A 107,274-nucleotide genomic window follows, 5' to 3' on the forward strand; every position below is an offset into this window, starting at 1 on the left:
AATCTACAGATTGCAGTCATCCAGTATTTTGGCTAAAGTTGAAATAAACTGCCCCCAAAACTGTATTTATGTATTTATTTATTTTTGAGTGGGGATGAAAGTGATGTCATAGTGATGCAGTTATATTTCCTATTCTAATGCTGTTGTGAGCAAGAGTTCATGACAATCTCTTCCTGCAGTGCAGAGGGCTGCCTGTGTTATATACATACAGGGTTGTAAATCTATATCAGTCAATCAGAGATCAGTCTACCTGGTTACTGTATTAACACATTTTAGTCTTTGCCTTCCTGAATAAGCTTGATGGTGACCATTCTAAATATTAACTGTAACTGACACTACCTCAGCCTAGGACAAATTATTCTAGTAGACATTGAATGTAACAAATTATATTTTTACCTCATTTCCTCAAACCTGCAATAAAATATTTTTATTACAAACATGTCTTGTCTTAAGATCTTATTGCATACAGAAACTATAACAATGTTATGTAGAGTGGTGTAGAGACTTCCTAGTGAGTCAATGTCATGGGTAAGACCAATGGTTGAAAAGCGATTGAATACCCTACTAAACTTGAGGGCGGGCATTAGACGGGAATATGCTCTGAATTCACCTGTTGAGAAATCTTAGGAAGAAGGCATCATGGATTTGTAAGATGTTAAAATCTGAAAATGGATATCTCAGACTGACACTGTAACTACGAAATACTTGAATGTCGACCGTTGAATATATTGTAATGCTGATTTGTTAATAAAAAACTTTTTCTGTTAAAAAAAGACCAATGGTTGAGAGTCCAAATATTTTTATTCCATCATAACATCTCCTATGAAAACCGGTCAATACGTTTTGGAGATACTCTTCCCAAAAAAACTCTTGTCTCATAGCAATCTTCTTCTTGTGTGTGTGCCGCCTATGGCGCATGTGCAGTGAAGTGTACACTCCTGGCTTATTCCCGTCATAGGTCAGAGGCCAAGAATGGGGCCGTATGCCAGGACAATGTAAATCTAGCACTCATGTGCAAAAGTTACATCATCAGTGGCCACCCAATGGCTGCACACAGAAGATGCCAGACCCTGAAGAAGCTAAATCCACAGTGATGGCAAACCTTGGCACCTCAGATGTTTTGGAACTACATTTCCCATGATGCTCAACGACACTGCAGAGTGCATGAGCATCATAGGAAATGTAGTTCCAAAACAACTGGGGTGCCAAGGTTCGCCATCACTGAGCTAGGAGAAGATAGGAATGGTGGGGGGCAGAGTAACAACAAGGATCATGGAGCTTTCCTCAATGGTGGAGGACAAACGCAGAGGAAATTCTGCTGCATTCCCTTGACCATGCTACAATTCAGCTTTTAGCCCCGGTTCAGGTATTGCATTCCTGTGCAATTCACATGCGATTCAGTGTGGTGAGATTTAAGCTCATTCATTTTTGGTGACTCAAATTGCACTGAATCCGCATAAAAAAAGGGCCAAGATACATCCCAGGGAATTACAGACCAGTTAGCCTAACATCAATAGTATGCAAGCTCTTGGAGGGGATGATAAGGGACTATATACAAGATTTTAGTAATGAGAACGATATTATTAGCAATAATCAGCATGGATTCATGAGGAATCGTTCTTGCCAAACCAATCTACTAACCTTCTATGAGGAGGTGAGTTGCCATCTAGATAAAGGAAGGCCCGTAGACGTGGTGTATCTGGATTTTGCAAAAGCATTTGACACAGTTCCCCATAAACGTTTACTGTACAAAATAAGGTCCATTGGCATGGACCATAGGGTGAGTACATGGATTGAAAACTGGCTACAAGGGCGAGTTCAGAGGGTGGTGATAAATGGGGAGTACTCAGAATGGTCAGGGGTGGGTAGTGGGGTTCCCCAGGGTTCTGTGCTGGGACCAATCCTATTTAATTTGTTCATAAACGACCTGGAGGATGGGATAAACAGTTCAATCTCTGTATTTGCAGACGATACTAAGCTAAGCAGGGCAATAACTTCTCCGGATGTGGAAACTTTGCAAGAAGATCTGAACAAATTAAAGTGATTGTAAACCTTCGTTTTTTTTTTTGTTTTGTTTTTTAAATAAAAAAACATATCCTACTTACCTCCACTGTGCAGTTCGTTTTGCACAGAGTGGCCCCCGAACTTCGTCTTCTGGAGTCCCCCAGCGGCGCTCGCAGCTCCTCCTCGCATCGGTAAACCCCCTGGGAGAAGTGCTCTGCCTGGGGGTTACCTTGCGGGCGCACTCCCACGTCCAGCATTTGCGTGCATTAACACAGAATGCCGGACTCGGCCCGCATCATTGGATTTGATTGACAACAGCGGGAGCCAATGGCTGTGCTGCTATCAATCTATCCAATCAAGAGCCGAGAACCCTGGGCAGAGAAGGTGAGCACGTCTCCGCCGAGGGAATGAACGGGCTCAGGTGAGTAAAATGGGGGGGGGGGGCAGTCAGTGTCAGAAGTTTTTTCACCAGTGGCAGGCCCGTGCATTGTGAACGCACGGGCTCCGCCCGCCCCCCCCCCCCCGCCCCGAAACCTCCGCCTTCCTATTCATGTGGCTGGCCCCTTTTAGGACACATGAAATACTATGGCAGGGATAGGCGGGGGGGGTGTATTTTGAAGCACGTGATTAGAGCCAGGGGCTCTAATTGGTTTCAAAATAGGGTGGGCTTGGGGCGCAGAGCACTGCGTCCCGATCCCACCCTGTTGTGTGGCATAGCGAATTAATTTTCGCTGTTTTTCACACTAACGTTCCTCCCTGCCAATCAGCAGGCAGGTCAGTGAGAACTGTCTCCCGATTGGCCAAAGGATTAGTCATCCAATCGGATCGCCTAACGCTTTGGCAGAAGAGGAGACACGGTGGAGGAAGCCTGAGGAGCGGAGCGGACACAGGAGCCGCAGCCGCCGCTTCCCGCCACTACAGAGGAGGAGGAGGAGGAGAGCCCCGTCACTCCACTCCAAACAGCACTGACAGTCCCGCCCCGGCTTGCCTTGCTTCCGGTCCCGCAGACCCGCACACAAGACTCCAGCCACTCTGCTCGGCTCCCTTGCACCATGAAATCACATGGCACATGCGCAGGCACCACCTCTGCCAGACCCGCCCCCCCCACCGACCCCTCCCAAACACATCGTAGCAGGTACTCGGATGGTCTTGGGCAACTTCATTGTGTGGTTCCGATCAGAGCGTCACAGCCATATTTTTACTGGTAACCTTTTCCTATCACTGACATTTACTGGCAGGAGAAAAGTGTCCGTTTTTTTACCGGCTGCCAATAAAAATACTGATGGTTGGCAACACTGCAAGGGAGTGATTCTGTCACTGACGGTGTGACACCAGCAGCAGAACTGCCTGTCTGATATGGCCCTAAGGCTCTGTTCACATACTCTATATTGCCAAAAGTATTGGGACGCCTGCCTTTACACGCACATGAACTTTAATGGAGTCCCAGTCTTAGTCCGTTGGGTTCAATATTGAGTTGGTCCACCCTTTGCAGCTATAACAGCTTCAGCTCTTCTGGGAAGGCTGTCCACAAGGTTTAGGAGTGTGTCTATGGGAATGTTTGATCATTCTTCCAGAAGTGCATTTGTGAGGTCAGGCACTGATGTTGGACGAGAAGGCCTGGCTCACAGTCTGTGTTCTAATTCATCCCAAAGGTGTTCTATCGGGTAGAGGTCAGGACTCTGTGCAGGCCAGCCAAGTTCCTCTGCCCCAAACTCACTCATCCATGTCTTTATGGACCTTGCTTTGTGCACTGGTCCAAATCATTTGGTGGAGGGGGGATTATGGTGTGGGGGTTGTTTTTCAGGGGTTGGGCTTGGCCCCTTAGTTCCAGTGAAGGGAACTCTTACGGTGTCAGCATAGCAAGACATTTTGGACAATTTCATGCTCCCAACTTTGTGGGAACAGTTTGGGGATGGCCCCTTCCTGTTCCAACATGACTGCGCACCAGTGCACAAAGCAAGGTCCATAAAGACATGGATGAGCTAGTTTGGGGTGGAGGAACTTGACTGTCCTGCACAGAGTCCTGACCTCAAACCCATAGAACACCTTTGGGATGAATTAGAGCGGAGACTGCAAGCCAGGCCTTCTCATCCAACATCAGTGCCTGACCTCACATATGCGCTTCTGGAAGAATGGTCAAACATTCCCATAGACACACTCCTAAACCTTGTGGACGGCCTTCCCAGAAGAGTTGAAGCTGTTATAGCTGCAAAGGGTCGGCCAACTCAATATTGAACCCTACGGACTAAGACTGGGATGCCATTAAAGTTCATGTGCGTGTAAAGGCAGGTGTCCCAATACTTTTGACAATATAGTGTACATGCAAAATTGGTTGCGTTTTGAACCGCATCCAATTCGCACAACATTTGAACCGGCTGCCTTCTCTATGGTTCCAGTTCATATATCTACGGGCCAACCACGGTGTATTTTTAAAAAGAGCCCTGTTTGTTTTTTAGTCCCGTTCAGGTGCGATTTCAAGTAAAAATTTGCACCTGAACCGGTGAACAAAACCTCACCTGACTCCTTTGAAAAAAACACAGGGAAACCGGCCCTGCACAGACAATATGTGAACCGTCCCTTACTGAAGGTCACTGAAAATATTTACTCAATAGATACAGTCAATCCCTGAAATCTTCCCAAAAACAAGCACCTTAAGGAGCAGGCATAGGAAGGAAAAAAGGACGGATAAAGCAAGAAATGACAGTGTGATTTTGTTTGCAATAGGTTTTTATTCAAAAGTTCAACAAAATACAGAAGTACAATCACTATTTGAACATACATGGATGTACCTAGGGTTGTCACCTGTCCGGGATTCACCTGGACAGTCCAGGTTTTGAATCATGTGTCCGGGTTTCAGTCCACCTGAAACCCTGACACGTTATTAAAGAGGAGGTCCGGCTGTTTTTTTTTTTTTTTTTTTTTTAAAGTCAGGAGCTACAAACATTGTAGCTGCTGACTTTTATTAAGGACACTTACCTGTCCTGGGTGCCCGCGATTTTGCCCCCCCACCCCGAGGCCGATCCGTCCATCGGATCAGCTGCCGGCGCCGCCATCCTAACTAAGGGAAACAGGCAGTGTAGCCTTACAGGTTCACTGCCAGTTCCCTATTGCGCACGCGCGAGCGGTGCGGCGCTCTCTGAATGGCCCCGAGGTTTTCTGGGAACACACACAGTTCCCAGAAGGCAACGGGGGCCGCTCACCGAGGAGCAAGACACGCCGCGGAATAGGAAGAATTCAAATATTCGCTATTGTAACACTGATCCTCCTCCCGGCCAATCAGGAAGTGGGTTTTGAGACCCATCACCCGATTGGCTGAAAGGACAGGCAACCCTATTGGAATTTTACTATGGCAGAATGGCACGGCTGGGCGAAACAACGTTACCTTGCGTCACTTCACCCTGTGGCCACTAGGGGCGCCCACTGCTCGCCCCAGGAGTCGATGCGAGTGTCTGGCGGTCGAGATGACCGCCGGGCTCCTGCAAACGCTCGTGACACAGCGAGAACCGGGATCTGTGTGTGTAAACACACAGATCCCAGTTCTCTGAGGGGAAAAGAGACTGATCGTATGCTCATACAAAGTATGAACACTGATCTATCTCTTCCCCTAGCAAGTCCCATCCCCCCCTTCAGTTAGAACACACACTAGGGAACACAGTTAACCCCTTGATCGCCCCCTAGTGTTAACCCCTTCCCTGCCAATGACATTTTTACAATAATCAGTGCATTTTTATAGCACTGATCGCTGTATTAATGCCAATGGTCCCAAAAATTTGTCAAAAGTGTCCGATGTGTCCGCCATAATGTCGCAGTCACAAAAAAAAATCGCAGATCACCGCCATTACTAGTAAAAATAATAATAATAAAAATGCAATAAATCTATCCCCTATTTTATAGACGCTATAACTTTTGCACAAACCAATCAATATACGCTTATTGCGATTTTTATTTCCAAAAATTTGTAGAAGAATACATATCGGCCTAAACTGAGAAAAAATGAGCTTTAAAAAAAAAAAAAAAATCAGGATATTTATTATAGCAAAAAGTACAAAATATTGTGCTTTTTTCAAAATTGTCGCTTTTTTTGTTCATAGCGCAAAAAATAAAAACCGCAGAGGTGATCAAATACCACCAAAAGAAAGCTCTATTTGTGGGAAAAAAAGAACATCAATTTTGTTTGGGTGCAGCGCCGCACGACCGCGCACTTGTCAGTTAAAACGACGCAGTGCCGAATCGCAAAAAATGGCCCGGTCATTCAGCAGCCAAATCTTCCAGGGCTGAAGTGATTAATCCATGGGGATTAATGAGACGGTTTCATGGTTATGCTATCTCAGTTTCCCTCTCTCTCTCCATGCTACATTTATAAGACCCCTTTCATATTGAGGCGGTTTTCAGGCGTTTTAGCGCTAGAAATAGCACCTGAAAAGCGCTTCCCATTCATTTCAGTGTGACTTTTCACACTGGGGCTTGCGGGACGTTAGGAAAAGTCCTGCAAGCAGCATCTTTTGGGTTTGAATGAATGAAATGAATGGCCAGCGCTTCCAAAACACCTGAAAAGTGATTTGGAAGTGCCTTTAACTGGCTCTTTTAACCCCTTCTTCGGCCGCTAGCGGGGGTTAAAAGAGCCCCGCTAGCCGCCGAAAAGCGACTCTGAAACGAGCGGCGCTTAACCGCTAACGCACAGGTGGTTCCAGTGTGAAAGGGCTCTAAGAGTAACAGGGAAAATGGGTAAAGACATACTATTTTTTTTTCTCTTTGTCTCTTTAGGTTGCTTATCTTTTAACTTTTAAAACCTCTTGAACTTCACTGTACCTTTATACTAAGGTTGCACCGATATTAGTATCGGTATCGATACCGAGTATTTGCACAAGTATCGGTACTCGTGCAAATGCACCAATACCTGAAACCGATACTTTCAGGCTCGGCTCTTTAAGCTGTCAGTGGGTCTCCTCTGTTGACAGCTGAAGTTTTAAAGAAGTCTGGTAATTGGAGCTGTCAAAAAAAAAAAAAAAAAAAAGCAGTCAATGTTTATTAACAACATTGCTCAGCCCCTAACACTAAAATAAAAAGAAACTTTGTTTCTTTTTGTATATTTCTGTTTCTTCATCTGCAGATCAAAGGGATGAACAAATGTTCCTCTGTTTAACCCCTTAATAACCCTTAATTTACTCTAATCATTCTTAATTAACTCCCTATTCTCCTCCATTTAATTATTATTTTCCTGCTTTTTTTTTTTTGTTCACGTCTATTTTATAAACGATAAACAATTAAAACTTTTTTTTTTGTTTGCTTTGTTAGTTAACATATATTTACACATTTCACATTTAAAAAGCGCTAAATTTAAGTTTTTTTTATTTTTTTTTTTTTATTTTTTTTTTTTTTTATGTAAGCTTGTATAATGTATTTGTAAATTAACTGATGGTATGATTATGCCATTAATATATGCATATTTGTCTATTTGTAAAATAATTTTCCAATAAAATTAAGATTGATAATACAAAGGCAAAAAAAAAAAAAAAAAAAAGAAAAAGCGCTAAATTAAAAAAAAAACTATTTATTTCATTTGTAAATAACTTTTCAATGATTTTGTACCATTGCCAAGAGCTGAAGTTAAACAGTTGCGGTAATCGGTATCGGCGAGTACTAAAAAAAAAAAAAAAAAAAAAAGTATCGGTACTCGTACTCATTGTAAAAAAAAAATGGTATCGGTGCATCCCTACTTTATACCACACTGGCATATTCCCCTTTCTGTTTTCCTATGCTTGTATAATGGAAACTTGTACTCCTACTTTTGGGAATCTCAGGAAAAACTATTGTAAAAGAAAAAAAGGAATTCTACAGCTACAGCTTTCTACAGCTCTCCGTACTGGCGTTTTTATATAACGTCTGGTGAGTCCTAGAAGAGCTGCTTAGCGCTGCAGTTACAATGTCGTTATGCAATTCCTGGCTGGGCTCAGCCTTCTGTGTGCTTTCCTCCACCTCCAGCAGTAAATGAGTTAGAGGGAGTTCCTGGCTGCTTGTTCCTGTGTTTGCATTGTGTAAGGAAGGAGCTGTGCAGTCGGCCTTCACACCGCTCAGAAGCCATGATATCTCATTTCTTCAGACCCTGGCTGCTGGTATTGAGCCAGTCCAGGGGCCAGGCCTGCAGGGTAGAGTGGATACAGCACAGGCCAGTGAGCGGGGTAGGGGGTATACAGCACAGGCCAGTGAGCGGGGTAGGGGGGATACAGCACAGGCCAGTGACCGGGGTAGGGGGGATACAGCACAGGCCAGTGACTGGGGTAGGGGGGATACAGCACAGGCCAGTGACCGGGGAAGGGGGGATACGGTGCAGAGTATGGGGGGTGCAGCAGCACAGAGCGGTGAGCGGAGCAGCAGCAGCTGGAATAACAGAAGGGAACAAAAAGGTAAAGACGTTCGATGACTTACCTGGCCCGTCCCTGCTCACCAACATCTACTGGCTCTTCCCCCGGGGGTACATTCTGTATTCACACGAGCTACAGGTAAGTCCAAAAACTGATCTCCAAATATATGGTGCGTCTTCTTACCATTTGAATATCTTGAAGCACTTTGTTCCTTGATCTCATTGCTCCTGGTTCAGACCCCAGGAGGGAGGACGATCTCCGACGTGTTTGCACACTCCACGTGCTGAGCCCGCCAGGAAGTCGGCACGGCGCTGTGCTAATCACAGGCAGTGAGACATTGTCCTGATGTGCGGCTGCAGAGATCGGGAAAATGTCTCACTGCCTGTGATCAGCGCAGAGCAGTGCCGACTTCCTGGCGGTCTCGGCACGTGGGGTGTGCGAACACGCCGGAGCTCGTCCTTACCCAGGAGCAATGTCAAATCGCCCGGCTATTGCCGGAAACGGCACTGTCCAAACCGGTGCGAAGCCGACTTTGCGGCGCCGCACCGATTCCCAAAAGTAGTTTCTGTACTACTTTTGGCGACTTCGGGGGCGATTTGAATAGACATCTGCATTAAGGATGAGCTCCGGCATGTTCGCACACTCCACACGCAGAGCCGGCCAGGAAGTCGGCGCAGTGCTGCGCTAATCACAGGCAGTGAGACATTTTCCCGATCTCTGCAGCCGCACATCGGGACAATGTGTGAAGTGTGCGAACATGCACGAGTTCATCCTTACTGTGCATGAACCCGCACAGATGTCTGTCAAATCGCTTCCGAAGTTGGACTGCATTGCCGGTTTGAGTTCAGCTGAGCTCGCACGATTCCGAACCCGCCCTCAATGTGAACGTGAGCTTAGTGTTTTTTTTAACTGCTTATGGTTGACCTAGTTGGGCCAGGTCGTTTTATGCGTAGCACCACTGCGTTACTTTAACCACTTCAGCCCCGGAAGTTTTGGCTGCTCAATGACCAGGCCATTTTTTGTGATACGGCACTGCGTCCATTTAACTGACAATTGCGCGGTCGTGCGACGTTGTACCTAAAGCAGACGTCCTTTTTTTCCCCACAGATAGAGCTTTCTTTTGGTGGTATTTGATCATCTCTGCGGTTTTTGTTTATTGCGCTATAAACAAAAAAAGAGTGACAATTTTGAAAAAAACTCAATATTTTGTACTTTTTGCTGTAATAAATATTCCCAATTTTTTTTTTAAAAAAAAAGCTAATTTTTTTGTCAGTTTAGGCTGATATGTATTCTTCTACATATTTTTGGTATAAAAATCGCAATAAGCGTATATTGATTGGTTTGCGCAAAAGTTATAGCGTTTACAAAATAGGGGATAGATTTATGGCATTTTTATTTTTTATTTTTTTTACTAGTAATGGCGGCGATCTGCGATTTTTTTTTTTTTTTTTTTATCGTGACTGTGACATTATGGCAGACACATCCGACACTTTTGACACATTTTTGGAACGATTGACAATTATACAGCGATCGCTGCTATAAAAATGCGTGGATTACTGTATAAATGTCACTGGCAGGGAAGGGGTTAACACTAGGGGGCGATCAAGGGGTTAACTGTGTTCCCTGACTATGTGTTCTAACTGTGGGGGGAGGGGACTGACTATAGGAGATGACAGATTGTGGTTCCTAGTTACCGTATATACTGGAGTATAAGTCGAATTTTTCAGCACATTTTTTTGTGCTGAAAGTGCCCCCCTCGACTTATACTCGAGTCAAGCACTTTTCTGCAGCAAAAAATTTCATTTTCCGAACCGATTTTGGGGCCCCGTATCTCAGGGCCACTTGGTACTAGGAACCCCAAATTTGGTGTGCAAATCTAGTGGAACTTGTACCACAACATATGCAAAGCTGAAGTTCCTAGCACTAAGTGGCCCCCGAGATACGGGGCCCCAAATTCGGTTCGGAAAATGTCATTCTCTGCTGCAGAAAAGTGCTTGACATTTTCTGAACCGATTTTGGGACCCCATATCTCAGGGCCACTTAGTGCTAGGAACCGCAAATTTATTGTGCAAACCCAGTGGAACTGGTACCATAACATATCCAAAGCTGGGGTTCCTAGCACCAAGTGGCCCTGAGATACGGGGCCCCAAAATCGGTTCGGAAAATGTCATTCTCTGCTGCAGAAAAGTGCTTGACATTGTCTGAACTAATTTTTGGGGCCCTGTATCTCGGGGCTACTTGGAGATAGAAACGCCCGCTTTGGATATATTATGGTGCTAGTTCCACTGGGTTTGCACACCAAATTCTGGGTTCTTAGCACTAAGTGGCCCCGAGATACGGGGCCCCAAATTCAGTCAACTGTGTCCATCTGCAGCAATGTCATTTCGGGACCCTTTGGGTTCAGAGACCTCAAATTTTGGCTGCAGCTAGGGGGCATCTAGGAACCCTTAACTACCGGGGACCTATTGCTGCAAATGGGCACAGTGAGGCTGCAAATGGGCATTATTGACCCTCTTTTCCACTTACAGTAGCTGCGCATTTCTCACCCTCGTCTTATACTCGGGTCAATAAGTTTTTCCCATTTTTTTGTGATAAATTAGGGCCTTGACTTATACTCGGAACGACTTATACTTGAGTATATACGGTATTAGGAACTCACGATCTGTCTCTCCTCACAGAACAGAACAGGGATTTGTGCATTTACACTCACACACGTCCCTGTTCTGCCCCCTCGCAGTGCAGCGGGTGCGCGCCCGCTATCCCCCTTAAAGGCGCCGACGTACAGGTACGACGGCTCGCGGGAACGTGCAGACCTGCTGCAGTATAATGACAGCGGCTGGTCGGCAGGTGGTTAACTGACAATTGTGCGGTCGTGTGACGCTGTACATAAAAAAAAAAAAAAAAGAATTGCCGTCCTTTTTTCCACACAAATAGAGCTTTCTTTTGGTTGTATTTGATCACCTCCTGTGGTTTTTATTTTTTGCGCTATAAACAAAAAAAAAAACAATTTTGAAAAAAAAAAACATTTTTTTACTTTCTGCTATAAAATATATCCAATAAAAAAAATGGAAAGAAATCGAATGTCTTCATCAGTTTAGGCCAATATGTATTCTGCTACCAATTTTTGGTAAAAAAAAAAAAAAAAATCCCAATAAGCGTATATTAATTGGTTTGAGCAAAAGTTATAGTGTCTACAAACGATGGAATAAATTTTTTTTTTTTACTAGTAATAGCGGTGATCAGCAACTTATAGCGGGACTGCGACAAATAAAAAATAATAGGTGATCAAATCCCATCAATAAAAAAAGCTCTATTTGTGGGAAAAAATGATATAAATTCATTTAAATACAGCGTTGCATGACCGTACAATTGTCAGTTAGAGTAACGCAGTGCCGTATAGCAAAAAAATGGCCTGGTCATGAAATGGGTAAATCTTCCCAGGAGGGCAAGCGGTTAATGTGTACTGTTTTCATATTTTTTTTTGTATGAGAAAAATGAGATATGAAAGGCTGCGCATAATCAGAAACAATAAAGCTGCATTCACACATGATCACAGGTGGAATTGCCGTGATTCCGCCTCGTGATTTCAAATGGCTGCATGTGCGATGCCATTACTTCTAATGGCACTCCAATCACGCCGTGAGGTAAATCGCAACGCGCAAAGCTGTCGCCTAAAAAAAAAAACAAAACACGTGTGTTCCTTTTTGAGCGGCCAGCGTCGCGAATTGCAATTGCAGAGCGATTGGGGTGCCATTAGAAGTAATGACATCTTAAACTCGTCCTGCAGCCATTTGAAATCGCAGGGCTGAATCACCGACCGGGGCCTCTGTTGTATGAGAATTTTTGTACATTATTCCCATTCCCGGTTTCGACTTGCTGTGAAACATCGTGGAAAACCAGATGATCGGCCAATTTTCTTAGTGTGTACCCACCTTTAGTTGGGTTATTTAGATTACTTATGTTAAGCCGGCCAAAGAAGGATCGAAATTTGGCAGGTTGAGCAGGAACTTGCCAAATTTCGATCCATCCTTGGGCTGGCTGGTTGTACTAAAGTCGATCTATTGACTAACTTTAGTACAACCAGCCTGTCTGTCTGTCTGTCTTTTTTTTTTTTTTCATTCGATCACCAACAGCTAAAGCTACCAGCCAGTAATCAATATATTCTGACGATGAGGAAACCTCCCGCTGTCAGAGCACAATAGTTCCATGGGAGGGATTCTCTCATCAACACTGTGTTGATGGGGGAATCAAGTGATTTTCTTTTTCTTTAACCCATGGTTGAAGGAAAGAAAATTGCACAATCTTTGGCCAGTCCTACATCTGAGCTCCAATGCTTGGGCACTAACTTGGTGACGTCACATATGCTGTATATTCATATACACTAAATTACCAAAAGTGTTGGGACGCCTGCCTTTACACACACATGAACTTTAATGGCATTCCAGTCTTAGTCCGTAGGGTTCAATATTGAGTTGGCTCACCCTTTGCAAGTTCCCTTTTTGGATAGGGACCTAGGATCCTTATAGTGTAGCAAAAATATGACAGTCCTTGGTGCTAGTTGTCTTACACGTGGCTACTTCTCCCATCGCCACCTCTTCAGGCCCTGCCAGCCCTCCTAGTTGCAGCTGCCTCTCTCTCTCCTGCCCATACTTCCACAGTCACTCTTCTGGTTCTGCACTTATCCCAGACCGCTCCCCCCAGTCCTCTCAGGCGTGCCTCCCCAGTCCTCCTGATTGTGCATCACTCAACTTGTTGTTCCTCCCTGGAGACTTGTCTGGCAGTGTTCTTTCCTGCTGTCCTCTCCTTGCTCTCGTGCCTCCAGTCCAGGACACCTCCACATATTCTCAGAGGGTCCTGTCTGCACCTGAGCCCAGGCCCAAGGTCACCCCCTCAGACTGGGGAGCTCCCTCCAAGGCCACCGACAGCCTAACACTCCAACTGTAGCTTCCTTACAAACAACTCCTCCCCAGCTGGGCTGACCCTAGGTATTTAAGGAGGCCTGCCCCCTGCCATTCCAAGGTGGAGATTGACCAAGGCTCCTCAGAACACCCCAAACAGCTTCTCCTCCCCTCTCCACCTCTCTTTCCAGAAAGTACCAGAACATTCTGGATAGAAGTGGGAGGTCCTAAGGATGCTGCTTGTGAGTCACCAGCTCTACACTAGGCCACTCCCAACCCAGATCAAAACAAACAGGCCTAGCTACCAGCTAGGCCTGCCTAAATTGTCCTACTCTGCCAAAAACCCTATTGACGTCTATTTAGCAACCTAGAGGGTGCTACACAAGGAAGACAGTTACAAGCATGTCTCCCAAAGGCGGAGGCATGATGGGATTTGTTCCGCAACAGCTGGAGGGCCACAGGTTGAGCACCCATGTGCTAAAAGAAGGAGAGAGCAGAGTGACAGAGAAATTAGCGAATTGCTGTGCTTCAATCACAGGTTGGGGGCAGGTCAATGCCTGGATGAACTCCGATGAATTGGGAAAAAGGAGCAGTGGTGCCACTTGGGTTGGTGTCATCTGGTGGGGTAAAGCATGCTTTGTGTTTTGGGAACTCCTTCAAGAATAAAGCCTGCAAACAGCAGCTGAACACTTCATTCATTTTATTATTTTAACAGCTCTGACCTGCCCTGTGATTCCTGTGTTGCAGGACATATTCAAGAAAAAATATGGGCCCATATGGAAATCCAGTATTGGAATGTATAATACAGTCTGCATAACAGATGTGGATCTCCTGGAGACGTTGCTGAGACAGGAGGGAAAATATCCAATGAGGGTAGACATGGCCCTCTGGAAAATTCACCGGGACTCTAGGAACCTGGCCTACGGTCCTTTTACTGAGTGAGTTCATTGCCACTAAGCTATAAATGGTTATGCTGGCTCTTTGCTATCTGTAGGGGTCTAATCATAACTACATTGTTGAAAATAGCACATTATTTATGGAGCTAAATAGATGAAGCTCACACATTGGAATGAGTTACAGGAGTGGCTTTTCCCTTGGTCTTTCAAGTACCTACAGCTTTGCGTGGTATTTCAATTAGAGAAAGGCAGTCTAAAAGGGTACAGCTACTACAGACTCTTATATCAGGGCTTTACACTCTATTGTTTTATTTTGTAAAGTGCTGCACAAATCATGCTGCTATATATAAATCCTGTATTATACACTATATTGTCAAAGGTTTTGGGACACCTGCCTTTACATGCAAATGAACTGCAATGGCATCCCAGTCTTAGTCCGTAGGGTTCAATATTGAGTTGGCCCGCCCTTGGCAGCTATAACAGCTTCAACTCTTCTGGGAAGGCCGTCCACAAGGTTTAGGAGTGTGTCTATGGGAATGTTTGACCATTCTTCCAGAAGCACATTTGTGAGGTCAGGCACTGAAGTTGGACAAGAAGGCCTGGCTCACTTTCTAACTAATTCATCCCAAAGGTGTTCTATCGGGTTGAGGTCAGGACTCTGTGCAGGTCAGTCAAGTTCCTCCACCCCAAACTCGCTCATCCGTGTCTTTATGGACCTTGCTTTGTGCACTGGTTCGCAGTCATGTTGGAACAGTTAGGGGCCATCCCCAAACTATTCCCACAAAGTTGGGAGCATGAAATTGTCCAAAATGTCTTGGTATGCTGACGCCTTAAGAGTTCCCTTCACTGGAACTAAGGGGCCAAGCCCAACCCCTGAAAAACAACCCCACACCATAATCCCCCCTCCACCAAACTTTACACTTGGTACAATGCAGTCAGGCAAGAACTGTTCTCCTGGCGACCATCAAACCCAGACACGTCCATCAGATTTAAAAAACAAAGAGAGAGGCGCCTCCATGTTTAGGATTTAAGAACAATTTATTAACACATAAAAGTGGCAACTCACATGTGTGAAGTAGAATGTAGACATTATAGAAATATGGTCCCAAAAGAGGGTCATCAGCAGACTGTCAGCTCCTGTGTTCCATCGCTGTAGCGCTATTGCTCACTGCTCGTCTGCCGTACCACACGCAGCGCGCATGCTCAGGAAATGCGTCGCATCCCAGGGATGTAATCCTTCCACACCATTTCTCCATCTGTGCCTCAAGCCCTGTTTTCACCGCACGACCGGCTTTCCACACTACGGTTGTTAGGATTACTCTTCTCTTGTGATCAGTCGAACTCCAGATGTATTGAAAAGCAGACAATTTATTTCAGATGTGTCACACAAATGGATGATGCTTACAAGCCAAAAGATGCAGTAAGAATCACACAAATAGATGTACATCCCCCCTCCTAATACCTACAATAATATAGCTATAACACTTCTATTGGCTGAGGAAACGCAGATAGCGTGCCTTGTACAAAATGGTACTTTATTTCGCTAATTAGTGTTTCCTGTACAGTCTTGTTCTACCATATATGGTTCAGCCTAATCATCCTACAACTTACTATGGAGTTAGTTAAAGCAAACGATATAGCAAGTTAATACAACAATGTGCTCAGAAAAATCAGTCTCAGGGTTATTGTTTTTCTAATAGTTTTTCTAATAGTCACACAATAAACATTTAAAACTTTTCTAACATTCCCTCCTCTTGTGTGACTATTTTATCTTAAACACATTTCGATGATAGTCCCAGTGTCAGGGGCGTTGCTAGGGGGTGGCTTTTGGGGCTATAGCCCCGAATCTGAGGCCAATAGCCCCGAGTCTCTGCAGGGGTCCCCAAGGGGAGGGGAGGCTCTCTGGGGACCCTTATGTAAGTGGGGGGCTCTCTGGGGACCCTGATGTAAGGGAGAGGCTCTCTGGGGACCCTGATTTAAAGACCTAGGCTTTCTAGGGACCCAGATTTAAGGGGGAGGCTCTCCGGGGACCCTAATGTAAGGGGGCCTCTCTGGGAACCCTGATGTAAGTGGGGGAGCCCTCTGGGTACCCTGATGGAAGGGGGAGGCTCTCTGAGGACTTTGATGTAAGGAGGAGGCTCTCTGGGGACCCTGATGTAAGGTGATGGAAGGGAGGGCTCTCTGGGGACCCTGATGTAAGCGGGGGGCTCTCTGGGAATATATATATACCCACACGTATATTACTGTATATACATGTGTATGCCCGCCCAAGCGTATGACTTTCTTTACTACGCTGCTATGGGCTCTAGCCCCAGTTCTTTTGTAGACCTAGCAACGCCCCTGCCCAGTGTTATACACTTTCGGTCTGTATGTCATTAAGTTGAGCTTCAATGTCCACATCGTTCTTGAGACTGCGGTTTCAATCAGTTTTTGTGAAAGTCCTCGAATACAGGGAATGCAGCAGCATCCGCAAGTGACCAAAACAGCCAAAGCCACAGCAATTGAGATCAAACATGATGTGATAAGTCCAGTCCACTTACCGAACCATCCTTCAAGCCAGTTTGTAAATGGACCATTAATACCTGAGTTTTCCGCTAATTCATTCGATAGAGCAGTCGGTCCTTCCAAGGCTCTGGTCGTGGTCCCTCCAGGAGCTGTATTGTTAGAGATAAAGGTGCAACACATGCTACCAAACCTTTTGCATACCCCTCCTCTTTCAACTAGGACCATATCTAAGGCCATTCGGTCCTGCCATGCCATTAGAGATGTGGTGGCCAACTGTCCTGCTAGACCCTTCACAGCATCTCTAGTATAGTTTACAAATTGTTGTTGGTTATAGTGTGTGTGTGTGTGTGTGTGTGTGTATATATATATATATATATATATATATATATATATATATATATATATATTATATATAGTTAATCCTGTCAACGTTTTTATCTATAGTCACCCACCAGAGAAGAGACTCAAACCCAGCTGTCACCTAATTCCTGGCCCTAAACTCATCCAGCACCCTGCGCTCATCTATGTAGATCCGAGAGTCAAATGACCCTATGGGAGAGGTGTCCCTCCGATACTGTTGGTGACTCTTAGTCCATGGGTGTTCTGACAGGATCCTTGGGCATAAGCAGCTGGACCATAGCGCAATTCTCTCGGGCATTGGCTGGTATCCTAGCTCACAGTTTCTTATCCCCACACATCCACCAGACATCAGTTCTCTGAATGTCATGTTCAACCCAGTCACCATTGCCCATGTTAATCCTCTCCACACAGTAGTCATCGAGTAGTGACTCGAGATCCACCCCGCTACGATTCCCTGGGAGTGCAAAACAAGTAAAGTTGCCCGGATAAGCAGTAACCGCTGGAGGTATCTGAGGTCTCTGTACTAGAGGAAACAACAAACTCAACGTGTGACAGGTAGAATTTGTTTCAGGTTTATAGCTCTTATTATACAATCGCAACATACATTTTAAACCTTCTGGATCTGTACAGGGGGTCCCCTAGTTACAAACATCCGACTTACAAACGACTCCTACTTACAAATGGAGGGAGACAACAGGAAGTGAGAGGAAATCTACCCCTAGGAAGGATAATTCACTCCTGTAAGAGCTATTATGGGGAAAAGGTACCTCCACTGATGCTTTATCACCAGGGCTTGTTTCCACAACAACCCAAAATTTTCAAAATCCAATTGTCATTGGGACAGAAAGTGAGGTGAAATTTTCTGAACAGGGGCACACACAGCAAAACAAATGTTACAAGGGTGTTAACCCTTCCCTATGCTATCCAAAAAGCTTAAAAATAGTTTTTTTGGCTGGAGCTACACTTAAAAAATGTACCTGTTCCGACTTACAAACAGATTCAACTTAAGAACAAACCTACAGTCCCTAACTTGTTTGTAACCCGGGGACCCCCTGTATTGTGATCTAGAGGAAAAGGAATAGTTGCTAAATGTAGTCTGGCTCTGGCACAAACTAAACAGTTTTCCTTTTTTTTATAAAGTTTTAACCGTGTACCTCAACCATTCTAACCACTCATTTCTTTCTATCCTGTCTCCAAAGCTATGGCATCTTCTACTGTTAGGTTAGTAAATCTTATAGTTTTACTCAGAACTTCTATTTTAGTATGGCGTCACTTTATTTATTGTATGGACTTATCTACTAATGATTTAGTGTTTGCAATAATTTCATCATTTGTTTTGGTTTTGAATGTGGTCTTATGCCCCGTACACACGGTCGGATTTTCCGACGGAAAATGTGTGATAGGACCTTGTTGTCGGAAATGCCGACCGTGTGTGATCTCCATTACATATTTTCGATCGGAATTTCCGACACACAAAGTTTGAGAGCTTGCTATAAAATTTTCCGACAACAAAATCTGTTGTCGGAAATTCCGATCGTGTGTACACAAATCCGACGGACAAAGTGCCACGCATGCTCCGAATACATTAAGAGACGAAAGCTATTGGCTACTGCCCCGTTTATAGTCCCGACATACATTTTTACGTCACCGCGTTCAGAACGATCGGATTTTTCCGACAACTTTGTGTGACCGTGTGTATGCAAGACAAGTTTGAGCCAACATCCATCGGAAAAAATCCATGGGTTTTGTTGTCGGAATGTCCGATCAATGTCCGACCGTGTGTACAGGGCATTACTGTGGTGTAACACAGAGACGTATATTGAATTGTGCATTCACATTTTTGTTGTTTATTTATTTATTTTTTTTACTTCTGCTTTAAATTTATCTATTGGCATAATTGGATTTTTATTCACATACCAGATTTTTGATACAGCAGACATCCATATTTATCACTTTGCCAACTAGGGATTAGATCACTGCATTTCTACAGTTCCAGATATTGTAGATCATAGATTTTAGTTTGCGGACTCCAGAGGGTGTAGCACACCAGTTGGACACCCTCTCTGAAGTTCAGTACCTTCAACACACACACTCTGATATTCATCGACAGAGGGTGTAACACTATCACTTGTATAGGTTATTTTTAATTCTTGCATACCTCCCCTAATATTTTACATATATATTTATTTAATTTGAAGGGAAATAGCGCCACGTCTACACTCCCATAATCTACCTTTTCCCATTGTCTGGTTTTATTAGGTGGTAATACCTTGAGGAAAAATTTGCCTGAGGGGTCAGTTCCTGACACCCATACTCCCATAGAGTACAACCGCTGATCTTCCTCCCTCGACTCCTTTTAATGTTATCAGTAATTATTTACAGTTCTTAATATGTGTGCAGGGGGGAGTTGGCCACTTCTGTAATTATGAGTCTTTCCTTTATTCCACTCTTTTTAGGCCCTGGTAGATTATACCCCCAATCTTAATACACTGGTCCACAGGGCCTGATTCCATGCTTGACATCCTGCCGTATTCCAGAGCCAGCAAATGTATTTATCTGCCCATAGAAGTCCTCTAGCCCCAGTTATATCCCCACAATCTGCAATCTGACAGAAGTCTACCAGTATAGTGCTAGTTATTCCCTCTATAAAGGTTAGATTCAATGCTTTTCCTGTTCTTTCCCAACCCAAAGGTTCCTCTGCTCTTCCATAACGTATACCCCCTCTTATGGATGCCTCTCCTAGAATCACCAGTAACCCAAGGATAATTACTGTCCCTTTTATCCAAACCAGCTACAGAGTTCCAGCAGATAGGGTAGGGGAGTTGGAAGGGGAGGGAGACTTCACGGGTTTGAGACAAGTCCCACCTTGTGTGAGACCTCCCTTTGTAGCTGGACTTTCTGAACCTCTTGTAGCCAACTGGCCCTACTCTACCTGTAAAACCTTTTTGCAATGGGACTGGTGAATCCAGGTAGACCTCTCTGCAATCCTTATCGCAGTAGGGGTAGTTAGGAGGACTTTGAAAGGACCATCCCACCTTGGGGAGTACCACTGCTTTTTCTTATTACTTTTTGTTAAGACCCAATCTCCCACGTGCACCTTTTCATCTTCTTGAATTGGACCTTCTAGGACAGAACAAAAATCGTTAGTACGTCTTTGTCTTAACAGCCTAGACATGTATTCTGCTAGTGTGTGCTCAGACTCCTCAGTAGGTGTTTCATTTGGTTGTGAGGGTATCTTATATGGCCTTCCATGTATCATTTCAAATGGGCTTAAACCTTCTTTTGTGGGTGTGATATGCATACTGGTCACAGCTACTAGTAGGCAATACATCCAATTTTTACCTGTTTCTTCCATAGCTTTCCTCAGTTTGCTTTTTAGAATACCATTGTGTCTTTCCACCAATCCAGCTGATTGGGAATGATAGGCACAATGGTATTTCACTTGAATTCCCATCACTTCTGTCAAATGTTGTATAGTTTTATTTACAAAATGGGGTCCATTATCACTGTCTGTGCATCTGCACTTCCTGTCGGGAATTCTCCACCCATTTAGTTAGGGTGTCTATGATTAGCAAACAATATTTCTTCCTTTCACATTTGTCCAATTGAATAAAATCCATGCAAATGTGTTGGAATGGATATTGCGGTGTGGGGAACTTACCTTTCTGTGGTCTTATGCCTCCCTGAGCACTATATCTTGCACATATAATCCATTGAGAGGAAAAAGTTTTTTAGTAGTTAGTGAAGCCATAGGCTGTACACACCTTATTTAACATCTCAGTCATCCCCCTGTTTGACACATGAGTTACTCCATGTGTCAATACTCAGTGGCGGCTGGTGAAGTTTTAGGATGGGGGGGCGCCAGACCCCGCCCTTCCTTTTTGACCCCTCCCACTTGGTGAAAATGGGCGTGGTTTCAGTGAAATAGTGGGCGTGGCTCTAAGGTGGTGTGGTTAGTGTCTGAGATGAACGAGGGATGGAGGGAGAGGGAGAGAGGGACAGCAGGCCCAGATCCTACACAACAATAGAAATGTGTATTCTACAAAGTTTAACAATCAGCAGATAAAGATACTCCAAACACCTGGTGTTAGCGCTTCAATCATCATGGTTGTTATGGTGTCGGGATGATTGAAGCGCATTATTACTATTATTACATTGTAATATAAAATGAAATCATTCAACTCACCATAATGCAGAATCAGTGGGAGCCCTGAGTGTGTCACTAGCCACGTCGCCTACAACCAGATGCCATCAGGTGTCCCCAGCAGTCCGTCCTTACATGCAGCCTGTGTAACATCAAATGCAGCCTCTGTCACATAAAATGCAGCCTCTGTCCCCCCAAATGCAGCCTCTGTCCCCCCCCAAATGCAGCCTCTGCCCCCCCCCCCCAAATGCAGCCTCTGTCCCCCCCCCCCCCAAATGCAGCATGCCTGTGTCCCATTACATGCAGCATGCCTGTGTCCCATTAAATGCAGCCTCTGTTCCCATTAAATGCAGCCTCTGTCCCCCCCCCAAATGCAGCATGCCTGTGTCCCATTAAATGCAGCCTCTGTTCCCCCAAATGCAGCCTCTGTCCCCCCCAAATACAGCCTCTGTCCCCTTACATCAGAGTTGCCATCAGTGAGTCCCCCCCACAGCATGTGTCCCCTTTAGAGCCCCCCACAGCAGGTGTCCCCTTTAGAGCCCCCCACAGCAGGTGTCCCCATCAGAGTCCCCCCACAGCAGGTGTCCCCATCAGAGTCCCCCCACAGCAGGTGTCCCCCATCAGAGTCCCCCATCAGAGCCCCCCACCAGAGCCCCCCACAGCAGGTGTCCCCTATCAAAGTCCCCCCACAGCAGGTGTCCCCCATCAGAGCCCCCTACAGCAGGTGTTCCCCACAGCAGGGTGTCCCCATCAGAGTCCCCCCACAGCAGGTGTCCCCATCAGAGTCCCCCCACAGCAGGTGTCCCCCATCAGAGCCCCCCACCAGAGCCCCCCACAGCAGGTGTCCCCCATCAGAGCCCCCTACAGCAGGTGTTCCCCATCAAAGCCCCCCACAGCAGGTGTCTCAATCAGAGTCCCCCCACAGCGGGGGCGTGGTCTGGAACTGCATGGAATAGGACGTGCAGTGTGAGAGCTCCGCTCGAGGCCTATCCTTATATCAAATCCTGGGCTATATTCATCGCAAAACAACACCCCACGGCATCTGATTGTCGTCCAGATTTTGGGTAGACATGTCGCCTCCTAAAAGATCCGGCGCCATAGCCAAACTGGACAAATACCGCCACGAGGAGAGAGACCCGGTAGAGGAAGATGGCGCCGAGGCCCCCCCTGACAAGGAAGATCAGTCATCCAGGGACACGGCTAAAGTTCTCGAGGCCATCGCCCTATGTCAATCCACCCTCACCTCCAGGATTGAGGAGGTGACGGTAGACATCTCCCTAATCCGACAAGACATCCACAAATTACGGGATTGGGTGTCTGAGACAGAGCGTCGCATCGGCCAAGCGGAGGATGACATACATCCTCTTCAGATCACTACCGAACAACATCAGTTGAACGCTGTCCTCTCCAAGCAAGACGACATGGAGAACCGTCTCCGCAGGTGCAACCTCCGTTTTGTAGGATTGCCCGAGAGATCCGAGGGCGCAGACCCCCCTACGTACCTGGAAAACCTGCTGATTAAAACCTTTGGCAGAGATGCCTTCTCCTCCACGTTTGTGGTGGAGCGCGCCCACCGCCTTGCAGCAAAGCCCCCACCTGCTGGAGCTCCTCCACGGACATTTATTGCCAAGTTCCTGAACTACCGCAATCGAGATACTATCCTGCGCCTCACCAGAGAAAGGGGTAACATCCCAGTCGGGAACGTGACGGTGGCGGTGTTCCCGGACTTTTCGGCAGAAGTGCAGAAAAAGAGAGCAAGGTTTACGGAGGCGAAGCGGTTACTTCGAGTGCATCACTTACCGTATGCCATGCTTTTTTCCCACCCGCCTCCGTGTGGTGAGTGAAGGTAAGGCGCACTTCTTCGAGGATCCTCAGGCCGCGCTATCATGGCTGGAACAGATCGACGGGGACGGTCCGGCTCATCATTAGCCCTCACATCCCATGTGCGGACCCCGCACTCCCTTGTGACCGAACCTGGCAGCCTATCATCACCACACGGATTGCGCCTTCTCCACCGACATCGGAACTGTGAGTCAATCACCCGCTATGTTTATTACCCTGTTTGCCCCCCTTCACCAGTTCCGTCTACACTTGCTGAGCCCTCATTTGGTCATCGCCATGTCTACACCTCAGCCGTGCGGCACGTGTTCTCTCCCCCCTCATTGCTAAACTGTCCTTAGACGCCTCGGGCGGACCACCTGTAACTACAGAGTCCCCCCACAGCAGGTGTTCCCCATCAAAGCCCCCCACAGCAGGTGTCTCAATCAGAGTCCCCCCACAGCAGGTGTCTCAATCAGAGTCCCCCCACAGCAGGTGTCCCCATCAGAGTCCCCCCACAGCAGGTGTCCCCATCAGAGTCCCCCCCACAGCAGGTGTCCCCATCAGAGTCCCCCCCCACAGCAGGTGTCCCCATCAGAGTCCCCCCACAGCAGGTGTCCCCATCAGAGTCCCCCCACAGCAGGTGTCCCCATCAGAGTCCCCCCACAGCAGGTGTCCCCCGTCAGAGTCCCCCCACAGCAGGTGTCCCCCGTCAGAGCCCCCCCACAGCAGGTGTCCCCCGTCAGAGCCCCCCCACAGCAGGTGTCCCCCGTCAGAGCCCCCCCACAGCAGGTGTCCCCCGTCAGAGCCCCCCCACAGCAGGTGTCCCCCGTCAGAGCCCCCCACAGCAGGTGTCCCCCGTCAGAGCCCCCCCACAGCAGGTGTCCCCCATCAGAGCCCCCCCACAGCAGGTGTCCCCCATCAGAGCCCCCCCACAGCAGGTGTCCCCCATCAGAGCCCCCCCACAGCAGGTGTCCCCCATCAGAGTCCCACAAAAATTTGTCATACCCAGGAAGGACATCATTTGTTTCTTTGTCTCTAAGGACTGTGTAGCCTACATTATTTCACACCTTTAATTTAATGTTCTAAACTCTAAAATACCTCCTAAAGGTTCAATTTTGTACCCATTCATGTAATCACTAGACACCCACCCCATAAAAAGGAACTCGCCTCATTCTTCAGTTGTGTAGAAGGCGGAGGGGGGGGGGGGTCATATCTGCACTTGAATTGGGGCTGGGGAAAATGGATACTCTTTATCTAACATGAATGAGCGCAGGATCACAGATCAAACTACCAAAGAAAGCCTTCCTTACTTTGGAGTAGTTAAAAACAATATTCTTTCATTTATTCAGATATAAGTCCACCAAGTATGCAGACATAAAATGTTTCCTAGCGACATTTACATTATTTGACATATATATTGAATACATATATAAATATTTTTCTCAGACCCCGATATTTTAGCAGAATTAGATAAAACATAAATCCACTTTTGTATTGTTCCCCTTATTCTCTGGTCCCAAGTGAAATCCACAGGGTCCCAAAACATTTTTTTTTTTTTATTTAACCCAAACACATATTCTGATCCAGAACTTAGCCTTTTAACTTTATAAATGTTCCCAAATATAAACAGCATTGCATCATTAACACTTTACCGTTGAAAATCTGGGGGTTCTAAAAGTAACATATCCAAGAAATATTTACTTTAAGACTATTATTCGGACTTTCTTTCCCACCGAAAATCCTAATATTTTCACAGATGCACAAATTAACCAAAGGGTTAATGCTGCCCTACTAGTCATCCACCATCATCTCCCTCTCTCTTCTGCTATGTCTGTTAGGCAATCTGCATTTTTTTTTTTGTTATTGAGAAACAGCTTCTTGACCATCATTTTTGGGCTATAAAAGCATCAAGTCTGTTGTATTCCCTTCTCTCCTCTCCCTGGGCTTCAAAACTACGGCACGCTTCTCTTAGCAAAGCCCATTCAAAAATTAGCACCCAGTCACATACTGTCTCTGGACTGGACACATTTAAAGTAATCAAAACATTCTCAGCCTTTTCTTTTTTTCACATTCATCAATCCACTTGATAATAATTCTAGAACATTCTGTTCACTTTCATGTTTGCTATCTACTTCTTTAAAACCATTCAACAATTTCTGCCATGTGCTTTCTTTAACACCATGGCATGCTAAAATAATAAAGCCCCCTGGTGTTATCAGTGTACCTTTTTCTTTTTTTTTATGCTCAGTTTCAATATTTACAATATAACCCTTCTGTATTGTCCTAGCTGGTCAAGAGTTAATTTTTTTTACAGACGCAATCTCTCACACAGGAATTTGAAACGGAGGAGCAATTCACTCCCTCCTGTAATACAGGAGATTCACACAAGGGGAGAGGGCGAGGGAAAAAAAAAATGCAGGCTTTAACCACTTGAGCCCCGGACCATTATGCTGCCTAAGGACCAGAGGTCTTTTTCCAATTTGGCACTGCGTCGCTTTAACTGCTAATTGCGCGGTCATGCAATGCTGTACCCAAACGAAATTTGCGTCCTTTTCTTCCCACAAATAGAGCTTTCTTTTGATGGTATTTGATCACCTCTGCAGTTTTTATTTTTTGCGCTATAAACGGAAAAAGACCGAAAATTTTGAAAAAAAATGATATTTTCTACTTTTTGTTATAAAAAAAATCCAATAAACTCAATTTTAGTCATACATTTAGGCCAAAATGTATTCGGCCACATGTCTTTGGTAAAAAAAATGTCAATAAGCGTATATTTATTGGTTTGCGCAAAAGTTATAGCGTCTACAAACTAGGGTACATTTTCTGGAATTTACACAGCTTTTAGTTTATGACTGCCTATGTCATTTCTTGAGGTGCTAAAATGGCAGGGCAGTACAAAACCCCCCCCAAATGACCCCATTTTGGAAAGTAGACACCCCAAGGAAATTGCTGATAGGCATGTTGAACCCATTGAATATTTATTTTCTTTGTCCCAAGTGATTGAATAATGACAAAAAAAAAAAAAAATATTTACAAAAAGTTGTCACTAAATGATATATTGCTCACACAGGCCATGGGCCTATGTGGAATTGCACCCCAAAATATATTCAGCTACTTCTCCTGAGTACGGGGATACCACATGTGTGGGACTTTTTGGGAGCCTAGCCGCGTATGGGACCCCGAAAACCAATCACCGCCTTCAGGATTTCTAAGGGTGTAACTTTTTGATTTCACTCTTCACTGCCTATCACAGTTTCGGAGGCCATGGAATGCCCAGGTGGCACAACCCCCCCCCCCAAATGACCCCATTTTGGAAAGTAGACACCCCAAGCTATTTGCTGAGAGGCATATTGAGTCCATGGAATATTTTATATTTTGACACAAGTTGCGGGAAAGTGACACTTTTTTTTTTTTTTTTTTTTTTTTTTTGCACAAAGTTGTCACTAAATGATATATTGCTCACACAGGCCATGGGCATATGTGGAATTGCACCCCAAAATACATTTAGCTGCTTCTCCTGAGTATAGGGATACCACATGTGTGGGACTTTTTGGGAGCCTAGCCGCGTACGGGGCCCCGAAAACCAATCACCGCCTTCAGCGTTTTTAAGGGCGTGAATTTTTGATTTTACTCTTCACTGCCTAACACCGTTTCGGAGGCCATGGAATGCCCAGGTGGCACAAAACCCCCCCAAATGACCCCATTTTGGAAAGTAGACACCCCAAGCTATTTGCTGAGAGGCATGGTGAGTATTTTGCAGCTCTCATTTGTTTTTGAAAATGAAGAAAGACAAGAAAAAACTTTTTTTTTTTTTTTTCTTTTTTCAAATTTCAAAACTTTGTGACAAAAAGTGAGGTCTGCAAAATACTCACTATACCTCTCAGCAAATAGCTTGGGGTGTCTACTTTCCAAAATGGGGTCATTTGGGGGGGTTTTGTGCCACCTGGGCATTCCATGGCCTCCGAAACTGTGATAGGCAGTGAAGAGTGAAATCAAAAATTCACGCCCTTAGAAAGCCTGAAGGCGGTGCTTGGTTTTCGGGGTCCCGTACACGGCTAGGCTCCCAAAAAGTCTCACACATGTGGTATCCCCGTACTCAGGAGAAGCAGCAGAATGTATTTTGGGGTGTAATTTCACATATTCCCATGGCATGTTTGAGCAATATATCATTTAGTGACAACTTTGTGCAAAAAAAAAAAAAAAAAAAAAAAAATTTGTCTCTTTCCCGCAACTTGTGTCGCAATATAAAATATTCCATGGACTCGACATGCCTCTCAGCAAATAGCTTGGGGTGTCTACTTTCCAAAATGGGGTCATTTGGGGGGGTTTTGAACTGTCCTGGCATTTTATGCACAACATTTAGAAGCTTATGTCACACATCACCCACTCTTCTAACCACTTGAAGACAAAGCCCTTTCTGACACTTATTTTTTACATGAAAAAGTTTTTTTTTTTTGCAAGAAAATTACTTTGAACCCCCAAACATTATATATTTTTTTAAAGCAAATGCCCTACAGATTAAAATGGTGGGTGTTTCATTTTTTTTTTTCACACAGTATTTGCGCAGCGATTTTTCAAACGCATTTTTTGGGGAAAAAACACACTTTTTTAAATTTTAATGCACTAAAACACACTATATTGCCCAAATGTTTGATGAAATAAAAAAGATGATCTTAGACCGAGTACATGGATACCAAACATGACATGCTTTACAATTGCGCACAAACGTGCAGTGGCAACAAAATAAATACATTTTTAAAAGCCTTTAAAAGCCTTTACAGGTTACCACTTTAGATTTGCAGAGGAGGTCTACTGCTAAAATTACTGCCCTCGATCTGACCTTCGCGGCGATACCTCACATGCATGGTGCAATTGCTGTTTACGTTTGACGACAGACCGCCGCTTGCGTTCGCCTTAGCGCAAGAGCAGGGGGCGACAGGGGTGCTTTTTTTTTTTTTTTTTTTTTTTTTTTTCTTTATTATTTTTTTGCTTTTTTATCTTATTTTTAAACTGTTCCTTTCATTTTTTTTTTTTTTAAATCATTTTTATTGTTATCTCGGGGAATGTAAATATCCCCTATGATAGCAATAGGTAGTGACAGGTACTCTTTTTTGAAAAAATTGGGGTCTATTAGACCCTAGATCTCTCCTCTGCCTTCAAAGCATCTGACCACACCAAGATCGGTGTGATAAAATGCTTCCCCAATTTCCCAATGGCGCTATTTACATCCGGCGAAATCTAAGTCATAAAATGCTCGTAGCTTCCGGTTTCTTAGGCCATAGAGATGTTTGGAGCCACTCTTGTCTCTGATCAGCTCTATGGTCAGCTGGCTGAATCACCGGCTGCATTCTCAGGTTCCCTGTTGAGACAGGAGAGCCAGAGAAAAACACGGAAGACGGTGGGGGGGGGGGGGGGGGGGCATTCCCTCCCACGGCTTGTAAAGGCAGTCTAGAGGCTAATTAGCCGCTAGGATTGCTTTTACATGAAAGCCGACCGCTGGCTGAAAAGAATGATACCAAGATGATACCTAAACCTGCAGGCATCATTCTGGTATAACCACTCAAAGTTGTGAATGGCGTACCTGAAGACAAAAAAATGGTTAACAATAAAGCACAGTAAACAGTAAAGTATAAATAATTACATACCTGAAAAACAAACATGATAAAACATAATAACAATAACAATAACAATAAAACACTGCAGAATAGAATACAGTAAAAAAAGAGCAGAACAATAGAGAGAGAGAATAGAGAGAGAGAACAATAAAACGACAACTATTTTTTTTTATTTTATATATATATATATTTTTTTTTTTACACTTTTTTTGTAACTAACTTTTATAACGGTAACCGGTTCCAGGTTCGGGTCTCTCAAAATGCGATGGCATCTTGGGAGACCCTGTGAAAGTGTGCCTAGTCTGTGCAATGCTGTACCCTACGCTAATACTCAACTAGTGTATGGTAGCGTTCAAAACATTCACCAATGCAAAGACCAGGATTGTCAGGACAGGAGGGACAATAATAGCGGGTGTCACGCCTATATCCGCGTTTGCTGCAGACACAACATCTTTTTTGGGGGGGTTCGTTGGGTAGGGGTACTCGGGAGCACATAAAAATGCCTCTCATGCAGCCGACTGCATTTGGTTGGGGATGTGAATGGGGGAAGTACGGGTGCTGCAGAAGCGGTGGGTTCCCAATTAGGATTGGCGAATGCAGCAGGAAGGGCACTATGGGCACGACGGGCCTGTGTTTGTCTTCTTGGTGGCAGCGGGACACTACTTGTGCTTGCCACCTCACCAGCTTGAACTGCACTTATGGGACTCGCCACGTCACCAAGTGTTACTGCAGCGCTGGTTTGACTACGACCGGGGTATACTAGGCCGCTGGTGCTTGCCAGTTCAATAAAAAGCTTCCAAAAAAACTGTTAGCGATCGCAGGGATCAGGTCTGACTCTGCGAACGCTGCAGTTATGCGTTTAGTGTTTTGTAAGTGTCAGTGATCGATCGATACTGCACTTGGGTGGGCTGGACTGGGCCGGGCGGAGGGGCAAAACGCAGGTGCTAGCAGGTATCTGGGCTGATCCCGCTAACACTGCGTTTTTGGGAACCCTAAACTGCTGGGGACGCTAGTATAGATCTGATCGGATCAGATATTGATCCGATCAGATACTATACCACTAAAGGAGGCGTATGCTGCGTGCGTGGGTGTTAGTGGTACTGGCGCTAACCTGACGCTGCCTGGGGCCGGTGCTTGCTAGTTCACCAAAATGCTACCAAAAAAACTGTTAGCGATCGCAGGGATCAGGCCTGACTCTGCGAACGCTGCAGTTATGCGTTTAGTGTTTTGTAAGTGACAGTGATCGATCGATACTGCACTTGGGTGGGCTGGGCGGAGGGGCAAAACGCAGGTGCTATCAGGTATCTGGGCTGATCCCGCTAACACTGTGTTTTTGGGAACCCTAAACTGCTGGGGACGCCAGTATAGATCTGATCGGATCAGATATTGATCCGATCAGATACTATACCACTAAGGGAGGCGCATGCTGCGTGCGTGGGTGTTAGCGGTACTGGCGCTAATCTGACGCTGCCTGGGGCGACGCATATCACCGCCGGGCGATCAGGGGGCTAAACCTTTATTCGGTAATAAACGGCGGGTGCCCTGACACTATAAAAAATAAATGAACTAACCTGCGTCACCCGTAACGGTTATACGGTGATCAGTGGTGAAAGGGTTAACTAGGGGGCAATCAAGGGGTTAAAACATTTATTAGATAGTATATGGGGGTCCCTGTCACTATAAAACGCTGACGGCGAACCTAAATATTTACCTCACTAACTAGCGTCACCAGTGACACTAATACAGCGATCAGAAAAATGATCGCTTAGCGACACTGGCGATGGGGGGTGATCAAGGGGTTAAAACTTTATTAGGGGGGTTAGGGGGGTATCCTAGACCTAAAGGGGGGTAATACTCACTGTCCCAACACTGTAACTGTCACAAACTGACACTATGCAGTAATCAGAAAAAAAAAAAAAAAAACCTGCTGGTGTCAGTTTGTGACGGGGGGGGGGGGGTGATTGGGGGGGGATCGGGGGGCGATCGGGGGGGGGATCGGGGTGTTTTGTATGCCTGGCATGTTCTACTGTGTGTGTGTGTTGTGCACTCACATACCTGTCTTCTCCCCTCGGCGCTGGAACGGAAACTACCGAGCCGAGGGGAGATGACATCATTTCCTTTGCTGCTGTTTAGCATACAGCAGCAAAGGAGTGTTCCCATTGGCCGGCGGCGATCGCGAGGGGGGGGCCACGAACGGATGGCCTCCCCCTCATCTCGGATCGCCGGGGAACAGAACGGGACCGCTTCGGGCACCGGGGGGGGGTCCGATCGGACCCCCCACCCGCGAGAGGCAAATCACGTACATGTACGTGATTTTGCCTGCCCGTGCCGCCTTGCCGACGTAAATCGGCGTTAGGCGGTCCTTAAGTGGTTAATCTCCCTGTGATGATTTCTCGCACTTATTTTTTTTTTTTTTCCCACTCAGCCATACTTTTTTCTGCTTCTCAAATATTTGTTAAACATTTAGATCACACTTGCGTCTGGTCTAATTATTTTGTTAGACCCATCAGTGATATGGCTATTGGATCACCTTTACCTGAAGTTGCAGCTCCAACTGTTTTGGTTCCTATGAGTCCGACCGAGGGTTGTCCCCGAGCAGGCGTCCCAGATGCAACACAGTCTCCCAGACAATGTTGTCCAGTGGTACCTGGGATGGTGCAGTAATCCAAGACGCCGGCTCCGGTCCAATCCCCATGGGCCCTATTGTGCAATGTCACCTGGTATTTTACATATTTATCTGCTTAATACATCGGCTAGCAAGGTGTTGGCTGCCTTACAGAGTGAAGCCATAAGACAATTCAAGTATCTCTTTAACCACTTCAGCCCCGGAAGGATTTACCCCCTTCCTGACCAGAGCACTTTTTACAATTCGGCACTGCGTCGCTTTAACTGCTAATTGCGCGGTCATGCAATGCTGTACCCAAACGAAATTTGCATCCTTTTCTTCCCACAAATAGAGCTTTCTTTTGATGGTATTTGATCACCTCTGCCGTTTTTATTTTTTGCGCTATAAACGGAAAAAGACTGAAAATTTTGAAAAAAAATGATATTTTCTACTTTTTGTTATAAAAAAAATCCCATAAACTAAATTTTAGTCATACATTTAGGCCAAAATGTATTCGGCCACATGTCTTTGGTAAAAAAAATGTCAATAAGCGTATATTTATTGGTTTGCGCAAAAGTTATAGCGTCTACAAACTAGGGTACATTTTCTGGAATTTACACAGCTTTTAGTTTATGACTGCCTATGTCATTTCTTGAGGTGCTAAAATGGCAGGGCAGTACAAACCCCCCCCAAATGACCCCATTTTGGAAAGTAGACACCCCAAGGAAATTGCTGAGAGGCATGTTGAGCCCATTGAATATTTTTTTTTTTTGTCCCAAGTGATTGAATAATGACAAAAAAAAAAAAAAAAAATTTACAAAAAGTTGTCACTAAATGATATATTGCTCACACAGGCCATGGGCATATGTGGAATTGCACCCCAAAATACATTCAGCTGCTTCTCCTGAGTACGGGGATACCACATGTGTGGCACTTTTTGGGAGCCTAGCCGCGTACGGGGCCCCGAAAACCAATCACCGCCTTCAGGATTTCTAAGGGCATACATTTTTGATTTCACTCCTCACTGCCTATCACAGTTTTGAAGGCCATAAAATGCCAAGATGGCACAAACCCCCCCCCCAAATGACCCCATTTTGGAAAGTAGACACCCCAAGCTATTTGCTGAGAGGCATGGTGAGTATTTTGCAGCTCTCATTTGTTTTTGAAAATGAAGAAAGCCCAGAAAAAAAATTTTTTTTTTTTTCTTTTTTCAATTTTCAAAACTTTGTGACAAAAAGTGAGGTCTGCAAAATACTCACTATACCTCTCAGCAAATAGCTTGGGGTGTCTACTTTCCAAAATTGGGTCATTTGGGGGGGTTTTGTGCCACCTGGGCATTCCATGGCCTCCGAAACTGTGATAGGCAGTGAAGAGTGAAATCAAAAATTTACGGCCTTAGAAAGCCTGAAGGCGGTGCTTGGTTTTCGGGGTCCCGTGCGCGGCTAGGCTCCCAAAAAGGCCCACACATGTGGTATCCCCGTACTCAGGAGAAGCAACAGAATGTATTTTGGGGTGTAATTTCACATATTCCCATGGCATGTTTGAGCAATATAACATTTAGTGACAACTTTGTGCAAAAAAAAAAAAAAAAAAATTGTCTCTTTCCCGCAACTTGTGTCACAATATAAAATATTCCATGAACTCGACATGACTCTCAGCAAATAGCTTGGGGTGTCTACTTTCCAAAATTGGGTCATTTGGGGGGGTTTGAACTGTCCTGGCATTTTATGCACAACATTTAGAAGCTTATGTCACACATTACCCACTCTTCTAACCACTTGAAGACAAAGCCCTTTCTGACACTTTTTGATTACATGAAAAAATTATTTTTTTTTGCAAGAAAATTACTTTGAACCCCCAAACATTATATATTATTTTAAAGCAAATGCCCTACAGATTAAAATGGTGGGTGTTTCATTTTTTTTTTCACACAGTAATTGCGCAGCAATTTTTCAAACGCATTTTTTGTGGAAAAAACACACTTTTTTAAATTTTAATGCACTAAAACACACTATATTGCCCAAATATTTGATGAAATAAAAAAGATGATCTTAGGCCGAGTACATGGATACCAAACATGACATGCTTTAAAATTGCGCACAAACGTGCAGTGGCAACAAAATTAATACATTTTTAAAAGCCTTTAAAAGCCTTTACAGGTTACCACTTTAGATTTACAGAGGAGGTCTACTGCTAAAATTACTGCCCTCGATCTGACCTTCGCGGTGATACCTCACATGCATGGTGCAATTGCTGTTTACATTTGATGCCAGACCGACGCTTGCGTTCGCCTTAGCGCGTGAGCAGGGGGGACAGGGGTGCTTTTTTTTTTTTTTTTTTTCTTTATTATTTTTTTGCTTTTTTATCTTATTTTTAAACTTTTCCTTTTCATTTTTTTTTTAAATCATTTTTATTGTTATCTCAGGGAATGTAAATATCCCCTATAATAGCAATAGGTAGTGACAGGTACTCTTTTTTGAAAAAATTGGGGTCTATTAGACCCTAGATCTCTCCTCTGCCCTCAAAGCATCTGACCATACCAAGATCGGTGTGATAAAATGCTTCCCCAATTTCCCAATGGCGCTGTTTACATCCGGCGAAATCTAAGTCATAAAATGCTCGTAGCTTCCGGTTTCTTAGGCCATAGAGATGTTTGGAGCCACTCTGGTCTCTGATCAGCTCTATGGTCAGCTGGCTGAATCACCGGCTGCATTCTCAGGTTCCCTGTTGAGACAGGAGAGCCAGAGAAAAACACGGAAGACGGTGGGGGGGGGGGCATTCCCTCCCACTGCTTGTAAAAGCAGTCTAGAGGCTAAATAGCCGCTAGGATTGCTTTTACATGAAAGCCGACCGCTGGCTAAAAAGAATGATACCAAGATGATACCTAAACCTGCAGGCATCATTCTGGTATAACCACTCAAAGTCGTGAATGGCGTACCTGAAGACAAAAAAATGGTTAACAATAAAGCACAGTAAACGGTAAAGTATAAAAAATTGCATACCTGAAAAGCAAACATGATAAAACATAATAACAATAAAACATTGCAGAATATAATACAGTAAAAAAGAGCAGAACAATAGAGAGAGAATAGAGAGAGAGAGAACAATGAAACGACAACTATTTTTTAAAATTTTTGTTTGTGTTTTTTTTTTTTTTTACACTTTTTTTTGTAACTAACTTTTATAACTGTAACCGGTTCCAGGTTCGGGTCTCTCAAAATGCGATGGCATCTTGGGAGACCCTGTGAAAGTGTGTCTAGTCTGTGGAATGCTGTACCCTACGCTAATACTCAACTAGTGAATGGTAGCGTTCAAAACATTCACCAATGCAAAGACCAGGATTATCAGGACAGGAGGGACAATAATAGCGGGTGTCACGTCTATATCCGCGCTTGCTGCAGACACAACATCTTTTTTGGGGGGGTTCGTTGGGTAGGGGTACTCGGGAGGACATATAAATGCCTCTCATGCAGCCGACTGCATTTGGTTGGGGATGTGAATGGGGGAAGTACGGGCGCTGCAGAAGCGGTGGGTTCCCAATTAGGATTGGCGAATGCAGCAGGAAGGGCATTATGGGCACGACAGGCCTATGTTTGTCTTTTTGCAGCGGGACACTACTTGTGCTTGCCACCTCACCAGCTTGAACTGCACTTATGGGACTCGCCACGTCACCAAGTGTTACTGCAGTGATGGTTTGACTACGACCGGGGTGTACTAGGCCGCTGGTGCTTGCCAGTTCACCAAAACGCTACAAAAAAAAAAGTGACAGTGATCGATCGATACTGCACTTGGGTGGGCCGGGCTGGGCCGGGCGGAGGGGCAAAACGCAGGTGCTAGCAGGTATCTGGGCTGATCCCGCTAACACTGCGTTTTTGGGAACCCTAAACTGCTGGGGACGCTAGTATAGATCTGATCAGATATTGATCCGATCAGATACTATACCACTAAGGGAGGCGTATGCTGCGTGCGTGGGTGTTAGCGGTACTGGCGCTAATCTGACGCTGCCTGGGGCTGGTGCTTGCCAGTTCACCAAAATGCTACCAAGAAAACTGTTAGCGATCGCAGGGATCAGGCCTGACTCTGCGAACGCTGCAGTTATGCGTTTAGTGTTTTGTAAGTGACAGTGATCTATCGATACTGCACTTGGGTGGGCTGGGCTGGGCCGGGCGGAGGGGCAAAACGCAGGTGCTAGCAGGTATCTGTACTGATCCCGCTAACACTGCGTTTTTGGGAACCCTAAACTGCTGGGGACGCTAGTATAGATCTGATTGTATCAGATATTGATGCGTTCAGATACTATACCACTAAGGGAGGTGTACGGTGCGTGTACGGTGCGTGCGTGGGTGTTCGCGGTACTGGCGCTAATCTGACGCTGCCTGGGGCGACGCATATCACCGCCGGGCGATCAGGGGGCTAAACCTTTATTCGGTAATAAATGGCGGGTGCCCTGACACTATAAAAAATAAACGAACTAACCAGCGTCACCCGTAACAGTTATACAGTGATCAGTGGTGAAAGGGTTAACTAGGGGGCAATCAAGGGGTTAAAACATTTATTAGATAGTATATGGGGGTCCCTGTCGCTATAAAACGCTGACAGCGAACCTAAATATTTACGTTCCTAACTAGCGTCACCAGTGACACTAATACAGCGATCAGAAAAATGATCGCTTCGCGACACTGGCGACAGGGGGTGATCAAGGGGTTAAAACTTTATTAGGGGGGGTTAGGGGGGTACCCTAGACCTACAGGGGGCTAACACTCACTGTCCTACCACAGTAACTGTCACAAACTGACACTATGCAGTAATCAGGAAAAAAAAAAAACCTGCTTGGTGTCAGTTTGTGACTGGGGGGGTGATTGGGGGGGATCGGGGGGGGGGATCGGGGGTGTTTAGTGTGCCTGGCATGTTCTACTGTGTTGTGAGTGTTGGTGCACTTACATGTCGTCTCTCCTCGGCGCTGGAACGGAAACTGCCCAGAGATGACATCACATCCTCTGCCTCTGTGTACTATACAGAGGCAGGGGATGTTTCTCATTGGCTGGTAACGATCGTGAGGGGGGGGCCATGATCGGATGGTCTCCCCCTCGTCTCTCATCGCTCCCAACCAAATGCTGACCGCCGATGGCACCGGGGGGGGGGTCCGATCGGACCCCCCGCCCGCGGGAAGGCAATCACGTACCAGGTACGTGATTTTGCCTGCCCGTGCCGCTCTGCTCACGTATATAGACGTGAGGCGGTCGGCAAGTGGTTAACCTTTTCTAATGTTTCCTGCTTCTCTGCCAGCTCCCAATCTGTCACTGATAGGCAAGCAGGCTACAACACGAGTTTTACAGGCACACAGAACATGAGATGTGAAGAAAGATTTTTGCTGGCTATTTAAACTCCTATTATCCACCCATACCTTTTTTGATCTTTGGGTTTTAACAATTTAAGTTTATCCACCAAATCCTGACACTTTTACGGTTAGTTTACTATTGAATCCAAACTTCCTTATGAAGCCCTGTGTCCCTAAAGAGGAGTTCCAGTCTCCCACTTTGCACATTAGGAACACATAAGCAGGCACAAAACATTCTTTTACAGAGACTATTCCCCATTGTCAGCACCAGACGGGTCTCTCATTTACCTATAAAACACTGGTATAGTGACCATCGGCCCACGGTAACATAGGATTACAAGAAGAGTAAAAATATCATCACTCCCCACACTATAGGGAGAATCAAAAAATAATGAACTTGTCTCTGCAGTACTGTTGTTTTTCAATAAGGTTACAGCATCAACAGAAAGGTTAAAGTGAGAAAGGAGAAACTAAACACACAGAAGAAATTTAGCCTTGCGATCTTTCTAGACCACTTAACTAAACAACGCTTAAATCGTCGGGCAATCCACCTCCAACGACGTCAGGCATTCACCCTCTGATGTTCGGTATACCTCAAATCTTCTTTTTTTTATCTGTCCTAGACAGCGGGTAACGCAATTTTTTTACCTTAGACAACGTCCCCAAGTGACTCTGTCTTCGCGCACTGGATTATCAAGATATTATACGATCAATCCCAGTGTTAGCAATTACAACACATTAAACCAGAATCAAACGGAAAGATGAAAAGACTCTTAGAGAGAATTAAGAATAATTTAAATTATCTTACCTCTCAAACACCAGGAGGACTGGATCACGAAGTTCGAAACCAGACAGTGGATCTGGGTCTCAGGCCCCCGCCCCTATTTCACCACTAACGTTGAGTGGGGGGACTTTTTAATTCTCAGTGAGCTTTGAAGTCCAATACTCGCCGAAGTTTTTGTCCGGACCATCTGACCCGAAATGCACTTGTCGGTTCCGGCTCTAGAAGGACCAAAAATGTTAGGATTACTCTTCTCTTGTGATCAGTTGAACTCCAGATGTATTGAAAAGCAGACAATTTATTTCAGATGTGTCACACAAATGGATAATGCTTACAAGCCAAAAGATGCAGTAAGAATCACACAAAGAGATGTACATCCCCCCTCCTAATACCTACAATAATATAGCTATAATGCTTCTATTGGCTGAGGAAACGCAGATAGCGTGCCTGGTACAAAATGGTACTTTATTTCGCTAATTAGTGTTTCCTGTACCGTCTTGTTCTACCATATATGGTTAAGCCTAATCATCCTACAACTTAGTATGGAGTTAGTTAAAGCAAACGATATAGCAAGTTAATACAATGATGTGCTCAGAAAAATCCATCTCAGGGTTATTGTTTTTCTAATAGTTTTTCTAATAGTCACACAATAAACATTTAAAACTTTTCTAACAACGGTGACAAGCAGTGAGCAATAGCTCTACAGCGATGGAACACAGGAGCTGACAGTCTGCCAATGAACCTCTTTTGGGTCCATATTTTTATAATGTGTCTACATTCTACTTCACACGTGTGAGTTGCCACTTTTATGTGTTAAAAAATTGTTCTTAAATCCTATGCCTAGAGGTGCCTCTTTTTTTGTTTTTTCAGCCTTGCAGGAACTTCTGTTCTCATATGGTGGCTGCCCTTAGTGTTTGGACTTCTCTACCCCTACTAGTATATAGACTTTTATGGACTTTATGATACACTTGTGGGGAAAAAGAAATATTTCTAGTGTTTGCACCTTTTCCCATTTTTTTTTGTCCATCATATTGCCAGACAGATGCGTGATTTGTCACTCCCTGAGAACACGTCTCCACTGCTCTAGAGTCCAAAGGCGTGCTTTACACCACTGCATCCGACGCTTTGCATTGAACTTGGTGATGTAAGGCTTGGATGCAGCTACTCGGCCATGGAAACCCATTTCATGAAGCTCTCTATGCACTGTTGTTGTGCTAATCTGAAGGCCACACGAAGTTTGGAGGTCTGTAGCTATTGACTCTGCAGACAGTTGGCAACCTCTGCGTACTGTGCGCTTCAGCATGCGCTGACCCCGCTCAGTTGCTGTTGGTTCCACTTTTGTTTTAATACCACTAACCATTGACCATGGAATACTTAATAGCATGGAAATTTAATGGATGGACTTATGCACAGGTGGCAACGCCACGCGTTACTGGGCTTGAAGCTCCTGAAAGTGACCCATTCTTAGGCCCCTTTCACACTGAGGCAGCGTCGGCGGTAAAACGCTTTACCGTCAGTATTCGGCCGCTAGCGGGGCGGTTTTACCCCCCGCTAGCGGCCGAGAAAGGGTATTTCCGCGGTGTCCCATAGATTGCAATGGGCAGGAGCGGTGGAGGAGCGGTATACACACCGCTACTTTACCGCTCCAAAGATGCTGCTAGCAGGACTTTTTTTCCCGTCCTGCCAGTGCACTGCTCCAATGTGAAAGCCCTCGGGGCTTCCACATTGGAGCCAAAGCAGTGACACTTTTAGGTCAGTTTGCAAGCGCTATTTTTAGTGTAATAGCGCCTGCAAACCGCCCCATTGTGAAAGGGGCCTTAAGCAGGCCATACACGGTCGAATTTCGAACAAATTTTCTTTTCAAAATCAGAAAGTTCTTTTTTTTGTGATCCGATGGCGCCACCATTGATTTTCGAAATTCGGCCGACCAAGCCTTCAATTTCACCGCATGTTGCTACAGAAAATCATTTTTTTGGCCGGGAATCTTCTTTTCTCTCCAAAAATTTTCTTTTCTTATTACATTTCTCGCTCGATTCTCCCATCATTGATTAGAAAATCGTTCGTTTTTCTAAAAATTTCCAACATGTACGATTTCTCAAATTTGATTGCCGCACGAAAATCGGCCGTTGTTGCAGCACACTAATGGTGCGAAATTCATACGAAAATTCTTTCATACGATTTTCAAAAGAAAATTCTTAGGAAATTCGAACCGTGTATGACCGGCATTACACAAAGTTTGTAAAGCAGTCTGCATGCCTAGGTGTTTGATTTTACACACCTGTGGCCATAGAGGTGATTTGAACACCCGAATCCAATGATTCAGGTGGGTGTCCTAATACATTTGGCAATATAGTGTATTAACCACTTCCCGCCAGGGCTATACCCGAAAGACGGCTACAGCGCGAGCCTTAATTGCTGGGAGGGCGTATATAGACATCCTCCCATGCGCGCGCTGCCTGCGTGCCCCCTCCGATCCCGGCCCCTTACCACGTGATCAGCTGTCAGCCAATGACAGCTGATCACATGATGTAAACAGAAGCTCGGCAACCTGCTTTTTTTAATGCTCGCGTTGACATCGGGAGTTAAAAAAAAAAAACAATCACCGGCTTTTGTCAAAGGGACATCGGTCCCGACTAGTGAGTGCCACCTATCAGTGCCCACCAGTGCCGCCTCATCAGTGCCACCTATCAGAGCCCACCAGTGCCGCCTCATCTGCCCACCAGTGCCCATCAGTGCAACGGCAACCTTATCAGTGTAGCCTATTAGTGCAGCTTAATCAGCGCACATCAATGAAGGAGAAAAATGTACCTGTTTGCTAAATTATATAACAAACTATAAAACTGTTTTATTTATTTATTTTAATTTGATCTGTATTTTTTTTTTAGCAAAAAATAAAAAAAAACAGCTGTGATTAAATACCACCAAAAGAAAGCTCTATTTGTGGGGAAATAAATGATGAACATTTCATTTGGGTACAGTGTTGTATGACTGCGTAATTGGCATTCAAGTGCCGCGTACACACGATCGGACTTTCCAACAACAAAACCGTGGAATTTTGTTCGAAGGGTGTTGGCTCCAACTTGTCTTGCCTACACACGGCCACACAAATGGTGGCCAACAATTATGAACGTAGTGACGTACAAGACGTGCGTGAAATATCCATCACGAACGCTAGTTTTACAAGACCGAGCGCTTCCGGCTCGTCCTTGATTCCGAGCATGTGTGTACTTCGGACTTTTGCCCGACAGACTTGTGTACACACGATCGGAAAGTCCGACAACACACATTTGTTGGTGGAAAATTTGAGAACATGCTAGCCAACATTTGTTGGCGGAAAGTCCGACAAAAATTGTTCGATGGAGCGCACACACGGTCGGACTTTCCACCAACAGCCTGACTTCCAACATTTCCTGTCGGAAAATCCGATCGTGCGTACGGGGCTAGAGAGTGACAGCGCTGAAAATTGGCCTGAGCAGGAAGGGGGTTTAAATGGCCAGTAAGCAAGTGGTTAATAATAGTTGTTAAATTGTGATATTATTAAAAATTAGAAAAATTATATTTAAATTGCACTAATAGACTGGGCAAATACTTCTATGCTGTATCCGTCTCCGTAGGGAAGGCCACCACTGGCACACGCTGCGCACTGTGCTCAATAAGAGAATGCTGAAGCCTGCCGAGGCCGTTCTATACACCGGGGCCATCAACGAGGTGGTGACCGACCTCCTAAAATCACTGAATGACATGAGAAAAGAGACGCCCTCTGGAGTTATGGTGAACGACATCGCCAACGTCTTGTACCGATTCGCATTTGAAGGTGAGGCAGCCCTCGGTAAAATTAAGGGATCACGCCGATGACCACACAAAAAGTAAGGGAAAGTCCTCCCCCAGCAGAGACATATACAGTGGGGGGAAAAAAAATATTTGATCTCCTGCAGATTTTGTAAGTTTGCCCACACACAAATAAATGAAGGCTCTATAATTTTTATCATAGGTGTATTTTAAATGATAGAGACAGAATATCAACCAAAAATTCTGAAAAAACACACGATACAAATGTTATAAATGGAGTTGCAGTTCAGTGAGTAAAATAAATATTTGATCCCCAAGCAAAACATGACTTAGTACTTGGTGGAGAAACCCTTGTTGGCAAGCACAGAGGTCAGACGTTTCTTGTAGTTGGTGACCAGGTTTGCACACATCTCAGGAGGGAATTTGGTCCACTCTCTACAGATCTTCTCCAAATCCATAAAGCGGAACTTCAGTCATTTTTTTTCATCTTTCCATCTATTAAATTCTCTGCCCTTGTTGTTTAACTTTGGATTTCCTATTTGGAAAAAAGCCTAGGCATATGACATCATGCACAGTTCTCTCTCTCACTCTTGTAAGAGTTTGCTAGGACGGGAGGGGGGATGAGTCATATTAGGGCCAATGAGAGCTGCAGAGCTGGAGGTGTGCTTCTGTGTGTCTGTGTAAATCCAGAAAGTGAACAGGCAGCCGCTTCAGCTGCCCACATTTAAAATGGTTGCAGCCAGACTCAGTTGAGGGAGATTTCTGCAGCATATTTGGCAAGTACAGAATCAAAGTTTATATAACATTTAATGCAAAGTGGTTGGAGGGAAGTTTCAGAATGGCAAAGATATGTTTATTACAAATGATGTGAGCAGACTGCAGTTCCTCTTTAAGGTTTCTTGGCTGTCCCTTGGCAACTCAAAGTTTCAGCTCCCTCCATACATTTTCTATAGGATTAAGGTCTGGAGACTGACTAGGCCACTCCATGACCTTAATGTGCTTCTTTTTGAGCCACTCCTTTGTTGCCTTGGTGGTATGTTTTGGGTCATTGTCATGCTGGAAGACCCATCCACAACTCATCTTTGGTGTTCTGGCTGAGGGAAGAAGGTTCTTATCTAAAATTTTACAATACCTGGCCCCGTCCATTGGCCCCTCAATGTTGCAAAGTCAGTCTGTACCTTTAACAGAGAAACAGCCCCAAAGCATAATGTTTCCACCTCCGTGCTTGACTGTAGGGATGGTGTTCTTAGGGTCATAGTCAGCATTTTTCTTCATCCAAACACGGCGATTCCCCCTCTCAAGAAGGCACATGTACATTCATGCCAATGAACATCTAAATGATTCAGAGGATTGGGAGAAAGTGCTGTGGTCAGATGAGACCAAAACTGACCTCTTTGGCATTATCTCAACTCTCTGTGTTTTGAAGGAAGAAAAATGGCGACTTTGACCCTAAGAACACCATCCCTACAGTCAAGCACTGAGGTGGAAACATTATTCTTTGGGGAGGCCAACTTTGCCGCATTGGGGGGCCAATGGACAAGGCCATGTATTGTAAAATCTTGGATGAGAACCTTCTTCCCTCAGCTAGAACACTGAAGATGAGTTGTGGATGGGTCTTCCAACATGACAATGACCCAAAACATAAGGCAACAAAGGCGTGGCTCAAGAAGAAGCACATTAGGGTCATGGAGTGGCCTAGTCAGTCTCCAGACCTTAATCCTATAGAAAATTTATGGAGGGAGCTGAAACTTCCAGTTGCCAAGCGACAGCCAAGAAACCTTAAGGATTTAGAGAGGATCTGTAAAGAAGAGTGGACCAAAATCCCTCCTGAGATGTGTGCAAACCTGGTCACCGACTACAAGAAATCTCTTACCTCTGTGCTTGCCAACAAGGGTTTCTCCCCTAAAGTATGAAGTCATGTTTTGGTCGGGGACCAAATACTTATTTTACTCACTGAACTGCAACCTAATTTATAACATTTGTATCGTGTTTTTTCTGGATTTTTGGTTGATATTCTGCCTCTATCATTTAAAATACACCTATGATAAAAATTATAGACCCTCCATTTCAAGTGGGAAAACTTACAAATTCGTCAGGGGATCAAATGATACTTTTTCCCCACTGTACATCATTAAAAACTCAACAGAGGTTGCAACTCTCCTCTACACTTCCTAGAGCAAACTTTGTGGTTATTTCATAACTTCTTTAGGACCTTCGGCTGTCTCACTCCTCTCCAATGAAGTACTCATTTCTATAGACTTAAATATGTTTTCATTTCCAGTCCTTCGTAAGCCTGCTAGAGATTTACAGTGGTTGTAAACCCTCACTTCTCTCCAGTGAAGTGACTGGCTTCAGGTGATGCACAGCGATGATACAAATCCTCCTACATAAGTTGTACCTGTCTGTCTGCGGTCTTCTCTTCTCTACATCCCTTCAAAGTCCAGAATTTATAAAGCTTGTCTTAGATTTCAGAAAAAAAGGGGGCGGAGCGCTGAAGTTATTCTGCCTAGCTCAGTGACAAAAGCTCTGAGAGCTGATTGGAGGAAATGGACATCCCCCCTTCACACAGGAAGAGAGCTGTGGCTGTCAATCACAGACTGTGTGTTGGAGCTCCCTCCCCTGTCATCTTTTTTTTTTCTCTTGGTTTTAGGAAAACTTGTCAGAAGAGATTCATACTGATAGCAGAGGAACGAGGCAGCACACCGAAATTACACTTAGTGCTTTGGATAGAGACAAGTACACACTATAAAGGGATATGCTTTGTTCATATTCCATGTCTGAGGTTTACAACTACTTTAAAACACATGCAGTAAAGGAAAAGAGTTGTGATGGAGTGACTTTCTGTAGTCATACTTGGGGCCTGGTCATCTTATGGGCCTTGTGGCATTGTTAAACTTTGCACCTCCTCTAGTTTAGCCTCATAACAGGCCCCCAACATGTCTGCCCTCATGCTGCATAAAGCAATCCTGTATTTAAATCTGTATATATCTCTCTCTTCTGCTTTTCTTCCAGGGATTTCGTACATCTTATTTGAGACCCGTATTGGCTGTCTGGAGAAGAAAATCCCCCCGGAGTCTCAAAAATTTATTGACTCCATTGGAGCCATGTTGAAATATTCAGTATATGTGGGCATTCTTCCAGCCTGGACCAAAAATGTACTACCCTATCACAAACTCTACCTAGAGAACTGGGACAACATTTTTAATTTTGGTGAGTAGTTTAAGACTGGAAAAAAAAAGTTGATCTGTGCAGGGACCCAATCAGAAAGCAACATTCATTTGTCTGTTGTACCAGCTCGCTGCCAAGTACCATGTGACTGCCGTGACCAATCACAGCAGGTCACATGACAATAAAATACAACTTCAAAAAACCCGCCATGACTCTTACTAAATACCTTGGATTGTCTGCTTTCCAAAAAAAAAGTGTAATTCGGGGGATATCTGTACTGTCCTGAAATTTTAGGGCCTCAAGAAATGAGATAGCCCGCCAGTACATCAGGATTGATCGATTTTCAGATATATACCATGGATTGTGAACACTATACCTTTCACACAGACTAAATAATATACACTGATTTGGGTTATTTTCACCAAAGAAATGTAGCAGAATACATTTTGGGCTAAATTTATGAAGAACAATTATTTGCAAAATTTTATAACCGAAATGAAGAAAAACTAATTTAATTTTTTTTTTTTTTCGTTTATTTAGCAAAAAATAAAAAACCCAGTGGTGATTAAAGCGGAGTTCCACTCAAAAATGGAACTTCCGCTTATCCGTCTTCTCACCCCTGCAGTGCCAAATTTGGCACCTTTCAGGGGGGAGGAGGGGGAGGGGGGAACAGGTACCTGTTTTTTGACAGGTCCCCTTCTCCACTTCCGGGCAGTGTTTCCAACCGCCCGTAGATTTCCGGGCAGCCCGTAAATTTAGACCCTTTTTCGGGATGTCCGTTACAGGCACCGGTGCCCGTAAAAAAGATGGCTGTGAGCCAACCACGCAACTGAGCATGCGCCGTTCCGAAGCCAGCCGGGCGGCGCATGTAATTGCGCCCCCCGACTCCATTTTTGAAGAGATCGAGACGAGAGACCACAGCGGCCGGCGACTCGTCTGTCCTGTCCTGCAGATAGTGCACTCGTCATAGGCGGAGGAGGAGGAGGAGAGTGAAACTGAGCCTGAGCCTGCAGCTAGGTAGACCTCTTTTAGGTTTGTTTATTTATTAGAGCAGTACCATGTGCAGTAAGTGTAACCCATAGCATACCACACTAACCCTACTCTAGTTATGTAAAATCTGATTGGGTGCTATGGATTATTGCAGTTTGCACATCTTCTTTGCTCTTTGCATTATCCTGAATAAGTCTGTTGTAGCAGCTGCAGAACTCATACTTCCAGTTTTTCTATAATTCAGCAGGCTAATTACGACATCCATTTGCATCCACTTAATTTATGATTACAGGCAGGCTACCTCAAAGGAATGCCACTATATACTTTTCTAGTGCTAGGCGCAACTATTTTTCCCTTTTCTGTGACAGTGCCTGTCACCTTGAATTTATTCTTCTCCTCAGTCTTCACGAGGGAATCGGGGGGCTTCAGTAACCAAAACTGCAGTGTTTATCCTCATGACACATCACAGGAAGCACCTCCATGGTTAACAGAGGACAAAATTAAGACTTGGGAAACTTAACATTAATAAATTACCGGGACCAGATGGCTTGCACCCGAGGGTACTTGGGGAACTCAGTCAAGTAATTGCCAGACTGTTGTTCCTAATTTTTACTGACAGTCTACTGACTGGAATGGTATCAGATGATTGGAGAAAAGCCAATGTAGCACCAATATTTAAAAAGGGCCCAAAATACATCTCTGGGAATTACAGACCAGTTAGCTTAACATCAATAGTATGCAAACTCTTGGAGGGGATGATAAGGGACTATATACAAGATTTTAGTAATGAGAACGGTATCATTAGCAGTAATCAGCATGGATTCATGAAGAATCATTCTTGCCAAACCAATCTATTACCCTTCTATGAGGAGGTGAGTTGCCATCTAGATAAAGGAAGGCCCGTAGACGTGGTGTATCTGGATTTTGCAAAAGCATTTGACACAGTTCCCCATAAACGTTTACTGTACAAAATAAGGTGCGTTGGCATGGACCATAGGGTGAGTACATGGATTGAAAACTGGCTACAAGGGCGAGTTCAGAGGGTGATGATAAATTTGGAGTACTCGGAATGGTCAGGGGTGGGTAGTGGGGTCCCCCAGGGTTCTGTCCTGGGACTAATCCTATTAAATTTGTTCATAAACGACCCAGAGGATGGGATAAACAGTTCAATCTCTGTATTTGCAGACGATACTTAGCTAAGCAGGGCAATAACTTCTCAGCAGGATGTGGAAACCTTGCAAAAAGACCTGAACAAATTAATGGGGTGGGCAACTACATGGCAAATGAGGTTCAATGTAGAAAAATGTAAAATAATGCATTTGGGTGGCAAAAATATTAATGCAATCTATACACTGGGGGGAGAACCTCTGGAGGAATCTAGGATGGAAAAGGACCTGGGGGTCCTAGTAGATGATAGGCTCAGCAATGGCATGCAATGCCAAGCTGCTGCTAACAAAGCAAATAGAATATTGGGATGCATTAAAAAGGGGATTAATTCCAGAGATAAAACGATAATTCTCCCGCTCTACAAGACTCTGGTCCGGCCACACCTGGAGTATGCTGTCCAGTTCTGGGCACCAGTCCTCAGGAGGGATGTACTGGAAATGGAGCGAGAAGAAGGGCAACAAAGCTAATAAAGGGTCTGGAGGATATTAGTTATGAGGAAAGGTTGCGAGCACTGAACTTATTCTCTCTGGAGAAGAGACGCTTGAGAGGGGATATGATTTCTATATACAAATACCGTACTGGTGACCCCACAATAGGGATGAAACTTTTTCTCAGAAGGGAGTTTAACAAGACTCGTGGCCACTCATTAAAATTAGAAGAAAAGAGGTTTAACCTTAAACTACGTAGAGGGTTCTTTATTGTAAGAGCGGTATAGATGTGGAATTCCCTTCCACAGGCGGTGGTCTCAGCGGGGAGCATCGATGGTTTCAAGAAACTATTAGATAATCACCTGAATGACCACAACATACAGGGATATACAATGTAATACTGACATATAATCACACACATAGGTTGGATTTGATGGACTTGTGTCTTTTTTCAACCTTGTCTACTATGTAACTATGTAACCTTTTAGCAATGAGATAGAATAGAGGAAGCTATATAAAAAAAACTTTGTCCTAAGTAAAGAAAGCTCAAGGTTCAGATGACATGCCATATTGTTTTTATTTTCACCTTCTGCTTCAAAGATCAATATCATAAAACATTAACATTTTATTTATTCTATTATTAATCAAATAAACAGTTCTGCCACTGATAAAAGTATTCTATTTCTATCCCATTGTTTGGGCTGTTATCTATTTGTTTGTATGGTGCTGTAACAAGAAGATCCCTGGTGAAAAGGCTGGGTTATAGTATCCTGACCTTCATGTAAATTGAGAAATAGGTTTTCTGACTTTTGTTTAACTTAAACACGTTGCTAATAGCACTAGTTATATGTTTGTAGTTTAAATCTTGATATTTGCACTGTTTAGCACAAAAAACAGTCATTTTAGGTCCTTTTTTTGCAGTGCCAGTAAAGAATGTGGATCCTCCAGTAAATTTTATGTTTTTTTGCTAGTAAAAAAATTGGTGGTGTTTGTAAATTTTGGAGTTCTGCCAGTAAATTTCACTTTGGGGGGGGGGAGGGGGTTGGCAACACTGTCTAAGAGACGGCGCCGCAGCCCAGTCTCTCCGAAGTTCGGCCCCCTCCTCCTTCCCCGGCCGCCGGACCAATTAGAAAGCGCAGCACGCTCTGCGCATGCGCAGTAGGGAACCGGCTGTGAAGCCGAAAGGCTTCACTGGTGGGTTCCCTTACCAGGAATGGCGACGGCTGCACCCGACAGCCGATCTGAAGATCGGCTGGGGTGCCGACATCGCGGTCTCCCTGGACAAGTAAGTGTCCATATATTAAGACAGCAGCTGCAGTATTTGTAGCTGCTGAATTAAAATTTTTCGTGGGGGGGGGGGGGACCTCCTCTCTAAATACCGCCAAAATAAAGCTCTATTTGTGTGAACAAAATGATAAAAATTTCATATGGGTACAGTGTAGCATGACCGCGCAATTGTCATTCAAAGTTTGACAGCGCTGAAAGCTGAAAATTGTCCTGGGCAGGAAGGGGGTGAAAGTGCCCGGGATTGAAGGGGTTAAAATTATTTTGTGACACATACTTTTTTTTCTATTAAAGGATAAGTTAACCCCGTCACTAAAATCTCATTTAAACGTAACCACTTAAGGACCATAAGGATTTACCCCCTTAATGACCAGGCCATTTTTTTTGATACGACACTGCGTGGTCGTGCGACGCTGTACCCAAATAAGATTGATGTCCCGCAAATAGAGCTTTCTTTTGGTGGTATTTGATCACCTCTGTGGTTTTTATTTTTTTGCGCTTTACCACTAGCCGACCAGCGCACAACAATGTACGTCGGCACAATGGCACGGCTGGGCAAATGGGCGAACAGGTACGTCCCCTTTAAATCGCGGCATTGTGAGCGCACGCGCGCCGCGCACCCCGTGACCATGCCCGCGGGTCCCGTGGACTCGATGTCCACTGGGGGCCCACGATCGTGTCACGGAGAGGAAGAACAGGGAGATGCCTTTGTAAACAAGGCATTTCCCCGTTCTGCCTCGTGACATGACAGAGATCACTGCTCCCTGTCATCGGGAACAGTGATCGCTGTCATGTCAGTGGAAGCCCATCCCCCCCATGAACTTTCCCTTTTAACCACTTCAGCTCTGGAAGGTTTACCCCCCCTCATGACCAGGCCCTTTTTTGTGATACGGCACTGCGTTATTTTAACTGACAATTGCACGGTCGTGTGACGCTGTACCCAAATACATTTTCTGTCCTTTTTTCCCACAAATAAAGCTTTGTTTTGGTGGCATTTGATCACCTAATTTTTTTTGCACTATAAACAAAAAAAAGACCGACTATTTAAAAAAAAAAAAAAAAAACAATATTTTTTACTTTCTGCTATAAAACATATCCAATAAAAAAAAAAATCTAATTTCATCTTCAATTTAGGCCAATATGTATTCTGCTACATATTTATGGTAGAAAAAAATCCCAATAAGCGTTTATTGATTGGTTTGCGTAAAAGTTATAGCGTCTACAAACTAGGGAATAGATTTATGGAATTTATTTTATTTTTTTTATTTTTACTAGTAATGGTGATGATCAGCGACTACTAGCGGAACTGCAACATTGCGGCTTTTTGGGATCAGTGACACTACAGTGATCTGTGCTAAAAATATGCACTGTCACTGTACTAATGACACTGGCAAGGTTAACATCAGGGGCGATCAAAAGGTTAAATGTGTGCCTAGGGAGTGCTTTCTAACTGTGGGGGGGGGGGGGGGGTGCTTGTACTATGGGAAGGCAGAGATCTGTGTTCCTGCTTTGTAAGAACACAGGATCACAACCTTCTCTTCTCACAGAATGTTGATCTGCCTTGTTTACATGGGCAGACCGCCGTTCTGCCTGTGTCCTGAAAGACCAGCGGATCCCAACGGGCATCGCACCCACCAGACCCGCTGATTGGCGGGTCACCGGTGGCGCGCATGCACGCTCCAGACGTGCAGGATCACGTACAGGTGCATGATCCTGCCCAGGGGAGCCGCCTATATATTTACAGTATAGCAAACGGTTAAAGGTGGCAACACGTGTGTCAATATGATCTTACAACCGATCATTCAATGTGACTAACATGACGAAATTAAATGAAAATCGCACACCAAAGATCCTTCATTTGATCTGTTTGGTGAGCTCTCAAATTACTTATGCAGCGTACACACAGTCAGACTTTTCGACTGGACTTGTCTGACGGATGCCGACGGACCAAATCCGGCGGGCAATCCGATCGTGTGTGGGCTTCACTGGATCTTCAGCGGACTTTTCCAGCCACAAATCTGACGGACTTTAGATTTGGAACATGCTTCAAATCCTTACGTCATAACTCCGCCGGACCCAGAAATCCGCTCGTCTGTATGCTAATCCGACGGACAAAAACCGACGCTAGGGCAGCTATTGGCTACTGGCTATCAACTTCCTTATTTTAGTCCGGTGTACGTCATCACGAAAGAATCCGTCGGACTTTGGTGTGATCGTGTGTAGGCAAGTCCGTTCGTTAAAAAGTCCGTCTGAAGTCCATCGAAAGTCCGCTGGAAAGTCTGTCGGACCAGTCCGGTCGAAAAGTCCGACCGTGTGTACGCGGCCTTAGACTTTACCAAGTTGAACAGCTGTGGCGGAATTTAGCGGATCACTTCTTGTCAATTGAGCAAATATTTGCGCGTTTTGGGGAGAACGCCTTGTAAGTCAGATCGATTGCTTGATTGTATTGTTCCAGAGATTTCAACCTAATTAATTAATAATATAAAATGGTTCCAAATGAATAATGACTACTGCAGTAGGGAACAGACACACAAAAAAAAAAAAAAATACACTCAGCATCCTTCCAATTGAAGTTTTTTACACACATGCTTATTTAGGTATCGCATTAATATTACTATTTTTTTTTTTCTGGTAATAAGGGGCGTAACATAGGCAGGCTAAATTCTAATCAGGACTCGAAAGAATGCAAACATGTAATCAAAACATTATTAGGGCTGTGTGCAATACAAAGGCAAAACATATGAAATAGAATACAGTTATTTATAGAATGTACAATTTCTTTTAGGGTATATAGTCAATTGTTCACATTTTTCAACTGCTAGATCCTTTTTTTTTATCAATACGTAGCGATGTAGTTGCGATGTAGTTGCCACTAGTAACAAACAATCCACCAATTCGCCCCGCTGCCAGACTTCATACATTACTTCCAGAGACAATGAACAGTCTTTTGCTGGTTTTGTCTTTGTTGTTTTATTGGGGGGTACAACTTGGATAGGGAATAGGGATATGGGATGCCCATAGAACATATAATTGCCATCATATTCTAAAGTTCAAGCAAAATTGCACATAGTTAGAGCCAGAAGATTAGATGTGCATTTAAACTAAGTATGAATCTCCTCCTGCATCTCCATGCAGACTGTTGCTCCTTCTCTGCACAACTCCTGCAGACTATTCCTTCTAAGAATTCCCCATCCATCACCGTGTGAAAGATGAAGACATCACTTTTGACCGTGTAAAAGTGATGGTCGTAGAACTCTTTCTCCTCCTGCCCAAACTTGTTTCCTCCTGCACAAACTTGTAGTTACTGAATTAAAGTCACGTCACATCTTCTTCTTTTAAATAATAAGGACTCACTCTGAAAAAGCCCCTAATAAGGCACTGGTTGCTCGCTGCTACTAGGCCTGAGGCTTTCAGTACCTCTCCTTGGAGGCGTATTAGTTTAAAAGCATATCTTTTGATGGTGGACTACTGTTCCCAGCCAGCCCATATGGGGGTGCCCTCCTGCTGCTGCCTAGCATTCCATTCCTCACTTCACACAGCCGACAACTCCCCCCAGTGGCATATCGCCTCAGCTTATATAGGAGGCCCGCCCCCTACCAATACCAATTGGGGATTGGTTGGGGCTCCCACATGAGCTGCCTGCCATTAAAGTTCTAAGCCCAGCCCCTCTTCCAGAATCTTCTCTATGGAAGCTGGGGAGGCGCCCCAGAACTGGAGCACAGGTGATCACACCCACTGCTACTCTGACCACTCCCAGCCCCCAGATCAAAACAGACAGGCCTAGCTTGCAGCATAGGCCTGCCTAAATTTGCCTGTGCTGACAAACCTAGTAAAATAACCTTACTAGCACCTACCTATCGGTAGAGGGTGCTACAAATATTTCCAGTCAATTGCAAGATTTAGAACAATACCAGAACAAGTTTTCCATTTTTGTTCCTTCGACAACAGTTGATCAAATGATTGACTTCTGTCAAGCAGGGCTGTCCACACATTGATCACAATTTGGACAGTCCTGGCTACACCGAGTGATTTTCAGTGTATAGCCAGCTTAAAGGAGTTGTAAAGTCTCCGGGTTTTTCACCCTAAAGCCCCCCTTTTTCTTACCTGAACACAGGTAGGAGAACGGGCAAAGCAGCTCCAGAAACTGTCTTGGGTCATCATTGAAAAGATTGATAGCAGCGGGAGCCATTGGCTCCCGCTGCTGTCAATCAAATCCAGGGAGCCAGGGGCGGGGCCGAGTCCTGCTGTCTGTGTCAACGGGAGAGCTCCCGCATGAGTACCCCCATGGAAAGCGGCTCTCCGTGGGGGCACTCGATGAAGAGGAGGAGCCTGGAGCGCCGCGGGGGGACCCCAGAAGAGGGGGATAGGGGCTGCTCTGTGCAAAACCATTACACAGATCAGATAAGTATGACATGTTTGTTATTTTTTTTTTTTTTTAAATGAACCTTTTCAATCACTTTAACTCTTCTCTCTCGTTTCTTATCTTTCGTTTCTTATCTCTCTCTTGTTTCTTATCTCTCTTTTTTCTTATCTCTTTGGTTTCTTACCTCTCTCGTTTTTTTCTCTCTCTCCTTTCTTCTCTCTCCCCACTTCTAACTCTCCCCTCTCTTTGTCCATACTTTCTCTCCCTTTTTGCTCAGATTGTGCAGAGCTGGCCTTTACATGAATGAGGAAAGCAGAACATTGCACATAATCTGATGATCTTTTGAATAAATCCATAGGAACAAAGATGATCGAGCAGAAGATGGAGAAGATACAAGCTCGCTTGGACCGTGGGGAGGAGGTGCAGGGGGAGTATCTAACCTATCTGCTGTCCAGTGGAAAACTGACCAATAAGGAGGTGAACGGCAGTGTGTCAGAGCTGCTATTGGCTGGAGTGGACACGGTATTTGCATCCTATAATGTTCTATGATATTCCAAAAATGTTAGTGTCATAGAGTTGCATGGCAGTGTTAATTTCGTCTACAAAAATATTTATTATAAGTTTCGTCAGCTGCATGTTTTCAGTAACGAAATCTAAACAAGAATACAATTCGAATTAAGTCAACTGGTGAAAACTATGACGAAAATAAATTCCAATTTTCGGCAACAAACAAAAATGTAAGGGAGGGATGTTTACCCACCTGAACTTCGGCTTTCCTCAGAGCTCCACCTGTTTGTTAAAGCCCCAGCCCCCTGACTCTATCTGCAAGCTGTATTGGCTGAGAGACGCAGGCTCCCATCAATCCTTTCTCTTTCCTATGCAGTTCCACACATTACACTCATTCACGCTATCTCTTTGGCGCCCTCTGTTGGCCTCTTCTAAATCGGCAACACAATTCCATCCCCAGCCTATAATAATAGCACATTAAAGTTTAAACATGTATTGCACTCTTGCACTACCACATAAGGATAAGCAGGGAGCAACTGCTAAGTACTAAGCTGCTGAAAAAAAAAAATAAGAAAAAGGCTATTCCTTTTTTTTTTGTTTTACTTAATATTTTTTTTATTTTACATAATATTTAATGTTGGTAATATATTCAGGTAATATGTGCAGAGATTTTAGTCGACTAAAATATGACTAAAACTAAAACAATTCAGATGACTAAAATACGATTAAAACTAAAATGGCATTTTAGTCAAAAGACTATGACTAAAACTTAATCAAAAATTTGATGTCAAAATGAACACTGTTGCATGGTGGTTGTGCTTTACTGGTCTTGTCTGCGTATAAATGCAAACCTTTTATTCTACTCAGATAATACAGTCTCCGAGAAGTTTATCCTGTAATCTTAGAAGTTGTTGAGTATGATCAATTTGACATGCAGACAGTCCCTACTCCCTAGAGGGAAAAATTCTAAATCTATGTGCATTGAATTTTGTCATGAATCCACAAATCCGTAAAAAAATTACAGCAAGGGATCAGAGCATGTACTAACCAAAATACACTACAGTTTCCATGTTCACAAAGCCTTAAGTGACAGGAATGGTGATGAGGAATCCTTAGACTCCATCTCTTTCCCTCATATCTCCTTTAAGAATAAAAAATTGCAGCTGATCAGTCAGTTTAATTATCAGAAGAAAGGTGCCCATGTGTGGGCAACTCACCACCCATGAGCATTGAAAACAGTCCCCGGAGTTCAGCTCAGATAGTGTACCAGTCAAAAAAGGGATATACCCTGGATTGCAGATTGGTGTGGGTGGTGTCTACCTTGTCATAACATGAAATCTAACAGGCTGAATTCCTGCAGGGAAGTAAGGAATCTTAAGGATCTAATCAGTGCCAGGGTTTGTTAGGCCTTATAGCATTTATGCAGCCCCGAAGGAAGGTGGTCTCAGATGAAGTAAGCAAAATGTTGGTATTTGAGATCATTGAGGAATTGCACAGTGAGTGGTCAAGCCTCATAATGTTGTTTGCAAGCCCAATGAAACCTTGCATTTCTGCAATTATTTTTGGAAACCTAATGAAATTTCAAAGTTGGACACCGATCCCATGCCCCAAGTGGATGAGCTCACCGAAAGACTAGACTCAGCCCACTACATCACCACTCTGGACCTCACAAAAGGATACTGGCAAATATACCTAACCAAGGCCACCAGGGAGAACATGGCATTCTCCAATCCAGATGCACACTTTCAATATTGAAGAATATGAAGAAGGATTTTTGGCCTTCAGACAGCTCCAGCCACATTCCAAAAGGCAAAGGATAAGTTATTAGACCTTTATTTGAGATATGCCCCTGTTTACTTAGAAGACATTGTCATATTTAGAGTGGATTGGGAGTCTCACCTGCAAAAGTTCAGGTGGTATTGGACTACCTGAAGAAAGCAGGGTTCACTGTAAACCCCAAGAAATCTGCTGTAGGAATGGAGGAACCAAAGCACCTTGTGTCAGTTGTGGGAAGGTCAACAAAATAGAGGCTTTTCAATCCTGAACAGGGATATGCATCCCTAGTTATCATTGGGTGCGATCACTGATTTCCACCAACTTTTGGTGGCACTTTTGACTGTCCTGACTAAAGGCTGGAAATCAATCATAGTAGAATGAAACCCAGAGGCTGAGAGGGCTTTCATGGAGCTCAAGCCTGTACTGTGTCAACATCTGGCACTAGTAGCTTGTAATTTTAATTGGGTGCCTTTGGCTAGTTAGTGAGATTAAAGGACCAGGGAAACTTTGGTACAATTTTTTTAAGATATACACCCATCCCTTGGGGAGTACAGGCCATCTGGTCCAATACTTGCCTTTTTCCTCCTTCCAGCCATCTTCACTAAGCATCCCTGTCTGGAACAGCACAGTCTTTCCTCCAAAACTGTCAGGTCCTCTTCATCCTGCACATGTATGCCACAGAGCAATGCAGCTCTTCCCATGGAAATGATTTGGGCCATGGCATGCACACGCAGGATGAAGAGGACCCAGCGGGAAGGCTGTGAAGCTCTCAGAAGAAGCAGGGATGAAAGTAATGATTGTACCAGGTGGGCTGCACTTTTGAGGGTGGAGCTATGCCTTAAAGGCCAATTTGAACCAAAGGTACAGTTTTAATTAAATTGCATTTTATAGTTGCTTCACACGTGGCTCAGGAATGTAGTTTGACCACCATTGCACGTAACAGAAAAAAAAATACTTCCTGTCTACATTCACTTGCTTCAGCTTTGACTGCACATCATTGTCCTACACTGGCCTCCTGATAGTGACAATGGTGGACCATGTCTGCAAATGTGCATTGGCATGGCTGCTTGTAGTCTCCACAATGGTCAACAACACATCAGCAGAATTGAGAGACAGTTGTCCGCTCATAACAGGATATGCCTGAACATGATTGTAAACCTAATATATTTTTTTTAAATAACAAACATGTTAGAGGTACCCAAGTATAACTTCCAGAGCCACTCTAAGCTGAGACAAAGATCTCCCTGCAGTTGCAGTGAAGGGAGATGGATTCTATGCACCATTCAGGGGTGCAGGAGCATTAACAGAGAAAGGAAGGAACACCACTCACCGACCCAATGCATGTGGCCCACCTTGGTGGCCAATCCAAGGCAAAAAGAGGCCAGAAAATTCTGATATCACAAAAACACAAAAATATCTAAAGTCAGATCATGAAGAAGGGACAGTGTCAAGATGGAAAGCACCCGGGAAGACAGAATAAATCAGGCAACTCAAGCAGATTTAAGCATTCCATCTTGAGGACATCCTCCATGTCTGTGAATGCTCTGAAACGGGTAAGCTTCTCTGACACTGAAGGTGAATCTACTGCTGTTTCCCTCTGCACCTCGACATCTAGTCTTAAGGAGACAAAAAGTAAACTTAAAGATACTATCTCAGAGAACAGTGACTCCCCAAGAACAAAGGACAGCACAGACGCTTGTCAAAATAAAAAGGATAGGAAAGAAATCTCCCAAATCCAACCTCATTTACCAATAATATTGTCTTTAATTTCTCGGACCACGTTTTATCTTCCGAGGAAAAAAATAGATCTTTCCTAAGGACTTAGTTTTGCACCTTCACAAAATTTTGATTTATTTTCCACTGGATGTAAATAATTTTGCAAATATCACTTAAACGTTTTTTAGATACAGAATGTTTGAAAGACCTTTCACAAGCAGTTGATTGCACTCAAACGGACCTTGATTTTCAAGACTTTTGTCTTATACATGACATGAGCTCTCTGGATATTGAGATTTCCTTGACCTTTTTCTTCTCCCTATCTGCTGTTCTACATGATGTCCCTGTTGAGGACAACCGAGTTGTTTTATACAGTATATATTTTTTTATTATTATTACTTATTTTATTTATTTAAATATATATATATATATATACACACACACTTTATTTTTTTTACATACAGTATATCTCCATACATAAAAAAAACACCTTTCACATCACATTTTTTCCCTTTTCACATTTATTTTTATTGCTTATTTGTTTCACTTTCTTCACCTCCATTTTTTTTTTTTTTTTACCACATGATCTTTTTCCATAATCCAGTGTGTTTTCTTCTCTCTTTTCTCCCCTTCCACATCACTTTTTCACAGTTTTCATCAATATACTTTACACACACCTGCACTGATTTCATTCATGGCCATTGATGCCCATATAAACCTATGCCTGGCTCTGTTTTCCCAACCTCTGTGATTAATCCCCGATGTGCGGGGTGAAACAAGACGGAGGGAATGGCTGGAGCAGCACTGGCTGAGGCCACGTTTATCCACATATTCATGCACTGGGTCGGTGAGTGGTGTTCCTTCCTCTCCCTGTTAACAAACATGTTATATTTACCTGCTCTGTGCAATCGTTTTGCACAGAGCAGCCCCGATCCTCTTCTTCTGGGGTCCCCTGCTGGCACTCCTGACTCCTCTTTTCGATGTGCCTATGTGCATCTATGGACACAGACGGTGCGGCTCAGCCCCCCCACACTCCACCTTATTACAGGATTTGATTGACAGCGGCATGATCCAATGGCCTGTGAGGGGGAAGGGAGCAGACCAGGCACAGCGCTGGATCAAGATCAGGCTCAGGTAAGTATAAGGAGGTAAAAAAAAAAAAAAAAAACTTCTACCTTGACAACCACTTTAATGCCAGGATCATTGGGTTTTATTTTATTAAAAGTTACTGGTTTTAAAGATTTAAAACAACTTTTGGAATTACATCAACATATTAAAGCATAAATGAGATTGTAGTAATTTTGTTTAAATCTACTACATACTACATGTTGTTATATACTGGAATGTGTTGATTACATTTTCAGTCTGTTCTGTGGTAGACCAGTTCTATGGCTTTGTGACCTGTTACGCAATCACCGCTTGACATGGTAGATTGGTCAGTGAACTTTGGTTGTCCTCACTGTGTAATATTACTATCTTTGTCTTTTGTCTTACTACATGTTGTTATATACTGGAATATGTTGATTACACTTCCAGTCTGTTCTGTGGTAGACCAGTTACATAGTTATATAGTCAGTCAGGTTGAAAAAAGACACAAGTCCATCCAGTTCAACCATAAAAAAAAATAGATAAATAAAATTAAAAAGTATCGTACAATCCAATATACCCACATCTATACCCACAGTTGACCCAGAGGACAGCAAAAAACCCCAGCAGAGCATGATCCAATTTTTGCTCCAGCAGGGGAAAAAATTCCTTCCTGATCCCCCAAGAGGCAATCGGGTTTTCCCTGGATCAACTTTACCTATAAATGTCAGTACCCAGTTATATTCTGTACATTTAGGAAAGTAAATGTACTGAGCTGGCCAGAACCACCTCTGGAGGGAGTCTATTCCACATTTTCACAGCTCTTACTGTGAAGAAACATTTCCGTATTTGGAGATGAAATCTCTTTTCCTCTAGACAGAAAGAGTGCCCCCTTGTCCTCTGTGTTGACCGTAAAGAGAATAACTCAACACCAAGTTCATTATATGGACCCCTTATATATTTATACATGTTGATCATATCCCCCCTTATTCTCCTCTTCTCAAGAAAGAATAAATTCAGTTCCTCTAATCTTTCCTCATAGCTGAGCTCCTCCATGCCTCTTATCAGTTTGGTTGCCCTTCTCTGCACTTTCTCCAGTTCCCCGATATCCTTTTTGACAACTGGTGCCCAAAACTGAATTGCATATTCCAGATGAGGTCTTACTAATGATTTGAACAGGGGGGCAAAATGATATCTCCCTCTCTGGAGTCCATACCTCTCCTAATACAAGAAAGGACTGTGCTTGCTTTGGAAACCGCAGCTTGGCATTGCTTGCTATTATTGAGCTTATGATCTACCAAAACCCCCAGATCCTTCTCCACTATGGATTCCCCCAGTTGTACTCCCCCTAGTATGTATGATGCATATTCTTAGCCCCCAAGTGCATAACTTTACATTTCTCAACATTAAACCTCATCTGCCACATAGTCGCCCAATTAGACAGAGCATTGAGGTCGGCTTGTAAATTGCAGACATCCTGTAAGGACGTTATTCCACTGCATAGCTTGGTGTCATCTGTAAAGACAGAAATGTTACTTTTGATAGGGAAATCCCAGAACTTCGGGGTTTCCAATAACATTTTGACTTGCTGAACCACATTCAAAAAGATGTATTTAATATACAAGCCCATAGTTTTAGCTATAGGCAGGGAGAACAATACAGTAAGTACATGGTGACATTCAATATGATTGTTCTGACTGAAGCTGGGACCTAACTAGCTTTTATACTCTATACATAGCTGTGGGCTACCTTGTAAGTCTCTTTGAAGTCTTGATTAACTTGTTGGTTATTTACATTGTTAAACAGATGGTCAATTACATAGTTACATAGCTACACAGCTAGTAAGGTTGAACAAAAACACCAGTCTATCCAGTATATCTGGTTAATCAGAATACATGGTTCTGGCTACTCATAACTAAATGTTTTATAAATAAATAGCTATTCCATTTACCCTATCAATCCCATCTCTTGGTCAAATTAAAAATTGACCACATAACTAACAAAACATAACATAACAGCACTATAACAAACAATTCATACACTGGTCGTGGACAGTTGGGTTCTTGACTATTCAGTGTAGAGATTCTTTTGGTGACAGTTAAAGCTGTATGGGGCCTAACTAGATATGAATATTACAGGCAATGATATTGGGAAAATGGGACAAACTACGTCTCATAACACATGCACAACCTAAAGAACGGCAGATAAAATTACAATTCCTCTAAATTGCTTCTAAATTCCAACATCTCCCTCCAACTGCCTAATCTTAGTTTAAATCTTTATTATTCTAGTTCATATTTCTCCTTATTTATGTACCCAATTTACTTCTGCAGAAAAATCTCATTTTTGCTTTTGTCAAGGCTAAACAAAAATAAAAATACAAAAATGTCTATCCAGTATATCTGGTTAATCAGAATACGTGGTTTTGGCTACTCATAACTAAATGTTTGATAAATAAATAGCTATTCCATTTACCCTATCACTTTTTATCCCAGACCCAATATCATTTATAAAGGTATTAAAAAGTAAGGGTCCCAGCAATGAACCTTGGGGTACACCCCCGATAACCTTAGACCATTCAAAGTAAGAATCATTAATCATTACTCTCTGAATTCTGTCTTTTAGCCAGTTTTCTATCCATTTACAAACTGATCTTTCCAAGCTTGTAGACTTTACCTTACACATGAGCCGTGTGTGGGGAACTGTATCGAACGCTTTTGCAAAATCCAAGTATACCACGTCCACAGCCACCCCTCTGTCCAAGGTTTTCCTTACCTCTTCATAAAACGAAATAAGGTTTGTCTGACAAGGTTTGTCTGTCTTTCATGAATCCATGCTGTCCGTTGCTTAAAATGTTTTTTTCAAGCAAGAACTCATCTATGTGGTCTTTTATTAAACACTCCGGTATCTTCCTGACTATAGAAGATAAACTAACAGGTCTATAGTTACTTGGTAAAGACTTTGATCCCTTTTTAAATATAGGCACCACGTTCGCCCTGCGCCAATCCAGTTGTACCATTCCAGTCATTAATGGGTCCCTAAAAATTAGATACAATGGCTTTGAAATTACAGAGCTCGATTCTTTTAGGATCCGTGGGTGGATGCCATCAGGTCCAGGTGCTTTATTCACCTTTATTCTGTATAAATATTTCTAGACCATATCACTTTTGAGCCATTGTGGATCATTCGGGGCTGTCAATACCACCCGCATTATGGACATGAGCTCCCCCATGCTCTTTTGTATACACAGAGCTCAAGAAAGTATCTAATAAATTAGCCTTCTCTTTGTCCCCAGTCACCCACTCTAGATTATTTTGTAAAGGGCCTACATGCTCAGACCTGACCTTTTTACTATTAATATATTTGAAGAATTTTTGGGGATTTTTCCTACTATCTTTTGCAATCTGTCGTTCGTTTTGAATTTTTGCATCCTTGATTTCCTTTTTACATGTTCTGTTAAATCCTTTGTAACATTTAAACGACACTAGTGTTCCTTCATTTTTATAATTTTTAAAAGCTCTTTTCTTATTGTTTATAGCTTTTTTAACTTTGACTGTGAGCCACATAGGTTTTATTTTTAGCCTTTTAAACTTAATGCCCATGGGAATATACTTTGCAGGTCCCAAACAGTCTTTTTGAAGAATTCCCATTTCTGTTCTGTTTCTATTGATGCCAATATTCCCTCCCAGTCTAAATCCTGGAGAGCAGCCCTCATCCTTGGAAAATTTGCTCTCTTGAAGTTAAGTGTTTTTATCTTTCCCGTATGTATTTCTTGTTTACAGCTAACATCAAATGAAATCATGTTATGATCACTGCTACCCAGGTGTTCCTTTTATCTGAACATTAGTAATAAGCTCTGCATGGTTTGAGATTACCAGGTCCAACAGAGCTTCATTCCTAGTTGGGGGCCTCAATAAACTGGACCATAAAATTGTCCTGTAATAGGTTTATAAATGTTTGCCCTTTGGCTTGCATCCGAGGGTACTTAGGGAACTCAGTCAAGTGATTGCCAGACCGTTGTTCCTAATTTTTACAGATAGTCTACTGACTGGAATGGTACCAGCTGATTGGAGAAAAGCCAATGTAGCACCTATATTTAAAAAGGGCCCAAAATACATCCCTGGGAATTACAGACCAGTTAGCCTAACATCGATAGTATGTAAACTCTTGGAGGGGATGATAAGGGACTATATACAGGATTTTAGTAATACGAACGATATCATTAGCAGTAATCAGCATGGATTCATGAAGAATCGTTCTTGCCAAACCAATCTATTAACCTTCTATGAGGAGGTGAGTTGCCATCTAGATAAAGGAAGGCCTGTAGACGTGGTGTATCTGGATTTTGCAAAAGCATTTGACACAGTTCCCCATAAACGTTTACTGTACAAAATAAGGTCCATTGGCATGGACCATAGGGTGAGTACATGGATTGAAAAATGGCTACAAGGGCGAGTTCAGAGGGTGGTGATAAATGGGGAGTACTCAGAATGGTCAGGGGTGGGTAGTGGGGTTCCCCAAGGTTCTGTGCTGGGACCAATCCTATTTAATTTGTTCATAAACGATCTGGAGGATGGGATAAACAGTTCAATCTCTGTATTTGCAGACGATACTAAGCTAAGCAGGGCAATAACTTCTCCGCAGGACGTGGAAACCTTGCAAAAAGACCTGAACAAATTAATGGGGTGGGCGACTACATGGCAAATGAGGTTCAATGTAGAAAAATGTAAAATAATGCATTTGGGTGGCAAAAATATGAATGCAATCTATACACTGGGGGGAGAACCTCTGGGGGAATCTAGGATGGAAAAGGACCTGGGGGTCCTAGTAGATGATAGGCTCAGCAATGGCAGGCAATGCCAAGCTGCTGCTAACAAAGCAAACAGAATATTGGCATTAAAAAGGGGGATCAACTCCAGAGATGAAACGATAATTCTCCCGCTCTACAAGACTCTGGTCCGGCCGCACCTAGAGTATGCAGTCCAGTTCTGGGCACCAGTCCTCAGGAAGGATGTACTGGAAATGGAGCGAGTACAAAGAAGGGCAACAAAGCTAATAAAGGGTCTGGAGGATCTTAGTTATGAGGAAAGGCTGCGAGCACTGAACTTATTCTCTCTGGAGAAGAGACGCTTGAGAGGGGATATGATTTCAATTTACAAATACCGGACTGGTGACCCCACAATAGGGATAAAACTTTTTCGCAGAAGAGAGTTTACCAAGACTCGTGGCCACTCATTAAAATTAGAAGAAAAGAGGTTTAACCTTAAACTACGTAGAGGGTTCTTTACTGTAAGAGCGGCAAGGATGTGGAATTCCCTTCCACAGGCGGTGGTCTCAGCGGGGAGCATTGATAGCTTCAAGAAACTATTAGATAAGCACCTGAATGACCACAACATACAGGGATATACAATGTAATACTGACACATAATCACACACATAGGTTGGACTTGATGGACTTGTCTTTTTTCAACCTCACCTACTATGTAACTATGTAACTATGTAACTGTGCCAGCAGTGCCATTACTCCAGTCAATTTCTGGGTAGTTAAAATCCCCTATTATTATCACCGTCCCACCCCTTGCAGCCCTTTCCATCTGTGCAAGGAGCTGAGTCTCCACCTCCTCGTTAACATTGGATGGTCTATAACAAATTCCAATGATTAACTTTGAACTACGCACATCTACATGCAGTTCCACCCATAATGCTTCAGACTCGTCAACCAGGTCCTCTTTCACACTTGCTTTGAGATCACTTCTCACATAGAGACAGACCCCGCCACCTTTCCTTTTTAACCCTGTCTCTCCGAAAGAGTGCATAGCCAGGAATATTAATAGCCCAGTCATGTGAGGATCGAATAGTCCAGTCATGTGAGGATCGAATAGCCCAGTCATGTGAGGATTCACAGTTCTATGGCTTTGTGACCTGTTACGCAATCACCGCCTGACATGGCAGATTGGTCAGGGAACTTTGGTTGTCCTCGCTGTGTAATATCATTATATTTTGTCTTTTATGCCCTCAGACATCCAACACCCTCTCCTGGGCACTGTACCACCTCGCCAGGGACCCAGAGATCCAGGAATCCCTTTATCAGGAGGTGAACGATAACGTCCCAGACGATGGTATACCCACCGCTGAGGATATCGCCAAGATGCCGTTGCTGAAATCTGTGATTAAAGAAACACTCAGGTACTTTTCATCCATATCTATTCCCTATTTGTTCTGGTCTCAGTCCAAAAACCAACCTTTAATTTATGGGTAGAGTGTACCTGGCTGGTTTGATACATCTCTCAGGTGTTTCCACCAGTGAGGCAGTCCCAGTTTGCCACCATTGCCTCCATCTGTGTGTAGAGGAGGAGTGAAGACTGTATGATGGTGGGGGTGCAATAGGTGTAAAATAGGAGTGCTGGGGGTATCATGGTATGGAGTATGGGCAGCAGTGGTGACCCGCTCATTAGGGGAGCGGCCCCCTAATCCATGCGCCCGGCCCCTAATCTCCATGCAGGGGGCCGGACGCATTGGATTTCAATTTTTTTTTTTTTTTTGAAGCACATGATTAGAGCCGGAGGTTCTAGTTGGCTTCAAAATGGGGGGGCTTGGGGTACACCCACTTGTGTGACATTAGCGAATTAATATTCGCTAATGTCTTCGTGCTTCTCCTCCCAGCCAATCAGGAAACGGGTCCTGAGACCGGCCGGGAGGAGAAGCAATGGCCCCGACTCATCTCTTCCCTTCGCAACCTCCTCCCTGCACCTCCTGCACCTCCCAACATAAGGTAAGGCTATGGATCGCCGCCTTCTCGATCGCTCGATCGAGTGCCGGAGGGGGGGGTTAGTGCAAACGAGCGCCGGGGGGGGTTGTGTGAGGGGGGCCGTACCCCCCCCAAATTTCGAGGACCAGCTGCCACTGATGGGCAGGGGAGAAGTGCAGAGGTTACGTCGGTAGGAAAAATGTGTAAGGAGCGGGGTGTCAGATAAGACAGTGGGCAGTGAACAGGGTGTCACTGTCAGAAGGGGGGCAAAGATGGATGTCTATGTGTTGAGAAGGGGTATTTGTGTCCGTAGGAGTGGGGAGCGTGAGGTGGCTGGGGGGGGGGGGTATCTAGTAACATGAGCTTGCCTAAACAGAGATGTCCATTAGCATAAGGCAGCTAAGGGGTGACTGCCAACGCGAATGATTAACCCCTTAGGTTCCACAGTGAGTATAACCAGCATGCTTTACTGCATACACAACCTGATTTTACTGTTGTGTGTTACACTTTATGCCTGGTACCCGTGGTTGAAGGAAACAAAATTGTATAATGTATGGCGTGCCTTAGGCATTATCCTCAATGGGAAGGTGAAAGTGTTCTGTGAAAACTAAACTCTAACTTGGCTTTTATATTATTATGAAAAAGAATTTGGCAAAAGAGTCTTATGATCGGATTTTCCGTCGGAAAAAACTTGGATGGTTTTTCCAACGGAATTCCGCTTAACCTTGGCTTGCATACACACGGTCACACAAAAGTTCACTGAACTTTCGAACGCCAAGACCGCGGTGACGTACAACACTACGACGAGCCGAGAAAATTAAGTTCAATGCTTCAGAGCTTCAGAATTGTTTCCGAGCAGATGTTGGAATTTTGCGCGTCGGAATTGTTACAGACAATCGGAATTTCCAATCGGAACTTGCACAATGCGTCCGACTTCAATGAACGGGGATTTGACTTTGATTCCAGACAATACCAGGCACTATCTGGTATGAATCTTTAGGGGGAACTCCACGCAAAATATAAAAAAAAAAAACGGCATGGGTTCCCCCTCCAAGAGCATACCAGGCCCTTCGATCTGGTATGGATTTTAAGGGGAATCCCCACGCTGAAAAAACTGCGTGGGGGTTCCCCCCAAAATCCATACCAGACCATTATGCAAGCAGACAGATGGCAGGTCAGGGAAGGGGGTGGGGACAAGCAAGTGCCCCCCCCGATTCGTACCAGGCCGCATGCTCTCATCATGGGGGGGTGGGTGCTTTGGGGCAGAGGGGCACCATGTTAATGAGGACAAGGGCCTCTTCCCCACAACCCTGGCTGTTGGTTGTCGGGGGCTGCGGGTGGGGAGCTTATCGGAATCTGGAAGACCCCTTTAACAAGGGGCCCCCAGATCCTGGCCCCCGACCCTATGTGAATGGGTATCGGGTACATTGTACCCCTACCCATTCACCTAAAGAAAAAAAAGTGTCAAAAATAAAACACAGTACACAGGTTTTTAAAGTAATTTATTCAGCTCCAGCGTCACTTCCGATCTCTTCTCCCCTCTCTGTGTCTTCTCTGCTGATGTCTTCTAGCCCTCTCCGGTTCTTCTCCCTCTGTCCACTGTCTTCTGCCTCTGCCGGGTTTTCTCCGCTGTCTTCTCGCTCTTTTCCGCTGTCTTCTGTTGTTGACACAACGCTCTCTCCCGCTCTAATGCTGGGTGCGCCGTGTGCCACTACTTATATATTGGCATGGGGCTGGGTCACCGTGTTCTATCAGAATACTGCTACCCATCAGATTGTGCAATGGAAGTGACGTTCTGACCAAAATAACTTGCTGTGCATGTGCGATGCATTACACACACTTTATCATCTGATGGGCAGCGATATTCTGATCGAAGACCCATGCGGACATCTTGCTACACCCTGCTACGTCTTGAATTTCAGAGTAATTTTAGCAATAAAGTGAGCGGATATAAGTAAATATAGTATATTGATATATAGTTACATACTAGGCGAGGTTGAAAAAAGACACATGTCCATCAAGTCCAACCTATGTGTGATTATGTGTCAGTATTACATTGTATATCCCTGTATGTTGCGTTTATTTAGGTGCTTATCTAATAGTTTCTTGAAACTATCGATGCTCCCCGCTGAGACCACCGCCTGTGGAAGGGAATTCCACATCCTTGCCGCTCTTACAGTAAAGAACCCTCTACGTAATTTAAGTTTAAACCTCTTTTCTTCTAATTTTAATGAGTGGCCACGAGTCTTGTTAAACTCTCTTTTGCGAAAAAGTTTTATTTCTATTGTGGGGTCACCAGTACGGTATTTGTATATTGAAATCATATCCCCTCTCAAGCGTCTCTTCTCCAGAGAGGAGAATAAGTTCAGTGCTCGCAACCCTTCCTCATAACTAAGATCCTCCAGACCCTTTATTAGCTTTGTTGTCCTTCTTTGTACTCGCTCCATTTCCAGTACATCCCTCCTGAGGACTGGTGCCCAGAACTGGACAGCATACTCCAGGTGCGGCCGGACCAGAGTCTTGTAGAGCGGGAGAATTATCGTTTTATCTCTGGAGTTGATCCCCTTTTTAATGCCAATATTCTGTTTGCTTTGTTAGCAGCAGCTTGGCATTGCATGTCATTGCTGAGCCTATCATCTACTAGGACCCCCAGGTCCTTTTCCATCCTAGATTCCCCCAGAGGTTCTCCCCCCAGTGTATAGATTGCATTCATATTTTTGCCACCCAAATGCATTATTTTACATTTTTCTACATTGAACCTCATTTGCCATGTAGTTGCCCACCCCATTAATTTGTTCAGATCTTCTTGCAAAGTTTCCACATCCTGCGGAGAAGTTATTGCCCTGCTTAGCTTAGTATCGTCTGCAAATACAGAGATTGAACTGTTTATCCCATCCTCCAGGTCGTTTATGAACAAATTAAATAGGATTGGTCCCAGGACAGAACCCTGGGGAACCCCACTACCCACCCCTGACCATTCTGAGTACTCCCCATTTATCACCACCCTCTGAACTCTCCCTTGTAGCCAGTTTTCAATCCATGTACTCACCCTATGGTCCATGTCAACGGACCTTATTTTGTACAGTAAACGTTTATGGGGAACTGTGTCAAATGCTTTTGCAAAATCCAGATACACCACGTCTACGGGCCTTCCTTTATCTAGATGGCAACTCACCTCCTCATAGAAGGTTAGTAGATTGGTTTGGCAAAAACGATTCTTCATGAATCCATGCTGATTACTGCATATCTATGATGGTGTTTTGATGTTACATTTTAAAAGCGTAAAGGTTTAGCACTGAGCAGTGTGGGGTGTACCAACATGGCCTCCGCCACCTTCCTACTGCTGGCGTCCAGCTTCTGTAACATCAAAACAGCATCACAGATGTCAACATACTATATTTATCTATTTACGCTCACTTTTTTGCTAAAATTACTCTGACATTCAAGACGTAGCTGGATGTAGAAAGATGTCCGCATGGGTCTTCTATCAGAATACCACTACCCATCAGATCATGAAGTGTTTGGAACGCATCGCACCATGAAACGCTTAGCGCATGCGCAGTAAGTATTTTTGGGTCAGAACGTCACTTCCGTTACACAATCTGATGGGTAGCAGTAATCTGATAGAACACCCATAATAAAGAACAATCTTTCAGAAGAGAAAATGGCGTAAAAAACATTTGTTTTTGCCCAGTTTGCGAAGCGTAAATGTACATACAGATTTGCTGTATAAGATGGTTATGCACTTTTTTTTTTTATTACTTAAATAAATAGACCATTATGTGTTTCAGGGGTGCAAATTGCTTTCTTTAGGAGTAAAAACAATCATTATCACCCCTTTCACACCGAGGGCGTTTTGCAGGCGCTATAGCGTTAAAAATCCGCCCTTAAACAGCTGCAGCATTGTCTCCAGTGTGAAAACCCGAGGGCTTTCACACCGGAGCGCTGCGCTGGCAGGACATCAGGAAAAGTCCTGCCAGCAGCTTCTTTGGAGCGGTGAAGGAGCGGTGTGTTTACCGCTCCTCCACCACTGCTCCCCATTGAATTTAATGGGGCAGCGCTGGGATACCGCCGGCAAAACGCCGCTATTGCGGCGCATTGCGGGCGGTTCTAACCCTTTCTTGGCCGCTATCGGGGGGGTAAAAGCGCCCCGCTAGCGGCCGAAATGCTCCGCTAATCCGACGGTAAAACGCCGCTAAAAATAGCGGCGTTTTACCGCCGACGCTATGGGCGGCTTGGTGTGAAAGGGCTCTAAATGCACATATCCTTCCCACATCTAATTACAGATAGTCTTGCACCTGATCATTACTCATGAAATTACATTTACCATAGACCGGGGGCAAGCATGTTCAATATATGGCAAGGGGGAAATGGGTTATTCAGGCAGATGCATATTATGTTCACTAAATTTCCCTTCTCCGTCTTTTCTTCAGGCTGTACCCAGTCGTACCCACTAATTCCAGAATGACTGTTGACAAGGACATAACCCTCGGGGGCTACTGGTTTCCCAAAGATGTAAGTGGATTGTGGATGAGTGAAGCAGCCCATAGATACTAGACAGGCAGGCACAATCTGATCACCATCTGGGCAGAGCATCCCCCAAGTGCTCCAAAAAACAGGAAAAGTCAGTGCCATCTTAAGAGCATTATAGGCCCCCGGGCAATACAGTGCACTGGGGGCCCTGTCCACACAATCACGCACGATTGCGCAAAGTTTGCACATTTTCTCTTTCTCCTCTGCAGCCTTTTTCCTCTTCTGTGCTCCACTCAAAACATTACCTTTCATTTCTGCTCTAAAGGTTATTTTCACCAACACGTAATAAAGTTTCTTTTTCCTCATCTTTCTTACACTTCCTCAAACTAGTGGCGATTCTAAGATTGATATTTAAGGGGGACACATAAGATATTACAGTCAAAATTGGGGGGGGGGGGCCTGGGCATCAATAACTTTCACCATCATACAACTAAAAAAAACTAAATAAATATATATAAATGTACACACTCACACTCTGGTGCTGCTGGTGCTGCTTGGTGGGTATTGATGCTGGCGTGGGTACTGCTGGTGCCGGTGGGTAATAATGCTGGTGTGTGTACTGCTGCCTGGCTCCTCTGAGATGCAGAAGTGTGACAGGAAGATGCAGCATGCGGCTGCAGTAGAGAGCAGAGCCGATGCTTCCTGTATCTGTCACAGGCGGAGTGCATTTCATATCACCGGAACTGCACAGAAAGCATCGGCTCCGTTCTTTACAGTGACAACTGACTCACACTGCACACTGCCCGTCGCTGACTGATATTGGGACTGATCGCGGGGCACTCTGTCTCTGTGAGGGAGCCGCACAGCACTGGCACAATGCGGCAGCGAACTTTGTCACATGTGAATGATGCTTGGCTGGGGTCGCTGGGCAGGTGGGGCCCCCCAGGCAAGTGGGGCCCCCGGGCAACTGCCCAGGGTGCCCATGCGAAAAGACGGCCCTGGGAAAAGTTACCATCCTAGCAGTTTAAAGGTAAACTATAAGGGGCGGTTCACACTGGGAACCGCAAAGGAACGCACTGTGTGCATTCCTGTGTGATTGAAGTGCAGTTCTGTGTGGTGCCCATTTATCCTATCCTCTGGTATCACACCTGAGGTCTCACACTAGCGCCTCTGGACCAAAAGCAGCCGAAAGTAAAAAATTCCCTTGCAGCCAATATCAGTTTTATAATCTGAGTTTGAAACCACTCAGGTTCCCTGTGATTGGTGGACTGGCCACGATCCATAGATTTAACCTTCCCTAACTGTATGCTCCATGCTGGGAAAAACGTTAATCTACTCCCCCTTTTGACAGCTAGCAAGACTATGGGGGTTATTTACTAAAGGCAAATCCACTTTGCACTACGAGTGCACTTGGAGGTGCAGTCACTGTTGATCTGAGGTGGACATGCAAGGAAAATAAAAAAACAGCATTTTAGCTCGCATAGGATTGGATAATAAAATCCGCAGAGCTTCCCCTCATTTCAGATCTTCCCCTTTCAAATCTACTTTGCACTACAAGTGCCTTTCAGTGCACTTGTAGTGCAAAGTGGATCTGCCTTTAGTAAATAACCCCCTATATATGGTTACTAGCTGTTAGACCCGGTCACTGACAGATCCCACCCTCACTAATGGTCAGCTATGACAAAGCGATCATATACAAGTTGGAGGCTTAAAGGAAAAGTAGGGCCAAAGCTTTTTTTGGCCCAACCTCTCCTGGGGATCACAGCAGTGAACTTCGTTCTGCACTCCTGTGATCCGTATTTAGCCATCAGGGAGCCAAACTCCGCTGTCGGCAGACGTCACTCAGCCAGTGGCGGACGCTCATTAGGGGCGCAGGGGGCGTCGCCCCTAGGGTTGCCACCTCATCCCTTTAAACCTGAACACATATTAATTACACAGGTTCTGAGGCTAATTTTATGCAGATAAGATACTAAGAGAGTTTAATTACCACCATAATCAGCCACAGAACCCCTATGTAATTAATATGTGTTCGGAGGTGGTAACCCTAGTCGCCCATACCCCCCCCCCCCCCCCAATCCACTGAGCACTGGAGGGGCAGAGCCGTGACTGACAGTTACCAACTTTCTGCTCACTGAAGACCGAGAACCAAATGATCAGTGGCATTTGATCGCTCTGTTTTAAAGTGGTTGTAAAGGCACAAGGTTTTTTTCTTTAGCTTTATGCATGAAGGTAAACAAAAAAACAAAACCTTCTGTGTGCAGCAACCGATGGCTCCCCCTTCTGTCAATCACAGCCAGAGAGCCAATCAGGAGATGGAGGGGAAGGGGCCAAGCCACGGCTCTGTGTGTGAATGGACACACAGAGCTGTGGCTCGGGAGCACACCTGCTTGGGTGCCCTCCACAGCAAGCTGCTTCCTGTCAGGGCACCCGGCAGGAGGAAGGGGCCACGAGCACCGGCGTGGGACCCGAGAAGAGGAGGATCCAGGCTGCTCTGTGCAAGACCATTGCATAGAGCAGGTAAGTATGACAAGTTTGTTATTTTAGGAAAGAAAACCCAAAGCTTTAGTATTACTTTAAGTGTAGAGGTGGCGGGGGACGGGTGCAGCATTGGATCCATGCTGCATTCACCTAGGTGAGTATGATTGTTTTTTTTTGTTTTTTAATCCCCAACTTATTTTTTAATTTAAAAATAAAAAAAGCCTGCAGATTCTACTGTAGCCTGAAGATGGCAGTGTGCATTGGTTTCGTACTGTAACTGTTAGATACAGTTAGTGTTAAAAAAAAAAATATTACTAAAAAATTTGAAACAAGTGGTGTACTAGGTCACATGACAAAAGCTGAGATATTTGCCCCACTGTTCTCTGTTATCACCCCTGCATTGCTCTGCAGAGGGTCCAAGTTGGCCAAAGAATGATCCTATACTATTTATGAAGCAATCTGCAGAACAATGTTCTCTTACAGACCTGTAATCTGCCCAAAACTGGTGATGAGGTTTTTCTTTTCTTTTCTCGCAGACGCTGTTTGCGTTAAATCACTACCAGATCTCTCGAGATGAGAACAACTTTCCAGATGCTAACAAATTCCTCCCAAAGCGCTGGCTGCGGGATAACAAGGTGAAGAATAACCCCTTCAGCTACATCCCATTTGGATACGGAGTCCGAGCTTGTGTTGGTCGCAGGATTGCGGAGCTGGAAATGCATCTCGCCTTATCACGGGTAAAATTCTCTCCAATGAGTATTTCAAAAGAGCAGAGACAGACAGGCGGAGCAGAGACTGACAGGCGGAGCAGAGACCTCCAGCAGTGCAGAGCGTTTCATTAGAGGAATGTTAGAGGGTGGAGGAGAGTTCTCCAACAGTGAAAAATATTTAAGAAGAGGAGAGACAGAGCGAGGAGCAAAGTCCTCCAACAATGCATACTATTTCAGGAGAGGAGAGTTAAGATACAGGAACATGTAAATTCTTTAGCAGTGCCAAGTATTTCCAGAAAGGAGAGTTGGATAGAAGGAGCAGAAGTCGTCCAGCAGTGCAGAGTATTTCAGGAGAGGAGAGTTAGACCCCTTTCACACTGGGCACATTATTCCTCCCACTGACACCAATGATGGGGCACTATTCCTCCCACTGACACCAATGATGGGGCACTATTCCCCCCACTGACACCAATGATGAGGCACCATTCCCTCCACTGACACCAATGATGGGGCACTATTCCTCCCACTGACACCAATAATGGGGCACTATTCCTCCCACTGACACCAATGATGGGGCATTATTCCTCTCACTGACACCAATGATGGGGCATTATTCCTCCCACTGACACCAATGATGGGGCACTATTCCCCCCACTGACACCAATGATGAGGCACTATTCCTCCCACTGACACCAATGATGGGGCATTATTCCTCTCACTGACACCAATGATGGGGCATTATTCCTCCCACTGACACCAATGATGGGGCACTATTCCCCCCACTGACACCAATGATGAGGCACTATTCCCCCCACTGACACCAATGATGAGGCACTATTCCTCCCACTGACACCAATGATGGGGCACTATTCCTCCCACTGACACCAATGATGGGGCACTATTCCTCCCACTGACACCAATAATGGGGCACTATTCCTCCCACTGACACCAATGATGGGGCATTATTCCTCTCACTGACACCAATGATGGGGAATTATTCCTCCCACTGACACCAATGATGGGGAATTATTCCTCCCACTGACATAAAATGATGGGGCATTATTCCTCTCACTGACACCAATGATGGGGCATTGTTCCTCCCACTGACACCAATGATGGGGCATTATTCCTCCCACTGACACCAATGATGGGGCATTATTCCTCCCACTGACACCAATGATGGGGCATTATTCCTCCCACTGACACCAAGAATGGGGCAATTCTTACCATTGATGGGGGCACTCTTCCTCCCACTGATACCAATGAAAGGCTCTATTCCTTGATTGATGACTAATATCGATATAAATAATGGGACACTATTTCTTACCACGATATCAACAATGGGGCAATACCCCCCTTCCCAAAAAAAATAATACCAATGATGGGGCATTTTCTACTCCCGCTGGCAACAGTCCGGCCCCCTTGAAGTCTGAAGGACCGTGAACTGGCCCTTTGTTTAGAAAGTTTGGAGACCCCCTGATTTAGAGGAAGGAGCAGGGTCCTCCAGCAGTGCATACTATGGCAGGATAGGAGAGTTCCTTGGAGGAAGGAGCAGGGTCCATCTGCAGCACACAGAAGCAATGCAAGGCACACGGTGCAGGAAGATTCTCTCACCTTTGAATGAGGTGGAATGAATGAAAGACTGTAACATACATTTGTTTCCTCCTTTGTTTCATAGATCATTAAGAAGTATGAGATCAGACCTGACCCCAAAGGTGTAGAGGTTTCTGCTATGGCCAGGATTGTCCTGACCCCGAACCGCCCGATTAACCTCCAGTTCCTGAACAGAGCTTCCTCCAAGTCAACCTGAACGTCCAATCACAGAGGTGTGTCTAGCTAACTGTCTTCATTTCGGGAAAGTAGCGACACTTGGTCCAGCAACTGGCATCATGCTTCATATCTGAAGATGAAGGTACCAGAATCCTAGAATGAAGGCTGCGAACCTCCAACTGAAAACATGATTATTTTTGTAACTACATTTAGAATTGCTCATACACTACTGAGGCAGCGACTCTTTACTTTTTAATCTAAGATCCTTTAAAATGGGCTTCTAGTATATCTTAAAACTACTTGTGATCCTGCCATGTATTTACATGGGGGAGAGGGGTCTCCCAGTCTGTGACCCAGAACTGAAGTTATAGCTTCCCTTTGCGGGGCCACCTGCTGGTGAGAATGAGAATTACAGCACAGACAAAAATTCAAAATTTTACCAGCTGGGGTCAAAACCTCTCTAATCCCCATTTTTTTTTTAAAAAAAAGCAATGGTTCTAATGATAAAGAATACTAATGTATTTCTTAGAAAATGTATAAGCGATGCTCAGACTATGTATATATTCATCCAAATATATATTTTAAAGTTCTGTTCCTACCTGCCTAAAGCTGTGTAGCCAGACAGTGCCTGGGCTTCCAAGCCCTATAGCAGTGGTATGGTCTGCTATAGCTCTAGATACACACCGAACTACATATAAAATATCATCATACATGTCTGCCTGGAGGTGGCTACGTCTGATAGATCTGTTATAGCACCAAGAAGAATGTAACAATTAATATTTCCTTGATTAATGGAAACACTATTCATGTCCAATGGAATCTCAACACACTTTAACGGATCAAAAAATGCACTTGACCTTAATGCACTGCCAGGCATACACCTGCATTGCATTACAATGAAAAAAAAATAAGGGGGTTGTGTATTTTTTGATGTGTGGACTTGTGTTGAAGGCCCACAAGGAATGGTTGTGGTATATGCGAAAAAGAAAAGCACCCTTGCCTGTTCAAAGTGATAGGGGTTGATTTACTAAAGGCAAATAGACTGTGCACTTTGCAAAGGGCAGTTGCTCCAGAGCTTAGTAAATGAGGTAAGGCTTCACTTTGCAAAGAATATCCAATCACGTGCAAGGAAAATAAAAAAAAATATGAATTTTTGCTTGCACATGATTGGATGATGGAAGTCAGCAGAGTGTTCATTTATTAAGCTCTGGAGCAACTGCTCTTACAGAGTGCACAGTCTAATTGCCTTTAGTAAATGAACCCCCATAGTGTCAGCTTGTTGCATTTATGGCAGGATCAACAAGTTTTTGCACTTATTGATCAGATATAACAAAATGCTTCTGATAGCATATAGAACAGGCCAAAATGGGAACAAATGAGAGAAGCTCATTGTTGGGGTTCACATACCCTTTAAAGTGGAGTTCCACCCAAAAAAAAAAACTACATGAAAAATCCTAAAAAAAAAAAAAAAAATACAAAAAAAATTTGGATTTTTTTTATTTTTTTTTTACTCACCTCTAAATGCCTGTTGCTAGGGGGTCCCTCGTAGTCTGCCTCTTTCAGTGCCTGGTGACATCACTTCCGTCTTGGCACAGGAAGGGCTCAGCTCTGCTCCCTCACTCCTGTCAATCATCTGGGACCCATTACAGGTCCCAGGTGACTGAGCGGCCAATGACGGCGCTCGGCGGCGCTCGGCGCCGCTCGTGCATGCGCAGTGGGTGCCAGGCTGTGAAGCCACAGCCCGGCGCCCACAGTTGCAATGCCGGCGCCGCCGAACGGAGGGGGAGACAAGCGGGACTTCTATCCCCCGCATCGCTGGACCCAGGGACAGGTAAGTGTCCAATTAAAAGTCAGCAGCTGCAGTATTTGTAGCTGCTGACTTTTATTTATTTATTTATTTTTTTAGTGGCCCTCCTCTTTTAAGTTTGTTTCCCTGCAGCTGGTGAAACATTTTATAGCTAAGTGTTGAATACAGAATGCACTGCAGTTACAATCTATGCGTAGGTAAGCGTAAATGGCTTTATTCAATAAAACAGTGCAAAGTGATCGGTGCAAATGACATTTCCACAAGCCACCAATCAAGATTCAATGTTTACTAGTCTAATGAGAATTCTGATTGGCTGCTTTGAGCCATGGCATTCCACATTGTTTATTTTAATAAAGCTGAAAGAGTTCATAATTAAAGTGCTTTACATTATTCTGTTTTACAACTGTTTTACCAAATAATTATTTTACATAAGATGCACTTTGTAGAGAGGTAGCATGTTAAAGCTGAACTCGCAGAAATGCTCAATAGCCACATAGGAAATAAATTCACTCTGTGTGCCCCAAGTGTCTTTAGAATCCCAGATATTACCTTGTAAAAGTAGCAGTGACATCATTGCTGTGCTGGACATAGCCTGTGCAGAGAGCTTGGCTGTGGGCGTGGCCTAGCAGCCCCGCCCACTACAGGCTGCCTGCAGAAAACTACAGAAGGGGGCGGAGACGAGACCAGTCCCCCTGCACAAGGAGAGAGAGCAGCAGTGAGCGGTCTTTATTACAGGAAGCTCCTGCACAGGAGGAAAAGTCTCACACTGGGCTACTGCACAGATATGAAAGAAATACACAAAGCGCACCAAGATTCATGGAGGAATTTACATGACTAATGTCTTTTAGACATTTTGTTTGTCCTGGAGTTCCGCATTTAAAGCCCAACCGCAACAAACACAAACAAAAACTTTTTTTAAATTCTTTTAAATGGGAAAAGGTTTTTGAATGTTTTGTTTTGTGACTGTGTCCCAACTGGGGAGTGTTCTCTTTTTATCTTGTCTGCTGACCACATAGGAAATTATCACAAATCTCCCCAATGAGGAAACAGACAACAGTAAAAACCCAAAAGAAGAACTTCTAACTTTTCCCCTTTGAAATATATTTGAATTTTAATTGTTAATGAATCTAATTCTAATTGTTAAATCTAAGTCTTAATTCGCACATTGCAGATCACCTGCCTGTAAGTGATGGGTAGTTATGCAAATTGAAGGACAATTTTAAATTCAATAAAGATGTCTTTTAAAGACCCCCCCCCCCCCATATTCATCAGTTCCCCTATGGCAGCCCAATTTGTAAAATACTTATCCTTCTGCCATCTTTATTGTGAGACTTTGCTTGGAAAATGTCCTCACCTGGTCCTCTTCCTATTGTGCACAACCCCCCCCCCCCCCCAACCATTACACCCCCTACTGTGGCTTATACTCTGCAGGAGGCCTCCATGAGTATGCAACACCAACCCCCTCCCCTCCTCCACTGTGGTTTATACTCTGCTGGAAGGCGGGAGTCCCCCATGAGTATTAAACCCCCCCCCTCCCCCCACCGTGGCTTATACTCTGCTGGAAGGTGGGAGGCCCCAATGAGTATTAAACACCCCCCCCCCCGGTTTATATTCTGCTGGAAGCCAGGAGGCCCCCATGAGTATGCAACCCCCCCCCCACTGTGGTTTATACTCTGCTGGAAGGCGGGAAGCCCCATGAGTATTGGGGTGACAGTGATTATTGCTAGTGGCTATAGAAGCAAGTAAATCTGGCAGACTGGTTGTACCCAAGTTGATCGATTAACTTGGTACATTCAGCCTGCCTTGCAAAAGTATTCACCCCCCTTGGATTTTTACCTACCGGTATTTTGTTACATTACAGCCTTTAGTTCAATGTTTTTTTAATCTGAATTATATGTGATGGATCAGAACACAATAGTCTAAGTTGGTGAAGTAGGTGGTGACACATTTTGAGTTTGCGAAAAGGCATGTGGGAGACTCCCAAAATGTATGGAGGAAGGTGCTCTGGTCTGATGAGACTAAAATTGAACTTTTTGGCCATCAAAGAAAACGCAATGTCTGGTGCAAACCCAACACATCACCCAAAGAACACCATCCCCACTGTGAAACATGGTGGTGGCAGCATCATGCTGTGGGGATGTTTTTCAGCAGTCAGGACTGGGAAACTGGTCAGAGTTGAGGGAAAGATGGATGGTGATAAATACAGGGATATTCTTGAGCAAAACCTGTACCACTCTGTGTGTGATTTGAGGCTAGGATGGAGGTTCACCTTCCAGCAGGACAATGACCCCAAACACACTGCTAAAGAAACACTTGAGTGGTTTAAAGGGGTTGTAAAGGTAAAAGTTTTTTCACCTTAATGCATTCTATGCATTAAGGTGAAAAAACATCTGACAATACCGGCCCCCCCAGCCCCTCCGTTTTACTTACCTGACCCCTCGAAAGTTCCGCGCTCGCTCCCGACATCCTCTTCGCTGCTCAGCCTGGCCGTTGATTGGCTAGAGTGGATGGATTGAAAGCAGCGCAGCCATTGGCTCGCGCTGCTGTCAATCACATCCAATGACGCGGCACGCCAGGGGGCGGGGCCGAGTGATACAGTGAGCGGCTATGGCCGCCAGCTGCATCATGGGAGCGTGCCCACAAGCACTCAACACCATGCGAGGGAGCTCGCATGAAAGTGTTGAGTCCTTACGGGGGGAGCCGAGACAGCCGCTGAGGGACCCCAGAAGACCAGGTTCGGGGGCACACTGTGCAAAACGAGCTGCACAGTGGAGGTAAGTATAACATGTTTGTTATTTAAAAAAAATAAATAAATAACTTTAGTGATCCTTTAAGTGCCGGTTCACACTACCGCAACTTGGGATCCGACTTGTCAGACCTCAAGTCGCCCCAAGTCGCTTGACATCAGAAATTCCATTCAAGTGAATGAGAGCCATCTTAATGTACGCTAGTGAAGTCGCTCCGACTTCAGAAAAGGTTCCTGTACTACTTCAATCCGACTTCTAGTCGACTTGTACCCATTGATTTCAATGGAAGTCGCCTCCAAAGTCGGATCGTGTCTTAACTGAAGCAACAATACAGGAAGAGAAGATGGTTTTCTCAAGCAAACCCCTCCCTCCCCCCTCCCTCCCACAGAGCTGATTGTTGTTTGATTGGCCGCTGGAAAGTCGCCTGTCCTGGAGGCGACTTGAAGTCGCCTTGCAAGTCGCCCCAAGTCACGCTGTGGTGTCGCCCTCAGGTCGTGTCCAGGTCGCCTCGCAAAGTCGCGGCCAGAGTCGTGTTGCCCCTGTCTGAACCGAGCCTAAGGGGAAACATGTAAATGTGTTATAAAGGCCTAGTCAAAGCCCAGACCTCAATCCAATAGAAAATCTGTGGTCAGACTTAAAGATTGCTGTTCACAAGCGCAAACCGTCCAACTTGAAGGAGCTGGAGCCGTTTTGCAAGGAGGAATGGGCAAAAATCCCAGTGGTAAGATGTGGCAAGCTCATAGAGACTTATCCAAAGTGACTTGGAGCTGTGATTTGGCTCTACAAAGTATTGACTATAGGGGGTGAATAGTTATGCACATTGACTTTTTCTGTTATTTTGTCCTATTTGTTTGCTTCACAATAATTAAAAAAAAAAAAAAAACATCTTCAAAGTTGTGGGCGGGTGAATACTTTTGCAAGGCACTGTACATGGTTCAAATTAAGGATAATGAAGCACACTGATGAATTCCTGATTGTTAGTCCAAGACCAGCGAGCCTGTGAGTGATAATGTGGCTTCAGAACTAGGAGCGCACATAGGTGCATGCTCCTAGTTTTGGCCTACCGTGTAGATTGCAGGCTGCCCCAAGAATTTTAATCTACAGATTGCAGTCATCCAGTATTTTGGCTAAAGTTGAAATAAACTGCCCCCAAAACTGTATTTTATTTTTTTTGCGTGGGGATGAAAGTGATGTCATAGTGGTGCAGTTATATTTCCTATTCTAACGCTGTTGTGAGCAAGAGTTCATGACAATCTCTTCCTGCAGTGCAGAGGGCTGCCTGTGTTGTATACATACAGGGTTGTAAATCTATATCAGTCAATCAGAAGATGTCAGTCTACCTGGTTACTGTATTAACACATTTTAGCCTTTGCCTTACTGAATAAGCTTGATGGTGATCATTCTAAATATTAACTGTGACTGACACTACCTCAGCCTGGGACAAATTATTGTAGTAGACATTGAATGTAACAAATGATCTTTTTACCTCATTTCCTCAAACCTGCAATAAAATATTTTCATTACAGTCTTGTCTTAAGATCTTATTGCATACAGAAACTATAACAATGTAACTTGGGCTGATATTGTGTAGAGACTTCCTAGTGAGTCAATGTCATGGGTAAGACCAATGGTTGAAAAGCGATTGAATACCCTACTGAACTTGAGGGCGGGCATTAGACGGGAATATGCTTGGAATTCACTGGTTGACATGTTAGGAAGAAGGCATCACGGATTTGTAAGATGTTAAAATCTGAAAATGGATATCTCAGACTGACACTGTAACTACGAAAATACTTGAATCTCGACTATTGAATATATTGTAATGCTGATTTGTTAAAAAAAACTTTTTCTGTTAAAAAAAGACCAATGGTTGAGAGTCCAAATATTTTTATTTCATCATAACATATCCTATGAAAACCGGTCAATACGTTTTGGAGATACTCTTCCCAAATAAAACCTCTTGTCTCATAGCAATCTTCTTCTTGCGTGTGCCGCCTATGGCGCATGTGCAGTGAAGTGTACACTCCTGGCTTATTCCCGTCATAGGTCAGAGGCCAAGAATGGGGCCGGATGCCAGGACAATGTAAATCTAGCACTCATGTGCAAAAGTTACATCATCAGTGGCCACCCAATGGCTGAACACAGAAGATGCCAGACCCTGAAGAAGCTAAGTCCACAGTGATGGCGATCCTTGGCGCACCCCAGATGTTTTGGAACTACATTTCCCGTGATGCTCAACTACACTGCAGAGTGCATGAGCAGCATGGGAAATGTAGTTCCAAAACATCTGGGGTGCCAAGGTTTGCCATCACCGAGCTAGGAGAAGATAGGAGTGGTGGGGGACAGAATAGCAACAAGGATCATGGAGCTGTCCTCAATGGTGGAGGACAAACACAGAGGAAATTCTGCTGTCATGTGCACATATGCTGTGCATATTATGGCAAGCACTGCATTCCCTTGACCATGCTACAATTCAGCTTTTAGCCTCGGTTCAGACATTGCATTCCTGTGCAATTCACATGAGATTCAGTGTGGTGAGTTTTAAGCTTTGATGGCTCAAATTGCACTGAATCCACATCAAAAAGGGCCAAGAAACATCCCTGGGAATTACAGACCAGTTAGCCTAACATCAATAGTATGCAAGCACTTGGAGGGGATGATAAGGGACTATATACAAGATTTTAGTAATGAGAATGGTATCATTAGCAGTAATCAGCATGGATTCATGAAGAATCGTTCTTGCCAAACCAATCTATTAACCTTCTATGAGGAGGTGAGTTGCCATCTAGATAAAGGAAGGCCCGTAGACGTGGTGTATCTGGATTTTGAAAAAGCATTTGACACAGTTCCCCATAAACATTTACTGTACAAAATAAGGTCCGTTGGCATGGACCATAGGGTGAGTACATGGATTGAAAACTGGCTACAAGGGCGAGTTCAGAGGGTGGTGATAAATGGGGAGTACTCGGAATGGTCAGGGGTGGGTAGTGGGGTCCCCCAGGGTTCTGTGCTGGGACCAATCCTATTTAATTTGTTCATAAACGACCTGGAGGATGGGATAAACAGTTCAATCTCTGTATTTGCAGACGATACTAAGCTAAGCAGGGCAATAACTTCTCCACAGGATGTGGAAACTTTGCAAGAAGATCTGAACAAATTAAAGTGATTGTAAACCTTAGTTCATTTTTTGTTTTTGTTTTTTAAAAAACAAACATATCATACTTACCTCCACTGTGCAGTTTTTGCACAGAGTGGCCCCCGAACTTCGTCTTCTGGGGTCCCCTGGCGGCGCTCGTGGCTCCTCCTCGCATTGGTAAACCCCCAGGGAGAAGCACTCTCCCTGGGGGTTACCTTGCGGGCGCGCTCCCAAGTCTAGCATTTGTGTGCATTAACACAGAATGCCGGACTCGGCCCGCGTCATTGGATTTGATTGACAGCAGCGGGAGCCAATGGCTGAGCTGCTATCAACCTATCCAATCAAGAGCCGAGAACCCTGGGCAGAGAAGGTGAGCGCATCTCTGCCGAGGAAATGAATGGACTCAGGTGAGTAAAACGGGGGGGCCAGTCAGTGTCAGAAGTTTTTTCACCAGTGGCAGGCCAAGCATTGTGGACACACGGGCGCCACCCCACCGCCACCTCCGCCACCCTCCCTATTCATGTGGCCGGCCCCTTTCAGGACGTCGGACACATGAAATACTATGGCAGGGATAGGCGGGGGATGTGTATTTTGAAGCACGTGATTAGAGCCAGAGGCTCTAATAGGTTTCAAAATAGGTTGGGCTAGGGGCGCAGAGCAATGCGTCCCAATCCCACCCTGTTGTGGCATATCGAATGAATTTTTGCTATTTTTACACTAATGTTCCTCCCTGCCAATCAGCAGGCAGATCAGTGAGACCTGTCTCCCGATTGGCCAAAGCATTAGGCGATCTGATTGGATGCCTAACGCTTTGGCAGAAGAGGAGACACGGTGGAGGAAGCCTGAGGAGTCGAGCGGACCGTTAGGCCTGCCCAAACTCGCTCATCCAGGTCCATAAAGACGTGGATGGGCGAGTTTGGGGTGGAGGAACTTGACTGTCCTGGACAGAGTCCTGACCTCAACTCAATAGAACACCTTTGGGATGAATTAGAGCGGAGACTGTGAGCCAGGCCTTCTCATCCAACATCAGTGCCTGACCTCACAAATGCACTTCTGGAAGAATGGTCAAACATTCCCATAGACACACTCCTAGACCTTGTGGACGGCCTTCCCAAAACAGTTGACGCTGTTATAGCTGCAAAGGGTGGGCCAACTCAATATTGAACCCTACGGACTAAGACTGGGATGCCATTAAAGTTCATGTGTGTGTAAAGGCAGGTGTCCCAATACTTTTGACAATATAGTGTACATGCAAATTGGTTGCGTTTTGAACCTCATCCAATTCGCACGACATTAGCTGCCTTCTCTATGGTGCCAGTTCATATATCTACGGGCCAGCCACGGTTTGTTTGTTAGTCCCGTTCAGGTGCGAGTTCAAGTAAAAATTTGCACCTGAATCGCATCTGAACCGGTGAACAAAACCTCACCTGACTCCTTTGAAAAAAACACAGGGAAACCGGCCCTGCACCTACAGTATGTGAACCGTCCCTTACTGAAGGTCACTGAAAATATTTACTCAATAGATACAGTCAACCCCTGAAATCTTCCCAAAAACAAGCACCTTAAGGAGCAGGCATAGGAAGGAAAAAAGGACGGATAAAGCAAGAAATTACAGTGCGATTTTGTTTGCAATAGATTTTTATTCAAAAGTCCAACAAAATACAGAAGTACAATCATTATTTGAACAATGTCCACAGATGGATGTACCTAGGGTTGCCACCTGTCCGGGATTCATCTGGACAGTCCAGGTTTTGAATCATGTGTCTGGGTTTCAGTCCGCCTGAAACCCAGACACATTATTAAGAAAGGCATAGGTGTGCACAGCCTATTGCATTAGGGTGTGCACCTCAAAGCTCAAATACATATGCATGTGTATATGTACTGATGGTGTCAGTAGAGCAGTGGCGGGTGCCAGTAAGGCAGAGATTGGTGTCAGTAAGGCAGTGGATGGTGTCAGTAGGTTTTATTGGTATTATTATTTTATTTTTATTCATATCGGGTTTAAACAGGGAGAATCTGCACCACACAGGGTGATTAGGGTGTGCCCGGGCACACCTGGCACACCCTGTGCGCACGCCTATGAAGAAAGGAATGTTGCTCGGAGTAGTCCTTGACAGGAGGGTGAGGGGGCACTATGCGCACCGCATTACTATTCTCTTTGGAGTGCCCAAAGGTGTCCCAGGTCTGTTATCCTATAGTGTATATTAAAGCAAAGAAAAAAATGTTGCTGTGGCCCAATAAAATGTTGGGGTTTGGCTAGAAGAAAAAGTGGCAACCCTTGATGTACCCTCCAATACAATCAAGAGCCAATCAAGTATTATAGGCAAAACCCTAATAAACAAGCCTAACAGGCGGGCCACCAAATGGAGCGACTGCTTGCCAACGGCATAATCACGGTGAATGCAATCACCACATTACAAAAACAGAATAAGGCTCCGTGCACACTAAAAGTTAAACAAAAAATGCCAGTAAAACGCTAAATGAAAAATGGTGATAATAGCATGTTTGTGCCAGCTTCTAGTAGCTTTTAGAAGCAGTTAGAAGCTTTTGGAGCATTGGCATTTTGTTGGCGTTTTTGCAGTACATGAAGAAAAAAAAAAAAGAAAAAGCAAAAAAAAAAAAAAAAAAAAAAAAAGGCTGTTATCATTTTAGTAATGTTTAGAAGCAGTTAGGAGCATTCAGCATATTTTTTATTTTTTCTGCTGGAAAAACGCTCCAGGAAACTCTACAAAAACAATTTTTTTTTGCTCCTAGAAGCTGAAGCTCACAAAATGCTAATAGCCTAAAGTAGTGTGTATGGACACATAGGATAACACTAAGAGCAGAAAAAAATAGCTAATAACAGTTTCTAGGAGCTTAAAAGCATAGAGCCTTAAGGCATATCTATAGAAGAACATTACAAGGATGTTTAAGTAAATGGTAACACAGTTACATCAACTACTTGCTGCCCGCCCACCATCAAATGACTGCTGGGCGGTGCAGCTCTCGTTCTGCATGGACGTCATATGACGGCCTCCCAGAACGACCGCTCTTGCGCCCCCGCCGTGTTGCTAGGACGCGGCGCGACCCCGATCTGTGCAAAGAGCCGCAGCTCTTTGACCATGTGATCGGCTGTGTCCAATCACAGCCAGTCACATATAAACACGGAGATGCCGGTAATTAGCGTCATCTCCTCACAGAGGACATCTAGGGATGTAATCAGAGCTCTGATCATCAGTGCCCTGATTACAATGAAGTGCCCACCAGTGCCAGCAATGTATGCCCACCACTGCCAGCAATCAGTGCCAACCAGTGCCCACAAGTGCCAGCAATCAGTGGCCATTAGTGATGCCAGTCAGTGCTGGCTATCAGTGCCGCCTATCACTGCTGCCCATCAATGCCCATCAGTGCTGCCTATCCCTGTCCACCAGTGCCACCTATCTGTGCCCAGTGCCCACCAGTGCCACCCATCAGTGCGGCATATTCATGCCTTCTCATCAGTGCCGCCTCATCAGTGCCCATAAGTGCCACCTGATCAGTGCCCATCAGTGCTGCCTCATCAGCGCCCATCAGTGAAGGAGAAAAATTACTTATTTACAAAATTTACTGGCAGAAACTAAGAAAAAAAAATTTTTTTTTTTCAAAATGTTTGGTCTTTTCTTTTTTAGGAAAAAATAAAAAACCCAGGAGTGATTAAATACCACCAAAATAAAGCTCTATTTGTGTGAAGAAAATAACAATTTTACATGGTTACAGTGTTGTATGACCGCGCAATTGTCATTCAAAGTGTGACAGCGCTGAAAGCTGAAAAATGGCCTGGGCAGGAAGGGGGTGTAAGCGCCCGGTATTGAGGTGGTTGTAAACGTCTGATTGTGACTTTTACCTATAGGTAAGCCTAGAATAAGGCTCACCTATAGGTAGTGGAAATATCTCCTAAACATGCGCCCTTTAGGAGATATTTGCTGTAAACTGCACCGATGATGTCATCGGCGCATGCGCTGTGAAGAAACGGCCCTCCGTGCCGTTTCTTCACTCGCAAGTGCCGTGCCTGACAGCTCCAGCGCGCATGCGTGGCCAGTCACAGAGCCGGAGTCCGCGGCCCCGGAAGGAAGAGGGGCGAAGATGGGTGCGGCCTCCAGTGGGGACAGCGCGAGCTTCATTTGCAAGTAAGTGCCACACAATAGGCTAGTATGCGATGTATAGTAGCCCATTATACTTTTACTTTGCCGGGGAACAAAGAAAAAGTAAAACCCATCAGGGTTTATTCCTCTGTAAAAGAAATATGGGAGCGATAATGGTAGGAATTATGCACAGAACAGAATTATGCAAGGCTCAGTTTTAATCAGGGGCGGCCCGTCCATTAGGGGCGCAGGGGCACCACCTTCCCTATCTATCGCCGCCCCCCCCTTTCCATGCATCCAGCCCCTTTCAGGACACCGGATGCATTGATTCCAAAGGCGGGGGTGTTTTTTTGAAGCGCCGTATTAGAGCCAGAGGCTCTAATAGGCTTCAAAATAGGGTGGGCTCGGGGGAGCAGAGAATGCGCTCAGAACCCACCCAGGTGTGTTACAACAGCGAATGAATATTCGCTATTGTAACACTGATCCTCCTCCCGGCCAATCAGGAAGCGGGTTTTGAGACCCGTCACCCGATTGTCTGAAAGGACAGGCAATCCTATTGGAACGCCTAGGAGGAGGGGAGGAGCTGCACGCTGGAAGCCGCTGATGGAGAAGAGGACACGGGGCCGCTGCACGCTGCCCGCCACCCACCTAGATGGGTTAAGTGCCGGACTCACTGGCAAACAGCAGTGGGGAGGAGTGGTTGTTTGCCCCCCCTAAAAACCAAAAAAAACAGCTGTCACTGGTTTTAATCCACTATTTAAAATAATCATGATGCTGTATCAACTAAATAAAACTAAAAGTACCTGCACAAGAACAAAAGGAACAATCAGTTTTCCGCCAGGCAGTGTGTTGAAACTTTACAGTACAGTGGAACCTTGGATTACGAGCATAATCCATTCCAGGAGAATGCTTGTAATCCAAAGCACTCACATATCAAAGCGAGTTTCCCCATAGAAGTCAATGGAAACGAAGATAATTCGTTCCGCATTGACTTCTATTGCATGCAATACCGCATATGGCCAAAGGTGGAGGGGGCGCCAGAGAGCCGCGGAAATACTCAGGGATAGCTCAGCTGAATTCGGAAAGCCTCGGAAAGGCTCGGAAACACTCGGGAACCGAGTGTTTCCGAGTATTTTCGAGTGATTCCGAGTATTTCCAAACAGTTCCGAACCGTTCCGAGTGTCACCGGCGCCCCCCGCACCTCCGGCCGAATGCATTACTGCACCGCCCATTAGCTTGAATTCTGCTCGTTTTGCTTGACAACACTCGCAAACCGAGTCAGATTTTAACCCCTTCCCGCCGACCGAACGCATATATGCGTACTCGGCTTTCCGGGGTTATACCGGGATGATGCCCGCAGCTGCAGGCAACATCCCGGTACCGTTGTTTTCAGCGGGCGATCGGCTACCCGAGTATAACAACCGATGCGGCTAAAAGCCGCTCGGTTGTTATACCGGAGGAGCGGGAGGGGACATCCCCCCCCTCCCGCCGCCTCCCGCCGCTGTTACCGGGCCTCCCGTGCGATCGGGAGGCCCGGTGTCCGTTCCGCTGCCTTCGGCGGCTGGGGGCGGACTGGAACGAAGCTGCGAGCGGCTTCGTTCCAGCCTTCTTCTTGTAAATGCGGAAGCGACGTCATGACGTCACTTCCCGTTTACTCGGCTGCCAATGGCGCCGAATTTAAAAAAGTACACAGTATTCAGAATCGCCGTTTTCGGCGATCTGAATACTTTGAAGTGTAAAGGAGGGATGGGGGGTCTTTTAGACCCCCCATCCCTCCATAAAGAGTACCTGTCACCACATATTACTGTCACAAGGGATGTTTACATTGCTTGTGACAGCAATAAAAGTAAAAAAAAAAAAAATTTAAACACATTTTTTAAAGTACAAAAATAAATAAAATAAATAAAAAAAAAAAATTTTTTTTTAAAGTGCCCCTGTCCCCGCGAGCTCGCGCAGCGAAGAAAACGCATACGGAAGTCGCGCCCGCATATGTAAACGGTGTTCAAATCACACATGTGAGGTATCGCCGCGATCGTCAGAGCGAGAGCAATAATTCTAGCCCTAGACCTCCTCTGTAGCTCAAACCTGGTAACCGTAAAAATTTTTTAAAGCGTCGCCTATGGAAATTCAAAGGTACCGTAGTTCGTCGCCATTCCACGAGTGCGTGCAATTATAAAGGGTGACATGTTTGGTATCTGTTTACTTGGCGTAACATCATCTTTCACATTATACAAAAAAATTGGGGTAACTTTACTGTTTGGATTTTTTAAAATTCATGAAAGTGTCACTTTTCCAAAAATTTGCGTTTAAAACACCGCTGCACAAATACCGTGTGATAAAAAATATTGCAACAATCGTCATTTTATTCTCTAGATTCTCTGCTAAAAAAATATATATAATGTTTGGGGGTTCTAAGTAATTTTCTAGCAAAAAATACGGATTTTAACTTGTAAACACCAAATTTCAAAAATAGGCTTAGTCATGAAAGGGTTAAAAAAAGCTTGTCTTTCAAAACGCTCGTTAACCGCATCACTCGTAAACCAAGGTTCCACTGTATATGTGAACCCTCACCTTGTAAAACAACCCATTCAGTTTAAAATAGAAATGAAAGGCAAAACATTTTTTTTATCTATACACAAAAGGGAAAATAAAGTATCTATAATATTTTTTTATAAGTGATCACATTCCCTCTGTTCTCAGCTGCATAAGGAGCTCAGAGAGTTCCTTTAGTTGCTCTTTCAGCCGAGGTTCACAGACAAAACCGTTCTTTCTTGTAGGTGTTTATGAGTTTCAGGCGTCCGCGTCCTATTTTGCCCAGTCCTTGACATGTTCACTTTCCACTTGGAAGTGCGATCGATGAAGCTTCCAGAAAAGCGCCCACCTGGGGCTGGGTTGTGATGCTGTTGATTTTAACCAAGAAATCTTCCATAATAGAGAACAGGCTGTGAAAAGACATTCATGTAGGGAAACGAGAGTTAAAATATGAGATTTAAAGCATACTTTTACATAATGTGGTGAGAAACATTTACTTGCTTGGAGGGAGCCGATCGTCATGTATAATAGTGACATTACTACCGCTATTATGCATCACCGCTTCCTACTGTCGATGTTTGTTAGCAAAGTGATGTCACCAGCCCGTGGCACTTAGGCAGGCCATAGACCGTGCAAATTTCTTTCCTGTAACCACGGGATGCAGGAAAGAAATTTGCACGGTTTCCGCACCAACACAGTGTTGGCGGGAATCCCTCGCAATCCCGCGCAATTGTTTTCTCCTGGCGGGGGGAAGCCGTCCCCACCGGGAGAAGACAGTGATTATTGCTAGCGGCTATAGCAGCCGCTTGTCATAATTGCAAGCGAATCCAGCAGGCTGGTTGCACCCAAACTGATCGATCAACTTGGTACATTCAGCCTGCCTGTTAATGGTTCGAATCTTAGCCGATTCCTGCTGAACCAGCCGAGATTCGAACCGTCTATGGCCGGCCTTACATGAAAGGGAATCCCCCCCCCCCCCACCATGTTGAGAGCATGTGCATACCTCCCAATATTTTGAGATGGGAATGAGGGACACCTACTTGCAAACGTATGTAGGCATAGGACACGCCCCCTGCCACACCCCCTTAAAGGAGAATTAACAAAAAAAAAGGTTATTTAAATACATAAGGACTTTTTTTTTACCACTACTATTCCTTTATATTGGCAATTTAGAATTTGGATGAAAGGTTTAGCACTGGGAAACACTTTTTGAAAGATAAAAAGTGCATTTTATATACAACTATATAGATCAGACTAAAATATGAGGGACAAATGAGGAGGAAAGAGGGACAGAGGGACATTGCTCCAAATCAGGGACAGTCCCTCGAAATCAGGGACAGTTGGGAGCTATGCATGTGGCCTGCAAGGCTGTGCGCTCAGATTGAGGGTCTGGTATGGATTTGAGGGGAACCCCCTTAAAATCGGTAGCAGATTCCATGGATCTGGTAATAATTTTAGGGGGGACCTCATGTTTATTTATTTTTATTTTTATGCGCAGGGTTTCCCTCTTTAAAACCAATACCACAATCCGGAGGCTCTGCTATTGTTTGTGCGAGGAAACAATGTCGTTTTTACTTGTACAGCAAATATATATATAAATAATATATATATAATAAATATAAATACTTGTATAGAAAAATGTTGTTAATTCACATTTACCCCTGCAAGATTACTTTATTTTTTTTTTTTTTATCCAAAGAAAACTTTATTAAAGACAGTCCAGTACAGCATAGCCAAGCAGTGCACTTCAATTATTGTACAAAATCTGTCAAAAGCCAGTACAATCATGTACCACTGAACAAATGCCAGCAAAACCATAGCTGATACGTTCAAAGTTTAACCGCTTAAGGACCGAGCCTCTTTTTGAGATTTGTTGTTTACCAGTTAAAAGTTTTTGTGCTAGAAAATTACTTAGAACCCCCAAACATTATAAATTTTTTTCTAACACCCTAGAGAATAAAATGGCGGTCGTTCCAAAACTTTCTGTCGCACCGTATTTGCGCAGCGGTCTTACAGGCTCACTTTTTTTGGAAAAAATACACTTTTTTGATCTAAAAAATAAGACAACAGTAAAGTTAGCCCAATTTTTTTTTTTATATTGTGAAAGATAATGTTACGCCGAGTAAACTGATACCCAACATGTCACGCTTCAAAATTGCGCCCGCTCGTGGAATGGCGACAAACTTTTACCCTTAAAAATCTCCATAGATGACATTTAAAAAATTCTACAGGTTACATGTTTTGAGCTACAGAGGAGGTCAAGGGCTAGAATTTTTGCTCTCGCTCTAACGATCGCGGCGATACTTCACATGTGTGGTTTGAACACCGTTTTCATATGCGGGCGCTACTCACATATGCGTTCGTTCTGCACGCGAGCTCGGCGCGACAGGCGCGTTTAAAAAAAAAAATTTTCTTTCTTATTTATTTTACCTTTTTTTTTTTTTTTTTTTACACTGTTCTTTTAAAAAAATAATTGCGTCACTTTTATTCCTATTACAAGGAATGTAAACATCCCTTGTAATAGAAAAAAAGACAGGACCTCTTAAAGGGGTTGTAAAGGTGTTTTTTTTTTTTTTTAAAAATAACAAACATGTCATACTTACCTTCACTGTGCAGCTCGTTCTGCACAGAGTGGCCCCGAACCTGGTCTTCTGGGGTCCCTCGGCGGCTGTCTCAGCTCCTCCCCGCAAGCATTTACCACCTTCATGCGAGCTCTCTCGCACGGTGGTGAGTGCTTGCGGGCGCGCTCCCGTGATACAGCCGGCGGCTATAGCCGCTCGCTGTATCACTCGGCCCCGCCCCCCGGCGCGCCGCGTCATCGGATGTGATTGACAGCAGCGCGAGCCAATGGCTGCGCTGCTTTCAATCCATCCACTGCAGCCAATCAGCGGCCAGGGTGAGCGGAGGAACAGATGTCGGGAACGCGAAGCTGACTTTCGAGGCGTCAGGTAAGTAAAACGGGGGGGCTGGGGGCGGCGGTTCTGTCAGAAGTTTTTTCACCTTAATGCATAGAATGCATTAAGGTGAAAAAACTTTTACCTTTACAACCCCTTTAAATATGAGATCTGGAGTCAAAAAGACTTCAGATCTCATATTTACACTAAAATGCAATAAAAAAAAAATTGTCATTTAAATAAATAAATAAATAAATGGCCCTTTAACAGCTAAGGGCCCTGCAATGGTATGGAGATTGGTGGGGGCCATCTTCCTTTCACTCGACCCCATGCCACTGACGTGAGAGGATCCGATCGCCTCCGCCACTGCCGGCGGCTCCGGTAAGCAGCAGAGGGCACCGGAGCGCGGCGATAAAAGGGCCATCTCCCGCCGCCGATAAAAGTGGTCTCGCAGCGAATCCGCCGCAGAGACCACTATTATCGGAAACCAGACTGCTGGCTGAAAAAGAGGATACCAGGGTTATGGCAGCTAGCTGCTACCATAACAACGATATTCCTCTTCAAAGTTAGGACGTATATCAGCGTGTGGCGGTCCGGAAGTGGTTAACCTGAACAAAGGCATTTAACAGTGTTATCAATGTACCAAAATGAACCAAAATTAGGTATCATCCAACAAACATAAAAGTATCATCCAACGAAGATAAAAAAGCCTTCTGTGTGCAGAAGCCCCCCTCAGCACCCCCTAATACTTAGCTGAGCCCCATCTAGATCCAGCGATGTTGCACAAGAGACTCGGCTGCCCGGGACTCTCCCTCCTCATTGGCTGAGACAGCAGCATGGCACCATTGGCTCCCGCTGCTGTTAATCAAAGGCAGTTAGCCAATGAGGAGAGAAAGAGGCGGGGCTGTGCCGTGGCTCTGTGTCTGAATGGACACAGGGAGCTGTGGCTTGGCTCGGGTGCCCCCCATAGCAAGCTGCTTGGCTCGGGTGAGTACTTGGCTGGATCCTGCGACAGGTGGGTGTGTGTTTATCAAAAGTCAGAAACGGCTACAGTTTTTGTAGCTGCTGACTTTTTAACCACTTTCCAACCGTGCTATGGCCGAATGACAGCTACAGTGTGGTCGGCTAGTTCTGGGAGGGCCCCATATGACGTCCTCCTGTGATCGCAGGCGGCGAGCTCTGTGATCGCCATGTCCTTCAGGCACAGCTGATCACAGATCGGGGTAAAGGGCAGGGGCGGACTGATAACTCATGGGGCCCCCGGGCAATAGGAGATTATGGGGCCCCCAGGCAATCAGAGATTATGGGGCCACACAGTATACAATCACACAGTATACAATCACACAGTATACACATACATGTACACACAGTATACACAGACAGATGTAAAAAAAACACAGATTTATACATACTGTCCCTGGTTTTACTGAGGCTGACAACACTGATGGGGCCCCCTAGTGGCCCAGGGCCCTCGGACAGTGCCCGAGTGGCTCAATGGTCAGTCCGCCCCTGGTAAAGGGTCAATCACAGCTGATCACGATGTAAACACAAGCCGTTTATATGCATTTCTTTCCTCACACTGACAGTGAGAGGAGAACCGGTAACCAGCTTGTGTGAGGGGGACATCTATACTGATAATCGGCCCTGATTATCAGTGCAGCCCCAACAGTGCTGCTAATCAGTGCCCATCAGTGATGCCAACCAGTGCCTCCTCATCAGTGCTACCTATCAGTGTCCATCAGTCTCCATTAGTGCCGCCTATTAGTGCCGCCTCATCAGTGCCACCTTATCAGCGCACATTAGTGAAGGAGAAAAATTACCTGTTTGCAAAATTTTATAACAAACTATGAAAAACGTGTTGTTTGTTTTTTCTAAATGTTTAGTCTTTTTTCGCTTATTTAGCAAAAAAAAAAAAAAAAAACAGTAGGTGATTAAATACCACCAAAAGAAAGCTCTATTTGTGTGAAAAAAATGATAAACATTTCATATGAGTACAGTGTAGCATGACTGCGCAATTGTCATTCAAAGTGTGACAGCATTGAATGTTAGGCAGGAAAGGGGAAAAATGGCCAGTAGGCAAGTGGTTAATAAACACAAAAAACGACTTAAGCTCTTTAAGTACTGTATTTATCGGCATATAACACGCACTTTTTTCCCCTTAAAAGCAGGGGAAAATCGTGGGTGCGTGTTATACGCCGATCTCCGCCGATCTCCGCTGTCTGTGGAGCGCCGCCGACATTGACTGAGCCGAGCCGAGTGTACTGTGTACTCGGCTCCGCTCGCAGTCACGCCCAGTCCCGCCTCCTAGCCTTTACGTCCCGCCATTGGACCGGTGTTGTGTCCATCATAGGAGCCGGGCCAAGGGGCGGGACGAGGGCGTTACTGCGAGCGGAGCCGAGTACACGAGTACACTTGGCTCGGTCTATGTCGGCGGCGAGAGGAGCCGAAGATCTCGGCGGCGCTAAATTTAAAACCAAAACATGCTGCAGATGGACACTGGGGAAGGCTGCATTGATGGGCATTTAAAATGTTTTTTTCCTGAAACTTCCCTCCTAAAAGTTTTTTTCCTTAAACTTCCCTCCTAAACTTGGGGTGCGTGTTATACGCCAATAAATACGGTATTTCCCAATTGCAGCAGAGGAAGATCAGGTCTTACCCTGGCAGACAGGGTTGTGCTGTATGACAGAGTGTAAATATTAGGACTGCATGGGCAGAAATTAAAAAAAAACACAAATACAGAGTACAAGCAGCCATGCCGACACACATTGCAAGGCATGTTTTACCATATCTCCCAACATTTTGAGATGGGAATGAGGGACACCTACTAACAAATGTATGTAGGCATAGGACACACCCCCTGCCACACCCCCTTAAAGGAAAATTAACCCAAAAAAAGGTTAATTAAATCCACAAGTGCTTTTTTTTACCACTACTATTCCTTTATATTGGCTTTTAAAATGTACAAATGCAGCAATTTAGAAATTGGATGAAAGGTTTAGCTCTGGGAAACACTTTTTGAAAGATAAAAAGTGCATTTTATTTACAACTATCCCTGGAAGACGTCATCTGTGACGAAACGGCATAGGGAGGAGCGGCGTGCTGACGTCATCACATACTGCGCTGGACCCGGAAGTTACGGGCAGCTTACGAGAGCCGGCCGGCTCATGTTTTTGATTCTATTTATCTATCGCTGAAAACCATCTGCATAACTGTAAGTACAATATTTTTTAATCTAATAACTTTTTAAAACGTAATACACTATGGAAGCTTTATATCTTTTTACGGCATATGAACGATTGTTTGCCACACGAGATGACATCTCATCCTGAGACTGTGGGGAATCCTCTTAGCGCTGACAGCCACCACAATACCCGAGGCTGGGTTAGAAGCCTAAGGCACGTTAGATCTCCGTAAAAAGAGATCTAAGGAGCTGGTAAGCGGCAGCATTTCTCGTGGTGGAGGCACTTTTTATACTGCACCCCTACACTTATCACCTCCAGTGTTGGAATTGCATGTCACCGATCATAGAAGAACATTAAGTCCCCCCCCCCCCCCGGAAGATTATCTATAATAGTGGACTTTTCATTTTGTCTATTTGAGTGGACTTTACCATTTACAATAATTTTCATTTCATTTATATAAACTTTTTTCTTTTCATTTTTGGTATATATTTTTCACTGTTTGTTTTTGGGCACTCATCACTGGTGTTAGTGAATGTCTATGTGATATTATATATATGCACAACTGTATATCCACATAACTTGCAAAAGTTTTGGTAGAGGATTTCAAATTAATTTATAGCACAACTTAATATTTGGTATGTAAACTATATAGATCAGACCAAAATGAGGGACAAATGAGGTGGAATGAGGGACAGAGGGACATTGCTCCAAATCGGGGACAGTTGGGAGCTATGTGTTTTACTGTTGTCACCATCAGGTAACAAGCCCTGAGAAATGCCATGCAGCCATCGCTGGAGCACATGTAGGCAGGAAGTGGCTGCAAAGGTTGAAAAGAAGGTGAAAACAAGTATTTTATTTACAAAGAAACTCTAAGCACTCTTCATTTTCAGCGAGAGATCTGATGATCTATGGCCAGCCTAACTTAGAATAACATACAAAAATGACCATCTACATATGGACTCACCTTATCTCTTCAAGCAAGAACATCATCCCTAAGCAACTCAGTCTGTTGAAGTCACTCATTTCATTTAGGTTTCTGAAAGAGAAAATATCATAAATAAAACACACCATGATGTCCACAAAAACATGCAATGTGGCAGCCTCCATTGTTGACTTTTGGACAGCCTCTTCTGTTTGACAGGTTGAAACGTAAGTGTCCCATATGAGTATAGCAGCACAGGATGTTAAAGCGGAGTTCCACTCAAAAGTAGAACTTCTGCTTATCCGTCTCCTCCCCCCCCTCCAGTGCCACATTTGGCACCTTTCAGGGGGGAGGGGGGAACAGGTACCTGTTTTTGACAAGTAAACGTTCCCCATTTCCGGGAGTTAGGGCCGCAGCGCCGTCTCTCAGAAGTTCGGCTCCCTCCTCTTCCGCCGCCGGACCAATTAGAAAGCACAGCGCGCTTCGGGAACCAGCTGTGAAGCTGAAAGGCTTCACTCCCAGCTTCCTTTAACAGGAATGGTGGCGGCAGCACCCGACAGCCAATCCAAAGATCGGCTGGGGTGCCGACATGACAGGCTCCCTGGACAGGTAAGTGTGCATATATTATAAAAGTCAGCAGCTGCAGTATTTGTAGCTGCTGACTTTTAATTTTTCGTGGGGAGACTGGGCCGCCTCTTTAACCTCCTTATGCACCTCCTGGCCCTTTAAAAGGTTTGGGATGCCGGGAGGTGGGGCGGGTTTTAAGATCACGTGACCATTGTGATTGGCAGTTACGTGATCCAAAAACTCCTGATTGCAAGCAGCGATCTGGAGCTTTCGGGTAGACGCCGGTAACTGTGCCGGGAGCATGCAGGGCACACACTCTCGGCACAGCTGTATTGACCTCACTTCACATAAATATGCGGCCTTTCGGGGCCCAGGCGCTTAAAGGCCGCATATTTGCATGTGGCCAGTGCCAAGGGGTTAAACCTTCCTACCAGCCAGCTACACATTGAAGTCCACAATCCCATTTTGAAGAAGCGCCTTAGCAGACGTAAGGAGGACGGGGGACTAGGTCTACCTGATATTTCTTTGTATTATAAGGCAATGGCGCTAGTCTATATTCTTAAATGGATTGGCATTATAACCCGAGAGACAAGATCTGGGTCACCCTAGAGAAATCCATTGCAGGCCACAACCTAGCGGTAGGGTTGCCACCTTTTCTTCAAACCACACCCGAACACTTTAGCGGCACACGTTCGGGCGGCGTAATTGAAGATGGATGGACACTTTTTTTTTTTCTTTTTTAATAAAGGAATTGTCAAAAACTGTCTGTTGTGGTTTTTACTTTTTGACCCTTTTTTTGGTGAATGGGTAGGGGTACAATGTACCCACTACCCATTCACATAAGGGGGGGGCGGGATCTGGGGGGCCCCCTTGTTAGAGGGGGCTTCCAGATTCTGATAAGCGCTCGCTGGTCCCCTCCCTTTCCTGCCTGCCAGGCTGCACGCTCAGATAAGGGTCTGGTAAGGATTTTTTTCCCCCCTTAAAATCTATGTCAGACCCACAGGGCCTAGTATGGATTGGGGGGGGCACACTGTTTTTTTTTTGTTTTTTTTTTTAATTTTGGCGTGGAGTTCCCCTTAAAATCTATACCAGACCCAAAGGGCCTGGATTTTGGGCGGGACCCCATGTCGTTTTTTTTCTTAATTCTGTCATAGGGTTCCCCTTACCACTTCGATACACTGTATTATATACTCTGCAATATATATCCTGCACTGTATTATATAAACTACACTGACTGCACTATATATTCTCCACTGAATTACATATACTACACGGACTGCACTATCTACTCTGAACTGTATTATATATACTGCACTGACTGCACTATATACTCTGCAATGTATTATATATACTACACGGACTGCACTATAGACTCTGCAATGTATTATATATACTTCACTGACTGCACTATATACTCTGCAATGTATTATATATACTACACGGACTACACTATATACTCTGCAATGTATTATATATACTACACAGACTGCACTATATACTCTGCAATGTATTATATATACTACACTGACTGCACTATATACTCTGAACTGTATTATATATACTACACAGATTGCACTATATACTCTGCAAAGTATTATATATACTACACGGACTGCACTATATACTCTGAACTGTATTATATAAACTACACTATATACTCTGGAATGTATTATATATACTGTACTACACTGACTGCACTATATACTCTGCAATGCATTATATATACTACACGGACTGCACTATATAGTCTTCAATGTATTATAGTCACTACAAGGACTGCACTATATACTCTGTAATGTATTATATATACTACACTGACTGCACTATATACTCTGAACTGTATTATATATACTACATGGACTGCACTATATACTCTGAACTGTATTATATATACTACACTGACTGCACACTACACTACCTGCCTAATCTCCATTCATTCACTATATATGGCCGCCATGTAAGCAGCAGCCTTATATAGTGTGGGGCATGGACTTAGCCCCTGAGCCATGATTGGCCAAAGGCATCCTACCTTTGGCCAATCATAGCTCTCACAGCATATGACGCTGTGGTTGGCCAAGCCTGCAGGTAAGGTGCATGCTTTGGCCAATCAGCAGCCGTCAATGCACTGCAATCTCACAGTGCATTATGGGGCGCTCCACAGAGGTCAAATTTGCCGCAAACTCCCCATATGTTCGTTTGTTCTATGAACAAACGAACAGGTGATGTTCAAGTCGAACTTACGTCTAGCCCCTGAGCCATTTACGTTCGACTAGCCCCTGAGCCATGATTGGCTGAAGGCACCCTACCTTTGGCCAATCATAGCTCTCACAGCACATCGCGCTGTGGTTGGCCAAAGCATGCAGGTCAGGTGCTTGCTTTGGCCAATCATCAGCCATCAATGCACTGCAATCTCACAGTGCATTATGGGGCGGTCGAATTTGCCACAAACGCCCCATATGTTCGTTTGTTCTATAAACAAACGAACAGGTGATGTTCAAGTCGAACTTACTTTCGACTTGAACATCCAGCCCATCCCTAGAGAAATATGGCATTTTTAAAAAAACAAACCTACGTAGGTGCAGCATCGATCCAATGCTGCTTCTGTCCCCCGTCACCTCTTCAGTGAGAACTGAGCAATCAAACACCACTGATCACCCTTATATGTATTTCATCTATGTGTTTGGCTGATTACCTGAAGTTCAGCTTTAAAGTGGTTATAAAGGCATAAGTTTTTTTTACTTTAATAATTAATATTTTCTGTGTTTATATTTTTTACTTTAATGCATTCTCTGCAAGAAGGTAAAAAAACCTTCAATTATCATCTCCCCTCCTAGTTACCCCTAAACACTTACCTGAGCCCAATCTCAATCCAGCACTGCTCTCTCCTCACAGGACTCAGAGGCAGCAGCAGGAGCTATTGGCTCCTGCTGCTGTCAATCAAATCCTTGGATGAGGGAGTGGGGGGGCGGGTCTGAACTGTGCTGGGTGTTTCTATAGATGCACACAGTCCAGCTCAGGATTCAGCCTGCAGAAGTGCCCCCAAAGCAAGCAGCTTGCTATGGGGGCATTCAGTTAGGAGGAATAGCAGAGAATCGGAGGGGGACCTCAGAGGAGGAGAAAGGGGACCACTCTGTGCAATACTATTGCATAGAGCAGGTGAGTATAACATGTTTTTTATTTTAGTAAAAAAAGAAAAAGACGAAACTTTACAATCACTTTAATGTTGAAATTCATGGAAAAAAACAAAACAGATAAAAATATCTGCACTTCACTTTCATGAAAGAAAACCTGTTATAGATCTCTGCATTCACAAATAAACTCACTGCGGTACTTCGGGAAGATCCAGTGGCTCTCCAGTATGGTGCAATATATCTCTCTTCTTCCTGGCAGTTCTGATTAAAAAAAAAACAGATACATAACATCTTGAATAGGGTTGGTGCATTTATTTCAGGTAACGTCATTGTCATTTAGTGATGGGAGTCAAGAGCATACAGGTCTGTGGGTGACGGTTCATTGACGTGGATCACCTTGCCTGACCCTGTGATTGATGCTGGATTTTGAGGGAAATTCATTAACGTTATTTTCCTAATCATACATTACAGGACACAGGAGCAGAGTCTTAGACCATGGGTTATGCAGCTGCCTTCAGAGAATTAGAAAGTGGCTAAAGGGCAGCCCTAATGTAGCCCCTCCCACTCCCAGCAAGCCTTAGTTTTTTGCTACGGTCCTTACATAATCAATATCTTCTCTCGACACTCTGAGAGAAGCAGGGCTACTTTTTTTTCCATTTCCTTTTCACAAAACTTCTTGCAAGTTTCCCAACTGCTACCGCTTGCAGCCCCCTTTTTGCAACTTCCCGGAATGGCTGAGTCCCGGGAAGTTGAGCCTTGGGGAACCATACCCAGACACCATCAGGTAAAGATGAGGGTCTGACCTGTAATGCTCCTCCTTAGACATGTGCAATTCGTTTTGGTGCGAATGTAAATTCAGATTAATTTTTGTTATTCAGAGAATCAGATGTATCCTAATCTCCAAATGAAACAGTAATGAATTTTGTTGAAATTCTTTAAAATTTGTTTCATTTATTCTTTTTCTAACGAATTCCAAATTTTTGGAATGATTGGAATTAGGATCGGTCGAAAAATTATCGATCGATTCGAATTCTGTGTGAAGAATAGCTGGTTGTTGAGGAACGGGCCAGGAAGCCGGCTGCCCCATCCTTAACAATCGATAATTCATCAGCTGTCAGTGAGCCTCCCCGCTGAGAGCCGAAATGCAAACAAAATAATCCCTGCAATAGAAAATTTAGGAAAAAAAGTGTGGGGTCCCTCCCCCCCAATCCATACCAGGCCCTTCGGCCCCGCACCAACATTGTAAAAAGAAACAGCGTTATTGCCGCTAACAATAATCGCATGTAAAATCCGACAGGCTGGATGTACCCAAGTTGATTGAGCGAACAACTTGGGTACATTCAGCCTGCCCATACATGATTTGAACCTCGTTCAAAGAATGAAAAACAATGAATGGCGCCCTGTGGAATCAGTGAACACACATAGTATAAGCTGCCCCTTTAATGCCCTGTACACACGATAGGATTTTCCGACAGAAAATGTGTGATAGGACCTTGTTGTCGGAAATTCCGACCGTGTGTGGGCTCCATCACACATTTTCCATAGGAATTTCCGACACACAAAGTTTGAGAGCAGGCTATAAAATTTTCCGACAACAAAATCCGTTGTCAGAAATTCCAATCGTGTGTAGACAAATCCGACGCACAAAGTGCCACGCATGCTCAGAATAAATTAAGAGACAAAAGCTATTGGCTACTGCCCCGTTCATAGTCCTGACGTACGCGTTTTACATCACCGCGTTCAGAACGATTGGATTTTCCGACAATTTTGTGCGGCCGTGTGTATGCAAGACAAGTTTGAGCCAACATCCGTCGGAAAAAATCCATGGATTTTGTTGTCGGAATGTCCGATCAATGTCCGATCGTGTGTACGGGGCATAAGAGTGAACAAGTCACCAAAATTTACAAACAATATATTAAAGGTTGAGGCGCTAGTGATGTTCAGTAGAACATATAAAATTTATTGCAAATATAAATATACATAGTATAGCAAGCTAGAAATGTGATGAATCCCAACACCAAAATGTGATGCTCAAAAAAAAAAAACTTCTAGTTCTTCACTACAAGTGCTGAATAGACGGGTGATTTGAACCTCGGCCAATCCCTCCTGAACCGGCTGAGATTTGAACCGTCGATGGCCATCTTAACTGAACTTTTATCACTTCCATTAGATTATCCCCCAGTTATAACCCTTTGTACCACTTGCCCCACCCTATTAGATTGTAAGATCTTGTAAGCGGGGCCCTGTTAACCCTCTTGTGTTTTATTGTATTGCAACTGTACTGTCTCACTTTAGATTGGAAAGCGATGTGCAAACTGTTGGCGCCATTTATATGTAAATCCTAAATAATAGTCAGCTGCTCCAGATCAGGGGGAAGACAGTTCACCATCTTCTCCATGGGGCTCCTTGTCTTGCTGCTGGAATTTGTTGAGCTTAGTTAAGCTTGCGGCACAAGTCAAGCGCAATGCCAGAAAGTCATCCCCTACCGTGATGACTTCCTGCTGATCGATCGGCCCAGCGAGCCCCCCCTCAGACTTGGACACGTTAAAAGTGGTATTTGGCAATCTCAACGTGTCCATAGCAGAGCATAAAGTGGAAGGCCCAACGCAGTCCATCACCTTTCTAGGCATCATTCTTGACACATGCTCCATGCAGGCCAGCCGGTCATTCATGCCCTCACCCTTTCATGAGGTTGTACCAAGAGACAGCTACAAACCCTGTTAGGGATGCTGAATTTTGCCATGAGGATTGTCCCTCAGGGGCGATCCTTCATTTCACGTCTCATGGTCTTCCTCTCTCAGGCACAGGACCCCGATCAAGTCTTTAGGCTGCAATCAGCAATCCCTGATCTGGCAATGTGGGGCGAGTTCCTCAAAAAACTGGAACGGCGTATCTATGTTCATTCCAGCAGCATCGGCTTTGTCGCCTCACGTAGTGACAGACGCTGCAGCCTACACAGGCTTCGCTGCAATTTTTGGCCCTCATTGGTTTGCAGGTCCATGGCCACAAGAGATTCTCCTGATCCCTGGATTTAGCCAATCGTCCTCCCTATTTGAACTCTACCCTATCGTGGCAGCAGCTCAGGTCTGGGGTCACACCTGGACAGGGCAAACCGTGGTCTTCTCCACACACAGAAAACTAAAGACTAAAAGAGTGGACTTTAAAGGCACACAGGTAGACTGTCTACAAATAATAAGATTGGTTTATTGGATACAAAATTCATAAAGTGAAAATAATACATATAAATACATATAAAAAATTCATGAAATTGGTGTTTTATACCCCACACATAACCTTTGACACCACTTCATACGATACATAGATATTGTAGTGTATCGGAAACTATGGAAATCGAAATTCCCGTAATAATGTTCTAGCTATGGGTGTAGATATGCAGGCTTGTGGGTCAGGATGTGAATCCGGGTATAAATATAGAAGAAGTTCTATTGGATATACATGAAAAGACAACAATAAATATGCAATTTATCAACAGATAAAAGAACAAGAAGAACCTTTATAATATGTGATTAACAAAGGATACAAAAAATGCTCTAACCAGGCCAGTTGGCTACAGACAAACCCCCGAGAAAGGAACTGGCCACCCGGAGACAGAAAGCAAAGTCAGGCAGCTGGGATGCATAATATAGCATGGTAAAATGATTAGGATATATAGTATTTATTTTTTAGTATAACCTAATTCTAGAGTTAGCCAGCAGCGCCAAGATATATATAAGAAATAGAGCAATCATGATAAACTATAATCTGAAGTTAGTTTAGGTCATGATGGAAGGGTCAATAGTGTTTGCAAAAAATGCAGAGATAGGTAGTATTAAATATAATAAAGAACATTAGGGACCGATAAATCCCAAAGGGAGTGCTCAAAAATGTTATATGTGTAGATGTAGGCTAAACAGGGCTATGCAATAATCAAGGGTGGCTTGCATTAGAAAGGCTATTATAATGCTAAATGCCAAAAAGCAGCAATAGGTAGAACAAAACACATAGCCTACCATGTAGTCCTCAGACGCGGAATAAGCGGTATGATAGATTGCTGGTAAGCAAAGTTATCTAGATATATCAAGAGACAAATAAATACCAGCACTACGCTGGAGAAATATGGATACTGGTAGTGTACCCCAGTGTTCACATAGTTGTATAGTCTGTTTAGGTATTTATAGGAAAAAAACAGGCTACCAGAGAGGTAGGAACCTATAATACAAGCAGAGAAGTTTTGTATTTAGTAAGAAACAGGTAACCCACTCCAACCAAAGGGGTCATAAAACTCACAGTGTATAGGAAGGTAAGGTTGATTAGTTACCTCAGAAATAGTAGAGCCAGGCTGTGTAAGCAAAATACGTCTCTTGGTAGCTGGTCAGCATCTGCTGACAGCATCAAGCAAACTGAGTGTAATATACACATCCCCACCGGAAGTGCGTCAAGTCCGGCCGGAAATGGCGCCTGCCAGTCCGACCGCTGACTACCGCACATGCGCCGAATGACTCGCTTTATGAATTTTGTATCAAATAAACCAATCTTATTTTTTTTAGACAGTCTACCTGTGTGCCTTTAAAGTCCACTCTTTTAGTCTTTAGTTTTCTTATGCCCAATATTGGGACGTTGGCACACTGCTACCCGTGTATCCACAGTGTCATCCTGTGTAAGTACACAATAACCTGGAATTTCCTTTAATACTTCTCCACACACAACCTGGCCACTGCCAAAATTGTCAACAAAGGCAGGCCCAAGTCCTTAACCATCATGTTCTTCCTAGACAGGCTGGTGCAGATATCCCTTCAGCATAAATTCAATGTGCACTGTACCTACATACCTGGCAAATGCAATATCTCAGAGGACGCGCTGTCCCGCCTTAACGTCACATTGTTTTTCCTGGCAGAAACCCAGAGCCGACCCGACCACTTCTCCTGTCCCACCTTGGTCGCAGCTGATGATGGGCTGAAGGAACACCTTAGCAACGCAATACATCTTATAAACCAGTCGTTGTCTCGCAACACACTGAAGGCCTGTCACATCGCCTGGGCCTGGAACACCTACTGCGGGTTTCTAGCCTTGTACCCCGGGTTGGGGACGGGAAACATCAAGCACGTCCTGGCCTTAATGTACTTTTGTTACATGCAGCTGGCATTGTCTCATAACACCATCATGATGTACTTGGCTGGCATCCAACATTTCCTGTCCTTACAGGACCCCGGAAAGCCTTCCTTGTTCGCGGCCCACGCAGTCAAAGCCATCCTACGAGGCATCCAGAAGCATCAGCCAATAGCCGGTAGCAATCCCTTAACCATCTCAAGTGCCACGTTACGGGACATGTCGGCCATCCTGTCACGGTCCCCTTTTGGGTTGCTGCCCAGCCTGGTCACACAAGCGGCTATCTACTTAGCCTTCTACGGTTTCCTATGGCCAGACGAGTTTACCTACAGCGGCCCCGGTTGCCAGGTCCTGCGCAGGTGCCACCTGGGCCATCTCCCATACCACTTTGTACTATACCTAGCAGTGTCCAAGACCCAACAGTCCGGCCCTGGGGTCAACATCAAGCTATTACAGTAGCGGTCCTCCACCAGTTGTTGACACACCTGCCTAGCGAGTCTGGCTCCAGCCCATTATTGCCTTTTCCTGCTAGCCCCCTGAGTGCCAGCCAGTTCACTAGAAACGTTCGTAACCTCCTGGTTAACCTAGGCCTCGACCCCGGCCGGTTTTCTGGGCACTCCTTTCGGATCGGAGTGGCTTAAGCTGCATCTCAGCATGGGGGGCCAGACCATGTCATCAGGAGACTGGGCAGGTGGAAATCTGCTTACTTTGCCCAGTACATTCCGAACCCTTAGGTGGAAATGTCGCAAGCCTTCACCAAACTTGCTCAGTAAATGTCACAGATCAATAAAATACAGTACTACTTCCCTGTCCTGGTATTTTTGCCAGGACACACCTCAGGTCTGTGTTATGTTGTGAGTCTTGTGGCATCTTTATTTGGTTCCATATCTGTCTCGGTTGAAGGACTCCGACCATAAATATGTAGGCCAATTTGGTGGCCTGAATTTATGGGAGGAGTCCGGGGGGGGTATGTAAGCAGCTCACTCACCTGCATTCCTTGTGCGGTTCCAGTGCGCAATAACCTCCAACCCATTCCCCTGTTCAGGGCACCTTTTGGCGCATTCCTCATTTACAATCATTACTTATCTTGGGTATGCCCCCTTTTTTTGGCGTACCGACCAGCTGACCAGAGCACACCTCATGTCTGTGTTATGTTGTGAGTCTTGTGGTGTCTTTATGTGGTTCCATATCTGTCTCGGTTGAAAGACTCCGACCATAAATATATATATAAAGGCCCATAGTGGGAATGTAAAAATGGGTTTGGTCCATAAGGGGTGTAGAGGTGTGAGAGCTGAGCTGGTTAAATTACAGGAAGATACAACCATAGAAGATGAAATAAATAAATAAACTAATTAGCTTAAAAGACACACACCTTAATTCTTGTGTCATGACTGATTTTTCACAGACAGTGTCCCGGGATGTCTCCCCACAGCAGGAATATGAGCCATCGGTGTAAGTCCCCCTATGATTCATAAGAATTGAAAGTGCTGTTTCAATTCCGTGAACTGAAACGGGGCATAGTTTATACTGTCGAGATGTTTTCAATTTTTCTTCATTTTCCCCAATGGTGTGTCCGTAACCCAAAAAGTGAGAGACCTCATGGATGAGGGTCTCTGGTCGGGAATTCATCTGTAAGAATTCTTGCTGCTCAAAAAAGTTTATTGACAGATACACAGTTCTATCTCCAGCAAATGGATTCACATAGGCAATTGTTTTTGTTTCACTTTCTGGATCTTTATTCCTCTTAAATGTTACTTTTTGGAGTTCACCGATCAAATCTTTCACCAGATCTGTGCTGATTAATGGAAACAACCCCGATTTCTTTTCTTTACCAAACTCTTCTGGATCATCCACCAGAAGGCTGTCTTTCTTCTTCAGAGCGTCATTGAGGATATTCAGGGCTCGTTGTTTAGCCTCATTAGCCATTTTACCTTCATCTTTGCTTAAAAGAGAGGCTTTGCTGATGTATAAAATCCTTAATACAGAACTCATTATGGATTTCTCACACACTGTATCCCTAGCTGTCTCCCCACAGCAGGAATAGAAGCCATAAATGTAAGACCCCCTATGATTCATGAAAAATGAAAATGCTATCTGAATGAGAAGTGCTGAAATAGGGCACAGCTTGTGTTGTTGAGACTTTTTAACTTTTTCTGTGTTCTCCTCAATTGTATCCCCATACCCAAGTAACAGTGAGGTTCTATGGATGAGGTTGTCTGGACGAGAGTTGAGTTGTAGGAACTCAGGCAGTTGCCAAAACTTCGGACATAAATATACAATTCCATCTCCATCAGTTGGACGCACATAAGCATTCATCCTTTGGGATCTCCCTCTTCTAAATGTAACGTTCTGGAGTTGGCCGATCAGGTCTTTCACCAGCTCTGTGCTGATTATAGGGAAGCCATCAAGCTTTTCCTGATCACTGAACTCAGCTGGAGTATCCAACAGGAGTGCGTCCTTCTTCTTTAGAGCGTCATTGAATATATTCAGGGTTTGCAGTTTGCATTCATTGGCCTTTTTAATTTCATCTTCACTCAGTGGAACGACAAATAAATGCAACAGCCTGTTCATCATTGTTCCGAGATATCTTCTTCCAGCTCATATCATTGCCGTCTGCAGTGCAGCTTATTCATATGTCTTGTAGAGCTTGTCTTGGAAATTCCCATCATATTGATCATGAGTAATGTTTGTTTAATAAAGTTAAATGCTAAATGCAATCTTTCAGTTTCGCTTTCCGAGAAAAACAGTGAATGCTTCATACACGCTCAGTAAAGGGCAGGTTCAAAGTAATACAGGCTGCCAACATTCGAACCGTGTGTTTGGGCAGGCTGAATGTACCAATTTGATCGATCAATTAACTTGAGTACAACCAGCCTGCCGGATTTACTAGCGATTATTACTAGTGGCTGCTAAAGCCACTAGCAATAATCATTTTCTTCTCCCAGTGAGTATCCTCCACCCCCCCCCCCCAGGGAGAAAACAATGTACCCTATGAGCACTGTCTGTATTGATAGGGAATCATGCAAATATGTGTTGACAGAGGAAATTCACTCAGTCTATGGCCTGCGTTACATACAGTATTTTGCCAATAAATTTAAAATGTAAAAAAAAGTCTGCACCTTTTTTTTAAGTTGGCATTTATATTATATAATTATGGGTGGCACTGTTAGCCCCATTCAGATGTCCTATTCCCATTTTCTGCTAATTTAGATGCCTAAAGACCCCCTTTCTGCCAATATGGCTGCTTAAAGTGCATCTGTGCCCAGATTATGGATATTAAGATTTTTACCTATTCTTAAAGTGGTTGTGAACCTAGTTAAACCGCTTTTACCTATCGGTAAGCCTATAACAAGGCTTACCGGTAGGCA

The 107,274-nt window shown here is 44.5% G+C and overlaps 2 protein-coding genes across 3 annotated transcripts; one reads left to right on the top strand and one right to left on the bottom strand.

Moving 5' to 3' along the window:
• Positions 1–7,835: 7,835 nt before the first annotated feature.
• On the top strand, positions 7,836–79,861 carry LOC141147199 (sterol 26-hydroxylase, mitochondrial-like). The gene is made up of 9 exons (XM_073634354.1): positions 7,836–8,504; positions 14,012–14,202; positions 40,944–41,143; positions 44,131–44,328; positions 52,877–53,040; positions 63,623–63,789; positions 68,785–68,866; positions 71,839–72,039; positions 73,691–79,861. Exons 1-9 carry the CDS (start codon positions 8,085–8,087, stop codon positions 73,820–73,822), a joined length of 1,755 nt encoding a protein of 584 aa, XP_073490455.1. The 5' UTR covers positions 7,836–8,084; the 3' UTR covers positions 73,823–79,861.
• Positions 79,862–88,046: 8,185 nt separating this feature from the next.
• On the bottom strand, positions 88,047–106,540 carry LOC141147200 (uncharacterized). 2 transcript variants are annotated; one of them, XM_073634356.1, is made up of 4 exons: positions 105,279–106,540; positions 98,993–99,052; positions 95,145–95,216; positions 88,047–88,514 (listed from the first exon to the last, which is right to left on the bottom strand). In XM_073634356.1, the coding sequence occupies exons 1-4, from the start codon at positions 106,478–106,480 to the stop codon at positions 88,403–88,405; spliced, it is 1,446 nt and encodes a 481-aa protein (XP_073490457.1). In that variant the 5' UTR covers positions 106,481–106,540; the 3' UTR covers positions 88,047–88,402. The 2 variants fall into 2 exon arrangements, with proteins under 2 accessions (XP_073490457.1, XP_073490456.1); XM_073634355.1 differs by having other exon boundaries at positions 98,993–99,061; positions 105,279–106,539.
• Between the last annotated feature and the right edge of the window lie 734 nt (positions 106,541–107,274).

This window comes from Aquarana catesbeiana, linkage group LG06 (assembly GCF_042186555.1).
Source record: "Aquarana catesbeiana isolate 2022-GZ linkage group LG06, ASM4218655v1, whole genome shotgun sequence".
Classification (NCBI taxonomy): Eukaryota; Metazoa; Chordata; class Amphibia; order Anura; family Ranidae; genus Aquarana; species Aquarana catesbeiana.

Bases quoted from the DNA above. Each gene is read 5' to 3' on its own strand.
- LOC141147199 (XM_073634354.1), top strand. From the start codon at position 8,085: ATGATATCTCATTTCTTCAGACCCTGGCTGCTGGTATTGAGCCAGTCC. The intron at 44,329-52,876 runs GTGAGTAGTTTA...ATAAATCCATAG, and splicing joins GGACAACATTTTTAATTTTG to GAACAAAGATGATCGAGCAG. The intron at 72,040-73,690 runs GTAAAATTCTCT...TTTGTTTCATAG, and splicing joins TGCATCTCGCCTTATCACGG to ATCATTAAGAAGTATGAGAT.
- LOC141147200 (XM_073634355.1), bottom strand. From the start codon at position 106,480: ATGATGAACAGGCTGTTGCATTTATTTGTCGTTCCACTGAGTGAAGAT. The intron at 99,062-105,278 runs GTGTGTGTCTTT...TTTTTTAATCAG, and splicing joins GTCATGACACAAGAATTAAG to AACTGCCAGGAAGAAGAGAG. The intron at 95,217-98,992 runs GTGAGTTTATTT...TTTCTCTTTCAG, and splicing joins GATCTTCCCGAAGTACCGCA to AAACCTAAATGAAATGAGTG.